The sequence below is a fragment of the Anas acuta genome, chromosome 1 (genome assembly GCF_963932015.1).
Source record: "Anas acuta chromosome 1, bAnaAcu1.1, whole genome shotgun sequence".
In the NCBI taxonomy this organism is placed as follows: Eukaryota; Metazoa; Chordata; class Aves; order Anseriformes; family Anatidae; genus Anas; species Anas acuta.
Window position 1 is genome coordinate 70668670 of NC_088979.1, and position 140600 is coordinate 70809269.

Consider the following 140600-nt stretch of genomic DNA (forward strand, 5'->3'; position numbering starts at 1 on the left):
ACTAAACCCATGAATATTAGACAATGTCTGACTGGCAGGTTTGCAGAAAAGGCTCTGAAGCAAACACAAATCAGCAATGTATCCTTATGGTAATAAAAACTATCCATATACATGTAGTAGGCTGTACTGAGAGCAATGAACCCAGCAGGTCAAGGGAAGTGATTCTCACTGCTCAGCACTTATGAGCCTGCACATACAGCTCTATGTCCAGATTTCAGCCTCCTTCAGACACTGGCAAACTAAAGCAGTTCAGCAGAGAGGCACCAAGATGACTGGGGACACACTGTTTCAAGGGTGGCTGAAGGAATATTTTTTTCAGTATGGTGAATAGAAGCTGAATCCAGCCCTCTGATCAACTTAATGGCCCTCCTCTGGACCCGTTCTAACAGATCAACATCTTTCTTTTGTCAGTGGCCCCAGACCTGGATGCAGGACTCCAAGTGGGGCCTCACAAGGGCAGAGCAGAGGGGGCAATCACCTCCCTTTCCCTGCTGGACACTCCTCTGGTGATGCAGCCCAGGATGCAGTTGGCCTTCTGGGCTGCAAAACTTTAATCTTTAAACTTTTAAACTTTTAACTTGATTCTTTAAGTTGCCCCACTGATTTTTATAGCTCATATAGCTCCAGTCACTAGTGGTGTCCCGCAGGGCTCGGTGCTGGGGCCAGTCCTTTTTAATACCTTTATCAATGATCTGGATGAGGGGATCAAGTGCACCCTCAGTAAGTTTGCAGATGACACCAAGCTATGTGCGTGTGTCGATCTGCTCGAGGGTAGGAAAGTTCTGCAGGAGGATCTGGATAGGCTGCACCGATGGGCTGAGGTCAACTGCATGAAGTTCAACAAGGCCAAGTGCCAGGTCCTCCACCTGGGGCGCAACAACCCCAAGCAGAGCTACAGGCTGGGAGACGAGTGGTTGGAGACCTGCCAGGCAGAGAAGGACCTGGGAGTGGTGGTGGACAGTCGTCTGAATATGAGCCAGCAGTGTGCTCAGGTGGCCAAGAAAGCCAACAGCATCCTGGCTTGTATAAGAAGCAGTGTGGCCAGCAAGTCTAGGGAAGTGATTGTCCCCCTGTACTCAGCTCTGGTGAGGCCGCACCTCGAGTACTGTGTTCAGTTTTGGGCTCCTCGCTACAAGAAGGACATCGAGGTGCTCGAGCGAGTCCAGAGAAGGGCAACAAAGCTGGTGAGGGGTCTGGAGAACAAGTCTTATGAGGGCTGGCTGAGGGAGCTGGGATTGTTCAGCCTGGAGAAAAGGAGGCTCAGGGGCAACCTTATCATTCTCTATACGTACATTAAAGGAGGCTGTAGTGAGGTGGAGACTGGTCCATTCTCCCATGTGCCTGGCAACAGTTCGAGGAGGAATGGGCCAAAGTTGCGCCAGGGGAGGTTTAGGTTGGATATTAGGAAAAACTTCTTTACTGAGAGGGTTGTTAGGCATTGGAATGGGTTGACCAGGGAAGTGGTGGAGTCACCATCTCTGGAGGTCTTTAAAATACGTTTAGATGTAGTGCTTAGTGATATGGTTTAGTGGAGGACTGGTTAGTGTTAGGTCAGAGGTTGGACTCGGTGATCTTGGAGATCTCTTCCAACCTAGATGATTCTGTAATTCTGTGATATATCTCACTTCTCTTTTTGGTCTTGGAGATTCATATTTTTGGGATCTTACTATGATGATACTATAATGACACTATAAATTAAATAATTGATACTATAAATTTGATTATCAGACTATATGTTCCCAGGACTACTTTCTCACACTGAGGCCAATTGTCATGTAATTTTGCTAGATACATTTTATTAAATATTTAAATAAGCTTGATACATGAAAACTGCCATTAGAAATTAGCCCTGATCTGAGATAACCCCTGGACTATGCCCAGGATTTGTTCAGGGCATTGCTAGCAAGTCCTGGCCAAGTCAATGCTTGGAATGGTTGTTCCTGGATGCTTTCCAGTGCTGGGGAGTCTTCCAGCTACCAGCTTATGCAGGGTTTATCCCCCACATTGTCCTACTCATTCAGTAGCTAGATGCAAACAGCTCTTGGAACAGCCACTGCCTTTGACAAAGTTAATGATTGCCTTTTGGTAAAAGACTCAGCTGGGAATCTTTTTAATCTTTTTTTTTTTCTTTTTTTTTTCTTTTTTTTTTTTCAGAAGATTAGAACAACAGGGCCAATTTCTTAATGAGACTGCATTCATGCTGGACACACATGCAAACCAACTTTGTGTTTCCTTCACTATGCAGCAGTGGCCAGAGTTCAAATGCTCAGTCACATGCTAAAAGAATGATGGGGTTGTACTAGACTGCAGTAGCTTATAAAATCTTTCATGATATCTTTACTCTTGTGCAAAATTGCCAGGGTGAAGCATAGGTTGATTGTAATCTGCCATAACAGCCATGAGGCATAAAACATATGTTCGCTTGCTATAGGGAAGGGAAAAGGAAAGCATAATAAAGGCAGTACCAATACACTCGGGAGATGGTATTGTTAAATTGGTCTGGTTAAATAGATGCTAAACAAACTCCTTATTAGTTTCCTGTTTTCTCCTGGTAAGGGATAGCATATTTTAGCTTATTCAGGAAAGGAGCTTAGGAAAAGCTGGCAGGTCGCTTAAGACAGCAGAACAGAGAGCCATCGTGTTACTCAAGGAAACAAGCAAATGTACCAGGAGAGCAGCTTGTTACAAAAAAATAATAAATAAAAAAGATACAAGGAAAAAAAGGAACAACAAAACAGTGGGTGAGGGTCAAAGGAAGGGATTAAATGAAACTGCATGCATTACACTGACCCTTGCTACCTTGTTACAAAACAACTTCATACCACATTGGGCAACTTCTTGAATGATATGGAAACAATTGTTCCATTTATTCTTTACATATGACAGATTGGTGACATTTCCAAGCTTTCATTAGCCTGGTGTGGGTTTTTGTTGTTGTTTTCCTCAGGGCTTCATCTGACAGTAGCAGACTTCACCTTATTAATGGCAAATTTTTCAGACCATGCAAATTGAATATCTCTCATTTATGATAAATGAATTGGCTAGCTACACCTGTATCAACACTGTGGCACCTGCCACATGGGGCACCTGCCCCATTCAGCAGCAGGACAACATTTTCCCCAGTCTTCCTTTTTCTACTGATGTATTTGAAGAAGCCCTTCTCCTCTTCAGTGAACTGAATAAGTCTCTGCCTGTGCCTCACTACTCCTGGGGGAGTCTCAGCTTCTGACACTGACAACACTGAACTAGAACAAAGCACAGAATAATACATACACAAAACCAAATCTTTGCTGGCTCATCATAAACAGCAGGACATGGAGTGTCTCAGTTCACAAGCTGTTGAGCTGATAGCTCCCAGGAGAGGGTGAGGACTGATGAAGGGGGGCACAAAAGAGACGTCCTGATGGAAGCTGGTCTCCAACAGAGTCACAGTCCTGGGCTTGGCCATGCAGCTATATCATGGCACAAGGAGGGTCAGTTGCCCCAAGAAGGGATCCAGGACCTGAAGAGAACCATGGGAGAAGCAGGCCATGCCCTCCCTGAGCAGGACCCACCCCACAGCAGCCATTGAGGGAGCAGGGCAGACACAACCTGAGCAGAGGGGAAGGTTGGTCGAGCCAATTGGTGCACACAGAGCCCTGGTGAATTAATCCAGACTAGAGTTTAAAACTGATTAGCCAAAACTAATTCAGCTACTCTGAACGGCCTGAAAGTGCTAGTCAGATGAGACTGTTAGACAACCCTCAAGTTACCCAGAACCTGACCAAAAATGCCACCACAACAGGAAGTAAATTCCTTCATAAAAATTAATTGCTGTTTGGGAAAAATAAATAAGTAAATAAATAGATAAATAGGTAAATAAATAAATGATTAAATAATAAATAAAAGTGGGTGTAAAATGGTTCAAGGTTGTCTCTGAACACTTATTGATTATTTATTTATTTCCTTCACCTGGAATGACTTGTCTTGTTACTCTTTTAGGCACCATCATTTAGACCATCTTCAACCCTTTTCAATCCTTGTTCCCCTTCTCCTGCTCCCAAGTGAAAACCATCTCTTGAGAGCAGACTCAGGTGCAAATCCTCCCTGGCATCTATCACAAGGCTGAAGGATTTCTCCTGCTCTTTTGAGAGCAGACTCAGCTGCAAATCCTCTCTTGTACCTATCACAAGGCTGGAGGAATGTTCTCAACAACCAATAGACAACAGTGAACAATACTTGCTTGAATTGTGTCCTGAACATTGTTGAACTATTTTAATTCCCACTATCAGAATAAACCCAAAACAGACAGTGTATGAGAAATGTCTGAAAACTCTTAATTGGTGGATCTGATCACATGCACAAGCCAACTACTACTACTAATAAAGAGAGAGATATTGGTTCAAGGACAGCAGGGTTAAGAACTGCCCTTCCTCTAGCAGACTAAAGATCCCGTCCCACTCCTAAGAAGCCAGGGAGCTCTCTTTCCTGTTATTATGCCTGCACTAGAGGTGGAAAGTACAGGGTAATTCAAATCACTCTGGCTATAAGTGCTTGAGAACAACAAGAAATAAAAAGAACCATTTGCATGAAGAACAACTAGCTTCTTCTATGTATATCACATACCACATAAAACCAACTGTGAAGTAGCTAATTCTCAGCATCACCCAGAGACACATCTAACATTGCTGAAAGTTAAAGCAAATATTGTGGGTTAGATTCTCACGTTTATATGACTGCAAAGACTTTTACAAACGTGACATTACTCTATTCAAAATATCCAATACACTTTGGATATTTTCTTTAAATTTGAACATTCGGGAACTTTGGCATGGTATTGTAGCCTAAGATGAACCAAACCAAATCAAAAGTCATACATTTCAGAAATGCGCTTCTTGCATTTTCAATGCCACTTCTTTGCCTACAAATACACAAGACAGAATTTTCTTGGCTGCTTCCAGATGCATGCCTGAGGATTGATCTTACTCAAGGGAGAACCTGGCCATAAATAATGTATACAGCCAGTTAGGTCATGATAAAATTAAATAACCCTCTTGTAAGCACTTTAAGCATGGACTAGTTCCACAAAACTTCAGTTTTTATAACAGAACTGCAGTAATGTATTTCCAGAACATGTTATTTATGAAACTGTTCTTATTTATAGGAGGGGTACTTTTGTGAGCATGTTCACAGCTATTGTGTATTTTAGTTTGCACACTGTGACTATGAATATTTAGCTTATCCAACATAGCAGGAAGGAAGAGTTAGTTGCGTGATCAGTTCATGTGAAATCATTAGCATCTGCAAATTAGGAAATTTAAGGAAGTTCAAATGCAGTAGGGGAAATGATAATCTGAGTAACTTTGTGACTTGCAACATTTGCAATCGAACATTTGTTTGCAGTTTAAAAAGTGGCAAAGCAAAACACAGAGTCTTTGCAGCTCCGATCCATAATCAAACACAATAAAGGAGGAGGGTTTTTTCAAGAGGAGGTAGGTGACTCTCTATTCTTTATTTTTTTTTCTTTTGCCTCAAAATAAATAATTAGCTTGTACAGAATCTAAACGTTTGCCAAGGATAAAATTAGGTTGACTTATAGTACAACATGTACAAAATCTGTATTAGTTTACTGCTTAAGAAAACCTAGGCAGAATGTTTGTGATGCATAAGCCTATTTGATTAAAAACATGAATTTGTATATATATAAAACTTCTAGAGCTTTCTGCAGGATTCAGGGAAGACTATGAGATGTCTATGATATCCATTGCTGTATTTATTAAAAGGGCAAACTAAAATGAAAAACAAAACATAAGAATTTAGTGGTGATTAAAACTTACATTACAGTGATGTGTGATTGTGTAAGAGTGCAGTAGTATCTCTGTAGAGCTTAGTACTATTTAACAGATATTAAAAAAAAAAAAAATCACACTTCAGCCCTGTTAATCCAGATAAAATTAAAAACAAACTAACTAACTAACTAACTAACTAAAACCAAAACAATCAAGCAAACAAACAAAAAAGCAGACTCACTGAGGAGGTTATCAAGAAATATTCCAGCACGGAAATTGCCTCTGCACAGGTGAATATTTCAGTATGTATGCATGGAACTCGTCTTGTTCATAAGAAACTTTAATTGGAAGAAATTACTGTAGCTTAAAGAAAACAATCATTTCTTGGACAATCATAGTTATCTTGAACAGTTTATTTTGCTTTCAGCCCTGGGGCCCCCAGTACAAGAAGGAAATTGGGGCAGGTTCAGAGGAGGGCCACAAAGATGCTCAGAGGGCTGGAGCAACTCTCCTATGAAAACAGGATGAGCGAGCTGGGGCTATTCAGCCTGGAGAAAAGAAGGCTCTGGGAAGACCTTCTAGTGGTGTTTCAGTACATACTCTTTGCCAGGGATTGTACTGACAGGACAAGGGGTAAAGGTTTTAAGCCAAAAGAGGGAAGATGTAGATTCTATATAAGGAAGAAATTCTTTACTCAGAGAGAGGGGTGAAGCACAAGAACAGGTTGCCCAGAGAAGCTGTGAATGCCCTCTGGAAGTGCTGAAGGCCAGATTAGATGGGGCTTTGAGCAACCTGGTCTGGTGGGAGGTGTCCCTGTCCATGGCAGCAGGACTGAGCTAGATGATCTTTAAGGTACCTTCCAATCCAAAACATTCTACAATTCTATGATTTGACGTTTGTTATCTGGCATTTATTTTGCAATAACTAAAATAAATGTTATTTTCTATACCCTATTAATTTCTATACCCTATTAATTATTATAACTAGAAATATGTGGGGTTTTGTTTCTTGGGAAAAAAAAAGTGAATCCTGAAATAAAGAACATGGGTAGTTGATGCAGGAAGGCACCTCTGGAAACTGTCCAGTCCTGCCCCCTGCTCAGAGCAGAGTAAGCTGCAGCAGGTTGCTTAGAGCTGTGTTCAGTCAGCTTTTGAATATCTCCGAGACTGAGGACTCAACAGCCTCTCTGAGCAGCTCTGCCAGTGTCTGCCCACCCTGAAAGTAAAATGTATTCTTGAGTTTTAATGGAATGTCCCATATTTCAGTTTGTGCCCATTGCCTCCTGTCCAGTCACTAGGCACCACTGAGCAGTCTGGCTCCCTCTTCCTTATTCCTCTCACTTGATAAGATCCTCAAGATGAAGATGAACATTCATCTTCCCAGAATGAAGTTCCAGCTCTCTTCACCCCTTCTTTTATGAAAGCTGCTCCACTCCCTTAACCATATTCGTGGTCCTTTGCTGGACTTATTGAGTCCATGTCTTGCTTGTACTAGGAAGCCCAAACTGGCCACAGTACTCCAGGTTGGGCCTCACCTGTAGTAGAGAGGAAGGATCACCTTCCTTGCAGTGCTGGCATCATTACTCCTGATGCCAAGGTTGCTATGGATTGCCTTTGCCATAAGGGCACTTGCTGGTTCATGGGCAGCTTGTTGTTTACCTGGACTCCAAGGGCCCTCTCTGCAAAGCTGCTTTCCAGCAAAACATCCTCAGCCTGTGCAAGAACCCCAAGAACTCATTTTCCTTTAATGAAATTTATGAAATACTTGTCAGTCCATTTATCTGGCCTGTCTTGGACTCTCTGAAGCAAAACAGAATAGTGGTATATCACTTCTCCCACTTTCGTACCATTTCAAAAAATGAAAATACTGATCTAGAGACCGAATTGGTTCTGGAAAAGCTTAATTAAAGTATCAATGTGAGGTAAATATTTAATTGCCTTGTGTGTGTTGCCCTATTTTTATCCCTATGCCTCTGGGTACGCTTAGCATGTGTATGGTGCTCTCCATATGTCCACAATGTATAAGCATCAATTTATGTCCACATCACCCGGAGAGTAAAATTCAAATTTTCATCTCTAGAAGGGTGTCGCAAGCAGGAGTGCTTTTCCCAGATCCACTCAAGATAATAAAGTCAGTGGTAGAGCTAGGAATTAGAACCAAGGAACCTTGGTCTCAGGTGGCATTTTCTGGTAGCTTCCTAGACTCACACCCTGAGAGAAAAGACAACAGCCTGTACAGACTAATAGGGTAAGAAATTAGAGTGTTTAAGTCAGTATTGAATTGATGCTTTCTGTAAAAACTGCTACAGATACACCACAACTTTTAAATGTGACCTTGTTTTCCTTCTGGCATGTCAGTACTAAGATCTTTCCAAAGCATACTGAGTTTGCCCATGCTACAAAGGATTGAATATGCTCAAGTTCACTAGCATACAATGAAAGAATCCCCCTTACCAAGGATATGATCACTATTTCTGAGTAAGTCAAATCATACATCCGGTAATGTTAGATAATAAGCTTAGCAGTATTTTAAATGTTCTCCTTGATAAGATTTTGCTAGTGAAAAATTAACCATATAGTCTATGTCCGTACATCTAAATAAAAGAAAGCTAGGGCTTTTCATAGCTCCAGGGTCATGTAGCACTGGCCAGCTCGTATCCACATAACTTAGGTTAGTCTTACAACAAATCTGCCTTGGAGAGAGCTAGGGGGTGAGCTAAGAACTGAGGAGTGTGGAAACCAGATTCTTGAGCTCCCTCTGCGTCCCTCCCCCATGCAGTAGCATAGCCACATGCTGAAAGACCAAGGCACCAGTAAGGCTGGTCAGGAGCAAAAAAAAAGAAAAACAAACAAAAAAATGAAAACAAACAAACAAACAAACAAACAAGCATAGAGTTAAGAATGAGGGAAACACTACTTGCACATGTTCTTGTTTCTGTTAGTTTGATCCTCCAAATAACACTCCCAAGCAGTCTGAGATAACTACACCTTTCTTCTGACACCCTGAGACCCTGAGGTCTGTTGAGAGCAGAGTGAGTTTAACCATACCTGTTTGCAAAACATCAATCTGGGAGAAGATGCAGGGCCTGAAAGTACAAAGCTCCTGCAGATGTGGTGCTGGAGCCATTTGCTTGGCTGCCAGGCAGAAGGTATGGAAGAGCAAGGCAACTGAATTAAGTCTCTCTGCAGCTCCTCTATCCTTCACCCTGCCTGCAACCCAGAGAAAATTCAGGAGACCTGGCTATGTGTTGGTACTTTCAAACGTGGTGGCGGCAATGGAGAGAACACAGCAATAACCCAACCCAAATCTCTTCTTGTGTAATTTATTTTAAAAGTCAGTCATCAGTGAAACACAAGTCTATTGGGAAGCAAATTCCGTCAGTGCTCTGGTCAATGGAAAGGGACATTTCTTATGAGGAGAGTAAACACAACTTCTACTTCTACTGCAAGCTCACTGACAAGTCCAGATCCTGGACACAACAGTGCCAGCAAGCACTCCTCTAAGCAGGAAGGGCTGCAGTTGACTTCTTTGGCAGTGATCAGATCAGTGATCAAATGAGCATTTCCATGAGAAAACATGGAGAACATTTACAGAATAGGCCTGCTGTCATTCATAAGAATTTGAAAGCCCAAGAGTCACAAGAACAGACAGAAGGAGATGACAAGAAGAATGAAGCAAAGACAATAAAGGAAAGGAGAGCAGAGAGTTGAGAGAGAATAAGGAAGCAAACACCTAAAATTGAGGGTAGGATGAGGAAAAGAACAATGAAAGGTTAAGAGTCATTAAACAGAAGGCACAAAACCGAGAAAAATATGGCTATATGAAAAGAACAGGAGGTCTTGAGGTTCCTGTGCGCAGTTCTGAGGAGATCACTGAGAGCATGGAAGAGTAGAATAAGTGTTGAGACCCTTATCTTGCAGAGCATTTCAGTGCCGGTCCTCCGTACAGTTTGTACCTAAGATTCTTCAGTATCACTTCCCAGCAGCTGTGGCCACATCCTCACTGTAGCAGAATGATTTGCAAAGAAAAGATTGATGTTGCAGAGATAAGCAGAAAGGCATCAGGCTACAGTGAAGAGTCGCTCTGTCCTGGCTCAATTTCTGGAGACTGTAATGGACAGGCCATGCCAAGCCATTTCCATGTCTTCTTCTGAAATGACCATAAAAATTAATGTAGAAAGACAGACAAGTAAAAAACTATTAGCAAGCTTCTTCTTCTCCTGAGTTCATAAGAATTTATCTAACAGTGTTGGAATTAGCCTTAGAAATGCCTGCAATCAAGAAAATGGCTACTAGAAAATTACACTACTATGAAATACTAAAGCAAAAAATACCATGAATTGCCATTGCTTCTTAACATATAAAGGAACAGAAAAACAACTTCTGCTCATAGTGAAAGGAAGTGGTGCTGGCGCTTTCCAGAAAGAAGAAAGGGAAAGGGAAAGGGAAAGGGAAAGGGAAAGGGAAAGGGAAAGGGAAAGGGAAAGGGAAAGGGAAGGCAAAAGGGAAGAGAAGAGAAGAGAAGAGAAGAGAAGAGAAGAGAAGAGAAGAGAAGAGAAGAGAAGAGAAGAGAAGAGAAGAGAAGAGAAGAGAAGAGAAGAGAAGAGAAGAGAAGAGAAGAGAAGAGAAGAGAAGAGAAGAGAAGAGAAGAGAAGAGAAGAGAAGAGAAGAGAAGAGAAGAGAAGAGAAGAGAAGAGAAGAGAAGAGAAGAGAAGAGAAGAGAAGAGAAGAGAAGAGAAAAAAGAAGAAAAGAAAAGAAAAGAAAAGAAAAGAAAAGAAAAGAAAAGAAAAGAAAAGAAAAGAAAAGAAAAGAAAAGAAAAGAAAAGAAAAGAAAAGAAAAGAAAAGAAAAGAAAAGAAAAGAAAAGAAAAGAAAAGAAAAGAAAAGAAAAGAAAAGAAAAAGATATTTCTTGATTTCCATCAGTGACCCTGAGCTAGAGGACTACTCATGAAAGCAAAGCCATGAAGTACCTTGATAAAGCAGGCAGCAATATAGATCCTCTTCTGCATTCACACAGCCTGATTGGGAAGGTCTATCCTTCCATTTACTGTCTGTATAATGCTCTACCAAAGGTAATATTCACACACACTGTAAGAGATGACAAAAAAAAAAAAAAAAAAAAAAAAAGTAGGCAAAAAAGAGGACCGGCTAGGTATAAAATTTGGTTGCTGCGTTTTCTTTAGGAAATTAAAAATTAAAGAAAAAAAAATTTAAAATTAAAGACACTCAGCAGAAGGAAACAGAAAACCAGATATGCAAAATAAAAAAATAAATAAATATTAGAAAAACATCAACAAGTTTAAAAAGATCTGCATATAATCAAAGGATTTAAAACAAGAACTGAAAAATTATTTACTTGTACCAGAAGCAGTGAATAGATTTCAGCCAGATCTCCAATGCCTGTAATGGGAGCTTAAACAATTCACACATATGTAAAGACCTTATGAAATTATTATTCTGTAGAAATAGAATATAAAATACATAGATAAGAAAATCTGATTAAAGCATAAACACATTCTCACACAGGGAGTCACATATCTCTCTCATCTATGAGCATTTGGTCTGTATATCCATAAAAAATTGGATAAAAATCAGGAAAATAATTTAATATATTTAGATTATAAAAAGATTGATATAATGATCATACCCAAAAAAACATTTAACTCAGAAACATATTCTGCTAATTTTGATTTGGGTATCATCAAAGCCCTAGGTACGTTCATTACTTTTCCCAGCTTCTCAAATGTATTTTGTAGCCCAAGTTAAATTGTGCATCAGTGTAGTTTAAAATTATTATGGAGATGGTTCTATGAGATATCTTCATATTTTGATTACAAAGCAGATATTCTAGAGGTTCAGTTGAGTCCAGAGTAAGATTCAGCAAGTTCTGGACCCAAAACAAATGAACAACATAGAAAGTGCAGAAAAAAGTATTGTATTTAATAGTGATAGAGATGCAGGAAACTATACCTAACAATTGTGATTCTTTATTATACTCAGTCTTCTGTGAAAACAGGTGAAAAGTGAGGGACCACAGTAAATAACAACAACTACAAATAAATAAAGAAATAAAACTCATTCAGGTTAATCAGGAACTGACAGAAATGTTCAGCTTTATGATGAATGCTTCTATTGGAGACATTCAGGAAAACGGAAAAGCAGATCTGTGATCAGGAAAAAAAAAAAAAAAAAAGATTATAGTAAATTACAAGAAAACAAAAAGCAAGAGAACCCACAAAAACAGAAATACCCTTTGCTTCTAAAAATAATAATAATAACAATTATAAAAAGTGATTCAGGGAACTGCTCCAAGCATTATTAATGCTTTCCTCTTTCCTACATGAAATTTTGAAATCAGCCTGAAAAGCTTTTCAAGCAAGACTGTAGATTTGCCACAGTCAGAAATAAATAAATAAATAAATAAATAAATAAATAAATAAATAAATAAATAAATAAATAAATAAATAAATAAATAAATAAAGCAGGTCAGTATTTAATTCCTTCCAAAACCTGACAAAGCCTTTCTCCTCCTGCTTTGCTTAGGTAGTTCATATCTCATGGGTGTTTTCCATGCACACCTCAGATACTGACAGGAGCAGGCAGATGCTTTGAACTTGACTTGGTGGTGATGCCGGCTTTAAAAGAGCACTCATGGAGAAGTGAGACAATCGTCCATAGCCTGACAGAGCCAAAAAACAATTTCTCCACTTTCCAAAAGGTGCCTTCAACAAACAGCTGAAAGCCAGTGTTCACTTTACAGCAGAAACAGGAGTGCTGCGTAGGAAAATTGGCAGGGTCATTCACAGGATAGGGAAGCAAGAGAACATGACTTTTTGATGGTATGGTTAGGACAGATATTGAGAGAACAGCAAGCTGAAGTCATGGTCTCTGCACTGAAAACTGAGTGGATGTGTCATAACTTGTGGTGTCTCCATCTCAAATCGCTGTGTTGTAATAGCTGATAGTGAGTCTGTTCCGTTCTTTCAAAGAATAGGTGCCTACCAGAAGTCCTGAAGCACAACTTCTTCTTGGTTTTTCTAAAGAATTTGTTCTAGGAGTGAATTAACATCTTTCACACTTCTCATGAAGAAAATGAAGCTTTGCAGAAAAAAAAAAAAAAAAAGTGTTCTTTGTTATCACCCTTTTTTAATTATTATTATTTTGTTTTTCTTTTCCCTGAAGGCTTCATTACCTCTTTCCAGAGAAGGAAAGATGTTTGATACTCTTGGACTCATTTGGATGAGTTGGTGGTGTATGACACTATTTCATCCCTTGCATGCTGACCTCCGGCGTATAGAGCGTGAGTATGATTTTGCAGACATAGTCTGAGAAATAGGGTTTACTTCCTCATTTATTAGAGATATTTATAATTAAGCTGGCAATAGTCATCTTAGGTCTGGCAGATACTATCCTCTCTACTCAATAACAGCATGTCCTTACTGAACCTGTTCTTTAACCTGTTAGGAATCTGTTCAGCAGAGACAGAAGAATCACCTATCACAAATTTGACATGGAATTGGAGAAGAATGGAGCTGTCCTGGGAGAGTAGCAAGAATTTCCCTAGTTATACTTGTATGATGACCAGCGGTGATAGACATAGAAGGAAGCCGGTACACTTGCTATTCGTTGATAAAAACTCATACCTTTTACTTTACCTCTTATAGACTACATTTACCTTTAAAAAATGGATCAGTTGGAGATAAAATCTGATAAGTGACTGTTTGCAGTCTACAGCTTGATCTGTCAAGAGCTATGAAAAGCCACCACTGACACCAGGGCATATTAATTGGAAGAAAAGTACCTTGTGCACACTACAGAACCGAAGTTCTGTGACCAAAGTGGATAGGAGATGATAGCCTGAAGTGCAGCTACAATGAAGTATGAGAAGGAATATAAACGCTGAAAAATCATTATGCCACAAAAAAATAGGTTGTGAGACTAAGTGAGGAGCCTAGATAATTTAGAGAGAAAAAGGTCCTTCAGATGAAAAGTGAATTCCCCGAATACTATATTGATGTTCAACATCTCAAGGTCTTCACCTGTCTCCCAGTAAACTGGATCTTGCCTCTAGGACATGTTGTTATAAGCTCACACTCTCAGAACAGAAAAGGTGATTGGGTGGAGAGGGAGGAGGCAAGAGGGAAGGCTTATTTAGCACAGAAAAGGAAATGCTTAATTGGAAATATGTACTACAGTAACACCACACTGTTATTGAAGATTATAAGCTTAATGCCATAGACACCTTTCTTAGCCCCTGGGGAGACCAGCTGAGGACTTCTATTTAACCAGGATCCTCTGGTTAAATTTCATCTTGGTTTACCAGTTTAGTCACCATCTTCTCTTATGGGGTAATATTAGCCTTCTCTAATAGTCACACACTAGTGTAGGAAGCTTTTTGTGTACTTACGTGTTCAGTGACTCGCCTTCATTCTACATTACCCTCAAGTGTTAAAAGAGGAAGTTAGTTCCTGAGACTGAAATATGCGTAGATATATATACACACTAGATTTTGGCCATAGGACTTGTTGCTGACTATCGCTTTCAGAGTCAGTGCCATCTAACACAGCAGAGGAAAAACGGACAAATAGGGTATCAACTTGTTACTTTTCAGGTGAAGAACAGAAAATGCTGGTTTTCAATGGAAAATAGTCTACCTCTGCAAGGAGGGATAAGCTTTACCATTGAAGTACCAAATACAAACATCTCAAAACATTGCCGATTTATCCCTGAAGGTAATGCTTATGAGCTGGGTAAGGTTTTCTCCTTTTGCATTCTTTTAAAGATAAACAATGCCATAGAAAACAATTCCTTACATAGTAATTAACTATTCCTTTGTATTATTTTTTTTTTAAAAAAAAGGTTGTTTCTTTGTTTATTTTCAAATCTTTTAAAATTATTTGCTCTCTAATGACTTTTCTGCACTTCTGCAAGAGAGTTATTATTAAAAATGTATCAGTAATTACATTATTCTTTTTCTTGCTAGGGCTCCAAAATGTCACTAAATTACAGTGGTTTTAGGACTGGATTCAAGTGACTGTTCTGGCTATTATGAGTTTGAATCTTAGTGCTTGCATCTTTATTAAATGTTTTTCTGCTGGGCTGTGTTGGGTTTGTCAGAAGCCAGACCACAGTGCTAGCAAAAGGCACAGTCTAGAGAACAGCGAAACCCATAAAAGGGGAGGAAGAGAGGAAAGGAAATGCTGGTGATAAGCAGATGGGGGCAAACTGAATGTAGTAATCTCCTAATCTGACCTTGGCTCTCACACACAGTAGGGTTCCTGCAGCTGGCATGCACCCACTGTGCTAAGATAATGGTTCACAAATAGAAATACTCTGTGTCTGTCCCATTTGTGCGTTAATCAAAGTGGGATTTAGGCAGATCCAAGATTCATAAATCCAAACTGGCGTCTTTATGGCCCATTTTCAACTTCCTTCTGAACTCAGTATTCTCCATTAAAATCATTTAGTCACAGGTACTTCTGCAGCGTGCACAGCTGGGATGCTTCAGATGTGACAGAGGATGTGCAGCCTGCTCATATCTGAGCAGAGAAGGCACTGCCCTGCTCATCTTTTCCTGGGGACTCCACAGAGGAAACTTTCTCACGGTGCCGGTCAGAGTGAAAACAGGACGCTGCCTTTTAAAACCTCTTCCCCAGCCAGACCTCACGTCCACGTGTGCAGGTTCCCCAAGGGAATCCCCACTGCTTCCTGAGGCACCCTCAACATGGGGCGCTGGAGGGCGTCAGAAGCAGAAGTGGAGGAAGGCCCCACCCTTTTGCTGAAGTTGGGGCACACCGCAGAATTAAGCAGAGAATGGGCTGAAGGAGAAGGAAGAAGGGGGCCGAGCATGCCTGCACAGCATAGCTGCGAGGGAGCCTCCAAAGAAAGGAGATCCCCACTTGAAAGTGCTCCAGGAAAGGGCAAAGTTGCTCTCTCCAATGCCAGGGAGGAAAGCTCTAGTGAGTGGGCAGCTTGATCAGGAGGCACCTCAGGAGAGGGTTCCCGAGTGTTGGTCACAGAATGAGAAATACTTCTTACTGTGGCACCAACGATGGTGTTAAAAGCCCATGTGCTTTGCTTTACCAATGTGAATGCTCTCCTTTCCCAAGTCTCACAGTTCAGAGGCAGGCAAAATACAGTGCGAGTGCAGTTTTCTCTCAACTGTCACTGCTAACCTAAGCAATAATTGGTTGGAGATGCAGGTCTAACTAGCATATCCAAGCATGTCCAACTGCCTGACCACTTCAGGGCTAACCAGAAGTTAAAGCACATTACTGAGGGCATTGTCAAATGCCTCCCGAACACTGGCAGGCAGGGGCAGCAACCACCTCTCTAGGAAGCCTGTTCCAGGGTTTGACCTCCCTCATAGTAAAGAGATTTCGCTAATCCCAGCCTGACCCCCCAGCACAGCTCTGTGCCGTTCCAGCGTGTCCTGTCACCAGTGCCCAGGGAGCAGAGCCCGGCACCTCCCTCTGCGCTCCCCTCCTCAGGACGCTGCAGAGAGCACTGGGGTTGCCTCTCGGCCTCCTTTCTCCAGGCTGGGCAGCCCAGGTGTCCTCAGCCTCTCCTCATAGGACTTGCCTTCCAGCCCTTCTACCGGCTTTGCTGCCCTCCTCTGGATGCTTTTGTAGAATCATTAGGTTCGGAAAAGACCTCCAGGATCATCTGATCCAACCATCCCCCTATCACCAATATCACCCATTAAACCATGTCCATAAGCACCATGTCCAACCTTTCCTTAAACACCCCCAGGGACCATGACTATTTCAATGCCTGACCACTTTTTCTGAGAAGAAATGGCTCCCAATTTCCTACCTGAACCTTCCCTGGCACAACTTGAGGCCATTCCCTCTAGTCCTATTGCTAGTTATCTACAAGAAGGGGCCGACGCCCAGCTCCCCACACTTTCCTTTCAGGTAGTTGTAGAGAGCAATAAGATCTCTTGAAATATATAATATAAATACTTGAATTTGTAATATATATGTTAATATATGTATTATAAGATATATAATATAAATACTTTGAATATAAGAATATTTCATGTACCTTACTATTCTTTTTTATATTGTGGAGCCCAGAACTGCACACAGTATTCAAGGTGAGGCCTCACAAACACTAAATCCAGTAAGAGAACCACCACTTTTGACCGGCTGGCTATGCTGTGTTTAATGCACCCCAAGATGTGGTTTGCCCTCTGGCTGCCAGGGCAAACTACTGGCTTGTGCTGAGCCTGCTGTCACCAGCACCCCCAGGGCCCTTTCTGCTGAGCTGCTCCTCAGCCATTCAGCTCCTGTCTGTGCCAGTGTCTGGTATTACTCCATCCCTGGTGCAGCACTCAACATTTACCTTTGTTGAACTACATACTGTTGCTGGTCACCCAGTGCTCCAACCTATCTACATCCTTCTGCAAGGCCTCTCATCCCTCCAGAGAGATAACACTTCCCAGTTTAGCGTCACCAGCAAACTTGCTGAGGATGCATTCCAGTCCTGCATCCAGATCATGGATATAAATGAACTAGATCAGCCCTAGACCTGAGGGAACACCACTAATGACTGTCCACCAGCCAGATGTATGCCCAGTCACTGCAACCTTTTGAGCTCTGACATTGGGTCTGTTCATCACCCAGTGCAGCATGAACCTGTTCAGCTCACAGCTGGACAATTTATCCAGAAGGATGCTGAGAAGGACAGTAGCAAAGGACTTACTAAAATCCAGAAAGATTACATCCACTGCTATGTGGATGCATCCCTCTGTCTTGGAGCAGTCACACAGTTCTTCAACCTAACAGAGATTGCTGTGTTTGCAGGCAAAACCAGGTCAGCCATTGAAAACTTCTCCTGTGTGATTTATGATGTTTCTCTCATGAACTGCACTTGGCAGGCAGGCAGGAATGCTCCAGGAGATACCCAATATTTTCTCTACTGGAAGAATTCAAGGTAAGTAAGCCTGCTTGAGTCTTGGAAAGTCTGAATTCTCACTCAACACATTACACTGCCCACTGCCCATCTTTAACTAAAACACTTTGTTATATGCAGAGATGATAATGAGACAGAATGTGAGCTTTACATTAAAGGTGAAAATGGCATGCACACAGGATGCAGATTCCAAAATGTGATGATTGAAGACAAAACTACTTATTTTCTGGTGGATGGAATTAGCAGCAATTCCCAGATCCAGTTCTATGATGAGTACATAGAGCTGTATGAAATTGGTAAGTACACAGCCAATGTTATTTTATTAATTACTGCTGTATTTAAAAAAAAAAAGGAGGGGGGGGGGGAGGGGAGAGGGGAAATTCTCTCTGAAGAGAAAAAAAGAAGAATAAAATAAAAGTGCATAACTACTACAGGTTTCTATACAGTGGTTCAAACTTGGTTCTTGAGAGCTGACAATATATGTTTCCAAAACTTACTACACTGAACAGACACAGAGACTGCAATAGCAGCTTTGAGAAGAGTGTGAACAAATCCATGGGACCCAAGTGATGAAATGCAATGGTTAATAACTTTCAGAGTCAGCTTTCTGGTGTGCTCATTTCACCATCCCAATAATGCACTGAGAGCTTCAAGAGCAATGTGTCCTAAAGCCAGAGGGAGGGTTCAAATGGCGTATTAAGACTGTATTAGTGGATACCTACATGCGAGCTAGGTGGTCAAGTTCTCTAAAACATGCTTCTGGTTCCACTCAAGATGCCCTCAGACATCCACAAGGCTTGCAGTTGTGTTCAGGACTTGTGAGAGACTAGGGTCTTTCTGAGTGTCCTATGTGGTCTGAAACCCACAGCGCAGGAGAGTTCAAGCAACTGACTCCTGCCTGCAGTCGGTGCAGGCTGGAAAGCCAGAGCTGTTCAGCTGAGCACACCTGCTCCACAGGGGGCTTTGCAGGCACTGTAGGCACTACTTATGATGAGGTCTCTGCTGACTGTAGTGGTTAGACACCCAGGTCACCTGTAGACAGCTGTATTGTAGGCACTCAGATTCAGATGCCTCAATCTTCTACATGAATATCACCATGTGGATAAAAAGTTCCATCTTTTTTTTTCCTATGGAGACTTGCATTGTCAATGTGAAATTTAGATGTAGAAGAAAATGGTGTGCTGCAGACTATATGACTGAATTATGCAAAATCCTTCATACACTTTTTTACATGAACTTCAATGTCCAACAGCTGTAGCACTAGATTCTCTAGTTTTTCTGTGTATTACTTCTGTTTACCAGATAGTATTTGTTACCATTAGTAGTGCACGGCTGTTTATAAGCTGCCTCAGCTTCACATGCATTTTACTATGAATGAGTTGTAGCTGATTACAGACCATGTCTACATTAATTTTTTCATTTCATTCCATTCCAGAAAGACTCACTCCTCCGTTAAATGTCAGTGTCAACTGTACTGTCAATCCAGCAGGTTGCACAATTACATGGCAAAAACCCCGTGCAAGTTATGAGAAACCTGAACATTGTTTTGATTATGAAATTAACATACAAAATAAGGTAAAAACAATTTCTTGGTTTGAATTTGGCACCATACCTAGCTACATGTATTTACATAGCATGCAATGTTCTCTTTGCTTATTAACTTCTCTCTCATAAGATTTGTAGTGTCCTCCGGCTCTGGTCCTGATGTTCTAACTTCCCACTGCTTGTGAATTTATTTCAAACTAATGAGATTGGCATAGCAGAAAAACAGAGAGAAGGGAAATGTTATGAGGGGTCTCTGTCCAAAGACTAGGAGAGCACCTGAGATGCTGTCCTGCATCTCCTCACAGAAGATGACCATATGATTGCAGCCCAGTGATCCAAAATGAGATTCGTTCTTTGGCACCAGCCTCCAGCCCAGGCCAGGGCCCCTCATGCTCAACCTGCTTCACAGGGTACCTCAGCTTCAACCACCCTGATGGCATTTTGCAGATGCTGGAAAACTCACAACTGCCTCTGAGTTTCAGCACATGGGGCAGTTTTTCCCCATCTCCTCCACCATCTCCCCCGTGATGTCACACTCTTCGACAGCCTTCTCTCAGGCACTGTTCTCCTTCTGGTTAAGACAACCCAATCCTCATCTTTCTGCACAATCCATCTTTTTCTATATGAACCTACCTTTTGAAATCAGAAGCTACTGAAAAAGGAAGCTATTCCTCAAAAAAAAGATACCAGCAACTCAAGGGAAAGTTACAACTCAAGTTCAGTCTACAACTTCCTCGTAAGGGGGTGTCGAGAGGCAGGAGACATTTTCTCCATTAACACCAGCGACAGGACCCGCGGGAACAGGCTTAAGCTGAGGCAGGGGAAGTTTAGGCTGGACATCAGGAGGGGGTTCTTCACAGAGAGAGTGGTTGCACACTGGAACAGGCTCCCCAGGGAAGTGGTCACTGCACCGAGCCTGACTGAATTTAAGAAGAGATTGGACTGTGCACTTAGTCACATGGTCTGAACTTGGGTAGACCTGTGCGGTGTCAAGAGTTGGATTTGATGATCTTTAAGGGTCCCTTCCAACTCAGGATATTCTATGATTCTATGATTCTATGATTCTAATACAGGCCCAGGGCAGACATCTGCAAAGGATGCATTTACTTTTCAGTAGGTTATCCTCTACTCTCTGTTCAGTCAGATGTGGTATTTTTTACCTCCTAAGGTATTTGACAAATTGTGTCCTTAAAATGCTTCTTTCTTTCCATTGATTACAAAAGGAACATAACATGGCTAACTCAGATGTAAATGTGTAGATATTTTCCCCAAAGTGAGCTGGGAATTATCTTACTGTATAGGCAGAGTACTACCAATTTACCATGGTAACCACAGGAAAAACGCAGAGCAATACAGAGAGCATGCCAATTTACCACAGGTGAAGTACGTCTGGTATCCATCAAGTACAACAGACAAGAGGCTGAGGTATCTGATCCTCCTCCACAGATCTCAGAAAAATTTCTTGAACCCACAAGTTTGAAAAGAAATAAGACTAAAACAATATTCTCAATGTTTATTTTAAAGAAACGTATGTCAGCTCTTCTTTTCTCTGTAGCAGTAGGAACGGGTGGGATTCACTTTTCCATAACACCAACTCTCCTGATGTTACATGTCATAAATGTTTCCAGGAGCTCACCTTTCAGTGCTTTCTGGGATCCTTACTAAAACCACTGCAGGTGATATTGTTTCCTAATTTTTACACTTATGCTTGTTTCTGTCTTAAATATTTACAAATTTTCAGGCTTTTTGGTCATGGAAAATATTTGATTCTTGTTAAGTAAATTTTGACGGTATGGAATGTGTATGTATTTGTCTAATAGAAAATGTATGCGTGAGTATTTGTCTAACAGAATTTGATTGGAAGAAGAAATTTGCTGTTCACATCAATTTTGTGCCGTGTTATCAAGAAGACAGCAGAAAACACATCTTCCAGATCTGCTATGTTTAGAGGGTGTATATAAAGATTGCCTAAGATTTTAAACTCGATTACTTCATGGTCAGTATGGCCAACAAGTCTACCAACTGCCACTTCACCCACAAGACCTCTGTTCACAAGCATCAGATCTAGGAGGGCACCTTTCCTAAACAGCTACCTTATAGTACCTGTACCAAATTCATGTTTTCTTCCTTTTCTAAAATGAAAAGGAGGAAGCCAAAACTCTGAATGAAGTGCCATATTCTGAGATGTTACTGGAGCAGAATCTCCATTTGGACTTTCCAGTTTATAATTACTTATGATTTTTATAAGTGAGAACCGGAGAACAGAAGAGGAAAAAACATTATTACTTGACAAGAAAATCATAAAAATAAAGATTTATCTTTGTTTTGCAGGGTGAGCATGACAAAGATAAAAAGGATCCTCCTGTAATAGTAAGTATTCTTACCCTATACATATTTGCACTTCTGCCCTCTTTAGCATGTAAATTACTATTATATAGAACACATACATATATGTTATTTCATATATTACGTATTATATTATATATATATTATAACATATATATATGTTATAAAATATACATATAGTTATTTCTGGAGCTATAGCTTTTGCATCAACATAAGAACTCAGGAAGATATTTTTCTGTGGTATTTTCATATGTAAGTTTCTTAATATCTCTCAACAACTTTAAACTTCACAACAGAAACACTCAGTGGTAGGACGAACTAATGTATCAGAATTTAAAATTTGGAGAAAAGAACACTTAACAACCATGTACCTACAAACTCATACAAATTAGTTTTCCAAACTTTATTAATATTTGCCTCTGGAATGAAATACACCATCTAAATGCTTTGATTTTAGGTAAACACAAACAAATACGAATTCGAAAATTATAATGTGAAAAAAAAATACATTCTGAAAATCAGAGCACGTGGAAACAGCTGTCGTATAAACAAAAGCTGGGGTGAATGGAGTAAACCCATAGAGTTTGGTAAGCCCATGGAATATATATATATATATATTTATTTTATTACAATGTTTGCAAACCTTTCTCTCTCGAACTCATATATATATGACTAAATCTTGATTCTTACCCAATGACGTGGAAGGAACACAGTAGAAACTATTAACGTAGAGGAGATGCTCAAATACTGCGAAATGGAGGCTGATAACAACCTGTGAGCAATTGTGATTGTGAAGACAGCTATTAGTCAGATGCCAGGGTTATAGGAACTGGCTGAGATAGACCCAAACTATCATCTGCCTGAAGCTCTGAGATTTCCTTTAAGTTCTTGAAGATTTTATCACAATCATCCTCTTCCTTCTGAATCCTTTTCACCATTTCCTAAATGTTATTTTTTTAGTTCCACTACTGTCTCTGCTTTTCACCCTGCAACTTTCTCCTTCTCTGGATTTTTTTTTTTTTAATTGATCTCCACAGTTTACATGTTCAACTTGTTTTAAAATGTTTTAAATCAGATGCCAAGCTGAAATCCTTTGGATTATTCAAGAGGTTAAGGTGAAATTGGAGTTAATTACCGACAATCACAAAAGTAGATTTTGGGCACACTATGATGTTTTTCCCTTGGATTTTTCAGGTGAAAACGAAGATTACTTCCTTGTTGTGCTTTTACTTCTGATAGTACTTGGAACAATCTTAGTGACACTGCTCCTTTTTTTTCTTTGCAAAAGGTAAATCAATCTTATTAATGTAGGTATTTCTGTGAAACACATTCTTCCTACCTCTATAAGCTTCAAGAATCTGGTTATCAATACCATGAAGTGTTATTATCAGCATTGTTTGGGATGGCACTGTGGAACACAAAATCACAAGCGAAAAAGGGACAAAGACTGATGAAGTTAGGGACTGATGCAAGCAGACCTTGGGGAAAAAAAAAGTCTGTGTTTTTAAGTATTTAACATTGACATTACTTTACAATCATTGACTTCACGTAGTGCAAGACAACAAGGAAGCAGTATAAATGAATGTGTCCTTTGATAAAATTTCTCACATAGTGGTGGAAGAAAGTTATTTACACCAGGCGAGCTACTGAAAATCAGTTTAATAAATTATTTAGTGTAGCTTTAGTCACAAAGTAAGCTTAAGTTACTTAAGTGATCAGTGTAAGAAGTTACCCGCCAGTCTACACAAAATATTTTCTTTCTTCTCACTTAGTGATTTGTAGAGCAATAAATAACATCCTTAAGGTACAACACAATGTTTGTGTTATATTGCTGGTATTTACCAGTAATTTAATTTATTCTCAATCCCATTTTGTATCCAAAGGTATTGCAGTTTCAAAAGAGTATTTCCTCCTATTCCACAACCAAGAGACAAATTTAACACATCACATGATGAAAATATCCAGGTATGCTTTCTCATTTATTTAGTCAAATTTGCTAACTAAAACACACAAGCTCGAATAATTAGCATATAAAGATGAGAGCCAAATTCCATTAAAAACTAATTTGATCCTGTGCAAAGTATGTTGTTTTGAAACTAGAAATACTCTTTGTGAGTGCTGCGTCCAGAGATTATCTTGTGTGTGTTTGCATCGTATTTTAAGGTCATAGTTATTTTTAGCAGATTGGTAATTTCTGTACTTACTGCTTTTGCAAGGTTACTGTTTGTGGTTTGAAAATAGTCAAATCAAGGAAGCATTTGCCAGTAGTATTTTCTGGTATTGGTGATCATGAAATGCATATTTGCATATATAAAGCCCGATATATACTTATGAAAACTCTTTTACATTGGATCGTAAAAAAGTAGGGCTGGAAAGAGTCTCAGAAACTTAACTGGTCTTTCCCTTTGCTTCAGCACAGGATTAGTTAACGACAATTTCAATGTTTTGGGCAAATTGCATTCAAGTGACATTCTATAGCATCCTTAGACTGCATGTTATGTTTACCCTTACTTTCAGAAACTTTGTCAAAGTAGTCTGTTTTACTGAATTTAAAATCCACTACTTCCAAACCTGATTCCTTTCCTGTTTACAGTACTGTATGTACTTAAACACTGTCAACAACAGCTAACGCTCCCAGTCTCTGTTCACGTGTCCTGACAACCAAACTCAAACCATGCATGTTTCTCTTCTATTTGGTCTATGTGAAGAGTCCCTTGCACTGCTCCTGCATGATGGAATGCCCACCTTGTGTTAATTAGCTATAGATATTTAAGTCACCAAATGAGGCTAGTTACTTATTGCCTACAATGTTTCAACAGACAACACCTTTTTCAATAAAGTTTGAGAAGTGAGAACTTTTCCTTCAAGTTTTCACAAAGGCTCTTCAAAGCTATTGTTACTGAAACTCCTGTTTTGGTAACCGTATACCAACAGGTTGACCTACATATGATAGTTACCAGCTTTGGGGTTAATACTAGGTAGACAGCAATGCAACTTGGATGAGTTTCTTCATCCATATGTTACAAAAGCCTGATACCTCATTTCCTATCAGGCTACCAGAACAAAGGCTGCAGATTAGCAGTTCACAATCCACCAAGTTATAAATTGGCATTTGCTAGTAAAGTAGCAAGCAGTCCTTAAATCTTGCAGACCCTCCATCTCGATGTTTATGCTAAACTTGAGGGACCTCAAAATCCCTGTGCTCGTATTACTGGAATAACACAAACACCACCCAGAGCCCAGGTTATCTTTGTGGATGTGGTTTCATAAACTGTGGCATGGGCACTTCCACGCAGGCAGCAGCTGATCAGTACTAATTGCCAAAGTTCAGGTTCACAGCTGCCAACCCTGTGAAGGTATTTTTCCCAGTCTCTTACCTGCTGAACACCTTCTATGCTCTTCTTCGCCTATTTTAGTCTTAAAAATTAGTTTCATCTCTTCTTCCCAAAGATGATCACTGGTAGAGATGCTTGAATGATGTAATCCTTCAAAAAGGATAGAGCAAAAATGTGTTCTCAGAACTTCCCCATCCAATTGAATACCAGGACTACATATTCCTGGCGTTTAGGTCTAACACATTTATGAACTCTTCTAAACTTACGGTGGTCCTCTGCTTCACGTTTCTGATGCCTGTATTTCCTCATTTTGTCCCTCCTTCCTCTAATGACCTTTTCACATCCTCTCATCGTTTGTCCTGCTCCTTGACCCAGCTTTCTGCTAGGTCATTGAAAAAAATCATGGTTTATAACTGTAAACTCTGCACCAGGTTTGCACTTGCTTCCTTCACATTTATGTTTAAAGAGTGTTTGCTTTCCCATTTTATATGGGTAAGATTCTACTCAGTTCAGACAATGCTCCTTCATTTTGTTTTAGTGATCTTCCTTCACTTTGTCATTCTTTGTTTATCCCCTGCAACTGCAAGCATTTCTTATGCATCAGAATAGCAAAACCAGTATGCCTTTGCAAGAAGGTGTGTCTATCATTTCTGAATGTTCCCTGCTCTACAACAGTAAATCTGTAGCTTACCGCAAGTTAAAGGCTAATGAATTTTCTCTCTTAGACAGAGAACATGTTTCCATCCAGCCTAAGCTGTACTAAGGAAGTAACTATGGTTGAAGAGATGACCTAACTTTCTAAAAAGAAAACAGACTTGGATTCTTCAACACAAAATCATGCATCATGACAATCTACAAGCATTTAAGGTGTTCTTCACAGTATAGACTAGAAATGAACACCTATGAAATTTTCCCCCATTAAAAACAATAAATAAATAAAATGGAATAGGAAGCTTTCTAAAATACAGGCCTTAGATTTAGATTCCTGCTTTTATATGTATGTGTAAAATTCCAGATCTTTTTCTGTTAAATGTATTTTTCAAAATAAACACATTTTACCAAATATGTGCTTCAATAAGGCAGAAAACAAATGCTTTTTTTAAAAGTCATTTATTATTTGCCTCTTATGTTCCCACACCGCATAATCACATTGCGAATTGCTGCTGCATGACTAAGGGAAGCAATATACTAGAAAAATGAACACCTAGTAGTACATGCTGAAATGCACAGCATAGCTAATTGCAGTTCCACTTACAGAACAACCCACTCTTACATAGATTTCTTTTCCTATTTCCTCTGGTTAAAACCAAATTCTGTAGTGGGGGGATGAGATTTGTCATCCCCCTGTTCAAGAACTGCTCAGGTAACTGTCATGCTTGGTTCTTCCTCACAAAGCCAGGCCACCATACACTCACAGTAACGTTATGCAAGGTGCTTTATCTCTACCTTCCAAGCCACTGATGTAGAAAGTAAACCAATGCAATCTATTTATACAGACAACCTTTTCCCTGCCCCCCCCACCCCCCCAATCAATATAATTATAACTGAAACAGCAGCTTGATTGGCAAGGTCAACATCAAATGACCTGCTCACATCACAAGAGTGCTACCATGACTGAACAAGATAAAAAAACACCTGCAGTAGGTACATAAGGTTTGCCATTAGCCTGTGTACAAAGTAGCTATGGAATGTACTTACACTCATATAAAGATGTTGAATGCAGTGCTTGTGCCAAGGAACATCATGTTGGAGCCAAATAATCAGACAAAGCCATGTAGTAAATTTAAATACCTCATCTTGAGTAGCAACCTCAGAAGGCACAAAAAAACCTCAGCTCAGTCAGCCTTCAGTGACTCATACAATGCCATAGTTTCTTTCAGATACAGGGCAAGTTCTTAAGAACATGACTGGAAGATGAACACCTTGTCTTCCTTTACTGGTCTCCCCACATCCTTGTAGATTACAGAGTACAAAAGCAAGATTATACACACATACGCAGATCACAGACTTAATTCCTCATACTGCCATTTGAGATAATGTACTACCTGTTTCTAGTCTTCAGACAATCCTTGAAAGTAGACATTATTCAGTTATTAGTGAAGGCTGACCTACTGTTACCTCTATTTTAAAGCTACACAGGATCACACATATTCCCTGTCACATATCCTAACTGCACCTCTAAAACTGAGCTTCATTTCAGATTAAATCTATCTTCCACAGAGGTACTGACCACTGCTAGAGATCAGGCCGAACACACTCTTGAGTGGCAAGATCAGCATTTCCAAATAGCAGCAACAATACAATAGACAGGTCACTCAAACATTAAAGGCATTTAACTGGGTTCCTGGGTTTTTGCATGAATGTCCTGTGTTGCTTTCTATATTAACTTAAAAAATATATATATTCCATTTTAAGTTGCTTTGCGAAGGGCAAGAACATCACTTTTTGACAGCCCTTGCGACTTTGGGTCCTTGAAGTGCTACAACAGAAAAACCCTCATTTTACATCACATGAAAAGCTGCAAATCAATTCTTAAGAATCATGCAAAAAGCCACTTGCAGCAGCCCATCATACACAATCAGGCACAAAGAATGGGAGTGGTTTCTATTAGTACAACCTATGCTTTTTTCTTCAAAGGTCTCACATTCAATTATTTTAATAAAATCAAGCTTATTCTGTTATAGTGCAGTGTAAGTGTATCAGATGAACCATTATCCAAAACAAGTTTTCAGAGAAAAGAGGCCTTCCCAAAGCTTCGATGTAATAATTTCAACACAGACAGAGTAAGTATGTTTATTGTTTTACAGCAGAATGCCCCAATTTAAGAACAAAATTGCTAGATGTTCAGCTGTGCAAAATGGTACATAGTGCTTCAGTACAAGTGGAAAAGAATGATTTGTTAGCAAGTACTTTCAAAGACAATTTTATGGTCCTAAAACAGATAGGACTTGAAACTGGGGACTGATCCATGGGCATACAATGCTTTTCTACCTAACTTGGACCCAGCCACTTTGGACCCTGAACCAGTGACGCTGATTTCTCATTGCTGAAACAAGTCACCACACTGAACTGCCAGATTCAGTGTCTTCACACAGGTTACCATGAAATGGATCAGTTCTGTATGTCAGTTTCCAGCCCCATCTACAAATATCATCTGGCTCTGATAAATAAGACTCACAGGAATTTCTTGAAGGTCAATGGTCCATAATGGTAGTTATTCTACATGATCTGCTCAACTTGATTTCAAATTCTAGTTAGGCCGCTTAAATGACTTTCTTGAATTCATCATACAGCACAAGCACGAAAGCTCCCCCCATGCCTCGGAGAACATTAGACCATGCACCCTTGAAGAACGCCTTTCCTCCCTCATCCCTTGCAATCTTCCGCCAGCAGTCAATCGTTCCAGAGTACATGATATCAGCTGTAGAAAAAGAGCAAAGTGATTTTTAGCTCCTGTAATTGTACCTCAGGTGTCTCTAGCAACTGCCATTTCACTTCCCTAGCTACTTCATGTCCCACACCTTGCTTTAAGACTACCACAATACTAGCTCAGGCAACAGAAAATCTTGCTACCTGCCTGCCTAGTTATTGTAAGTTATGTCACAAAAGAATCTGAAATGTTCTTATGGCATTCATACTGTCAACTCATTGCTTTCACGTAGCTTGCCACTGTAAAGAGCCAGCCCATTTACCCAATTCATATTCCACAAAGAGAAGTCTTCAGCATAATTCCTCACAAACACCACAGATTGTGAGCCTTACTCAATTGCCTCGTACTACTTAAACATAATTAAAGTTAACAGATATTTATGCAATAAGGAACTGGAAGTGCTGAGGGATGACCGTTAGGAACTCCGTCTTGTTAGTGCTGCATGAAGAACCACAGGGAGTAACAGCCTACCTCCTTTGCGTCCCGACTGCATCATCATCCTACGCCGCACAGTATCGAAAGGATAGGAAACCACACCAGCCACAGCTGTCACTGTCTGTGCAATCATCCAGCTGATAACAATGTGAGTATTTCTGGGATCTGGCAGCATGCCTGCAATAAAAAAAACTAATTAGCTTTTTATCCTCCACACCCTCCTTCAGTTCACTGCACAACAACAGCTACTTTCCTAGCTTTTACAAAACATTGTAAAGCTATGATTTAAGCTGCAACAAGACGCTTGATACACTTGAAGCACACTTAGGCTATGTAGAAAAAAAAATCAAGGAAACCCACAGTATTTTATATTCTCAGTAATCAAAATTTAGGCACCAAGATGCTTTCAGACTGGCACGGAAGTGTTTTAATCATTCCCCGGGTGTTTATACAAATAAGGGTTACTAGAATAATGCATTGTCCCTATAAATTTTAATGAACTATACACACCCATTATTCCCACACCCAGAAGTCAAGCTTAAACAAATGATTTCTGAAAGCACTGCTCAAACCAATTCTGCTAAGCACACCCAAATTGGTCTAATGTAACTACAGCAACTCAGCGAGCAAAACCAAACTTACAATATTTGTGTATGGTTACCAACAAACATTACTGCTATAAAGAAAACCTGCTGGTTTTTAACTCCAAGTAAAACAAAAGGAAAATTCAAAAGCAGCCTGCACTATCAATACATCCTGAAGATTTGCTTTGAACAGCGCCACTGGCAGGTCACACTGATGCTGACCAAGACACCCCCTTCTGCCCCCACACTTACGTAAGCTATAGACAGAGCAAACAAAGTGACATGCGAGAACAGACATAAACAGGCAATACAATTCTGCAAATTGAACCAAATGATGAACCAAAAAGGTTCATCAACTCCCTCCTGAAATTTTACCTTTTGCTGTATCGTAGATTCCAAAGTAGGCAGCTCTATAGATGATGATGCCCTGGACAGAGACATTGAACCCTTGGTACAAGCCACGCAGACCATCAGACTTGGTGATTTTGACTAGACAGTCCCCTAGACCAGAGAATTCTCTGTCTGCACCAGCTTTTCCAACATCAGCTGCCAAGCGGGTTCTTGCAAAATCCAAGGGGTAGACAAAGCAGAGGGAAGTGGCTCCAGCTGCACCACCAGAGGCCAGGTTACCAGCAAAATACCTCCAGAACTGAGTGTGCTTGTCTACTCCTCCCAGGAACACCTGCTTATACTTATCCTTGAAGGCGAAGTTGAGAGCTTGAGTTGGGAAGTATCTGATGACATTCGCCAAATTCCCTCGCCAGAAGGACAGCACTCCTTGCTCCTTTGGAATACGCACTACGCAATCGATGATGCCTTTGTACTGCTTATCGGCAGCAATCTGTTTACTTGCGTGTTGCACCTGCAAATAAGAGTACGCATTTTTGACTCAATGCCTTGGCAGGCCTGCACTGCGGCTTGGCTTAAGCCTGTTTGGAGCGTAACAGGAAGAGCTGCTAACCAGAACGCCTGACAGCAGCTGGGTATGGAGACCGAGCCCGTGGTTACCACAGTAAGGTTACCATACCCCCTGATAACAAGCTTAACGTCCAAAAAACCCTCTGGGTCAGCACGAACGTTAAGTCTGAAAACCGATGTTAGCGCGCGACGGCCGAGCCCCTCTGTAAAGGGGCTGCCCCCAGGAGTGTCAGCGCTGCTGGGGGGGCAGCTAACGGCCGCCGGGGGCCCGTTACCGGCCGCGAAGGTCACGCGAGTCACCTTGTGGCGCCGGGGCCGCCCCGCCCAGGTCGCGCCGGGCGCCGCGCGGCCGCCCCGCCCCGCCGCCCTCCCTCCCAGCCAATGGGCGGCCGCGGCGCGGCGTCACGTGAAGCCCGCCCCAAAGATGGCGGCGCGCGGCCGCCCCTCCTCAAGCGCCCCGGCGCCCTCGGCGCGAGGAAGTGACAGCGCGCGCCGCCCCCTCCCCCGGCCCCGCCCCGCCCCCGCGTAGCGGAACCGGCTTCCACCCGCCGCCGCGCGCGACCACCGCCCACGTGACCACCCCCTACCCCCCCACATACAAGGGGGGGGGGGGGGGGCAGCCCCTTTGTCTCGCGCGGGCAACGGCCGCTCCCCTCCCCCCCCCCACCGGTTGCCAACGGCCTGAGGCTGAGGGAAGGGAAGGGAAGGGAAGGGAAGGGAGGGAGGGAGGGAAGGTCACCGGGCCCGGCCGCGCCGCCGACCTGCAGCAGGAGCTTGACCCGCTCGATGGGCGCCACCGCCGTCTTGCTGATGGCCGCGGCCACGCCGCCCGCCAGGAAGTCCTTGAGGAAGGAGATGGCCTGCTCCGCCATGGCCGCCGCTGGCACCGCACCGGGACAGGAAGCAGGGGGGGGTTCAACCGACGCCGCTGCCGCCGCTCGCGCCGAAAGGGCGGCGCCGTCCCCGCGCATGAGCTAAATGCCGGGGCCCCGCCGGACACGCCCCTCGCCTCGCACCCCATTGGCCGAGCCGCCGGGGGGCGGGGCCGAGCCGGCTGAGGGCGGCCGTTGCGGCCGTTGCTCCCCCCTCACGGCCCCCCCCCCACCCCCCCAGGCGCCAGTCGGGCTGCGCCGCCTCGGCCTGGCGGAGCGCAGCGGCCGCTGCCCTGCGTTAGGTCCCGTAACCGCCCGCGCTTCCACCGGGCGCTCCCCACAGGCGTGAATAGAGCCGGCCGTGCTGGGACACGGATGACCTGGCGGCCCAACCGCAAAGCTGCGGCGGCTGAGGCGCCCGAAACCAGCGGTTACGGGGGGGTGTGTGCGCTATGCAGTGACCTGAGCCGGGGTATCCACGGGACCCTTCGTAACCCGGACCCCGTGCACGCAGTTATCTAGGCTGGGATTTTCTTCCCCATAAAACTTTATGCTGGCGAGAAAAGAATTTCGCTCGCTGGGACTCTGGTGCTGTCAGTTTGCAAAATGAAAGTGAAATGTATGAAACCTTTGCGATAAGAAATTGTTTAGTCAGTGGTTGTCCTGTTCACCTTGGAGCTCTCAGATGCATCTGACTGGGGGAAATCTCGTTTTCTCTTTAGCATCATTCTTTTCCTCTTGTTTCTGTGCTGCTTTGTTTATTTTATTTTCACAGAATCACAGAATTTCTAGGTTGGAAAAGACCTCAATATCACCGAGTCCAACCTCTGACCTAACACTAACAGTCCCCACTAAACCATATCCCTAAGCTCTACATCTAAACGTCTTTTAAAGACTTCCAGGGATGGTGACTCCACCACCTCCCTGGGTAGCCTTTTCCAATGTCTAACAACCCTTTCAGTAAAGAAGTTCTTCCTAACATCTAACCTAAAACTCCCCTGGCGCAACTTAAACCCATTCCCCCTCGTCCTGTCACCAGGCACGTGGGAGAACAGGCCAACCCCCACCTCTCTACAGCCTCCTTTAAGGTATCTGTAGAGAGCGATAAGGTTGCCCCTGAGCCTCCTCTTCTCCAGGCTGAAAATTTTATTTTTCTTTAACTAAAATTTTAGTTTTCTTTAAAAAATTTTGTATTCTGCTATCTACTTTCATAAGAGCTACACAGGGCTAAAAAGGAGGAGGAGGATGTTCTTAAACCAAATGCAGTGCCCCCACATCTCATCTCTAATTATAGCTAAGACGAAAAAAAAAAAAAAAAAAAACAAACAAAAAAAAACAACAGATGAAACTTGTGCTTTTATGCAGCTGTCTATTCCAGAAACTTCACAGAACACAGAGGAATCTTGATCTTGACAAGCTTCTGCTCTAGTTCTTCCAATCTTGTCTACGCCATGACAATAGTGCTGTTTCCTGGCTTCATTTAACAGTTAACATTTCCATGCTACACAGGTGAATGCTTTAATGCATTTTATGAGATAGTGTTTAACAAGTTTAGGAAGGGGAAAAGAAGGTAAGCCAGTTGCACTGAAGCGAGTGTGATTTTTATCATTGATTTTCACACATACACACGATGTCTATTATTGAATACTTGGTGTCATGGCCCTTCCAGCCCATCTTTGTAAACGGATGTAGATAGGAGAACAATGTGCTTCCTGAGGAGCAGCCTGCTTCCACAGCCCTCAGTTTTCTGAGGCTTGCAAATGACTGAGCCCTGTGGCTGGAGACCACAGCAATGTGATGATATTCATTCACTTAATTACTAAGGGGAAAACAAGCCCCGAGGCTGAACTGGAGCACTGCTGTGAGGGAGGAAGGACAAGAAAAGGAATCCCAGGAATCAGTTACAGGTAGGTAACGGGAGCAAAAGCCTTCATGGTAGGCAGAGTGGCACCTCCTGCATCTCAGGCTCAACCCTGTCTGTATAGTGGCAGTCAGCCCCCCTCCCCCCCCCACTTGGAATCCTGTTGTGCCCACACACTTTCTTACCACATAAAGAGTGCACACGCAACTGGGGGACAATAAAGAAAAGAGGTGAGCAAAAAATAAGGAGGAACTACTATAAATTGCATTTGAAACATTTAACTAAACTGTGGACTATGAAAAAGAGGAGAATATGTTGAAAAAAAGATGCAAAGAAAAAGAAGTGTATAAAAAATAATATGCAAATGAATGCAGAGCTACATGTAAGTAGTAAATGGGATAATAGTTCTTTATTTACAGTGGAGACTATAAAAACAAAAATGGTATTAAAGTGGATGGTGTTGAAGTTATACCTGCATTAACCTCCTGAAGCGGGGACAAAGCAATCAATGTGCGCTGGTCTAAAAGTTGGACTGTTTGAATTGCACCCAGTACAGAGAAACTGACTTCTCAGCAACGTCAATACTACTGTAAGGCTGCTGATACCATTGGTTTGGAGCCTGGTTCTGACCGTACTACAAGTGTTGTGCAACTACAGTAGGTATCAGTGCCATCAAGTGTTGCCAGCACATTCTTTATTTTGAACTTTACTCGAATTTAAAATAAATGCAAACACTTTTTAAAATGTTAAGAGTAACTCCAGTTACATCTTTTTTTTTTTTATATTGGGAAACAGAATATACTTACATAGTTACAAGACATCAACCATGATCCAGATTTTACTGGTAGATTTTTTTTCCCTATGTCTTAATGCAGAGAATGACATCTAACAAATTTCCTGTCAATTTGATTTTCACATTCGCGAATCCATGTTGTTCCAGTAAACCTCGGTATTCAGAGCCACTTCTCTCCTTTCCCTCTGTCTGCACAAGCATGTTCAAAGACTGAAGCAAAGCTGTGCTCCTGCTCTTCTTCTCATCAGCCAGTACCATTTCAGCCAGCAAAATCCCACAGCCTAATTTAAAAACAAATGCATGCAACAGTGCTAATCCGTTATCCAGCAAGAGAATTTCTGCTACCATATATAACTGTGCAAAACATAGGACACAGATTGAGTCCATTTTTCATTTATTCATTTGCTGTATTTTAAATGGCCAACCAATATTAAATGTAGAATCCACTACTCTTATAAAAACCACAGGAAAATCCAACACACGTCACAGATGTTTGCAAGGCAAGAGGGGGCTACTGTAGACTTGGTGTGACTGCTATGGAAAGCAGTAAGGTAAGTATAGTAGTTATATTTCTTTGGACTATATGGCCGATCCATGTTCATATTGAAATTGTGGTGGATGGCAGGTATTACAGCAGCAGCCAACATTGCACCTTATTTCTGTACAAACTGAGGTTCTCCTGGTGGGAGCGACCAAGGGTGGAGAGCAGAACTTGAGTTACTCTGTGCTCACACAGCCTCTTCCTCCATCTTCAGACCCATGAAAGGGAAGACACAAGTGAGGGGATTACTGGCAAACCAATGCTTGTTTTACTTACTGTCTTTTGGACCAGCATCTTACACAGAAGTTTCTCTTGGCACAGTAGAGATAGGAGGCCACCAACTCAGACCAAAATGCCAGCATTGTACAGTGATTTTAGTATTAAGTGCTGCACAATATTAATAACTGTGTTCTGATCATGAAGACAATCCCCTCTGCCATTCCAATCAGTACACTTCTGACATTTAGCAATCAATAAAAAAAAATGAAGCATAACACTGCAGCTTGGGATTTGACAATAAAATTGCTGGATGAGGTCTGTGTTACTATCAGGTGTCATTGAAGTCCTTCTGAAAGCTTATTGAGATCTCTACATCGTCACCATATTATTAGTTACCTTAAGGCAAGTTCAAGCCACTTATGCTGCCGTGAACAAGCGCTTCACAAAGAAAAATAATTAGCCAAGCATATCTGAGGTGATCTGAACCTACATTCTCTCCCCCATGGGATTTTTGTCTGAATTCAGATATCAAAAAATTAAATGCATTTCAGTTAGCTTTCTTACAGACTATCCACCATTAAATGTACAATCAATTTCCATACAAAGCCCAGGAAATTTCCTTTCATAAATAGGCAAAATGATGCATCTACTGAAAATACCTGTTCTCTAGCAATAGGAGCTTGAGGTGACTAGATGACTTGAATGCCTAATGTTTAGGTATCTCAGGCTACAAAAATGAACCCTATTTGTCAAGAATCTGTAGTTTCTGTTCTCTCTCACCCTTCTTGTGTGATTCTCCTTTGCCTTTAACAGAGGTGAGTACTACAGTCTCAGATTACACAGCAAATACTAGGTAGAGTGATGCAGGACTGTCATTTTTAAGTTATCACTGTGGTACAACTTTGGAAGAGTGTCCAAATTTTGTATACCCCCAGAGGGGGGCACAAACAGAATAGGCATTATCTATCTCATTCATCTACCATTTTTTCAACCTGTGATTCTCCACCTCAAAAAAAAAATAAAAAAAAAATCCAGTGCATCAGATTTCCTCCAAACTATTTGTTAAAGAAGAATGTGGGCAAGACAGCATCTTCAAGAAGACATCACTGAATGCCATTTCCCAAGAAAGTAACAGAAAACCTACAGCCTTTATTAGCAGCAATTTATTTGGATTTTAAAACTTAGCTCCTTCATTCCTTATGACTTGATTAGTTAACGGACCCAAGTTTTCTTGCACCCACTGCTCAGGAAATCTTTTCAGTGCAATGCCATTAACTCCACCCCTTTCACCAGTCAGCAAACAATACCAGCCTTCTCCAGAAGGACAGAGTTTGAACATTAATGAGAGAAGATGAATTTATGATTTCTCAGGTGACTGAATGATTACAGAACACCTTAGGACAAAAAGGACTGCAAGTCTCCAGCCCTGCTCAAAGCAGGGCAGCTCTACAGTCAGATCAGCTTGTTCAGGGCATTGTCCTCAGATCTTGAAACCTCCAAGGACAGAGATCCACAGACTCTCTGGACAACCTGCTCCTACACTTAATTACCTATACAGTGATTCTCCCTTCCCCTCCCCTTGATATCCAGTCAGTCTCTTCCCAGTTATGCCCATGCTCTCTCACTCCACACTGCACACCATAATGAAGAGCCTGGCTCTGTCTTTTTGGTATCTGTCTCTTTGGCAGTGAAAGGCCAGATTTCCCCCCAAACCACCTATTCTAGATTGAGGTACATTTCCTTCAAGGCTCTCCTCACAAGCCACATAATGCAGCCCCAAGCCATCTTCATGACTTCCACTGGACTTGCTCACATTTATTAAGGTCTCACAGCTACCTCCTCTTAAATTCTTTCAGGAGTATTCCTTTGCTCTGCCCAGTCTCCTGACTATGGTAAAAGTTGAGGGGTGTGGATGATGCAAGCCACTTGGGAAGGTAAAAAAGCAGCTTGCATCTTTTCTTCTCACTGCAAGACCAGTTTCTAAAATAGAACAATCTATTTTGTTTGGAGACATCCAGGAATATAGACTACATTCAGACTGTTCAGCAAAGCAGATTTGTCTACAGTTTGTATTAGCCTCCTTTTTAAGGCAAAAGTAGCTAGGAAAGTGATCCTGAACCCACTAGCAACACAGCACGGTATTAATTTAATATTTGCTAATTTAACATTTATAAGTAATATTTATTTATGAAATATTTTATTATAAATAGCTTTCATTCATACCTCAGAATACTTTACAAAAAGGAAGTCTCATGAAGAGCCCAGCAGAGCTGCGGTCGTACTTTACCACAGACACCATGCCCAAGGGAATAAAGCTCACTGCATATAAAGTGCTGCACTTTAATCACAGAGTACACTGAGGCTGTGTGGTAACCAAGAATGTGCTATTTAAGTTTTATAGTCAGCAAGTACACAGGACTTACAGGCACAGGTTTAAGTCTGTGACAGAGGTGTGCCAACTTTAGGATTGCAGGTGTTCTGACTCAAAACAGCTTCTCGCAGTTTAAAGAATAGCATTATGAACTTTATGAATAACTATGAAGTAAGAAACACCTAATTGCTGGAATGAGTCTTAGGATACCGACCCGTTAAGCATAATGGCAAACTTCATTAGAATACAGAAAAGAAAACTGTTTTGAAAACCGTTTTAAATTTATTCAGTACTTCAACATCTTATCTCTAAATGTCTATGCAGATCAGATCAGCTGAATTCCATGCAGAAAAAGCTTCTGCTAAGACTTACACCCCTCTCTGGGAGTATTTCCCTGATTTTGTACAGCTGAAATGCTCTGTATTACATATTCCTCGTGATTAACTGAATCACTGTAGCACTTTCACTTTACTCAGTGCTCAAAGAGCAAAGTAACTTCTGATTAATCAACAAGACCGGGTAGATGTAACTCTTGACCTTGCTCATAAACTTTTATTTGCAGAGGTCGGTGATTCAACATAGGCACTGCCTCTATCACCCCAGCTCATCAGGATTACTGTTGTAGAAACACGTGGCAGGACATACGGCAAGAAACTCACAACTGATAGACAAGAAAGCTAGTTCTGGAAAGCAACTTTAATCTCCAGGAAAGCTTCCACCACAAACTGGATTTTAAATCTAGGAGAATGCCAATGAAGTATCAGGAAAAAACAAAGGTTAAGAGTGGTGACCTAAGTGATGAGTTACTTGAGGAGAGGGGATAGAGAATATAATTCTCTAGTTAAAAACTGGAACATGAAGAAGCTGCTAAAATTTCTATTCATACATATTCTCTTATGAAAACTGTAACACCTAGGATTCATGCCAAATGAGACAGAAGTCGTATGTAGTCACAGATCTGTATTCAGAAGAAACAAAACCGATAGGAACCAATAGGAACAGCTCTCAATTGCAGCCTGTGGGGTATATATTATGTCTGGAGGTTAGAGGCTGCTGAAGCTCGTGACACTACTGCTCTTGTGGGAACATGTTGGAGCTTTGTTCTATTTTCCCTTTTGCCCAAGGCAAAAAAAAAAAAAAAAGCCTAAAAATGTTATCCTTCAGTTGCTTTTCAGTAAAGCCCCACAAAAGTGAAAAAGAGGACTACCATCCTGATTTTGATAGAGTATCATTATTATTTTTACATTTCTGATAAAAATGCGTAGTGACCACTGAATATACTGCAGAGGGAGAATTCTGTAGCTTTAAGGCCCAAGAAAGCAGATATTAATGAGGCTCATGAAAGCTTGTCATTTTTAACTTGCTGCTATACAGCTACATCAACTCCAAGTTGAACATAGTCTGCGGACTAGCCAAAGTGTACAGAAGTTTTTTCATACACAGCTTTCAATCTGCCCCAAATACTTTTTAAAGCATAGAACTCATTCCTGCACAAGCAACAGTCCAACTTTTTATTCAAAGCCTGTAATAATTATGTTTCACATACAGGGTCAAAACAATCTTAAACTGACATCGTCAACCAGCATAAGTGTTATAAGAACTCATCATCCCATGTTACTTCTGTTCACACTAAGGTGACAGATTCTTCTTGAAGCACAGAACAGCATCTAGTAAGGTTCCTGTGATCTTAATTTGTACATCTGTGAATCCATATTTCTCCAGTAGCTGTTTATATTCCGAGCCACTTCTCTGCTTGCCTTCAGTCATACTGAGGGACTGTAGCACAGCTCTAGCAGGGTGCGTCTTCTGCTCGTCAAGCACAATTTCTGCCACTAGCAAGGCACTTCCTGCATTTCCAAAACAACCAGAAGTGCTTCAGTAAATTATTTCTAGCTTCACATTTTTAGTGTTTTGTTCAGAGACCGTTATAGATAAGTCCCCCTCAGACCAGTGTTTTCACAGACCTCAGTGTCAATCATGAATTTATTCTCACTAATCTCTTCCTGGACAAAAACATTAGTTAGGACGAAGAGGGAGGTTTGAGAACTGCCTCCACTTCACTGAAGTTCAGACCACTTCCTGACTGTGTTTTTTTTTTTTTTTTTACTCAGTCTCATTACCATTTGAACCAAGCAACTCCTTTAAGCATCTGTCATCCCCCAGTCTTTGTATAAGAAAATAAGACAGTCATCCACAGTTTTTTTTTAAAGTTTATAAACAGAATTATGCTTACCAACCTAGATCTTATTTGGAATGCTCTTTTGTGAAACAAACTTCATAGCTACAGTTAATCCCCTTAGATTAAGGAATTAGTTGAATACAGCACTCAGGTTTTTCTCTTGCTTCTTTGTCTTCCCTTTTGATCTTTTGTATTGTTGATGTAGGAGAAAGCACAAGATGCTTGTGCTTTGTATTTCTCAACCTATATAGTTCTCAAGAAATCTGTACCTCAAGTATTACTGAACTCCACTACTGTTAGCACTACTGACTAACAGAATAAACTGCCCCTCCTCAATTAACTTGAAGCCACTTTAGTCAGCCTGCTTGTAGTTTGGATGGAGACAAGTACTTCAGTAGTTGGTGATACAGTTCTTTGCAAGAAAGGTTGGGTATGGCAGAGAGATAATATGAAGCAGTTGCATGCAAAATCTGCAACTACAGTAAGGGCTTCTTTTATGTAGTTTTATTAGAAGCTTTGTTTACTTTTTCTTTTTTATTAAAGAAGGCAAATATGCAAACTTAATGCAAAGTATTAATTCAAGCATAGGCTGCTATGATTAGACAAAAATATGCATTTTTTAATATGAACTTGTTATGACTGTATTAATATGGACCTGTAAATGCATGAGATTAAAAACTTACCTGGTTTGCAAACAGCTGATATTTTACTTAGCAGTACATGAATCCTTTCATCTGGCCAGTCATGAAGAATGCGTGAAAGGATATAAAGATCTGCTTCTGGAAGATTATCTTTGAAGAAGTCACCTGTTGAAAAGGAGAGTTAGTGCACTCCTGCAGAAGGAAATGGAAACACTAAGATGGAACTAGGAGTTTCAGTGCGGGTAAGGTAAGAAAGATGAACAAACATGGGTAGCAATACGCTGATTTGTAGTTAAGGATAGTTTAAGAGTAAAGCAGATCACAGGTTAGAATTCTGTAACATGTTAAGATGGAGAGAAAGCTGAAAGCAAGGAGGGAAAAAAAATGAAGTCTTTTGTAACCACCATGTTGATCCTGCCTAGAAATGAAAAGCCTGATATAAGGACATACAGCAAGACTCTACTCCCAGAAGTAACAAGTTTATTTAAATTCATACTTCCTTATTTAGCCCCACTCTCTGGCCACAGTCAGTTTGCTGACTCCAGTCAGAAGTACAATGGCCCTATTTAGCATGTGTGAGCCCGCCCTGCCTTGTACTAAAACAGGTTTGGGATTGGAGCAGGGCAGCATACCATTCTCCACAGAAAAAGAGCATGCTCTATGCTTCAGGATAACAGAAACAAGGAAACATCACATTACATTTACCTGATACAAATGTCACTGGAGCTGCGCATTGTTCTGAAGGCTGAAAGTAAGAGATGTTTGCAATGACTTCTGGAAGGTCAAACACTGTAACCTTCATATTTGGGTATATTTGTATTAATTCATGAGCCAAAGCTCCAGTACAACCTGTTGAAAGTTTTAAAAAGTCAAAATCAAATCTTTTCTCCCAAAATTTGCATACATTTTTAAGGATAAGGCTCTATGTAACATTAAGAAATACATTAACACAGAATTAGAGGTAGCTAGTAAGCTCTAAAATTAACACTGTCAATAACACCTCCCAGTGAACAATGCCTTAAAGCTTGGGTAATGCATTATTTCTTATTCTGTCACAGGCTTGACAATATGACCTTTGATACCACTACGTGTTTGTGCCTTTTTATTTTTTTAAGCACCACGACTAATGGACTTGTAATTTGTGGATGAAGTACACTAGAACTATTTACCAGATATAAAGCACTCATATCTGAAGTTTGACAAATACTCTCCAGCATACAAAAGGATAGGGGTGGTAACATCTTGAAGTCTCTGCACAAGTTGCAAAGGTTGTACCACTATTCTGTTAATTCCTCTGACATGATGTCCATCTCCCCAGGCACTAAGCTTTTTTTTTTTTTTTTTTTTACATTGGATCTTTTCCCTGTATAGTAACATCCCCTTTTTGCCACTCCAAGACCAGTGTAGAAGGACACTAACAAGGATTGTTTCTTCAGGTCTATCATCAGTATTCAACACTTCGGTGGTCATCTTAGGTATTAATTGGAGAAAAAAAATAAAAACATTAGAACTGCAGAACAACTCAATTCATTTTAAAAGAATCCAAATTTTTGTACTAGCAGTACTGTGTTTCAAGCCTAACACACAAACACTGAAAGGGAGTTTTCAAAATCAAAATCAGCTAAGCCACAAACCTCCTTATTTTCTTTGTCGAGCTATGTGTCAGCATGTAACTAATCATGACAAATGTTCACTTATTTCATGTTACTCAAGTATCTTTTAAAGAGCTTTGCTTTCAGTTAATTGCACTTTAATTTTGACTTTACAGCACCAGAAAAATAACAGTATTAGACCATTTTACTTCATTCAAGTGGAAAAACGTACGTGTTTTAAGTAACAAAATATGGAACTGAAATCAAGCTCTTCCCTGTAATTTGCACGCAAGCTCAATTACAGACCATACCTCCTAAATCACAAGTAGACTTAAACTGTGAAAGATCAAATGCTGTAGCCACATCTCGTGCTGTCAGGTGGGCAATGCTGTGCATGGCAGCCATAAAACGCTGCTTCACCTCCTGGCTGTGATAATAGTCCTAAGAAGGAAAAAACAAAAACACAGTCATTGGCATTTATTTTCGTTACTTAGGAATGTTGAGATTATGTTTGACAAAGGCAGTAGGTGCCCTTATGCACGATTGACATGAGAATTCTGAAATTAAATATCAGCTAAAGCACCATTGACTAGTTGCCCATCCATGTCCTTCAGTAGTGACAAGCTGCTTCACTGTAGCAACAAGCAGATTTCTGCATCCTCTCCAGAACTGTCACACAGACATCTTTTGTAGGATGTCTCAGAGGACACACACCTAGCTAGTTTGGACACAGTCTCAGTGACGTCTCCTGCTGTTAAATTCATCACTTTTGTCCACTGACACAGAGGTAACATAGCAAGACGAGGTAATCTGAACAGTTTTTAAAGCAACACTATGTCTTTGATATACATTCACTAACAGCTTTTCTCCACAGCAAGATGTCTCCAGACTTAGAAACTTTTGCAAAAAAAATGATCAATTTTTTTTTCCTGCCACAGTCTCCTAAATATGTTTGTTCTTCCTGATATCCTCAAATTACTTTCATTTAATTCTTTTATTCTCCCATAATGGGAAAACGATTAGATGAGCAGGCCATAACTTTAGACAAAAACGTTAAAGCTAGTGACGTTTACTTATTTTTTTTTATTACTTGACAAGAAAGTACTCAGTACCAGAAACTTGTTCCTCAAGCTCTGAAATTATGCATAAAGCATGAATTTCTGTCTCACTTTCCTACTGGCCTCATTGGTTTCATATCTCTTTATAGCTACCATGATGTGGAAGGATCTCCAGGCTGTGGTATAGTATATAGTGTATAGTGCCATAGGCAGCCCACCTGCTCTGCTTGGACACACTGTCCTGCACACATATGGAAGCCCAGACCTGAATTGGTAGAGACTCCTGCCACTAACATCACCCAAAAAGACTCAAGGTGAGACTCACATTAACACAGGATGACATCCAGTTCATTTATGTTAAAGCACTTAATTCACACATAGATTGAAGCATCTATTGCAGCAGTTGTCCTCAAGTATCTAAAATCCCTTGAAAATAGTCTGCACAGGATTCCTGAAGGAGCTTCTGTCCATCAGGAACTTAGACACTAACATTAGGCTAACAGGACCTTAAGTCTTCAGAGACCCTTGTTTCTTTCATCAACTGTACATGAGGGATGTAGACATTTTCTTTAGAAGACTGGCTTCATCAGTATCTGGAACTTGAGTACAGATCAAGAACTTCAGGATGTAGTCTAAAGCACTGCAGTCAGAGATAAATCCTGACATATCCTCCTCCTCACTCTGCTATTCCTCTCCTTAAACATGCACAAATATTTATGCAACCAGCCTGCTTCACCAGGTGAATAACTGACAAGTTAGGCTAGTTAAAACCCTAAGCAATTTCCCAGTCTGAACACATCCACATAAGCTAGCATTAGGAAGTGAATGTTAGAGATGGAAACAGACAAAGAGAAGGATTACCATTTTTAGTGGCAACATATACCAACTTGAAGTATATACAAGATTACAATCCTAAATAAAATAGACTGGATCCCTCCTCTACTACATTAACGCAAATAGTTTAAAAACATCTTTGAATATGCAGCCAGCACAGATTGCACTGGATGACCATCAGTAACAAGCAATCAGCACTCAGTATGGAAGGAGTGCACGTATAAGGTACTACCTGCTATTATTGAAAGGCCACATAGCAGTCAGTAAGACAGGCTCAAGGATTGCTCTGAATATATTAGCTAGATGGGCAAAACTTCAGTCAGAATTTTTCTCAGCACTCAAGATTTCCTAGTACATTCTTTGATTGCTCCAGCACTTTAGCACCTAAAGCCTGCACTGTTAAAGCTGAAGGGAACTTAAGTCTCATTAGTGAGTTCCACCATATTTCTAGCATTTCTGAGATTCACCAACTTTCTTAAACAACTCAATCGCCATTTCCCTCCAGATCAGTTCTTCTGGGTTCTTCACAGCTAGTTTTGACACAGTGAGAGTTTACATTACCTTAAATAAATCCTCTGCTTTCCTTCCAAAGGCTCGATGGTTCTGTCTGCTTCCCTCTCTAACAGCAGACTCCAGGTTTGTAAAGAGAGGCCAGAGATGATCGTTAGAGTGGATAATGTAGCCATGAAGTGAGTATTCACCATCTGATGTCAGGTAAGTATTTGCTGAATCTGTATTACTGTAGCCTTAATGGAGGAAAACAATTGTAACCAGTTTTGTTTCAGCACTTTACAACAGTCTGCTAGTATCTGAAGCCATTTTACCCTGTACAACTGTTAAAGGTGTAGGAAATCCTCATCTTGGCATCACAGGGGTTTTGGTTTTTGTACAAAGATCTCTATGGAACAGTTCTAAAGGTATCCTCATTCTTAAAGAATGAACTAGGGACTTCCTTGTTAAAAAGAATGTAGGTAAGCACGTACATATAGTGTATATACATACATATATAATTATGTATTTATTAGTATTTCAATTATATACCTGATATTCAGGGGAAGACCACCAGAAGTTCGTCATTCCTGACTGCATTTTTGTTCTGCCCTTAAGGGCTTTCTTCTCAGTGTTTGGTCTTGTCCTCTAACAGCACTGAAAGCTTTTATTCCCTTTTCTCAGCCCTTGACCTTACCATGTAGATGATTCATATGGAAACTTATAAATACAGAGTGCAGGCTGAAAAAGTTAATCCTATTACTGAATATCACATACATACACTTCAAGCAGTGTACTGGTCAGGGGCAGTAAAAATTAAGAAGCTGTCCATGAAGGACACATTTCAGAACTCTCATAAAATTCCTGATTCTCTGCTCAAGTTTGTGACTCTGCATAACTGCAGTAGGGAAGTGAGTTTACATGGTCCTTAGTTTGGGTGATATATTTGAGCTCTTACACTGCTCCCTGGGACTGCCCATTAAATTTATTAGAATTCAGAGATAATTGTTTCTGCTCTCTGAATATAGTCCTCAGAGGACATCTGGTGATTTCATTAAATAATGCCTGCTCCCAGATAAAGCAATTCTAGCTGCTAATGATGAACAGAAAGAAACAACAATCCCCCCCCACCTCATATTCAAGGTATCTACACCATCAGGTCAGTTCTTGTAACCTTTGAAAAATCTCTTCCAGTGCTATATGCAGTTGAGAGTGAGTAGACAGGAATAGAGGTAAGAGAAGGTACCCTTCTCTCCTGACTAAAGGTAAGCAGCATTGTTTGACCATTTTAATCCTCCTTCCCTTCTCCCCAGTCTCTTTATTCACCCTTTTTTATTTAAAGAGAAAGGTGGGTGAATGGGAAAAGTCACCTTGTGATGTCTTCTCCAGCAATCCAAGAGCCACACAGGCATCAAGGAGTCTTTCTGTTCCACACACTGAGGTTCCAACTTCGTTTGCAACATCCGCAGCCTTCAGAGGACCTTTATTTTTCAAATAATCAAACACCTTCAGCTTAGAGGCTACAAACAGCGCCTATATGTAGGAAAAAATGTTGTCATGCTGCATTTAAAAAGACTGCAATCAAGAAACAAAGCAACTACATGTTTTGCCACAGATGTTCTAGAAGTACTATTCTACATTATTACCATTATTTAAATAGGACATAGGGTAACAAAATTCCTAAAAACTGTTATGACACGTTTCCTTCCCTCTCAGAGGAGTTTCAATGCCTTAGCCAAGTAACAGTATTTAGGACAGATACAGGTCTGAGAGAAAGGAACTATTCAGGAATGCAGCCTACTGAGTTTTTATACAAACTACCTCTTTATTCAGATATTTATCATAACCATTGGTATGGAACACGTTCCATAAATCAGATGTGCTTAACTATCTGAACTGATGCCAATAAGGAACTGGAAAGTTTCATTAAGGCACAGTAGCTGCTTCAGTTACAAGATTGTTCTTTGATTAATAAAAATGAAGTAGAAAAAGGAATAAAACTCCAAAGCACAACCATACCACATGCTCACCTTAAGATGTATATATGGAATTGGGGAAGACAGAACAATTAATGCATGATAGTAGAGGAAAAACCCATGGGCAATTAAGCTGCTTAGGCTGAAAAGTTTAACCAAACTTTTACGGATATGCTAACCAAACCTGAGAAAAATGTTAATGATATATGATTATGTACACCTCTCCATTTGAAATTTATGTGCAATTCTGCACCTAAAACCAAGGAGCATATATAGAGCAAAAGAATGGAAGCACAGGCAGCAATCTCTGAATCTATTTCTTTGCAACTGCCAGCAACTACGAACTAAAAAGTTCAAGGCAGTCAAGAAAAATGAATTAACATTCTATTTAATAAAAACAAGTGGAGAAACAGATTAACTTTGACAAGGTGTGCTACTGTGTAATTATATACTTTTATCATCTCCCTCTTCATGTTTTTCTCTGTTGTTCTAATTAAGACGTAGAATTGGGATTTACTAGAATCCAGAATTTCACTATACCGAGTCAATTGCATCTATGCTACAGGCATTTGCCTTCCAAGATCTGTTTAATCTTTGGACTAATATGACCTGGAAATTACAAGAGGAATGAGAATGCAGTCAAAAACCCAGCTGATACGAATCATTCTTCTACCATTCTGAAATGCTCAGTTCAAAAAAAACATCCTTAAAAGGTCTGAGTAAAGATCAAACTATGCAAATTCAGAATGTGTTAAGTTTGAGAACATGCTTTAAACCTGATCCCCTCCTGCTCTGCAGCAGCAGGTGTTCATAGTAAAATAAGTGGCAACATCTTCTCCCCTGTAGGAGATTTCAGTCTGATTTACAAAAGCCTTAAAACAACACTCAAGGATCAAAATGAAATAGTTCTTGAGCTTTTATGAAGCTGAATGCTTTTGTGCTCTTATCGCTATTCTACAAGGGGAAAGAGAGAAGGTAAGATTTGTGAAGTTATAGAAATAGTCCACCACAACTGGTAGTTCATTTTACAAAGATCCAAGCCACAGGAAAATAAAGTCCCACTAGCTCAAGATGAAATTTGGCACTGTGTACTATGATTTTACACTGGATTAGTGGGAAAGGAGAGCTCCTGCTTCTGTTTACCATTGCCATCAAGTTTTACTGCACAAAACTGCATCAGATCACAGTGACTACCGTACATAATACGCAACAGCAAAGTGGTTACAATTCTTATTTTACACTTAACTTGAAAAAAATACTAAGCATCATCTCACACATTCAAGTACATCAAAACATGCTCCCTTCGCATGACTGCAAGCAGCACGCCCACAGATCTGTAGTGACTGCACTGTAGTTTTCCTTAAGATCTGAGCATGGCTTCCTGCTCTTTCAACAGAACCACTGTTGACTGTTCTAGGTGTTTCCTTCCACGGGCCAGCCCCCTAAAGAATTTATTTTTTAATGTATCTTTAGGTTCAGGTTTGTTATTTCACTGCCACTTAAGCAGTTTTTTTCCACCTCTTCTTGAAACATGAATAGCTTGATTGGAATCGGTGATCTATTTAGCATGACTGCTGCTCGTTTCTCCTTCACTATACTGGAGCTCTGAGTAGAAGACTTGGTAGCACTTGATGTCCAGCTACTCATTTCCCTTCACACTTGGCTGCTACGCAGAGCACCTGACCTTCAGTTTGTAGCCTATGTCTTTATCAGATATCGCATGGAGATTTTACCTGCAACATGAAACAGGGTATAAAAAAATTACTTCCGTAATAGGAATAAAAAAATGTTATCTTTCAAAGAACTCTAATACTAGCCATTAAAAGTTAAAAAGGAAAAACTGTAACAAGCATCGTATATGTTTTAAATGGATGTTGTAAGTTAACCCCATAAAATGTCTTCTTTGTAGTATATCTAAAGGTAACTTACTACTTGATTCTGGTCTTACGATCAGTACAAAAAATAATGAAAACATCAAAATATTCAGTGGTAAATTCTTAAAGCATTTTGAAGTTTCCCTATAGCATTCCACTTCAGTATTGGAGTACAATCTGCATAAATACATTTCTGAAGTAACTGTTATTTTGTAATTTGGAGGCAATTACAACATGCACCAGAGCCTCAATCACTGTTGTAGCTAATGAAAGATGAGTTATGATTTTCATTAAGTTGTATTTAATTAGCATGACAAAAGACACATATAAGAGGCAAGGGGATACTGTTGTCACTCTGGAAGCAGTTTCACCATTCATACCCAAGGCCAATCGTACACAAACAAAATTAAAAAAAAAAAACGGATATTTTTTTCATTTCAAATCAAGAGAAAGATTTTCATCACATGGGTAGTTGAAGTTTCATGGAATAGATAATTGTCAATACCAGAAAGCAATATTTACGTTGTACCAGAATTTTCAGCTTAGATCCTCTAGTACTTCACAGGTCCTTTTAAACTAATTATTATTCTTATCCCAACTCAGGTATTTCACATTACCTGCTATACATTAAAGTCCAAAAAAACAACTGTATCCTTTAGCAAAGTAGTTTTATTTTTTCCTTACCTTTGAGGCTTTAAAACCATCCATCAGGTCTACAATTTTAGATGGAAGTTTTGCTGCACTTTCTGATGCTCCGTTCTGATTTCCCAAAGGTACCGTAAAGCCAGTTCTGACACTAGAGCTGTTCTCACAGTTGTAAACAGGTCTTGAGGGACACATACTACTGCTGTCCAACTTTTTAGCACCTTTATGCTCTGTGAAATTTGATGACTCACTTTCTCCATCACTCAAATTCTCAAAAGTGTCCACAGAAGGGATAGAGTCATGCTTTATATGCTGTACAGTGTGTTTGGGGGGTGGATAGTACAATTCTGCTAGCTTTTTGCAGAAGTGATTCAGAGGAAATCCCACCACGTTCAAGAAGTCTCCATGGACATATTCAACTAACATCCCACCAAGGGCCTGGATTCCATATCCACCAGCCTTGTCCCTGGGGGAGAGAAAACAACAACTGAGACCTATGAAGTTAAGATTAAGAGCAAGGTTAACAGCAAAGGTAGCACTGAACACAATCACTAATACTGCAGAGTCTGGAATATAGACTAGTGTTCTCAAGTTAGAGGTGGATTAAAGCTACCAGCTAAGCTCAACACTGAAAGTTATCAGTCCTTGTATTTACGTTGTGATTTATTTATTTATTTTTTTCCCCTTAAGGGTAGGTGGCCTAAGGTCCTCAAGCTTCAGACAGTCCAAGTGCCATAGCCACAGAAGCTGGAGTTACGTCCTCTGACTGCAGTCAAACTGTGCTGCCATCGCTCACCCAGCGTTCTCCATGTCCTGGCTACGAAGGAAGGTAACTGCAAGTGTTACTGAGACCAACACTGCCACCCAGTCACCCAGCTGCATACCAACCCTAACCCTACTCCCCAAGAGGCTGAAGGGCCTTTAGGTATGTGTTGGCTCCAAAAAGGAGCTCACACTAAAGAGGACATCCTGGAAACCAAACAACTGTAGTATTTGTCTTGTGGCTCTCAGATAGATTGCTCTTCCTCAAGAAAGTCCTAATCAGATATAAAATCCACTGCTGTTCCACTCGGCTCTAATTTTTGTGCAGTTCTGAAATGCAGAGTTGTACGCAAGGTGCTCTTAAACATCATGATAATACTAGTAATTTGGCACAGGTATGCATTCCACAGAAAGTAACCTTGGGAATCTAATGTCTTCAGGCGTAATTATGCAAATTCCACTGTGCAGAATGGAAATATATACAACTAGATAAGCTGTAATAGACCCAACATTTTTACTGTTCACATCTAAGGAACAAGGTAGAAGTGCATTTACTACATGATAACACCAGAGTCTGAAAGCCTAAGTAAGCAACCTTTGAAACCAAAGGTCAGTCAGTCTCAGATCTATTAACTCTGGATAGTAGGCAATTACAAACTGCTTTTGAAAGAAGGCTACTACACAAGATAATTTACTTTTCATCCTAGACTTCATGAGAACAAGTTCTCTAAACTTAGAACTTATTTCTGGAGAGCCTTTCAGGATCTTGAGGTCTCTTCCAACCTAGAAAATTCTGTGATTCTGTGATTCTGTAGTCTCCTAAATAGAAGCAAAGGAGTCAGTATCCCAGCAAATGGGATTTTGAATTACTATAAACAAGGAAATAGGATTTTCCTTTAATCTTGCATTTTAAGCACCTGTGTATAGCTTTTCTCTTGTTCAAAGTATTCTTTGTTTTATAACATACTGAAGACTTACACCATCTAAGCTAGGAATACTCTCATCACTAAATATATTGCTTTTATTTTTAAAATGAAGCAGTATTCCAGTAGGATGAAGTCATTCAGGTGTATGCTGACAAGTAGGCAAAAAAAAAAAAAAAACAACCAAGAATTAAAAGCAGTGGTATCATGCTCCTAGAAAGGATATTAACACCATTTGTCACCTCATTTATTTTTAAGGAGAACTTAACATTCTTGCACTGCATCCAGGTGATTCTCTACTACAGCTCCTAATCCAAAGATGTAAGGCTATACAGTTAGTAACAGCTCCATTGATCTCTTATGTAGCGTCTTCCATGCCAAAAATTCTGAAAAAATACATCAGTATATACACAGCTCTTATAACTAGCTCTGGCTAATCTGACTGGCTTCTGTGACATGATAAAATTAGTGCTATGCTAGTAAAAGAGGCTTCATTTAGAATAATGTGCATAGTATCAGTTAATTTGTATTAAAAAATAACTCACTTTAAAGACCTCTTGACAAGCTGTAAGATCTTGGCTGTAGCCAAAACATTTTTCAGCAACTGACCTTTCTAGGGAAAACCATGACTTCAAAAGGAATGTGCGTAACAACCAGCAATTAAAAAAAACAAAAAAACAAAAAAACAAGAACAAAAACAAGCAGTAAGAAAATACCACACAACACACAAAACAGTGGAGGAGAAAAGTTATGAAAAGTGAATCAGAGGTAACAAAAGTGCAACATTAAAACACATTTCCTTTGTTACCTGTAAAATTTCAACTTTACTTATGCCACAAAATAATATGTCCACATATACTACGTCAGAGTTGTCCAAATAGAGCAAGCGATCAAATAAACCACTGCTGCACTGACAAGTACGACTGGTGCTACAGATGAAGAGAGATGTTTGGTTGGGTTATGGGTTGATTTCCAAAGGCAAGAATGCATGTATGACAGTTCCATGTGTCTTGGCCTGTATATTCACATTATTAGAAGTACAGGCAAATTTCAGCCACATGGGACAGTCTGAGCTAGTGACTGAACAATAATAGACACAAAAGAACAAGTTCATCCTCAGTGAAAGAAACATTTAAAATAGGTCAGAAGCAGTACACTAATTTCTTGCATTTTTATTACCTGTGAGACAGTTGGTTGGATATCTAATATTTGCCATCTTCACATATCCACAAATCATATAAGTTCCTTTAAATATCTAGTGGCTTTGTAGAGCAAACACAAGAACTACTGACACCAGTGGTAAAGAAAGTCAGGATTCATTCTCCTGTCTCCTGAGAGAGGCAAAGTTGGCATATTCACAACAACAAACAAGTCAAAGATGTGTTTCCATTGGCAAGGCACTTGCAAAGGAGCAGGGGTGGGCAGGTGCAGGAAAAAGATTTGGTAATGGACTCTGGTGAACACTGAACAGCTCTTTCATAGAGAAAGGAGTCAAATGTAGCTATGTTATTGATGAAAAACAAGATTTGAAGTTAATTCTAGCATAAGAATACAGATTCCCTTACTTCTGTAACACCACACCTGTAAGATTTTTTTTTCAGCTCATAGGAGCTGAAAAGATCTAGCTATGTGCTTGCTAATTTGCACCGGGAGACCATAATTATTTGCAAAGCCTGAAAGATACATTTGCTTCTATATTCTATAGCTTTAGGGGAAATAACTCTTGGAGAAATCACACAAGGAAAGAAACTTGGACATACATATTCTTTTTTTTTTTATTATTATTACTTTATAGTTAATTCTGAAACTGTAGAGCTCCAGACTCTGAACATCTCTTACCCAAGTGCAGGAGTCCTTTGCTTTCATTTCACCATTGCAGCAGAGCTATCAAAAACTGCCCAGGATATTCACAACTTTTTCCACAAGGGAAAGATTGCAAAATGAACAGCTGTCTCAGAAAGGCTGACAGAAACCAAGCCTACTCGTTACACAAGCACAAAATATTTAGGATTGCTATAGTCCAGCCCTCTTTCAACAGAACAAAGAGTAAGAAAAGCCCTTCCAGTAATCAAAGAAATAAATAAATTCTTGGTTGGAAAGAGGATCAGGAACGAAACAAACTGAAAAGTTATCTTTCTGCAGACAACATGATGAAGGGTATTTTTATAGCCTCACAATCTACCTTGATTGAGATAGTGCTTTTCCCTCCTCCCTTGTTCGTAGTTTAAGTCAGATACACACATTTACAATTAGCCCATGTCACCAGTGACTGAATTTAAAGTACCACATCACATCTGTTCTTGATATTAAAAGGACAACTCAATCTAATCTCAACAGCATAAGTTAGCCAAATTTTTAATTTTTCACGCAATCAGCCTTATATTACTTTATGAAATTAAGTCCTCATTATAGTGAAAAAAAAAAAAAAAAAAACATCAACCCTACAGGAACTTAACCATGTAACCTGCTCCGGAGAGAAATGAAAGATATTTAACTACTGGTCCTTCAAGCTTATGCCATCACACACTGTTAGCAGAATAAACTGGATTACCCAGTGCTGTTCATGAGCCATTCTGATGCATCACAGCACTGCTAAAGCTCGGCTTCTAGCGGAAATAATGAGAACGTTCAGAATACTTTGTCCTTATGTTCTTTCTAAAAATCCAGTCATTTGCCCTTTAAATCAACTGCATACTAAGGATAGCCTTCCAAAAATCTAACTAGGAATTTGTTATGAACCATATTCTTGCCAAAACAATTTTTCTCTGTATAATCCAAATTAATTCCAGCCTCTTTAATAAGCTGGGCACCTTACATGTTCAAGGAGCACGCCTCGTTTACACACACACACTTAAATCCAAAGTCTACACTGGTTCCTCCTTCCTTAGCAGGACATGACTATATTTATGCCACAAATGAGTGCATAAAAACACTCCCATTGATATTCTTACATAGTCAGAGTTGAAGCTTCGCAGACAAAAGTCCACCTAAGATCACAAGATACACAGTCCACAGTGCTAACCATGACCTGATTTGCCTTCACTAAGCTGCAGCTAATGAAAGGGAAAAGCAAGTTCGGTGACATCACGATCATTCCCTTGTTGTCTCTAAATAACCTCTTTTCTTTTAAACAGTCCAGTCAACTTCACCTTAAAAGCAGTTAGGCACTCTATTCTCACTCCCATTCCTTCTGTGGAATCAACACTGTCTGTAAGTGGCCATTACATTGCAAAGGTAGAGTAAAGCCATAAGCCAAAAGACATGTGTTCTTATGCCATAATTGTAAGCTGGCCACAAGAATAGGGTGAAAATTAAGTTGGTGTTTCTTGCTATGAGTATGCAGTATGAACCTAGATCAATTTTATGCCTCTGTTTCCTTTTTTTTTTTTTGATAGGTTAAATAAGCCAAGTTCTAGCTTCTTTCAGTAAAGTTCTTCAACATCTTGATTATCCAACAGTTGTTCCATTCACCTATTCTATAATGAGAACTATCCATTACCTCAGGTATCCAAGCTTCCTGAATGCTTCAGTTAACAGAGAGGTACCTGAATATTGTATGAGTACCTGCTAAAACCCAGGACATTTCAGTCTTCACTTTTCAAATTTATTAGTGTGCTATAAAGGTAGTTCAGTTTACCTGGAGGAATTACAGTTCTAGACAAGGTCAGAACATCCACGCTGCATCACCTATGCTACATCATGTGAAACAGCAAAACTCTACAGAACACTAGGCAAAATGCTTTATGCCAGAGGCTAGCAACATATCCTCAGACCTACTCTTGAGTACATTTTGATAGCTAGCTTCAAGGTCTTACTTACATAGGCTCCCCGCTATGAATGTACTCCCATAACAGCTCTTCAGAAAGGTCTGAAAATTTTACTTTAGTTTCTTCATAGAAATCAGTGATCTCTGTCTCTAGCTGATTACCTAAAGAAAGGAAAAAGCTGCATTAGAAACAGAAATTTCTAACATGAAAATAGTAGCTTAGAGAGTAACAGGGGTCTCATTTCACCTCATTAATTTGAGATTTTTGCTAGAAAAAATATTACAGCTATAAAATTGTTAATAATGCTCTTTAGGGACAGTGAACTTCTGTTTACCTCCCCCTCCACATATTCATCATTTTCAGTAAAAGCTGAAAGCTTGAAAAGCTTACATCTTCTAACTTTGTAGTCCTACCTTCAAGCTAACAGGCTGCTCTCCCTGTGCACAACACACAAGTTGATGCTTTTGCAGAACTGTTTATACACTGCTAGCATATACATCCAGCAACAAGAATAAAGAAGTCTGCGAACACCCTTCTAACTTTTTAACTGTTGTCAAACAACTCATAACACATCATAGATAGAATTGCAGCTGTTACAGATGCCTGACTGTGCAGCTGCATCTTTACTGCAGACTCAGGCATTCAGAGGTGCCATCTGCCGCCATCAGTACAATTTTCATATCATCTCTCACAAAATAAGAGAAATATTTCAGCCCTCTATATCTGGAAGTGGTTACAAATTCTTACAAATGTCAAAGGTGCTATAAAATATTGCACACCTGCATGTGGGCCCCAACATTGTGGGGCTGTGAGGTACACTGTGAGTCTGGTAAAACTACAGAGCAAGACTGCTCCAAAATATGTTCAAAAGAAAGCAGCCTTACAAAAATGGTTATTATTAATTCACTCTTTCCTATAAAAGAAAAGTCGGAACTCCTGCTACTGCTGTGCAAATCATTAGTGTGTATTCCAGTAGCAGTGGACATTTTTTGGGAAGAATGAGGAAAATCTGCAGTACAGACCACAAGAATACTATCCAATTGGTGATGGCATAAGAGTTGAAAAATACTTAATCACACATAAGAAATTTTAACAAGTGTTAGTAATCTCTCTTCCTATACATGTCGTTCCATATTAATACGTAGAACTCTCAGTTCAAGATGGAAATTTCATCTAACATCTATGGGGCACTTAGCAACAGCATTACAGTTAAAATTAAAAGAGTACTCTAGAAAACTTTCATTGAATCACTTGAGGAACACGCCGACTTAAGGTATTTTTATTCATCTGAATATACCACGGCTTAAATTTATAAGCTACGGATGAGACAAGCTGTCATTAGCATCACTATTGCAAGTGTGTGCAATTTTATTTTCTTCTTAGAGTAAACAATGAAAGGCATTACTATTCTTCCTACATTCCTTACAGATACGACTGGACAACATTTGATTTCTTTTCCAGCAGCTACTCCTTCTACTGTAAGAATATTAATAAGGGTACTGGAAACACTGACCTTATTTCTGTTACAAGAGCTACGAGCAACCATTCTAATAAAAAATTAAAGTTGCAAAGAATTTGTCAACAGAAAGAGAAATGAAGTTTTGGACAAGATCTTGACCCTGACAAAATATTCACTGATGAAGTCTTGACATAATTATCAGAGGAAATCCCTTAACCAAACACTCCTGCAAGTTTTACTATTAGGGTGCTCAAAAACCATTTGTTTACTGAAGAAATTATCCAATAAATAGTATAGATGTATTGCTCTTTACAGTTCAATAAAGACTGAGGCACTACGCCAGTATTTTACTCAACTCCTAAAAATAAACTTTTGTTTCCCTTATTTTCTGAAAAGGGAAGTATATCAAAGTTAGTGTGAATCAGATTCTGTTCAGTCCCACAGCTTGTAGTACTGTATTTGAACTTCATATAGAGTATTCACACAAGTTCACACTGGTCTTTTAGTTAGTCTCATAGCTTTCAGAGATAGTATTTTTATAGTCTATTGTATTTTGTCTTCTACCCTCCAGTGTGAACACTGAATGCAATAAGGATAGCTTCTGTGAGGAGTTTTTTATTTACATATCAATATGTTAATTTTCATCTTGAGCAGGAAGCCAATTCAGACTGTATATGAAGAACTTACACTCTGTTTCTTCACCTGTACAAGTCCTTATGTAAATAATTGCTCATTAAAATACTGAGTTTTAATAAAATGACCCATGTACCTTTACTGCTGCAGTGTATAATAGCCACTCCTGTGAAAACACTGTGCTCTTTCCCACTCAGCCTGTCATGGAAAACAACATTAAGAAACAGTTTAATGAACCCCATCACATGTAAAAATATTCTACATAATTATGTTACCACAGCCTGTGCAACAGACCATCACGTAAATATATCACTTGATGTCTCTGACTTGTATCCTATACAAATTTATTTTATTTATTTCAATATAAGTGAAAAAGACATTAACAAAACAAGCCAAACAAAAAAGTTGAAGACATTCAGTTATGTTGTTTCCAAAGGTGACACAGCTTGGACTAAACAAGCTTTTGTATGGATTTCATCCAGACACCCAGGGATCCCACAGCAAGCTAGAGAAACAAAACCAGAGTGTACAGGAAGACAGCTCATGCTCACTCTTACCCAGCCCAACTCTCAGCTGAGCTGACGTGGAAATCCTGAGCCAGGATGATCTCTCATAGTTGGCTCCAGAGTGCCACACTGTGGCTGATTAATTGTGAGGGCTTCAAGATTTTTTTTTTTTTTTATGTAAACGCAACAGAAGTACAGAAGTACAATAAATGCTAGGAAAACTTAAATTTTTGAAGAGACTAATTAAGGAATAGTCTCATGACCAAGCTATAATTTGATGTGTCCAGGAGCATCTCACTCTTAATAAACACCACAGGATTTAACATAATTAATTTTAAAATGAAACGATGAGTGAAAAGTTTTAGTCTGACACCTTGGATATGTATTTTATCTTTCCTATTTTTTCCAGTTTATATAGAACACAATTAACAGGAGTTTAATTTTAAGTGCATTTCATATGCACGATTAAGAGAATGAACTGCTGTACCTTCAAAAAAATCAGACATTTGTGTGCAATAGTAGACTACACTCTTTAAAAAAAAAAAGTATTATTTTTGAACTAACCAAGCTTGGCATGTTTTTAGCAAAAACAGAGTGTTCAGAAATATCTTGCCAGACAGATTCCTTTGGGAATCTCCTACTAATAACATATGCTGCTGTCACTTACTGGAAAGAGCGGAAAAGCTACTGCTGCTAAGTTAGTAACATGCCACAAAGAATAAGAATCAGTTTATCTCATCAGTGCAAAAAAAATAATAATCTAAAATAGACTTAGAGAGCTAAACTCAAAAAAAAAACACCAAGCCCCTTATATTCTCCCTAAAAGACTCTAGAGTTACCATGTAAACTCCTGAATCAAGTGGAAGATATTTTGTGTTTTCTCCCCCATACAAGAGAAGAACGACTGGATTCGTCACATCTCAGTCTTTCCTGAAAGGTGATTAATTTATTTCAGTTTCTTGGAGGAAGAAAAAAATCCTACAACATACCGTTCATCTTAAATGACAAAGTATCCTTCAGGAAAAAAAAACAAAAACAGAAACAGAAGCCTAAAAACTGCCAGCCCATCCATTGAAAACAGTGATGGAAGGGATTTTTCCCTCAGTTAAACTAAAAATTCAAAAAGGCAGCATCTGGGTTGGATGAACACTACAAGATGTACCATAAATGGGGATTACTTTTCAACGCATTCTTATAATTAGTTTCACTATTTGACCCTGCTTGAGCAGAGGTGTTGGGTAAGATGACCTTTCAGAGGTCTCTTCCAACCTCAACCATTCTCTAATAAATTCTCTATTGACAGTATCAACTCTGAATATAAACCAAAATCAATATCCACATTCTTCTTGGAAAGTAATTAGCAAATTATTTATCGAAAAACATTTAAACTAAAGGACATTGTTTTAAATTGAGCTACCTTGTTTCCTTTCAAAGGAAACGTCCAGTCATCAATGATTGAACATCACTATGTACTCTCTCATACATAGAATTCTTTTTCATTGAACTTCAAGACTCAAAACACTTCTGTCCTCTTTCCCAAGATGGTATCTCTCCATATCTTCCCTTCCTGTACCAACTGAAGCATACAGTCTTGTGATAAGTGATTCTGAAAACTAATTCAAGTGAAAATGGAACGGTTATACCTCTTATCAGCTCCCTGCGGTGAAGCAACAAGAATAACTAGCTGTGATAAAACCACATCTAACTCTTAGACAGAACTGACATGGTATTTAAAAATGTTTGAAAGATTTGTAGCCAGACTTCTTGATACGCACCAAAAAAAACATAAAGCTGTAAAAACAACTTAATAAACATATTTGGAAACTTATTTGAAAGTACAAACCTTGACAACATCCTATATGCATCTTGCTTATCAACTGGTTTCTCCAGGATCTGCTCATCCACGGACTAAAACAGAAAGACAGAGATACCGAGCTGTCTTCTCACTTTTCTTGAAACTGAGGCCAGAAAAGAAAAGATTTAAACCATGACTTCAGACAAGCCTTCAAAATAAGTCTACTGAGCAGAGCAAGAAGCGCAGATACTTCGGTAGAACAGTTAACTTACTGTCTAGCACCACTACCCTCCAGCAAAAAAAGCTCTCCAAAAGGTAATTCAACTTCCCCTGACTTTCACCGTTTACTGTCTCAGCGGAGATGATAGGCATAAAGTTGCTCACCCCATGTGGGGCAACATTAAACAGTTCACATGATCTGGACTTCTTGACAGTAAGTCACCTGGGAACAGAATTTCTATTGCACAGGAACCCGTATTACAGAGGATCAAAGGCAATAGTTAAGCAATACTAGTGTCTCTGGAAAAAACAGTGCTAATATTCCTAGCACCCAAGATACCAAACATTGCTTCGTTTAGGAAAAAAAATTATAAACACATCTACAGAACCCTCAAAACACATCATACTTCAGGCATAACTTTTTAGCAAAAAATCACTTTCTAACTTTAAACCTAAAGATTTTCTACAATTATCATAAATTAAAACAATGATAAGGCATATAAGACCTCTTACCACAATAGTGTCTGCTCCTATAACAATATCAGGTGTCCTCAGGTGTTTCTGCAAAGGCATAAAGAATGTATTTCTCAAAACAGGAAGAAAGAACAAAGCCCGGTAAAAACCTGAGGTGAGAAAACTTAAGTTGACCAGTTTACAGGCAGGACTACACAGACCTGAAAACATGACACTTTCTCCTTTTGCACTTTTTACAAAACAGTAATAATTTATATCACCATGAAAGTGAAGAAAAAGGAGGCCTGAGCAGACTATTAGCAGGTTACAACTTTGCCAAATACATTACTGATGAACAAATACATGTACGTCCAGGAAAGATCTAACTGCATTCTCAGTTTTTTCATTCTTTTCATTCTCATTTTCATTTTTTCATTCTCTCTTTTTTTTTTTTCCCCCCCCTTTAGCTACACTTTGCTTCTCTCTCAAAAGGAAACATATACAGCCCATTTTGGGGAACTAAGTAGGGGTATATAAAGATTCCTTCTAGCCCTTTCTTGGCTTTAAACTAACTTGTCTTACAGGTGAATTTCGATTCACTTGCATGTTAATGAGGTACACAGCTACGATTTAACACCATTATATTAACACGTTTGCAGGGAGGCACTTCTGCAGATATGCTGTTGATAGCTGGAATTAGTTCTATTTAAAGCACATCATTTAGAAAAAAACCTTTGTAATGAAGTATTTTGAAATCCACTGAATTAGCATTATCACCAGCATATTTTGCAATGAAAGCCCAGTGTAAGTTAGTTCGTGGGTTTGTACTGAAAATACAGTCCTAATGTATTCTCTGAACACCATTCTCTGAAAAAGAAGTCAGCAGAAACCTGGATAACGATTTACATTGAAGATCATGCAATATTTGCTTTGAAGAATGGTGACATCTGGCAACATTGTTGGTTTAAAGCGTCTGACATTCCCTTTCTGACATCAGTATAGGTTCAACAAATATACTCCTCTCTTTCAGGGCTTCTATTAAGACATTATAGTACAGTTTGTAGAATCTCATCAGCTAGACTGCTGAAAAGGTTCTGGTAAAGAACAGCCTTATCTGCTCACACTGCTTACAGACAAGGGCAGAAATCAAATATGCTACTTATAAAAGTTGGATTGCAGGTTTTGGCAATACTTAAGATTCAAAATTGTTGCCTTGACTACAGAACCTGAAATTATCAGCTTCTCACTCTTAGAGCGAACATCAATCTCTTTCTCCAGAATGCTTTACAGCTGAACGCCTTGTTTTTCTGCTTACCTCCAGCATCTTTATACTCACAAATTCTGAACTATTACCTTGTCACAACTGTTCAGTCAAACTACTTTTCAATGAAAGCTACAGCAAAGCACTGGATTCAGTCAAGTAATACCTGTAATAAGCAACTGTCAGGCTAAGATGCAGTCACAAACATGACTGCTGAAAGGAGATACCAATTATGCATCCCAAGCTGAAGCAGGTACACTTCTGACAAAAAATGCAAGCTATGTCTGCTTGTAGAAAGCCTGAACTGCAGGCATTGGACCTTCTTTTGAGTAGGTAAGTACATTTCAGGGATGCCATCTCTCACAAATGACAGAAAACATCCATTTCCTTTAAGTGGGTCAAAAAACACTCACAGACCACCTCAGAAGTATGTGCAAATTAAGTCCCTGTAACACACGCCATTTCAAGACAAAAATCTCGCTGCAGAAATAACTGGTAACTTACTACGTGCATTCTGTTTGCTACTTCCAGGGCCTTCTGCTTTGCAGTTTCTACAGCATATTCATAAGGGGCTGCAAAAGATGACTTTTCAAGTGTCTCCTTAAACCAGGATGGAACTACCTCAAACCGTAGGCCCTGTAACAAAGAAAAGAAAGCAATACAGTCAGCCTCATGTTGTTAAAAAAAATAAATTGCTTCTATTATAGGGTTTTGTGTTTTCATATCATTTGTAAGTAGTCCAGAATAAGAAGCCTCACCAGAAATAACTTCTGAACTAGTATGCTTATGTTATTTTCCTCTATTCCACCACTGGTGTTTTCATTGAATCCATCCATGGCACTTGCGCAACAGTACTGCATGCTTACAGGATCTTTACCACCTGCAGTTACGTGTTATTATACATGTGATAAGTAGAAACCAAGTGCCAGTTATCTGTGGTTTTGTCAAAATAACAACAACTCTCCCTGCTTCCTGCCTGCAGATGACACACGTACACCTCCTGCACCCAGCAGAGACACCGTGCTTCTAATAGCTGCGTGCACGTCTGAACCTCTGTGCTTCTCTACACCTCTGTATTTCACAAAAAAATATATTTTCTCTACATTTAAGTTCTAATTTCTCCTACAAGAAGGACTCTGTGCAATCTATTACGCATGCACTGAAGTGCCATTCAGAAGCTTCTTGCAGCCAGACTGGTGAGGTCGGTGCGTGCGCCCAGGGGCGCAATGCTCTGACAGAGGGGATCCAGCTTCTTCATCGCTGTGTGCGAGAATAAGAAGTGACACTGACCTTACTCCCCTCGCTGCACGCACCTAACGCTAACCCCATGAAGCAAGGGAGACGGTAGGCCATTTCCAAATTATTTCGGCCCACAGTAAGGCCTCCCAAACTTCCCTGTGACATGCCAGAGGTAGGCATGCAGGCATTTATGAGTCAGAGCCAGCCTTGCTGCATCACCTCCCTTCCAGCAGTGTATCTCAATCCACACGTACACCAATCTGCACGTAAACCCACCGCCACACAGGCGCTTGCTTACAGAGAACCCCTAAGAAAGAAAACCGTGATCGAAAACAACGAAAATAAAGTTTATTTTCTCAAGCATTCACGTGTGAACTGTCCCCCCCCCCCCCCCTCCCCACACACACCCTCCCCCCCAGCCCCTGGGGCACCGCCGGGAGGGGCAGGGCGGTGCGGCTATGGCCGGCGCGGCACTCACCACGTTGGTGAGGATCTCCTGGCGGCGCGGCGAGGCGCTGGCCAGCACCACCCTCTTGCTGACCAGCTTCCCCAGCACCGGGTTCAGCGCCATGGCCGCGGACACCGCCGCACGTCCTTGCCCTTCTCCTCCTCTTCCTCCTCCTCCCCCCTCCCCGGCGGGGCGGCCATATAATGGCGGCGGGGCGGAGCCGCGGCAGGCGGGGAGGGCTGGCAGGGGGTGGGTTGGGGCCGTGTGGAGGCAGGGGGCACTGGGGAGGGAGAGGCATCGGCCGCCTCTAGGAGCCTCTCCCCCCCCCGCCAGCAGTTGTCGAGGGAAAGTGTTCGGCAAAGAGGTGTTGTCGGTTTTGGTTTGGTTTGGTTTGGTTTGGTTTGCAGAAAAATGAGATGTTATCGTCACCGGATGATTTGATGGGTATCTCAGTGGATAGGATGTCCCCTCTTTGGCCTTTCGTGTGAAGGAGAAAATAAAAAAGGCTTAATATAAAAGCTCGGATATATTCCCAAAAACTTGCAGATGGTATGACAGTAGGTCATACCTGGCTGGCTAGAAAGAGAGCGAACTATGTACCCTGGCATTAAAAAGAAAAATATATCTAGTCATAGCAGTTTGCATTCAGTAACAGAGTCTCTTGACGTCCATCTCATTCCATACATATGTACATACATGGCCAGCCATGGAGAGCAGCACCAGCAGCCACGCTCAGCACCCACACAAACACCAATGGCCTCATCCTCTTCTCCCTGCTGGCTGGTCAGGATGAAGGTCTGTTAGTGGGAAATACGTGTATGTATACACACATACCTACCTATTTAGCTATATACACTGTGAGCCCCTGCAGGATCTGACTTTAGACACCCAGTCTATGCATTAACTTGCTCCCCAAATCCCCAGGTCTCCCCAGCTGCTGACACCTGAGCCTCCAAGCCGTATCCCCACTCCAGTTGCAGATACAGATACACAGGCACCCTCACACATCTTCCCCCACCCAGGCACATACACAAACGGGTCTCCCCGTTGATCTTCAGGCCCCATGGACCCTCTGGCAGTCAGCCTGGAGCTCCTGGGTCCTCCAGCAGCCACTTCCCCAAGTTGTGCCACACTCACAGAGACACACACCTAGCTTTCAAGATACTTACCCTACTCACTGGCTAGTACAGCTTGAGGTTTGATAGCCATCACATACCAATTTGCATGCCTTGACTCCTTCCAAGTGCCTCTGTCCCGTGGCCCTTTTTGAGACCAGACTCATTTATGGGCAGCAGTGACTTGAGATCAGGTCTGAAATTTGTCTTCAGAGACATTTTTGCTCAAATAATCATAAAATATTAAGAACCTAGGGAAGTTATGCTAAAATGAAAAAGGAAATAAAATGCTTAGATTAAATACAACTGTGAATGTGGGTTGCTGTCCTTAATATGCAAGGGGACTTAAGTAGATGTTAACATCCTCATCAAATCCGTAACTCTGAAATAATTCTGGGGTAGCTGGAGAAGTGACTAAAAAGAAAGGGCAAGTGTGAAACAGGGAGAGGAACAGTCTCTGCTTGTCATAGAGCTTGTCAGATCTAATTCTTTGCTCTTTTCACAGGCCAGTGAAAAGTGACATTTCTCCTTGCAAAAAAAAAAAAAAAAAGAAGATACCACAGAAATAGAATCCTGAGTATCCTTCATATGATCCCATTATAATTTTTGATTGAATAAAAGGACAAGAATCTCATCAAGTCACAGAAATGCATGTCTCCTGGCACATACAGGTCAAAGATTTGGAATTAGTCCTCTGGGAAAAGTATTATATCCCTATCTCTAATGCCTGAGTTCAACATAAGCCTAAAGCTTAATTTATGTACCTCTTCATTATAACTGCAATATGAACCAAAGAAAGGGAAATTGCACTTGTATGGATGTTGCAAGGATTTGGGACGTAATTCTTATCTGAAGTCATCTTTTTATACACTGAATTGCTATGTGTGGGATATAAGCAAGTTTGATAAACTTAATTCAGATACTCCAGAAGATTAAGATGATAATGCAAAGTTTTACATAACAATCCAGTAACAGTCCTGATTTTATTCTATTTCTGTTCATTATATTCAGTCTTCTAGTGTACTTTCACCACTATAAATGTGAAGTAATGATGGTATGCCTTCCATCCAATGCATGTATTTACACAAACCTTGACAGAAAGAATGCCTTCTGTTCCTTCCAGCTTGTTTTGATAGATAATAATGAAATACAAATCTGCTGTCTCTAGTAATTTATAGAGGTTATTAGGATGTATGCAACATATATCATTACTCCTGCTTGTGGAGCCCAATTAACTCAAGTGTAAGACGAGCATGATTTACCTCCCTTGACTGAATTCTGCCTACGTACTGCTCCTCTGATTTGCACAAAGAACTTTTTGAAAGTTAAATTAAAAAGGGGGGGGGGGGGGGGGGGGGATGATGGGGAGGTGGAGAATTTCTACAGTCTTTCCCCTGAAAGTTCAGATAATGTCAAAAAAATGAAGATTGGTACAAGGAAATTCTTAATATGAAAATGATGAGAATGTGGCTTTTTTAATTGTTAATTTAAAGACCAGTAATTAGTAAATCTGTTACTCTGACAAACATGACAAAGAGTTGAATTAGTTTATTTAAAAGGCAAAAGCACAAAGCTGTAAAAATGCATGCTTTCATTTACGTGTATGTGGTTTATACTGGTTTAAATGTGGTAAAGTTCAAAGTACCCTTTGTGATCAAGCTAAAAATTATCAAGTTATCTATCACACTTCAGAGAGATTTGACAAGTAATTATTTTTAATTAGTCTACAGCAACTTTGCAAGAGTTGGAAAAAATAAGTGTGAGGCTGCAGTGAGCTAACCGAGGTGAAGATCAATGACAACAGCAGTTATCAGAAAAGTTTCTGTCTTGGCTGACCATGCTAGTCAAAGATTAGCTTGTCCAAGGTTGGTTATGAAACTGTTGACTTTTTCAAATACCGGGTGTATTTTGAGCAACAGCAAAGTAACAGTTAGAGCTCTGAACTGTAGAGACCTTTCCTTAATATTTTTGTTCTGGGCTTCTCTGCTTTTCTGCCTACCTACGTATTTATACTACGGACATAACAGTAATAACTTGAAGCATGTAGAGAACACTGTACTAATCAAATTCTCATACCAACTTTTATGTATATCGCAATAAGTGTATGTATTTCAACCTGGATCTATTGTTTTGCTGAGTGATCTGTACCAGCACAAGATCAAATTGCTTGGAGGACAATGCATTTCCAGTGCAAAGAATATAGAGAATCCTCGGGATGTTGTGATGAAAGAAATGAACATTTCATCATTCACAAGGCAACTTGGCATTTCTAGGACAACCTCGTTAATTCTGAGAGTGCAGTCTTAATTTTTCAGAAGCCTCTTTTTGGCATTGAAATCCTTGCTGTAGTCCAACATAACTACACAGTTCACAAAGCAATAACTCATGTTTCTGTTACTGTATAGATTTAAAGATGTATTCTATTTCACCAATTAATCATTAGCTCCAGGGATTCTCCTCTGTTTAAAAACAACAAATGAATCATTCAACATTACCCACGTTCCGTTTTATTATAATATTTTTGCATACAGCTGTATTTAGCTAGCTATTTCATCTGAACCATGCTATTGTAGTGAGTTTCCTATTTCATATAATACAGTATCTACTATGATTAGTTTACATGTTCAACTAGATTTTTGATTTTGAAGGGCTATTCTAGATTTTTAATAAATTCAGATTTTTGCAAGGTAGGTGAAACATGCTGACTTTCAAATTGCTTTGTCCTTGCTTCCTGTAGAGTACTGCTGAAGTTCTATTGGGAGAGCCTAAGATTTTAAAGAGTCATTGTTCCAGACTAAGGGAGTGTTTTCAGTGTGGGAAGTCTAGATTTCTTTCACTTTGCTAGCTCTGTGTTCTCATAGTGCATTTTTAAGAACCTATATCAATTCAGTTTTCTTCAGCTCATGTCTAAACACTTCTTTGTTCTCTTCTATCAAGCTTTGAAGTTCAGCAAAATCTTGGTGTGCCTATATGATCACATAATTCCATTTTTATCTTAAGTAATGTGGTATTATAAGCATATAATGAGCTTTTCAGGAAACCACGGAAAGTCAGATTAAACATTATTTTGTTACATACATAGGGTTTATATTATGTAATGTCTCTGTAAATGTTTTTACATATAGTTCATTTCATGACATTCATCCCACATAGTTATCAAATGGCATTAAGCCTTGCCTATGAAGAAACATGCCAGTTGCTGAAGGAATGTAGTGTATCTCATGCCAAAGGAACAGCAACCATCTCTGAGGCAGCTCTGTGCCCACCTCATGAGACAAGGAAAAGCACCTACATCAATCATAGCCCAGGGGCATGCTGGCCACTCACAAGATACCTTTTAACAAAGAAATTGTCACCCAAGCCTTGGTGAAGCATCTTTGACCAGCATACTTAAATAGTGCAAGGAAACTCTTTACAAGAACTGGAAAAGGGATGGCAGTGATTAACTGGTTGCGTTTGGCCTTTACCACAGAGAAGGTATTGCATTAGGGAAGAACCTAGAGCCTTGAAGAAATCCCACTGGGAACAAAACAGCATCCCAGGGAGAAGAGCACAGTATGACAGGCTTTGTCCTTTTGTTGTCCACGAGGATTAGCTGCCAGCCAGCTCCATGTCAGCAACACCGGGCTGAAGAAAGGAATGCTTCCCTCCAGCATGTTTCCACCAGCTGTGCTCCTTCAGGGAAGAAATGGTGTACTGCAAACACTTCCCAGTTTACATGATACAGAAGCAGCATCACAGTTGTGTATCCTTACAGAGCTGTCTTTCACAGCTGTTGCCACAGCCCAGCATCTGCCACTGAGAAACTTCTCTGATCTTCAGCTTGCTTTCTGTCTCCTTGAGAGACAGCTCAAGTTTGATAGCCCAAGGCCATCAAACAACCTCAGAGGAGATGACAGGGTAGTGCCTAATTACCCCATGATCACTGGGACAGGGGGTTCAGTGTTTGCTGACAACATCCCTAGTTATTTGTGTGCTTGTGGGGCAGAGGATTATTTCAAATCCTGCAGTATCTCTTAAATTGGCATGGCTTGTTGGTGGTAGCTCCACATCTAATGACTCTGCTAGTTCCACATCTAACCTCAGCGTTTCCCCAGTCTCATTCCTGTTGATGTTTTTATAAGCTCTAGAGAAAAATAAATAGCACATCAGACTATAAAGAACACTTTTTCTAGATAGTTTATTCTGAAAAACAAACAAACAAAATAAAACCACAGTAACATATAAACGAATTGATAAAATATTTTCAGAAAAAATGTGTTTACATATGCATATATTACATACACAACATGTGCACACTACATCTGTTTGTGTGTTTGTATTAAACACGTGTACACATATATTTGTCTAAGTATGAAAAACAAATAAGATGTTTCTCTTCTCCTTGTACAGTATGATGATTACTGGAACGATAAAGGTTCAGAGGTAGTTAGAATGAAGCTAAGATGCAGAAAAGAGGTTTATAGGCTCAGCTGGAATACCACCTCTTCCAGAAAATGATTTCCCAACTGAGACTCTAAGGTAAAAGCACGTTTTGTGGAGCTCTTAATATGTTCACTATCTCCACAAGAGGGCAGTACGTCCCGTGTTTTTTTCTAAGGTTTTGCTAGCATACTGTAATTTTCAAATAGCTATAGAGAGCTGTAACTGGTAAGGACAAAAAACAAGCACTACAAACACTCGAAGTCCTAGTTTGAAGTACAAGGAGTGCTTAATATAACTGTGTGCCTCTGTGTGTGTGTATGTGCATATAGGGGTAATCTGACACAAAGTTAATGTCAATAGCTCCAGTGACATCTGGAAAGTTAATGCATAAACGAGATTGGAACTATAAAGGTGCATCATAAAGATATTAATAGGTGCTAAGATATGTTTGCAACAGGGATTAAGGCCCCTTCAACAGATTTGCATGACTGTAAGAACAGGAGTAATTCCACTCTGGGAGTCAAATACCTGTATTGAATATGAAAAATTAAAGTGTATGTTAACAAAATCTAGACTAAATACTGTTAAGTTGAAGTGTTTATTTTTGTCTTTTCTCTTCTTTATCTAATCATATTTATCAATTAAAGAAAAGTCTGCTCCACTGTATCTTATTTTTTACTCCTTTAAAGGCTTGATTTTGGCAGCAGTACGTAGAAACAGTTGCCTTGTTACAAAAGTTCAGGTACGTTGTTGACATTTTAGGTAAAAGCGTACAGTGATTTTCATTATTCACTAGAGAACAGTAATACTAGGTGGTAAGAAACAGATGCATTCTGCATGCATATACTATAGAAAGCAGCGTGAAATAGGGAAAGGAAAAATGTCAGCCTGTGGGCAATAAGTAGGAGCTGAGAAAATCGGCGTTGCACTGCGGAAACTTTTTGAAGAAAAGGCCATTGCACCTCCCTAGAGAGTTTCGAATTGAGAAGGTTGTATAGAGTCTTTGTAGAGGTAAACAGTGGGAAGAGGTTTCCAGTAACTTAACTCATATATTTGCCCGTGTTTTGTGAATCCATCCAGGTTTGACAAGGTGAGGGAGGGAGACCTGCATTCTATTTAAGTATTTGCTAAGGTCCCTGGGAGTATTATTTCCCAGCACATGAGCCTGCCTACACAGCTTTCTATCAGATGAACAATCTCCCATTAGAAGCATGAAGTTGGCAGAATTAGAAGAAAACTGTCAAGAAGCAGACGGTAACGGGCCTGGAATACCAACATTGCTTTTGTGGTGGAGTTCAATGGTAATGTGGAAGTCTACTAACATCTACATGTGTGAATGCAGTCAACAGCCAACGCAGCTATCACAGAAACTTAGGAATCAGAGCAGACAGTCGACTTGAATGCTGCCAAGCACTAAGACACCTACAGTAACACTTAATATATAGTTTTGATCAGATGAGTTTCACCTTTCATGCCTGGCAAGCCCACATTTCCAGAGACCTGCATTTCTCTGTGAGACGTTTACTCTGTATCTAGGCAGTGGTTTATTTACCTGTTAATCACATTCCTTTCCTTACAGCAAGAATCTGGGGTGCTGCTGATGATTCCAGCTTTCACACTGAAAGGGCTCAATGTTTCTAAAATGAAATTGCCTGTTTTTGAAGAAAACTATTTACAGACATTCTCTAACTGTGGATGGTTTCCTGCAGACACCAACTTTCTGCAGCTTTTTCCAAACTGTCACTTACTGTATTTCTTCCCCCAGCTTCCACAGAGGTTACTTCTTCAGCCCCATCCTATCTCCAGCTTGAACCTGTTTATGCCTCCCTGAAGTTTGTTGCTCTTTCTCCTTTGACAAAGCCTTTAAGATAAACAGAGGTGGAGTCAAACCTTGGAGTTAAATTCAATTTGAAGTACTCAACAAAACACTTTCCTATTTTTTCTGGTAGCTCACCTATGTTCCAGCAACAGCAGTTAAGGATATGAAGATACTGGGAAAAGCTTAGCCCTGGTAATTCCCAGCAGGACAACATACACACTTTACTTTCTGTATCCACATAATGGTATACCAGAGCCAGGTTATGTGGACACTGATGCAGGAACTGGGGACACAAAACCATCACAGTTACAGTCCTGAAAATTTCCACAGAAGAAAAAGCTTCCTGAAAAAGAAAAAGACTGTCTGCAGGTCATCATGGTGAGTCAAGATAGTCAAGCAGGTGGCTGAGGTATTTATTTATGCCAAAATCGCAAACGGTATTCTGGCTGACAGCACTGAACTTCTGTAAGAAGCCTGAGAGCCTCTTCATTTGATAACATATCTCCAGCTGTTTAGAGTTAAAGATTAAAGAATAAAAGTCATAAGACTTGCAAGCAAATCATGAAAGACTGAGAGTTAAATAGGAGTCCAGACTTCAGACAGTTTTTTTTTTCTCAAATGAAGAAAGAAAGCTTTTAAAAACAATTTCAGCAGAGCATTATCCTCTACTTTATTATGTTCTCCATAATTATACTTTCTAGGTTTGACAAGAGAACACATATGCAAATATTTAACCCAGAATGATTGCAGTCCAGAAAAATGTATCAAGATGAATAGCATGACTGAAATTTTGTTCTCACTGACTCCTTTTAATCCTATGAACTGCGGCATAATTGAGGAAAAACAGTACACAATTTATTCTAATAATGAGTTCCTCATTTTTTTTCAGGATGGATTTAATTACTAGAATACAGTAACCAAAGTTTATGTCCTGATCATTCTTGTGAGAGTCATCATATATTAGAATTTTCATTCTGGGCCCTTAAAAATCTACAATATTAACTACATCTATAAAATTTTTAACTCCTAAAAACTTGCAATGTTTTACTTGCTTTCTTTGCACTGTCACTGAGCTAATGCTTCGAATTATATACTATGATGTATAGTGGTCACTACCAAGCATATCATTTTTTGTGCAGAGCTGTGACTGAATTTACCAGTGTTCATCATTTCATGCTTACCAACTCTGAATTTCACCCTCAAGTGTTCATGCTGTCATACATACCTTTGGGCATGTAGCATATACCTTAAACATCACTCTATAGAAGCCCTACTCTGGTGGGCAGTGATGTAGACCTCATGTTATTTCAAATACTTTGAACTGAGAAAAGAGACAAAAAATTACCAGGTGAATTCGAGACAATCTCTGGCCCTCTTTCATTTATCAGCATAGACACACCCACACAGATCCTGAACCCCAAATGAAGCACAGTCAGTCTAGGGAAGGTTTCTATCAGGGTTTCATGTCCTGAGTGTCCCTTTAGCCCTGATCATCTCTAGAGGCCTGACCCATTCTGCCCTGGGACCAGGATCCCACATCAGCCCTGGGGGTTCCCCCACCTGCCCAGGCCCCACATCACGCCGGGGCCACCAGCCCCTGCCCCAGTGAGGCCACAGCAGGGCTGGGCCCCAGCTCCCCACAGCCAGGCCTGGCCATGGCCCTTGCTCAGCGGGGTCCACCCTGCAGGCCCATGTCCCAACCTCGTCTTGGCCTGTCCCTGTCCCCAGGGAAGTGCTTGGGGCTTGGGGTCGGGGCTGCCCTAGTGAAATTAGAATATATCTAGAGAGAGACAAAATAGCAATGGAAAATTGATTAATTTTATATTATAACTTGATCTCCCTGTCCTGTTTTAAGTTGGGAAGTAGCTCACACATGACAGGTGCAAACAAATCTTAAATCCTTTCCTTTTTATGTTTTCTTTATTTTTATGTACAAAAGTCAAAGGAAACTCATAGGTTAAATTGTTACACAAATAAAATATATATGTATAAAAAAACAACCACCGCCGCCACCACCAACAACAAAAACAGAACAGAAGCCTGTACATTCGTGTCTTCTTCTCAGTAAAATTGCTACCACAGAGGCAATCAAGTAAGCATGTCATACAGAACCCACATTTCCCAAACTGAAGGCAGTGTAGACAATCACTTTTTGATAACCTCTCAAACGGCAGCCTCCATTTATGTGTATGTTTATATATATATATATATATATATATATATATATAAATGCATTTAAGCTCACATCCACTGAACAAGGAGGGTAGCAGTCTTGTGACCTCATGGTGTCCCATGAGGACATGTTTCAAGTGTTGAAGAACAGTTAATTGGGCTACTTTTAAAAAGAATTTATTCGCCTCCTCTCTTAAAACACTCCTCCAAAACTTCACAGTATACACCATCAGACTCAAAACATATCTGTAAGAAGCACTCAAAGATTATATTCCTTTCTCAAGGGACAATCCACGAATTGGAATTTTGCCTCATCTGAGCTAATTTGAGACTAGCTTATAAAACGGTGCAAAGAATAGGACATCCCTTCTATTCCTTTTTAGGCACCATTGAAAAAGGAATGAAGTGCTATGGAGAGCTGTGTGAGGCTGGAGAGAAAATTTTCAGTCAGTTGTGAGCATCTTTTCTCTGTTGCAAAAGGAGCAATTCAGTATTTTTCAAAATATAGTTGCTGATGTCCAAAGTGCAAAATCTCTGCTTTTTCAGCTCTGTTTAATGTCAGTTTCAGTTGAAGCATGTTTCAGCACATTTCAGGATGCACAGAGTGCTTGAAGATTAGGTTCAAAATAAAACAGAATGAAAATTTGCATTAAAGCTCAGGGAAGTAACAAAGAAGAATATTTGCAGAAGGAAAAACAAAACAAAACAAAACAAAACAAAACAAAACAAACAAACAAACAAAAAAAAAACAAACAAAAAAACGAGGGTGAGAGAAGGGGATTTTAGTATAACCTCCAAAACAGTTTCTGACACCATAAAATGCTACAAACAGTTTTGGTAGTTAGAAGGAGTTCTGTAAAAGTAGATGGAATGGGGATTTGAACAGCCAGGCAAAGCAATGCACTGCTTAATTAATGCACAGGTTTGCAAAACTAACTGTTAAACTAAAAACAAAAACAACAACAAAAAAACTGTTAATAAAAAAACCTAACCGTTAAACTAATCAACTAACTGAATTTCCACTTGATGGATATGGGACAACTCAGGAAAATGCCAGCCTGTGATTTTTTTCAGACAGTGTAAGTAAACAGAGGCATATATCCAAACTACTGAAATTTATGTAATGCTTTATGTAATGTACTGTGGTATATTTTGTATGTCTTTTTATTAATATTATTTCTTTCTTTGGAGGGGTAGAACAGGCAACTGTGTAGGGCATGTTCAAAGAAAATGGCACTGAATGCCCTGGAGTTGGACACTGAAGTCCCAAGCAAGCAAGCAGTATTTTTTTTGTTTGTTTGTTTTGGTTGGTTGGTTGGTTGGTTGGTTGGTTTTTGCTTTAAACACATAAAGTTATCCTTTTTCCTTTTACGTCCTCCTCTGTCCTGGATCTTGTCTATCAAGGAAGCGGTAATTTCTTATCTCACCTTCACCTCCACACTCATGCTCTTCCTACCCAAGCTGTCAGCTCACATTTCCTGCCAGAAGCTCAGATCCTGGTGCAAGCAGATATTTGAGGATGGTCTAGAGCTGACATGGAAGCTTGGAGCCCCTGACTTGCACAGGCTTCTCTCTTCCAGAATCTGTGAGGTGATTTGTAGCTCCAAGCCCATTTCATTGCACTTGGCACACAGGCAGTAATGCAGCATAGCCTCCATGAGGCTTGATGGGAAAGTTTTGATGGGCTACTTGTGGCTAAAGCTGACCTGATGGGCTGAAAATGTGCAGATCACTTAAAGCTAATGCTATGAAACACACAAAACACCTCAGATGGCTTTTGAAAGGTAGCACTAGGCCCACGCACTTTTAACCTGCACCAATAACTGATGGTACTTTAGCAGAGGGTAGGTTGTACAGATATCTCACAATTGATTTTGTGGGTATCCAACCTCTACAGTGATGAAATTCATGGTGAAATAGTGGTGGAAAAATGGGTTCAAATCATGTCATAAAAGAAGAAAAAAAAAAGAAAAAGAAAAAAAAAAAAAAGCCAAATAGGTAGCAGGAGCCATGGGTGATGTCTTTTACCTATCTGCAGGAGCTCAGAAATCAGTACAGCTGGCAGCCACTGATCAAGGGAGGTGAAATGTGGTGTCTGAACCAACCATCCACAAAAAGAAAGCCTCCAGCTCACCATTAGATGAAGAGGCAACGTAGCAAAAGGAAACAAATAGCTTCATCTTGCTTGTGAGGGGAAGCTTGTCTGGCTCTGCCAGGTGGGTTTCGGGGTTCTTTACTGTACTGAGAGCCAAAGGTAGATAAAAAGCTGAAAATACAATAGGAAAAACTTTGTCTTTCTCTGTCCCCAGGATGTATTCTGTAGCAGTTGTCTTTCCAAGTACCCAGGCAGTTGCTGAGATGTGAGAAGAAAAACATCACACAGTATATGCAAACAAGGATATTTCCGAGAGAAATCCCAAGCACAGGACTGCACTATCAGCCTGATTATATTTACAGCCTCTTTCCAGGATACTTGGTACATCTCCCACTATCAAGCCTTGCTTTCATTTTCTTTTGCTTTCTGTTTGCCTGTTTGAAAGAAGTACATTTCTGATACCTGACCATCAGGGCAGGTTTTCAGACGGCTTCTGCAGACACAGAATCACTGTGGTCAAATTTTCATATATCCTGAAGAAGGTCTGATTAATAATCCACAGCAGTACCATAAGGAAGATACGTATATCCTCACACTATGTAAAGCTAAGTTGTCTGCTGAGGGGGTGGTGCTTCCACATACAGTCTATGGTGATTTGGTGAAAATGACTTGCTGATACCAATCTAACACCAGAAGCATTATTACTGTAGTAGGTCAATGTGGGAAGCCTGCTTTCTTAAACCAATTTCTGCCCACTATCCTGATAAATTAATACCTTCAGGAAATGAAAATTTAACCCACACAGCAGCTGAAGTGGTCTCAAACACTGTTAGTTCTAGGTAAAACTAGCTTAGAACTAGAAAGAAATGCTAAATTTTCTTTCATAGCATGATATATTTTGCATTATAAAACTGAAATAAATAATATCACTCAATCTAACCTTTACAAAGGTTAGTGTGGTTTGTTTCAGATAAACGGGTGAGTGTTGCGGTGAATTCACAGTGGCTATGCATTATGCATTGATGGTAAAATGGCAAGCTATGTTTACTCATTTATAGAAATGCAACTGAACAGTAAAGCAACATATTAAAAAAAAAATCAACAACCAACCCACCCCCCCAAAAAAAAAAACAAAACAAAAACAAAAAACAGCACATTGCTTAGAAAAATAATTCCCCTTCCCAAAATCCCATTTCAATGTATGCTATAACTCATATACAGTAATATTTCACATTCACTGATGATTTCAAGCATTGGGTAACACTGAGATTATAAAACTTGAAAGTAATTCTTGTTCTAAACTTATCCCTTGTACTAATTCCAGGCCAACCCTTAATTATCTACACTGGTTTTGCCTCAGGGACTTTTTGAATAAACTCAGTTCCTTTTGTGCTTCCACTTGTTGTCAGAAAATAGTCACTTACTCAAGTAGCATGCACAATATTCATATGGTTTGACTTCTGTCACTAGAGCATGTTACTTTGAGGGCAGACATTCAAAAAGAAATATTTTCTGCCTCTACTCATGGAACTCACAGGTGTCTTTCTGCTGGGGAAAGAAAAGCCACATTAGTGGCTCTAGTCTAAGGCTAGAAAACACTTTCCTGCCTTTGCAAATAGACCGTTGCTCCCTCTAACCCATCCATAGGTCCACTTGACATCGACCTGGCTGACATGGTCCTGCCAGAAAATAAGCTTTCCCTTCTGGTTTCCAAGCTGTCACTGAGCGGTACTTTAGGGCGAAACACTTGCATCAATTTCTGGTAAAATTCTTTAGAGGCAAAGTAGTAAATGAAGGGATCTATGCAGTTGTTGAGGCAACTGAGGCACAAGGTGAGCTTGTAGGCAGGGTACAAACTCCTCTTGTAAAACAGGCGGACGATCATATGCGCAAGTAGGATAAAGTTATTGGGGGCGAAGCAAGTGACAAACACCGAAAGGACTATAATCGCCAGGTATATGGATCTAGTCTTCTGCCTGTTACCGTATCTGTTTGATGTCTGAATAAGCTTCCGAATGATGCCGATGTAGCATCCAACTGTTACAATGAAAGGGATCAGGAAGAGCACAACAAATAGTGTGAGGAGAAAGGCCACCCAGGCTGCGAAGTTGGGCAGCATATCCCACTTGAGAACGTCAAAACAGGTTATAATCCCCAGTTCTTTCACTTCATAAGTCAGATCTGTGCTTTCCAGTGGATAGAAAGCTAGTAGCAAGAAAAGCCACATTATCATACAGGCACCGAAGGCATATCTTTTTCTTCTCCACTTGACCAACTTCATGGGATATACCACACCCATGTACCGCTCAATGCTGATGCAGGTCATGGTCAGTATGGAAGAATACATGTTGGAGTAGAACATCACAGTCACAAGGCTGCAAAGAGTCTTGCCAAAGATCCAGTGATTGCTCTGGATGTGATAAGATATTTGGAAGGGAAAGCAGAAGGCCAGCATGAGATCTGTGATGCTCAGGTTGATCATGAAGATAACAGAAGGCGTTTTGGGTTTGATATGTAAGCAGAGCACCCAAAGGGAGAACAAGTTGCCAGGGATACTGATGATAGCCACCAGTGTATACACCACTGGGAGGGTGACGGAAATAGCTCTGTTCTGGAGCATTGCAAGTGTTTCATTGTCCAGGTGGGATCCGTTTTCAACCATTATTCATAAGGTGGCTGTTGATCTCTGTAAGCCAGCTGGATCATATCATGAACTCTTGGCTTCAATACCTAGAGAGCAAAAGTCAAGAGAGAGAAAAGCAATGTGTTAAAACAAATTACAAACATGCTTCTTATGCAACCTGATCTACTGGGAGGTGTCCCCCCTGCCCATTGCAGAGGGTTGGAACTGGATGGTCTTTAAGGGCCCTTCCAACTGAAACCACTCTATAGTTCTATCATTCTATATTAATTTAATAAGAAAAAGGCCTGTGTAGTTTGACATTTTTTTTCTGAATGAATTGAATCAATTAAAAAGTTCTCCTGACAAATTTCTCCTCCCTCCAAATTATTTGTAGTTTTACCTCTCTCATTTCTTTCTAGCTTTGAACGGCTACTTTTTCCCTACTGAGAAGCTTTCTGATATTTTTTGCAGACTAAACATTATCATACCTTATTGTTTTGTTATTGTGACACACAGAATATCACATCGCAAATTGAAATGAAATTGACGTCTGCATGAGAACACCAAGCTGTAAGTTTCCCAAGAGCTAAACACATCTTATCTACTCCGGATGCCAAGACCTTGCTCTCTTGTAATATAGAATATTTTCTGATTTCTTTTTGTCCAACTAAACAAAGATCCATTCCAAGTAAATGCTGTTTTTATTTGTTTGCTTGTTTGTTGTTGTTTGTTTGTTTGTTTGTTTTGTTTTGTTTTTTAGTTTGAAACTGCTTATAGGAGTCACCTATAATTCTGCAAAATGAGTTTCAGTTTTGCAGTTTGCAAAACAAAACCGTGCTTTCACTGTCTGGCCTATATAAACCTTTCCTGGCAGACACAGTCTTTTATGGTTTAGCTTATTTATTTTACAAAATGTAGCAGCATTTAGCAGATGCAAACAGGAACTCATGCCTCAAAGTACTACATGCATGTGGGAATGCAATTTAACAAAAGTAGAGGATCAAAAAAAGCAAAGAAGTGGCAATGAATGATGTGAAAGGAAGATAATCAATTATCAGTAAATTCTGTGAAGAGCGGGACTATGGACCTGAAAAAGATTCCAGGCCAAGCCAGCTGGTAACTTTGGGCACATCTATGCTGATTAATAAAGAGGGCCAGAGAATGAGTACAAGCACACAGTATTACTTGTGGACTCTGATCATCTCCACTGTTTCATCTCTCCAAGAAACACTTGCCGCAAGAGAAGCCAGTTTCTATAAACATAGGCACGAGTCATTCGGTGTCATTTAACCTCAGATCCAGTTAAATAAGACCTTTAATTTAACTGTAGTCATAGCCAGAGAGCAGTGTAGCAGATCTTCCCCTCAGAGAGGTGATCAGTCTTCAGTCCTCATATCTCAACTGTCTGGCAACTACCATTCTGACAAAAGCTTGGCTTTCTGACAGAAGTTCTTATCAAATGACTTTCACAAAATAACTGTTGATGATTCTTGAGACCTGGCAAAGATGATGGCTGCAGTGCAGGAAAAAAATATTCAACCCTTAAAATAAACTAAGTGCAGATCCAAAGAATAAAATAAAATAAAATAAAAATAGCAGCTATAGCAGTAAGAAGCTTGGTGTAGGCTTACTTCTGTTATTTCTTGATTTCATCAGTAAGAAATAGTACTTCAAATGTTAGTTAAAAATACTCAGAAATAGAGTCAGCATCAAGCAGGGAATGTTTACTAATGTTGACAGTCTTTCAGGGGGTTTCTATCTGAGCTATTGGAAACACAGAAAAAGGCACAGGAAAGTAGGAACAGCAAAGATGTCAGAGACGTGTTCTGAATGTATCATGCACATGGCACAGAACAAACATGTTCTGAGTAATAAGCACATCACATGATCACAACTACAAAAAAAAACTCTGAGCCAAATCCATTCCAGATGAAATTCTGTCCTTGTTGGAATGATATCAAGAATGAAACTAACTCTTCCAGGGGAACTTGGAAGGGCACTTAACTGACAGTAAGCTCTTGAAAAAAGGTAATGCTGTCTATTTTAACTCTTCTATCTGTGACTTACCATAATAAACATCTACTCGTGCACCCATTATTGCCTCAAAAATCTGTTTCAAGTGACACTTATTTGTGCCTAGTAACCCTGCATTTCCCAGAACAAAGGTTTTATGTATACCAAAGTAACTACAGAGCTTTAATAACAGGCCTTTGCAAGAGAAAGATATTTGCTCTCAGGGACTGAGAGATCTCATCTGTAGATGCTATTCCTACAGCTACTCTGTACTTGGGAGGTGGGAGTATGGGTGAAAACCTCCATTAAATCTATCACACTAGGCATAAAGCTGTTCAATATCTCTTACACTGAGTTTTATGTTAGGGCTAATCACAAAGGTATTTTCTGAAAGCAGCTTCTGAATTTGCTTTTTCAGATAGCACATGCTGATAATAAATATGCAAAACAGTGTCGGGATTTGTGGCCTGCCTAAAGGTAGATTTTACATGTTTGTGGAGCAAAACTGTCAGTAAAACACAAGTGCCTCCCACATTTAAGCACCTTTTCAACAGGGCGCCTGGATTGTAAAGTTCTGGGCTTTGTGTTTAGATGCCGACAAAAGCTCTCCAAATAGGGTGGGTCCTCTTGGCATGGTTTTTGGTAAGGAAGATGTCCTTCACAAGGAGAGAATAGCTCCCTAGTGTCTTCTGCAGGGGAGGAGGGAGCATGCAGAGCACACAAGACTTGCAAGTTCACAACCTGTTTCACATCATATAGATCATCACTCTATCTTTGCCTTTCCTTTTGCCAAATCTTTCTGGGGCTCTATTGCTGAATTCCTTGCTCATTAAAGCCTGGGCCAGCAGAATTTTCTGCACTGTCACACTTACTTTTGATATTTTGCCTTTTAAATGGCCAGATTAAGCTGCTGGACTCACAACATAGCATTTCAACATTCTTCATCTCTCCCATTATTGTTTTTATTTGGGTTTAGTTAGCACTGTACTTATGTTTCTATCTCGTTCAGGGTACTTTTAAGTCCTTCCTCCACCGCAACCACAGCATCTGTCTATCACTTGTGGTTTTAGTTGAAAATGTCATAAATAAAGTGAGAAAGTATTTTTTATAAGCATTAGAATTAGGTTCCCTCTACATTTGTGAGTTGCTTTCTTGCAATTTCAGGCCTACAACACAATTCAAATCTGTGGACCTTGCATGATTCACTGCAAAATAAAGTTTCCTGTAGAGTAATTTTAAAATATCAACCTTCAGCTATGATTTCATAAACTGTAAAAATACACTGTTATATAAATATCCCTGTAATAAAGACATTTTTTTGCTTTTATTTTAGTAACAGCCAGATCTGAACTATGACAAATGAACATATAGGTAGACTGAAAGAAAAACTCAGTAAGGATTCTTCAAGTGAGAAAGTCCAGTCTTATTGCCATTTACATTAGTCAGAGAGACTTTGACAGCGAGAGAGAAATGTTAAGTTTTTCTGCTTGCCTCATTTCTAGAACATTTAGTAAGCAGATTTATTTCAGTTCAATAATAGGTATTAAGAACACCTGCATCTTCTGGAGCAAACCTCACTAAATCCAGGGAGGATTTTTTTGCTCTTCTTCATACCCTCTCACTCATGGCACTCTACACAGAAAGCTCACTTGGAACTTCAGTAACACCAGTTTTTTTCTGAGCTATAACCATAAGCAAAGGTGACAGCTGCTTAGCGCCTCTTTTGACAGGGATGGTGATTCCTTTCCCTTTAGTGGACAAAACTTGGTGATTAAAACAGTAAAAGGTGTACTGAAATAGAAAGATTAAAAAAGCGGAAGATGACCGTCTCACTTCTTTGTCATGGAAGAGTAACAACAGAAATGTGTCAACCTTTTTTTAGGAGACTACTAGATAAAACTGATATATTTCCTTTCTCACATCTATTCTTTTCCTGTTGTCAATGTGAAGTGCACCTGTGAACAAGAATTAAAAGTCTGTGATTTGACTGAAACACAGAAATACCATTTTATAAAAAGTTTGTGAATTGAGATGGAAAAATAAATTTCAAAACATTCATTGCAACAGAAAGCATTCCAAAACCTTTTCTGTTTCATTATTTTGGTTCTCTGTCTGTTAAAGCTCTATTGTCTATAATAAAGTCTAATTTCCTGAATCCTTTGATATCTTTGCACTTTTAGAAAGACACTATTCCAGCTGAAGAATGTAGGACAGCATAATTCAGACTACAGAAACACAAACAAACAAACATCAAATGCTGAACTCAATTGCAAATATATTCAGAATGAAATAAAATGAAAACAGAGGTTTTATTCTAAGCACTTAAGAAAGCCATATTGGCTGTTTTTAATTAAAGCAAACATGACTAAGGAATGTATTTTATTTTATATCAAGATAATATATTTTTAGAAAAAAAAAAAAGCTGATTTTTTTTTCCTTGCTCTTCTTATGACTTATAAAGCTGAAATGAGAGCTAAAGGGGTAGGACAGTTTATTTCTCACAAAATTTACCTAAAGCTGGTGAAAACTTTGGAATCCTCTATGTGCAATATTCCTTCTGGGGATTCTGCCTTTCATGAACTGTCTGAATTGCTGGTCAGATGACAGAATATTAGACCAGTGTAGAAAACAAACACTTAATTTCCTTTATACACTGCGTATGAAGAGAAGAACAAGCAAGGAAGGCAAAGGGATAACATGAGAAAAATGACGAACACTTTGATATTTAGATAGAGAAAAGTGTTTTAATATGAGAACAAGAAGAAGTTCCCTTTTTAACACATCTCAGATCTTGCTCCCCAGGCGTTACTGATGTGATTCAGAGAAACACTTATTTCTGTAAATGTTCATGTTCCCCCAGCCGAGGAATGTCAATAAGTGCATCGCTGACTGTGCACTCCCTACGTTGAGGGTGGGCTTTGCTGAAAGAGGCCAAAGGTTCTGTTTGGTTGTTCTTTCTAACCCTTTCAATAAACTTTTGTGGAAATTTTAACTTTTAGTGTTACATCTCTACAAGCTGAGGGTTTCCTTCACCCAGTCAAGATCTGAACATAAGTCTTCTAAGAAACTTCTCTTAATTGTGCCTTCCCTTCCCTGTTCTTTTTGCTGAGTTCTTTTTTTTTCTTTTTTTTTTTTTTCTTTGTTTCAGTTGTTTTGTTCAGAGCATCATTCTCACAATCACCAAATGTTGCTGAGTCTGTAGCTATGTTATCACAATGGCATTACTTCACATTAATCTTTCACGTATCTTCTTTTAAAAATGAATACTTTCAGGAAATGAGCACCTTTGTGCACTTGTGTGTGCAAGCACTGATCTGTATTTCTGAGCAAACAAAGCTGAAAACATCCAACTAGTTGCAATATTCCCTACCTATGTCATTTAGTTTAAGACAAACAAAACTTCATATTTTTCACTAAAGATTATTCAGATAAAGTACATAAGAAAACCGTATCTATGCCTTCACTGAAAAAGACGACTTATTTTTACACTGAAAGGGTGACTTCAGAATCTCTACATCGATATTAAAACAAAACAAAACAAAACAAAACAAAACAAAAAACACCTCTTCCAGAGACAACCTTTAGTCTTTTTTTAAGTGCATTTGGTCAAAGCAAGCCCTATGGTGGTTATAGTTCTGACCTCAAATAGTTAGGGCAAGGTAAAACATGAGTGTCTTCTCTCCACAAGTATTTCACATTGAGAGGTGAAAATCCCTCTATTTTTCAAGTGAAAAAAAAATGTAGAAAAGTTACCAGGTTTACTTTACTGGAGAAATATGTGCCTGTAGAGCTTGTTAAATGTATCAATCTAGGTAAAAGCAGCTTTATTCAAAACTGAAGAAAAGTAGTCCTATAATTTCTGCCTATTAGAGAGTGCTAGCATAAAATATGTATGTTCATCTTTCCTATAGACACAGACTTTGTAAGTTTATTTTTATTTAAGGCTGATATTTTAATATAACTGTCTTATATTAGCAACGACAGACCCTTATAAGGATTCAACACAACAGTTAAGGAATTCATTCCTACAGGACTCACACTCCTCTGTGGTCACAGTCCACGTGCATGCTCTTATTACCCAACAGCACACAGCAACTCGCTTCTTGGTGAAATAGTGCTACCTTGCACTTATCATGGAGCAAAAGCATGCATGCAAGCAGTTACTGAAAAATTGCTGATGCCTGTCAGGGAACTTAACGTCATTAGACTCCACTTTTTGTCAGATGGCTACCCAGGGTACATGGCGACGGACAACCAGCTTGCAAAACATCCCACTCTGATGGATGTCCCTGTAGCACAGAGTTATCCTGTGCCATAGGGCCCTCCTGCAGGTAGCTTGCCCCTAAAATATTGTTAAGTAATACTGAGGTAGGACAAAATGGTGATATTTTTATAAACTTTGACCACAAAAACTACCAAATAAAATCTAAATTTAAATAGTACATGAACTGATTTCCTTTATAACTTTGCATCTTTTAAATATTGCCTATGTCCAGGATTGACAGACAATAGATTCCAGTCTGCAGTTACTTCACATAGTGGTTTTGAAAGTCAGAGGAAAAAACACAGTCGACCTTTCCCCTTTTGACCTCAAATGCCAGGAAAAGAACCAAAGCTTAATGGCAGAAGCCATTTGTGATAAACAATATGACAGGTTTCCAGGGGATCCTTCAGTCTTCTGAAAACTCTATGGTCTTATATTGAATCTGTGTGGTATGATTGGCATTTTACAGTAAATAAATATTCTACTAATTCTACTACTACTAATTCTACTATTCTACTAATTCTACTAATATATATATATATTCTGTTTGAAATAAGTACTTTCTATCTTTTCATCTCTCTCTTCTGTGAAACTCTTATTGAATGTTTCCTCTCCTGTTCAGTCCACAAAGGAATTGAGGTAGAGCTGTATGCATGTTTCTGAAGATTATCTTTACAGATTAAAACACACACACACACTGAAAAAAAAAAAAAAAATCAACCTCCATACATTGCTTTTTCTTGCAGTTGTATTAGGGATATGAGAGCCTGTAGCTGTTGATTGATTTAACATACACTGGAGTATATAACCAGATCATTCAACCATGTTTTGCAGGTGTAGCTGAAAGGGTAATTTGGCATGGTATCTGGGACATGTATTTTTAGAACAAAGAATTAATGTAAGGTATTGTGTTAGAACTTAGAGATTATCTTGTTAGTGATGAATCAAAATTCTTAGCTAAGCATCCACACTACCTCCACACAGGCCTTCTTCCACTAGCTGGGCTCAGTGTATACAAAACATGGTTTTGCCTCCTAGATAAATACAGAGGCACATCCCAGAAAGCCACATTAGGATCCCTAACAACTGTTAACTCTAAATGCAGGCTGAACCATTGTTCCTCTTGCTAAGATCTATATGAACATCCCAACTCTCTTCCCAGAGAGAAGCATTAAGCAGCAGGATTTGAGTGTAGCTGGCATCTTGCTTCCCTGGTCCTTGCTACAGCTGTGGAGAAGCATCTGTAGAAATCTCAGGGTCTATTTTAGGGTGAGTTGGGAAGTCTAAATGCCACTGACTATACTGGGTGGATCTCCAGTGACTGTAGCAGGCTCATATGTAGTCACTTTCCGTGTAAATGCAGATGGTTGAATCTGAATCCAACTCATTTTGAATATCCTGTTGATTCAGTTCCTGGTTTACTGGAGGTCTTTAATTGCCTGGATTCTGTCAAAGTCTAAATTAGTTCCTTAGAACATAATTGTCCCATTTTACACATGGATCACTCAGCGGCCACTTTAAAATGACCTGGCCAGCTTCTATGTGAAAAATTAAGTGGTACGGAATAGGACCTAATGCATGATTTTATCCATCTTTTTACACCTGTGTTTCAAAAGCTACAGTCAGCTTTATGCAAGCATATCTGTGTGTGTTTTTGTTTGTTTGTTTGTTTGTTTTAAATTGTTGTTGTTGTTTTGTTTTGTTTTGTTTTTGTGTAGCAAAGATGCCACAGCTGGGACTCAAGAGAAAAAATATTTTGTCTTCTGCTGCTTCTCACTGCTATAATTGCTCAGCACAGGTTGTTTGGGCTTTATGGACAGCTCACCTGCAAGACTGACTGCTTTACTCTCCCCAAACGTTGCCTTCTGCAATGTACTGATGGTGAACTCCTGACAGACTGGGCATTCTCCTGGTTCACGCTTGAGTTAGAAGTGGTTACCACATCAGGACCAGTGGAAACAGTCTTGGCTGAAAAATGCATGACACGAGGGCCTCTGTAGAAACTAAACTGACATGCACTTGTCTGTTTTGTCTCAAGTGTGATTCTCTGCTCTTGAGTGGGCAAGAAGATCTAGTTCTACAGAAAGAATAAGTGTCACTTCCTATCAAACCATGACTTACCAAAAGGCTTTGATACAAAAACTAGGCTGTTGGAAGCTCTTTTGTTGGAACCACTCTTAATTGTATCTGCTAATTCCTCCAGACCCCTTGTCAATACCACTGAAAATAGGTGCTCACGTGTATTCCAGCAGGAGAGGTGTGTCTGGGCTGCTGAAGGGCCAGGAAGCAGTGATGTGTGCAGTCCAAAGCGTGGAGGAACCTGGAGATTTCATAATTCTTTAGCACTTTGGGCAATGCTTTTTTGCCTTGCCTGAAGGGAGCAGTGGTTGGGGCTCACCTCCAAAAGAGTTTCTGCACTGCCACAACTCTTTCCTTTGCACAGTTTCTCTTACTGCTCATTGTCACAACTCAGAGTGCGAGCCCCGAATCATCTCTGTACTACTGGGCTATATCACTGTGTTTCTTCTGAGTGATGTTTAGTCACCCATGACCTTACAAATGGTTGCAATTCTCTGCTGCAGAAAGATTCATTGCTTTTTGCAGCTTTGCCATCAGCAGTCAGTAGTATTAAATCTATTATCATGAGCCACCCTGGATGGTTCTGCTTCTCAGTTATGGTCATATCATGCGAGGAGCGATTTAGGGCACTCGCATGACTACTACGGAGCCCCGAACAGGATTCATTCATCTTGGGAAGTCCTGAAAGTCTTGTATCCATGCAACTCCCATCACAGTCTGAGGCAGCTTTGTGTGCACAGCACCTCAGGGCTCTTTGCTTAGTGGGGAGAAGCCAGCTCACCCTGCTCATGCAAACTCACTGCGTTCATTCACACTCTGAAAGAACTGAAAGCTGGCTTCTCTGCAAAAGCTCGCGGCTTATACTGATAACTGCAACTGTGCTGCTTGCGGCTGGCACAGGACAAAGTACAAATTTGTATGTTCCTGAATAGCACTGAGCAGATATACCCAAAAGGCACTGTGCACAGGTAACTGGAATCCCAGAATCAGCTAACTACAGGAGCCCATAGACTGCATGACCTACTTTTAAAAGCAACATTATATGTGCACACAAAGGAAAAAGACATGGCCAACAGCAGGTGTTTTTTTTTTTTGCTCGTTTGTTGTTTGTTTTTTTTTTTTTTTTCCTGACTTCACACTTTTTTTCTGACTTCTTAATTTGATACCAGTTAGAGGTAAGACTGGTAATGTACAAGAATTGAAGATCATAAAATGAGGGGAAAAAAATAGAAAGATTTCTAACAAAAGCTCCTCTTCTTGCTCATTTTCTTTGTAACTACTTATGCTATCACACTAACACACAGAGGCATGACAGGAATAGCACCCTGAAACCACATCTGCTATTGTTTCATTCTTCTGAAAGTCCTCGAATGCAGGTGAGACCGTAGGTTCAGGTCTTTTCAGCTGCAAGTGTCCTTCTGTTCAGTCTTTGTTCTCCTCAGAATGCCACTGCATTTAGGTAATTTAAATGCATAAATAAAGAAAAAATTGGATTCTGCCCTTGTCTAACATAGCCTTCCTGCACTGAGAAGTATATAAGTAGTTTAAGTAGTATACTTATACTTGTACACTAGTATATAAGTTTTAATCAAGATATATGCCAGCATGTAATTATACATAAGTTTTAGATGAAATAATCACACGCAGGAGTCAGAGTCAAACATTATGCTCTGTAGATAATTTGGGGGGGGGAGTGTGAGTGTGACTAGTCTGTGCTCTTATTAGCAGACAATACATTGAAAGAGCTTGCTATTGGCTTTACTTGAGTTCCCTTTTACCACTAGCAATATGCCGAGATATCTGGACCATAGTTGTCATATGAATCATTGCCCAAATTTTGCAATGTTGAGAGAAAATAATGAGGATGAAGATATTCTGCTTTGAAGGTTGTTATTTATTGACCAGTGTATTAAAAATTGTTGTCTTAACAGTAGTTTTTATGACTCTGGCATTTAGCTCTGACTTGATAGAGTTAATTCTGGGTACTCAATTTGTAAACAGGCAGTCCGTATCTCAAAATCTCTTCTGCTATTCAACTGTAATCTGCTCCTTAAGGCCATGGTCAAGAACACACATTCTTGCAGTGTAAGTGAAGGTGTGAATCCTTATCACAGCAGCTACTCAATGTATTTGACCGTAGTCATAGAGGCACAGGAGCTTGCCTACCCTTCTGCAGTGAAGCATTGTGGAACAGCTCCAGCTTACCATGTGAGAAGACATATTCCGTATGATACCATAGTCCATACTATATCACAGCCAATGTACTTGGTTGTATGCCCTATTTATGCCCTGCTTTGTCTCTGCCATGACTTGTCTGCTTGCCCACACACTTAAGGTAAATAAACCCAGCAGAGATCTTTTATATGCTGACCACAAGCAAGTATCACATGTCAGTGTGGGGTGAGACCAGCCTTGGTGCGATTCTGATAAAGGAAGGGCCTCAGAACAGGGTACACCAGCAAAGTAAAGGAGAGGTGGGAAGCTGTTATGAGGACTAGTATTCTTATTTGTCCATATTATAAAATATATATTATGCACGTAATATTATTATGATAACATATGGTAATATATGTAATATTATATATTAGATATCATTTATATGAGATAGGAGATAAATATCTATTTCTACAGGTACCACAAACTGAAATATCTATTAATCCCATAATCAACACCCCAAGTGCAAGAATTTTAGCTTGCGTTACTGATACATCATATACATAGATACACACTATTATATATCATACATGATATATTGTACAGTAATAGGTAATAATGTATGCTATTATGTTCTCATTTCATTGTACATCTACAATTGATAACAGTCTTTTGTTTTTAGTATTATTTTCAGAACTACAGTTGAAATTTCAGCTATTTGGATACTAAGCTCTAAAATGATAAATCTTTAAATGAAATGAAAGCAATCATACAGTGAAAACTGTGCTGGAGATGAAGACACACAAACTCATAGGATATCTAACAATAAAACTCCAAGGTAGTTTTGAAGACTAGTACAATTGCAATCTGCTTAGACACTAATAAGAGTAGAGCAGTAGGAGATAGTGCTTTGGAGGCAAAATATGGGTTGTTAGGACCCCTAGAGACCTCTAAGTGACATGCTTTGAAATATCATCGCATTCCAGAAGTGACAATGTATGACTGGAAACTGATGCATAGGAAACTGATATGAATGTACTAAGAGTAAAGGAAAACTTTGACACAGATGGGTCCTACACAGGAAAACATTGTTCAACATAAACCAAAACAGGCAAGGCTAAAAGTTAAGGTTACAGTTTTTAAACTGAAGACTAAAGAAAGCCAACTGGCACAGAGAAGCATATGGTGAAGAAAAGACAGGAAAAGATATTAATAAAACCCAGGAAGGAACCAGACAAACAACTTCTACAACGTTTGAAGCAGATCACGTAAAACAGCCAGAACAAACCCAAAATACTTGTGTCTTTACAGGTATGCAACAAGTGTGAAAATACTGAGGGTGATTGCTCCATCTTACAGCTGGGAATCTGTCCTCATTCAGCCATCTGAGAAGTCTGATGAATGAAGGTAGCCGCTGGAAATTGTGTGGCCACAATTTCCACAGTGTGTGGACACACACTGACACAGCACTGCCAGAGTAGGTCATGCCTTTGAAGGATTGGTGCAATTGTATTACAGGAAGCTGTGTGTCACATCCAACAAACAATTCAGCTGCATCAACAAATGATACGGAGTTTAACGGAGTGAAATAGCTAAATAGGAAGGCTATAGCTTCAGGACTACACCATCAATCACATAACGAGGATGGTAAATGTGGCAGCAATGTGCTTAGGAGAGAAAGAAGACTGTGAGCTCAAAAAACATGGAAATAGCAAAACCCTTCAGTTGCCCCTGAATGGACTGGGCAAGTGCACAGAGGCGTGATCCCCATGTGCAGGCACCAGCAGTGGGGAGCTCCTCCCCAGAGGAGGTCAGCAGCTAGTGATTAAGGCTTCTTTCTGTCCTCCTGAGCCCCCTTAGCATCAGGAGCCCTGACCTGGGGTCTCCTGCATCCTCATCAAGATGCTCCTGTGTGCCTGGGGCCACCCCTGGCATGGAGGTCACCTGTCCAGGACTGGCCTGTGCCACACTACGAGGCCTTCTCCTCAGGGAAATGGCACACAACCTGCCTGATCACAACAGCCCAGCGCCCGAGCCAGCTGCTGTTGCTCTGTGCTTGGGAATCCCTGGGGAGAAGTTATCTAGCACAACCGAAACCTGCACCAGCTGGAGCTGTCATGCATTAGCAGTGCAGAGCCACGTTCCAGTGACCAAATTTTTTTCCGTTTGATTTAATATAAAAATACAGCTTGCTGTCCCCAGAGAAATGCAGAATGCATGGAAATATCTGACAATAAATGAGACTTGGTAGAATAAAACTGCAAGCTTGAAACCTGGACTCTCGTGAGGGCTTCCCTATCGAAAGGTTTTCGTTCCCTTTTTCACTTTGTTGTAGAGGCATGGGGCTCGAAAGAGAATTTCCACTAGGAGCTCCTACACTGCTTGGTCCCTGGTGCTTTGGCAGTGGCTGCACCCTGTTCACAGCCCTCTTCTCAGCAGTTCCTTCTTTTCTGAAACCCCAAGAATGCCCTCTACGTCATGGGAGCAGAGACAGGACCATGCTCTCAAAACCCAGCCCACCCTCCTTCTGCCGCAAATGCATTCAGGAACACCAGCACCACCAACTTCCTCACTTGTCTTTCTGAGAGAATTGGAAGTCATTTAATTTTTTCTATGGCTTCGTTCCCAGCTCTGTTTCAGGACCATGGCTCATGGGAAGCTCATGGGACATGGGACTGTCCCAGGGTTTTCCCAAAGAGCTGCCCAGCCCTGCTGAAATTACTGAGGTCTGTGGCAGAGTTTCTGCACAAGTCTCCGTGTCGCAGCAGGCATGCAACAGGCCTGGCAGGGCATGCGAGATGGAGTCATCTGTGCCTGTGATAGTCACCCAGCATCGCCGTGCATGGGACTTTCACTGTGGTTTGGCAGGCAAGTGGTGGAAAAAGCCAGTGCTCTGACAGTCATTCAGGGAGCTGAAGCAAATGGCTCCAGGTCCCTTTTATTTTAAATATCTCAGCAAGAGTCTTTTATAAAAGTATAAAGGCAACATAAATTTCAGGAAAGCAGCTTTTTTTTCTTGTGTGCATTTTTGTCTCTTGCTCTGCCTCACTGTTGTAAATACATGTGCACAGAGAAGAAGAAACAAAAAACAGAGTTTTAAGCTTTAAAATATTCTTGTTAAGTAAAGGTTGTGAATTAGATATTCATAAAAGAACCTACAAAGGGAAAATGAATTCTTATGGCCCCTTCTAGCACTCCATCCGGCCATGCAGGTGAGCAAAGACAGTGCTCAAACATCTCAGACAGCAAAGATAAGAGTACAGTGATAAAGTATTTTTCATCACATGTTGTGGGGAAAGTTTTGTACAATCTGGGACATGCTGCTCAGTGCAGGTTCCTCTTTCAGTTCTCTGAAACTCATTTTAAAAAATTACAAAAAATAATAATAATTCAAAAGCAGCTTCCTCAGTTCAAAACCTCCCAGCACTCCCACACCATCTCTGTAGACGTTACCTCTGAGACATACTTTAAGGTGCGGTGCACATGAAAGTTATTTGCTTACAGACTGATAGCTTTTAGAGCATTCTGTTACATTCCATTATAGAGTACCCTATGCAAAAACATGGTTTGCTATTTAGTTTTGTTTGCCTGTCTTTTTAACATAGAAGAAAACTTTTTTTTTTTTTTTTTAGTACTAGTAGAAAGAGGAGACATCTAGCAATTCATCAGTTAAAACCTACCCTTTCTTTTTAAAGGTTATACAATCACAACAGGAAATATTTTGAAATGGTCACAGTAATCACAAGACAGACAACTTTTTAGGCTGAACATGTGTTTATACTAGTGCCCTATTTTTAGGTCATGTCACATGCCAACTCCATGCCATCTCTTTGTATTTTAATTGTAAATGAAATAATAATTTCTGCAGTCCTCAAGAATAATAGGATCATACTTCATTCTTGTCTTGTTCTTGCTTGCTATGCTCAAATTCATAATCTGACAGACACAGACTCAAAATAGCTATTTTTGATTTAATTAAAGGCGAAGCTTTTCTTTGTCTTGTACTTATAGACTTTTTTTTTTCTTTCTTTAAGAACCTGCAGCAATTTTATTCATTCAAACAGTAGTTGTAAAAGATGCGAAAGTTGGCCTAAGATCACTTCCAAGCTTAAGTGCTGGGATGCAATGGGCTGAGGCCGACACCCACGCTGAGCTTCCTCATTATCACTCATGCAGAAAGCCACGTCAAGAAGGAGATGAAAATGCTGTAGACATCTTCATTTTGGGAAAATGTCTCTTTGGAATAGCAAGAGATAGAGAATTAAGAACTGGAACTCTTCTGAGATTTGATAGATGGACTGTAAATAGCTCCTTGAGAATGCTAACCAAACTGTTTTGAATTCCACTGTTACCTCTTTCACTTGCTTGATGCCTTTTCTTCAAACAAGGCATCAAGCTCTCTTACACTGTAATGTTTGAAAACCTTTCAGTGACTTCTTAAAACAAAGCTGTGAGCTTGATTAATCAAAACTTATGACAGAAATGTCTTGAATCATAGTGAGTTTTTGAGACATTTTTTGAATGCCCAGCTCAAAAAATATTCAAGGGACTGCATTTGTCAAAACTGTGTTCAGATTTATTTATTTTTTCAAAATAATCATTTGCTTGTACCTTAAATTGTGATACACAAATAAGGAGACACCCCAAATCAATTATCAAAATAGAAAATTCTTGCTTTATGAGTAGTGATTTTATTTCACCCAAATTATAATAATACTAGAATATTCTAAAGGGAAAAATATTTGCAAGGTGCAAGGTGCAACTCGGTTGTCTGGTTCTTGTAGTAATTAGTACCTACTATAACAAAAGCTGGGGTCTGACTTTGTACAAAGGATTTCTAATTCTAATGCCTTTTCTAATGCCTTTTTTTTTTTTTTTTTTTTTTTTTTTGGTACAAGACAAGCTCAAGAAAGCTGCAGTACCCCAAATTTCAGCTGAAAACCAGTTAAAAGACTTTCTTTAGAAACTGGGTGTAAAAAGAGATTGTGGTTAGTTTTGCTCGATCATAAAGAAAGACAGACACAGGAAAGCACCAAGTATCAAGAGGCACTAATACAGAATGCAAATCCACAGAGAGAGCCTAGCACACCCACCATCTGCACCTCCTATACCCAAGGTTGTAGAAGCACGAGTAGACAGAGGCACCTGCCTGCCCAGGAGTCTCTAAGTCCCCAGTTGAAATGTCCCATACCTAGTCGATTCACAATCAGGCATTTTAGAATAAGATCCAGAAAACCAGGACACTGTGCTGTAAGCAAGCTAGACAACAGGAAACATCTTGGTCCCTGAGAAAGCTGCAGCTTTCAACCCTCTGCTGAGGGTTTCAAGAAGACCTCCAGCTACAGCCATGTATTGCAACTGAAATTTCCCCTGGAGTGAGATGTTTGCATTGGTTTTACTGGAAAAACAACAACAACAAAAACCTTGAAGGATGGAAAACAGAAACAACAGTACTGCCCTTAATCCTCAAATATCACTCAATAGGTATGTGGGAGATATGAATTTATTTATCTCTTCAGATAAATGAAGTTTGAATCTACACCTCCCACAAGACAGTAAGATCTTCTATTAGTCACTTCATATAAAACATAAAAATTGGATTGAAATAGGAATGATGCTTAGGACACCTTCTCCCTTTAGGTACCGAACAAAATACTATCATTTTTCTTTCTCACCCATTCAAGTTATACCCCAGTTGAAGCATGCAATCTGGTACAAATTCAACCCTAGAAGTAAGCCTGGAAGTTAGGTATGATGCCTTTACTCCCAATCACCACGCTGAGCATTTGTGTTTCGTTCCCTTCTGACAGGCAAGATTGAAGTAAGGCTGTTGCTTGTTGCACAAGCATGCCTGATTTATTCAGTGGTTTAGAGCAGGCTGATGAGACTTCGCTCACAGGGCTGCAGGTTTATAGATCTGCTTGCTCTACTTCTCTTGTTGGGATACTTTTTGTATCTTTCCCTGCAAGCCAATATAGGAGGAGGACAGTATAAAGATCCTATATTTACACTTTACAACATTTGCCTACTGCAACAACTAAGCTTGCCATGGATAAGCGTGGCACTTACTCAGGGGAGGTACCTAGAAAGCTGTTCCCCTAACACTATGCCATAAAAATGAAAGCTGTGCTCATGGAGGTACAATGTGAGGCCTCATTTTTGAGGCCAACCTAAAGGTTTTTTTTTTTTTTTTTTTTTTTTTTTTTTTTTACAGAACGAGACTCACAGGATATAAATGGAGTAGTTTACAAACACCTCCTTCTCAACTATTTCTCGTGACATCCTGTCACGCCTGGTATGACTAATTCATATCAGTGGGTATACAGATGCACCACAGTAGTGGCAGGGTCACAGATCATCAGGTAATTTTTAGTGTTGTGTGATGGTAGGTAGCAAGAAATCTTGATAATTTTGGTGCAATAAGCAAGGTAGGCTTGACAAAATAAAACACTATTAGAAGGATGAATGAGAAGAACATAAGGCTCTTGGTAGGTAAAAGCCTGCCAAAATTCCACTCCTTCCAAACTGTTGTCATCTTTTCAACTCCTTCATGCTTTTCTGATGAGAAGCTAGATGAAAAATTGCATGATTTTCATACTCCTGGATGGCTGGGAAGATGTATAGATCAACTTATTCATAGGAAAAAAAAAAAAGGCAAGAGTATCTAGCAGCTTGTATATTAAGAGTTAAGAGGAAGGGAGGAGAAATAAGGAAGTAGTGGTTGAAACAATCTGCTCTTAAGCATACAAAAACTGTGAAAGAACTTGATAACATTTTAAACAGTATATAAACAATACAGAAGAGCATCAAAGTAGGTCTTCTTTTATTTATTTATTTATTTATTTTTCTAGGAGTGGGGGCATTAAGAAGGAGTGGAAAGTCTAATTGCAACCTTGGGAATGGAAACTCTGCAGTTAGCCAAAGAACAAGCACAAGTTTCTCACCCAGCCAGCTTGAAAACTAAAGGCACCATTTGTAATTGTGAGAAGAAGCTGGTTTCCAAAGCCTTCCATTGTAGGGTAGCACCACTTTTTTGTACTCAGATATTTAATTTGAGATGGGTTAGATGAAAGGTATATGGAAGAAAACAAATATAGTGAAGTATTTCACCTTGAAACTTACTACAAAAGGCAGCTGAACTATCAACATGGAAGAGGGAAATGCAAACTTCTTTCAAAGAACATTTTTATAATATAATATTTTGATCTAACAATGCTATGCTGATTTCTTTAAAATTATGCTATATTTGGCTTTCTCTCCACTGGGGAAATACTCTTGTAATTTCTCATCATTGTCAGCAGGGATTCAGCAGCGGTGTAGTTTTTGTAGTACTGAGCTAGAAAAAACTTTTTCTGATACCAAAGTCACTGTGTCAATAAGATGAGCATTCAGAAAAGTGTCGTTGTCTGTATATATGGCATTGCCAAAATCTACAGCAATGTGTTGCCTCTGTGTGAGGGGTTGTAGAAGAGGACTGAGATTAGGGACAGTTTAGACCTAATTTATTTCAGAAGCAAAATAAATGGGAATAAAATTAAAGCTTTGAAAATATTTAATCTCAATCTTCAAAGATATTTAATAGTTTAACTGCCGCAAACTTAACTTTCTGCTTCTACACAATCCCACTTAACACTTGTGCATGAAACAATAAGCCAGTGCCTAACAGTCTGTAAGCAATCAGAAGTGATTTTTATTTAACAGCATCACTGATAGTTGTCTATCTTCACCGCCTTTGATAGCTACAAATCAAGAAAATTCAGCTCAGATCTCAAAAAAAGGAAATAAGCACCCACAAGATAATCTCTACAGAACATTTCTCTTGAGGAGAAGGAGAACATTTAGACCCTAATGTTGACACCAAGAGCATAGACAGAAAGTATTTCAGGGGAGGCTCTGATGCTCATGTTCTTCCCAGAAGAAAGTAAAAGGTCACAACAGCACCGGGCTGCCGATACGGGAGGTGAGGTCCAGGGCTTTGTGGACCATCATGGACCAAAACGGAGCAGGCACATCAAGACACTGGGCCATGCAATACCTCGTATGAGCCGATGAATAAACGTAGTTCAGAGGAACAGTGTAGGCTGCTCATGCCTGAAAGCGAAAGACTCTGCTGTTTTCAGTACACCTTCTTAACCGGTTGAATGAGGTTTGTGGATAGGCATGTGGCCTCATTTTTAGGGGAAGGATGTGATGTGGGAGAATCCAGAAGGGTAGATTCCCTTCTTCAGTGTGTTAGGTGTGGGTCCTGGGTGACTGTCTGCCAGCCCAGGCATCAAACAATTTTACTTGTTCACATTATCAATAACTTAGAAGCAAGAAAATAAATGGCAAGCAAACAGCTACTTGGGCCAGCTGCTGTTCACTTGTGTTTGAAAAGAGGCTTTGAGCTATGTTCACAAGTCTATTTTCTATCTCACCTTTAGTAAATGTGAGCATGTTGGTTAATTCCAGGCAAAGTTGATGAAGTGTATAGGTCTCAAGATTAACTAAGTTTCTGTGCATTGCATTAAAATATCTTGCCGATTGGATGAAAGTCTGTGATTCAGACATTTACATTTCCACAAAAAGTGGCTCTTTTGACTGGTTTCTGCAATTGCATAGGCTTCCTGCATGTCATGGCCGTAATAGCTCAGGTGGAGAAGGTTGTAGACATCTTAGCTATGTAGTAATCCACCATAAATCACAGAATTGTATGAAGAAAATAGACTACCATTTTCTTCTGCTCACAGAACCACCACAGCACTTGTTGGACACAGGACTTGCCCCTTTGGGGCATTTGTCACTGGGACTCAAATGCTAACTGCTCAAAAATCTTCTCAACATCCCTTTTGCGGCCTGGGATTAAGAAATAGAAGCATAGTTTGGAATAAATGGCAGAGCATTTCATATGATTACAAAAAACGTCCTGGAAATCCTTTGCTAGATCCCACTTGACTCAACACATGACAGACCCAATGTATGAAGTATGAAGTATGAATGGGCCAAGACCCTTTGAATTTCTGTCCAGTTCTTTATGAACAAAACCCTTAATTATAGCTGTTTTTTTTTTTTGTTTGTTTTGTTTTGTTTTAGGTACACTGCAAATGTATAAACTGATGATAGACAGAAGGTAAGCCCTTTTTACTTTGCTGAGGCAGGGGAAGGCAGAGGAGTGTTTGCAGTTCCTGCAGACTAGCAGGTTAATCTGAACTGTGAAATTGCTGGCAATGGAAAGAAGCTGCAACACTACCTTTTTGACTTCAAACACAAGGAAGTCAAATCCCCAGGTGTTCCAGTGTTCTTTAGAACACAGTAAAAATGTTTCTACCAGCTATTTTTCCTCCTATACTTGTGATTTTATTAGTCCCAGAGCCAAGTTAGAGCAACCAGAAGCACAGGCACAACCGAAGGAGCCAATATTTCTGTAGTCCAGTTTTTTCTCTGCTCTCCTCCAGCTTTCTAACACAGAAATACTCTTTCCACCTCATGACATTTCACCTACAACAAAGGGATACCTGAGCGCTGCTGTGAGACACTGCAAAGTGTTTTTTTTTTTTTTTTTTTTTTTTGCAGTACTGCAGCAGAAAAAAATTGGATGTGCAGAGGATCCACCCCACTCAGTACTCAGCGTATACATTCTCATTGTCTGGGTAAATCAACCATCTACACTATTGATATCCAGATCAGTTATGATCTACGACTCTCTGATCTCTTCCTTTTCTCATGCAGGGGTACATGTAGTCATGCAAGAGAGCCCACAGACATTGGTGGGAACAGATAAGTGAGTCAAACAAACATATCAGCCTGCTATATGCCCCACTCACTGTAAGCAAAGAGAAGGTTCAAGACCAGCTGATGAAACTAAACAAGTACAAGTCTATGGGGCCCAATGTCCTGAAGGAATTTTCTGATGAAGTTGCCAAGCCTCTCTCCATCATATTTGAAAAGTCCTGGCAGTCAGACAAAGTCCCTGGTGACTGGAAAAAGGGAAACATCATTCCCATTTTTAAAAAGGGTAGAAAGGAGGACCTGGGGAACAACAGACTGGTTAGTCTCACTTCTGTGCTTGGGAAGATCATGGAGAAGATCCTCCTGGAAGCAATGTCAATGCACATGCAAGACAAAGAGATGATCTGAGACAGCCAGAATGGCTTCACCAAGGGCAAATTGTGCCCAACCAATCTGGTGGCCTTCTGTGATGGAGTGACTGCAACACTTGACATCAGAAGACTGACCAATGTCATCTACCTGGACTTCTGCAAGGCCTTTGATACAGTCCCACATGACATCCTTTTCTCCAAATTGGAGAGAGATGGATTTGATGGGTGGACCATTCAATGGATAAGGAATTGGCTTGAAGGTCGCACCCAGAGCACACCCAGAGAGTGGTGGTCAATGGCCCTGTGTCCAAGTGGAGGCTGCTGACAAGTGGTGTTCCTCAGCGGTCTGTCCTGGGACCAGTACAGTTTAATATCTTTACCAATTATATAGACAGTAGGATCAAGTGCACCCTCAGCAAGTTTGCAGATACCAAGCTGAGGGGTACAGTTGATACAACAGAAGGAAGTGATGCCATCCAAAGGGACATGGACAAGCTTAAGATTTGGGCCTATGTGAACCTCATGAGGTTCAACAAGTCAAAGTGCAAGGTGCTGCACCTGCGTCAGGGCAATCCCGGACATGAGCACAGACTGGGAGAAGAACACATTGAGAGCAGCCCTGCAGAGAAGGACTTGGGGGTTCTGGTGGATGAAAAGCTTGACAGAATCTGCCAGTGCACACTTGCAGCTCAGAAGGCCAACCGCATCCTGGGCTGCACTAAAAGGAACGGCCAGCAGAGCGAGGGAGGTGATTGTGCCCCTCTGCTCTCACCTTGTGAGGCCCCACTTGGAATTCTGCATCCAGATCTGGGGCCCCCAGCACAAAACGGATGTGGGGCTGTTAGAACAGATCCAGAAGGGGACCACAAAGATGATCAGAGGGGTTGGAGCACCTCTGCTATGAAGAAAGGCTGAGAGAGCTGGGGCTGTTCAGCCTACAGAAGGGAAGGCTCTGGGGTGACCTCACGGCAACCTTTCAGTACTTAAAGGGGAATTATAAAAAAAAAAAGGAGAGCAACTCTTTGCTCAATCAGATAATGACAGGATAAGGAGGACTTTTAACTAAACTTTTAACTAAAAGAAGGGAGATTTATATTAGAGGTTAGAAGGAAATTCCTCAGTCAGAGGGTGGTGAGGCACTGGAACAGGTTGCCCAGAGAAGCTGTGGATGCCCCATCCCTGGAGGTGTTCAAGACCAGGTTAGATGAGGCCCTGGGCCACCTGATCTAGTGAGTGACATCCCTGCCCATGGCAGGGGAGTTGGAACTATATGGTGTTTGAGGTCCCTTCCAACCCAAGCTAGTCTATGATTCTGTGCTTCTATAACATGTAAAACTGCACATTGTCCTGTTGGCTTATCTAAGACATACTGTTGATGGAAAAAAAATGATTAAAAAAGCTGAAAAAAAACTTTCAGACATTAAAACTATTTAAAATCTCAAACTTTTAACATAGACTGAACCTGAAATGTCTCAGTGATGAGTTTGTGAGGCTATTTTATCCACCGAGACCATATTTTAAGGTAATGTATCGATACAGCAGAGAGTTGCTGAGACCATTAAAAACAGACACTTAACAGGAAACTTCATTCTTCTTCCTCTTAAAGGCGTTAACAATATCTTTAAAACCTGCAGGAGAAACTTATGACTGAAATGGCAGATCTTATGAAAGAGAAGGTTCTAGAAATGTTGTTTGATAAGTATGTAAAGATTTAGGTCATGATTTAGGTTCATAAAGAGACATTGTATGCAGTGTGTAAAGCAGAGTTTAGTTCAACTGAAGGGCTTGATCTTGCTCCTATTTAATGCTATCTCATACATAGCAACCAACTTGTGCTAGTTGCACTCATGAAAAAGTTTCAAATTTTTTGACTAACAATGTATTTCTAATGACCATAACAGCACTGATCATCACACTGATTATTTAAGTACTGAATAATCGAGGATGTCATCTTTGCAGTGACCTAAGATTGAGGACATGGGACGTTGTCCCTTATGAAAATGTCTTTTCTTTCCCTTCCTTGTCAAAATACTCATCATGATCATATAGCTTAGGCAGGTTATTGCTCTAACAGCAAATAAACTGCTGAAGAACCTGGGAGTCAGAATTTCATTGGCAGATTCCCCTGGTTGCTTTGTAGCTTAGTGATCCTGTTAGTGAAAAGCTGGAAGTCGATAAACTGAAGAGAACCAATCAGCCCAGCTGCCAAGAAACTTTACAAGTCAGGTGGATGGAAAACAGGCAGGTTTAAGCCTGCCCATTTACAACAGATTTGTGTTGGAACCAGTGCCCTCCCAGCAATTTTCCAAAGGCAGAATACCCCACCAGAAAGCTGGGGTATTCTGCCTTTGACTTTGTTCTCCTCATTGTTTGAAGAATGACACTATATCCTATGGACAGTGCACTGTTCAACCCCTTGTTGAATGGCAAGCAAATAATTTATTTGTCAGCATTTCTGTGCCATGCAATGTTGAAGCAAAGTGCTCCAAGAAGACCTGCAAATTTCTTCTTTGAAGCCTTTCTCTAATTGGAAAATTATTTAACCATTTTGCAAACAGGAAAGTAGGCAATGGAGAACATGAGGCAACCTAGGTTGCCTAAGATCTGACTACCTGTGTTCTCAGAGCACCTGATGTTACATAAAATTGTATTGTTTCAAAGCCATGTTTCTGTTGACTACATCTAGATCTATAAGTGCTCAATACTTCTGCAAGAAAGACCCAGGTGTCTATGAATGCATGTTTAAAAATGAGGAACTTGGAACTGGTGGCCCTTTCTGAAAGCTTAACCCTTTGAAACCAGATTTGAAAAAAAAATAAATCATGATCTTTGAGATGAGAATCGCAAAGATTAAGGCACCAATGAAGAGTTAGGTGTCTCAAAATGAGATCTGAAATAGTCAGCAAAACAATGAGGAACAACATGAAATTAGCACTCATCTAGGGTAGACTATGGATGACTCTTGGAAATGTGAAAACTTGGAAAAAAAATCTTAGTGAGTTTCCCAGAATGCTCTCTCTCTTCTTCAGGACGACTACCGGGACACCTAAAGCCTTTGGTTGGCTTGTGAAGTCTCCTTTTATAAATGTTCCCTGTTTCCTTTTCTTTATGAGGACTAAATATGATTTGCTATAGTCGTTTAAGATGATCGATAGAAGAAAAACACATCCCTTCCCTTTCTAAATGACAGACTAGTGGTTATAGTCAGGAAATAGAGCCTCCCAAGTCTGACCATGGAAATTATTATCTGATCAAGAGATTTTTTTAACCACGAAATGGCTGGGTACTACCCGTATTTCATATCAAAGATATGCAATAAAGAAATTATTGACATGGTAGCTTAGGAAAAAATGCACAACATGCACAACAGCAAAAGATTCCCTAGCCTAGCCTAGCCTAAACACAGGGGCAGTCATCCGTAAGGGAGCAGACATAGCCTGATCTTTACACTTTGGATTGGCCTTTGGGGTTATCCAATGACTACTGAAAGTGAAATAGTGTCTCTGAAGACAAGACTAGAGAACAAATATTTTGCCTTCTAGATGATCTATATTTCAGATATCTGCTCCTCTTTTGTCCAATGACCATTGCTTCATCTTCCATCAAAGTTGCAGCTTCAACAAGTTGGGTGCAAATCAGACCTGAGTGTGGTAGTTAGCATACTTTCAAGGAAGGAAGTGGTTAAGACTTTGAATACTTTCCAAAGAGAGCACCAAATGTGCGTGATCTTTCTCCTAGGGGAGTGCTCTAGAAGAGGAGTTACACGTGCTTGAAAAGAAAACACTTGTATTTTTAAGGAAATCCAATCTTACTGATGTACCTTAAGCATGCTCTTTACTGGCATGAGGCCAACTCTCTCAGTCCTGTCAAAACCCAATTGCTCCATAATTGCAAATAGATATCTGCTTTATACTTGTCTTTAAGTACCTTAAGTACTGCTACTTTATGTTAGGAGAAGCAGCTCTTAGGGGATTATAGTCAGTGGCTGTCTGAGAATTGTCCCCAGCTGGGGCTGAAGCTCTGAAGTTCCACCTCAGATACATTTCAGACATTTTTCTGCACCTATTTCTTATGGAGATGCTCATTTCTCAGCACCACAAAAGACTCTCAGGCAGAATCTGATCTCCCAAGACATAATTCAAGCACCAAAATCACAAGATTACTCCATCTTCTCCTGTAGTTCACCCTCTCAGTCAGCATGTACCCTCCAGCATCGAGCATATCAGGACTTTTTCAGGCAATATTATCCCTCTGAATGAGCAGATGGTTGATTTTTTTTTGTCAAAAAATTCTTCTGTAGTATCTACACTCAGATGATTGAAGTCTGTACCATCTTCCACATGCATAACGGAGCTGTTACAGCACTAAGGCTAAGTCAATATTAGTAAATTAAACACTGTCAGAGCCTGGGTTCAGGCCATGAAATTCACTTCCTTCTGTGGTTACAATGCTGGCACAGCTTTGATTCACACCAGGTAATGCTCTCTCAAGCAACTTGTGCAACTTAGAAGTTATCACAGAACAAAGACCATTCCTGAAAATGAGTTTGGATGTAGCCATCCTGTTTCAGGGAACAGTTGTTACAGACGTGTCAGATCAGCTGAGGACCAGAGTAGGACTGGTCTCAGCACATGGATGCAGGGCAGAATAACTGTACCAGGTGAAAACGCCTTTTCTGGCTAGACCACTAGAGGGTGTGCGCAAACATGATTTGCCTTAAGGTTTTATTTTTAGGTTACAGAGGCATGGATATTCCAGGTTTTTCTCTAGAGTCTTTGAGGAAACAAGCTGGCAGGATCAGGTTTTGCTGTCCTCTACAACCCACTTACATAATCTGTAACATGCAACCCAAAGTCCATCTTTCCACCCATTAGCTGCCATCCAGAAATGTCTCTCTGTTCTCCTCTACATGGACTGGACTGCCAGTTCTCCTCCTATTTTTATTTTTTTTTATTACTATTCGCCCCCCCCCCCCCCCCTCCCCCACCCACCAGCACTTCTGTTCTTGCTTGTCCACAGTTTCCTATCTCGCCCTCCCCCCTCACTCCAGGAGGATTTCCCGTTGCTTCCACACTGACTGACTGTCACAAGGAGAAATAATAAAAGCACGAAAGGCTTCTCCAGGCCTTCAGCTGCTGAACCACTGTAGCACAGAAATGGAGTCTACTCAGTGTGCCTTCAATCCTGGTATAACAGAACTTCAGCTGAGCACAATTTAGACAATCTCGACAACTATATCTTTTCAAACTTGTGGTTAAACAAACAAACAAATAAACCTACCACCACCACCACCAAAACCAACCAACCAAACAAACAAGCAAAAAAAAACACGACAAAAAAACAACAACAGTCTTTACAAGAGGATTCCTTTCTTCATGCTTATTAACCTAACAGCAGAGACTTGTGTTCCTGAATATTCCCTTATTGCCTCAGAAATTGCCTCACATATCTAAACTCAGCATGTAACATCCTGCCAAAGAAAATGCAACACGCTTCATCTCAAATGTTGATCAGACTTACAGGCAGCTCCCTAAGGAATTTGTCTAGCCATGGTCACCGCTGAAGTTTCCGTGCTGTAGCAGATCAGATTTCCTCTCGGCGTAAAAGCTGCAGAAAGGACCAAAGAAAAATCTTTTAAGAGTCAGATGTTTCTAAATATATATATATATATATATATATATATATTTACAAAGAGCACATCTAAAGATGCTGAACAGTGACAAGTACTGATAATGCTGCCTTTCTTAGTTTTAAAATGCAGTTCGCTAGCTGTGAAACATACCTGTGCTAGATTGCTAAAGATGTACAATATCCACATCTGAAGAAGAAAAGAAGATAAAAGAGCACATATTTTTGATGACTTTATATTTTCTTTTCTTATTGAATCAGGAGCAGCATGAATAAGGTGCAGGTAGTAAGTAACCCTAGCTGCTTCATCATGACAATATCAGTGTACAGTATCTCTTATTATTTCAAGACCTAATGAGGAATTGGGAGACCAAGGGCCTGAGCATAACATTTTTTTCAATTTACCAGCTGTTGAATAGAAATTCCTCATGCAGTAGTGTAAAAACATAACAAAAACATACTGCTTTTGATGAACAAGCTCATAGATGCATTGCACCAGCTTGGAGAAGGCTTGGGTTTTCCCCAGTCCGTGAGCAAAAATGCAGAATCTCTCTTTTAGGATTTCAATAATGGTTAATATTCATTAAATATATATACACATATATATATTGTTACATGAAGAGTGCACAGGATATCTCTCTCACTTTCTTTTTAGTTAAATATTCTGCATCACTGAAAAATAAAACTGCCAACGGAAACTTTCAGTAAGGATTGAAGGTTTCTTATGAAAATTGTGTGAGAAGAGACCAGATCAAATTGACAACACCAGATTCCAAGGATGAAGAAAATTAACCCTGTGGGATATTTCTCTTTGATTAACAACATAATGTAGACAAGAAAAAAAAATAGTACCCATTTTAAACCTATTTAAAAAAAAAAAACAACCCTAATGGTCGGGTGAGAAGTTCCTCTCAGGTCTCCTGTGTATAGATAGTAAACCCAAGAGGAACACCAACTTGACTTTCTAGTTCCAATCAGAAAGCGAGATGCTGGCAGTAAGAGAAAAAAAAAAAAAAGGCCAAAGCAGAGTCCCAATAACATCTACTTATAACATGAGCTCATTTTTTCCATACATTTTTGAGGCACAAATCAAGGCCCTCTTATTTCTATAAAATCATTTTTCAGAGAACTCAGTTTTAAATCTCATCATGTACACTATGAAAAACGTAAGAATGGCATCAGAAAAATATGTCAGGTGTCAAAAAGGTCTTTCTGCCCATTTGGAGTCTTTGCAAACAGTTGCTGTCAATGGTGAGGCATTCTGGACTTCTGCTTTAAAACAGCTTTCAAGGTGGAAACTATGCAAATATATAGTGGAATTATTAGGCTGCAGTAGGCATGCAAATCACCACTACATCACTTAAACGCACTGAGAAACAGTCCTGGTGTCTCTGTGCTTTCAAGCAGGACAGAGGGAGCCCACCACACAGTAACTTCTTAAGGCTGGGTTGTGGGATGCTGGTTTCTCCCCTCTAGCCACTCAGCTAGAAGGCAGCTGGGAGAGACCACACTTACCATACAATGAATGGGTTTTCTAGGTTTTGTTTCTTTTCCATCCTGATATGCTGCTACATACAAGGTATGCCTCCTTCTGACAGAGAGCAGAGGAGTACAGCCTTTTTCCACACCAAACAAAGATGCTGAAGCTGGAGAGAATGCTGAGAACAGATTTTAAACCACCTAAGCCAACACCCTATTTTCTACACTTACAGTCATCAGAGAGAGCCAATTTGTCTGCCCGGGCAGATGCATCAGGGATAAAACCAAATTCACCCTGAAAGACAGAAGGTGAAAAAAACATTTTCAATAAACACGCCTGAAGGGATGCTGAAAACTGCAGGCAGAAGCAGTGGGTAAACTGCTGCTGATGATAGGGAAGTCCTGGGTTCAGTTTGTTCTCCCCCCACAAAGCTGATGTGTACTTTCACTTGAGCTATGCCTGGGCAATAAGTGGGAAATGCAACTGCAGGATGGGTTGCCATACCTCAGCCAGCTTTCATCTAGCAAGCCGCAACATTAATAGCAATACGCTTCAGCATAGATGACAAGTATTTACCAGCTAAGGTCAAACACAACTCTAAGGAACAGTAAAATGCTTAGCATCAATACTCAAACTGATCAGACTAAGGTTGATGCAAATGTTTTTCCCCATGCTGTAGCCTCTTCCCCAGCAGCATGCTGACATGCTCCCTGGCTGTGTCCATAATGGAAGAGCTGGGGCTCTTGATTGGATCACCTGCACTAGGGAGCTGAGAAACCCTGGGCACAAGTCTGGTGTCAGCTGGATTTGGGTTCATCTGGGTTCAGTGACAAATCTCTGCTTCATAGGGTATTTGAAGGGTGAATTTCATTACAGAAGTCCAAGCACTACCATCTCACAAGTAGGGTGCCAGTGATTTAGGAATGAAGTCCAAAAATTAATGGGACTTATATTTCCGAATAAAACAAATGCCTTGAAAACTTTAACTGGATTCTCCCTACTACTATGCATAAAATCCAGAAACCATTTACACCAAACACAAGGCACAATTGCAGAGCTAATCTCCAAACATTAAAACTGATTACAAGCAAAAAGAATTAAAAAAAAAAAAAAAGCGCTAAAAAAATGAATCTCCAGTATATGACTTCACCCAGGGATCCTCATAGCATGTACAAGCTCACTTTCTGCAGGGTGACCTGGTGACAGCCCGTTATTACAATAACTGCCATGTGGAAGGCTATTTTATGTTTGTGTCTGAACTATTAAAAAGAAAAAAAAAAGAAAAAAAAAAAAAACGTTCACACAAATATTCTCTCTCCCTGTCTATTAAGAGACAACAAATGCAGTATGCAAGAGTGCACTCTGCTGTGAGACTTCCTTCTGGTGCCGCTCTGTCTGAGCTCAGTTTTTATGCATCAAAAGACCCTGATGAAATTATATCTTTTTATGATACGCTTCCACCCTCACTTCTGTGCATACGTTCAGTTGCTGCAAACCTCAGGAACAGTCTCAGGATGACTATAGTACATGACTCTGCAGTAGCTGAAGATAAGTATCAGGTCCAGTTTTATGAATAAAACTGGTCCAAAATTATCTGGTTTTGTTTTTCTTACAGCATGTAGCAGCTCTCTCTTCCTCCTTTTAAAAAGACCTTTGAAGACACGCTACGATTATCACTGCCCTCTGTACTAAAGCAAACTGTACACCTGAGAATCCTTATTTTGATCATGGTTTGCAAAGTGAACTCCTTAAACTGGCGGTAAGAGTCTTCTTTCTCTTCTACTGCAGTATTTGCTGTGATTATTCTGACCTCTGACTAGTAGTAACATACCTTCTTTGTTATTTCTGCTCTGTTACTATCCCATACGTTTCTTACTTTATTTCTAATGCCCACAGTCATCTGGGACAAAGACGCACATGCAGTTCTTGGATTCAATGAACTTTGTTCTCCCTTCAGATGTAAATAATAGGAGGGTGAACAAATCAGTCCTAGCTGAGACTGACTCCACTAAAAAGCAGTTTTGAAGAAAAAAAACAACAATCAAGAAGTGAAAAGCTGCAGTCCTTACCTGATCTGGGATGTACAGTGCACCTTGAAAGCCTCTTAAATGACAGAGAAGAATTAGAAATAGTTGAAAGTTTGCATTCATCCAACCACAGGGCTCAGGAAATGACCGTGTATTTTGCAACGATTAACTCCTTCCTCACTAATGTCTTCACTTTTTCAAGTACAATAGAAAAAAAGTCATCTTATCCTTCCACTGCAGTTTGGTAACTAATGCCATACTTTACACACAATTTCTGTTTCACACTGAGAACATGCAGGTGGCCAGAGAAGATGACTCTGATCTCCTCCATGGAAGAGAGAATTTGCAGCATCTTCTGCATAACTGTGACAAAGTACATTTTACTGTTGTGTGAAGCTTATGTGACGAAACATAGAAATGACTAAGTAATGGCTTGAACAGCTAATTCTCAGTTTTAGAAGATGCTTAGAGCAGTATTCTCAACATGACTTGGGATGTGTCTCCCAGCAGAGCAAGAAAAAAAAAAGTTATTTAGAAAGCAGCATCCATTATAGTCTGGACAGGCATTTGGTGTGTGTGTGGTCTGAAATACTTCTTTGCACATAGAGTCTTTAGGTGAAAACTGGGAATGCTGGAACATCAGGAGTTAGGTCCCATGCACGTAAAAACCTTCTGCCCCTAAAAGACTGTTCCTTTGCTGGATGTACTCATTCAACTGAAGCATTTGTGAGCCTGACCATCCCACGAAACCATTGGCCTGGAAGTTGTGAAGGTCAGTCCCACCAGGTGCACAGCTGCCTTTGGGGAACTGGCACTTCCATGCTGAACCCGTGCTGGCATTGGGGCTCTCTGCATGCAGGCACAGGGGTGATCAGCACCCCAGAATGAATTCCTCCCATCCAAAAGCAGCAGTCTGAGAAAGAAAACATTTCAAAGTCTGGATGGCAACGCTGAACACAGACCTGGGTTTTGTACCCTTCTCCTTTTCTTATAATTTCGAAAACAAGTCCTGGACATGCACACGTGTATGTGACTTACACAGCTCTGAAGTCTTCTCGCCTAGGCACGTGTGTGTTTTATTTTAAAAACCTTATGGGGGGAGGGAAACGTCACTCCTGCACTTGGGATGTTGGTAGAGGAAGAGAGAATAGAAATGTCCCCAGCATGGCCTTTTGTATGATGTTTTCATAGCTACAGAGCCCAGCTAGGTTGGTTTGGGTTTTGGCTTGTCTTTGACACAAACTAAATCTGTGTTTTGTGCAGCCCACAAAACAATGCCTGAACCTGCAAACTGCATCTTTTCATGGAGTAGGAGGTGTAGGGGAGGGACAAGTCTCTTTCCCCCTCCTGAATGGGATGCTCACAACTCCTTTGGGACACTAGGAAGGGAGGGGAAACAAGCAGGGAAGACAGGTTGCTGAGGATGAGGCTCAGGTTTGGGTGCTGCTCCAAGGACAAAGAGTTCCCTTCCTAAAACGTGTCAAAAGTTCACAAAATCTACAGAAGTGGGTCTAGTCCGAGCTTCTCAGCAAGGCTGAACACACAAAACAAGATTTGAAGTGTCAGTGAGACTGTGCTGCTTTGGGAATTTTCCATGCGAGATGCACTGTATGAACTACATCTATCAATGACTTCAGTAACAAGGATCAGCGCTCAGCATTGTCCAGCTCTTGGTGGATGGTGGTTTTCATTAAATGTGTTTCTACTTAGATTATTAATACTTGCAAGATACTGTCACTCGGATCTTGGATTCCTCTTTGCAGAGTAGTTGGGCTTCAGCAAAAACGCTGGAAAAGGTATACATCCCAGCTGTGTGCTTAGGGAATTATCCCCAAATGTGGGAGCAGCGACCCAGAAAATGTTCAGACTTCAGTATCTTCCACTCTCCCCACCAGTACTGTGGGTGACTGTGGCTGAGAACACTTTCCCCAGCGTTGCTCACAGCTCCTGTGTCTGGTGCTGAGAGCAGTGCTGCACTCATGTTGGACAGGGTTTAGGTTCCTCCAAGCAGGCAACCACCGTGGGTGCTTCCTCCCTCCCACAGAAAGCAGCAGAGGTTGGTACTTCAGCCTGCAGCCTGAAAAGCCTCTGAGCTTGTGGAGAGACCTGTGTTTGGGTTATCTGAGGCAGGGCTAGGATTGTCTCACCTGGCCCTGGACGCTTGCACTCCGGATGTCTGCACTAGAGCTAGTCGTTCAAGGCACCTTGAATATAGGCAATGGAGAGAAACAGACATTTATAAGGCTCATTCTCTGAGAGTTTTAACAGCCAGCAAGAATTCCTTTTGCAATATGTATACATTTGTATATATATTAATGAATTCAACATTTTATAAAACTAAACAAATAAAATCCTTCAGAGATATTATGTCCAGTAACAATGACTCACGGTGCATGCTCTGGCAAGGCACCAAGGACTGTGATCTGCCCTAGATGTTAATCCTTTCACACTCAGAACTAACAGGGTAACTCATAATTTTCATTGTAAATGAGTGTTGGGTTTTCTTTTTGGAAAAAAAAAAAAAAAAAAAAAAAAAGTAATTAAAAAGGACAAAACATTCAGGTGATTCCTCAAGCTAGGGCTATTTATTATATTGCTTGACATGCAGAAGCATCCATGAGTTTTATATAAAACACAGTTACAGGACAGAGACTCAAGTTCTTCTTGCCTTGACTCTTCTCACTTTCACATACAAAAACTGAATCAACTGTCAGTCTGTGTCAGCTGCCAGACTCGCTTCTCACCATGGGCCTACAGGTAAACAGGAAGGAGTTTCAGTCTCATAACTTCAAAGCATGCAAAAATATTGAATCAGACATCCTAAAAGCTAATTAAATTTGGTTTGTTTCATAGGCTGCTATTTTTTAATGTCTTCTTTCAGCTCAAACATGGCAGTTTAGAAATAGATCTCCATTGCCACTTTTTGATCCCTAAATCTACAAATATTTCAGATTTTATAACTTTAATTCACTACCTGTGTTAAAGAAGCTTCACCCCCTAAATGAACTTTCTGAAAAAAAAATAATAAATCAGCATTAACTTTTGATAAAAAATACAAAATTTGGTGGTACTGTAGTATTATATGATATAATAGGTATTATTCTTATAATTGTTGTATCAGGGTAATCCATATGATGGGATCCATTTGTCCACTTTCAGATTTCCTGAGAAAGCAATTAAGTGCTAAGAAAGCATTACCCTGAAAACTGATCACGTCTTTCAGAATGATTATGAGTGATGCTTTGGATTTTTATAGGTTGGTTGGTTTCCTCTGGGTGAAGTTATGGCCCTTTGCAAACCCATAGTCAGTTTCTTACTGAGCTCAGTAGGGTCAAGAGTTCATCTTCTGAGTCTTCCCTGGAGCCATCTCAAGCAGTTTATGAATATTTGTGTTCCTTCCTCTGTTGGTATGAATCTGCACTTTAACTACGTTCTCCTGGGAGAATGGGTTGTGATTTTGCTACTGCAAGTCATTTAGGAGTACTCTGGTAATTAAAGATTTTTTTTTTTTCTTAAGTGATGTTAGAAAGCTCCTAATTATAGAGCCACTGCAAAGATCTTCCTCTAGTGTGAATCTGTGCCAGCCTTGAGGGTGACCTGAATGTGCCCCTGGCTCCTGGTGCCTATATGAAGTGGAGTGAGGAGTTACTCAAGGTACTGAGGGCTCTCTGGCCTCAAGACATACCGACAACTTGCACAAAAGCAGAGAAAAAATAAGTGGTCTTGGGGAGCTGCACCAAGGCTAAATGTGGTTATTTATTCCCAGAGGAGCAAATGTGCAGTTACAGGCTAATTCTGTACCTGCTTTGGGACATGCCAATGTGCTGACAGACCCGGCCTGGCAGTCAGCATGAACAGAGGAAGGTCTGGCCATTGGAGCATGCGGCATGATGCTAGCTGTGATACAATAAAAGTAGGAGAGGCAAGCTGTCATTGCACTCTTCCTAAAGGGTTCCTCATCTTGGCTGTAGGTGAGTTAGGAGGCAGAGAGAGGTTGTGCAGGTGGTACGTGTGCGTGGAGGTCTGTGCAACGTGGGACTGTGAACAGAGTGCTGATAGATGGGCAACCATGAGGAAGAAGTCTGTGTGCTGAGAGTGAGGAGATGGGAAGGTGAATCTGTACAGAAAGGAGGAGCAGAGAGGGAAGGGAAGTGAGGGGAGGTGGCAGGAGCAAGGGAAGTTGACAGAACAAGGCCCAGAACCGTGGGAAGGGGACAAGCAGAACAGAGGGGAGGAAAGAGAGACTGCTGATGCCCTTTCTGTATCATAGCAGAAGGGAAAGAAAGCAGAAGATTATTCTGTGAGACTTCTGCTTTGTCGTCCAGCACTAGGAGGTCTGGGCAAGTCTCCAAGACTTAAATACTTTTTTGCATTCTAGGCAGGCAAGACTGACAGGCCACAAAATGTCTCATAGCAAGGTAATCTCTTCACAGGGATGGAGGGAAGGTGGGTGACCAGTCAAGAGAAGGAGGAGAGGCCCTCCCCACAGCCATCCTGGTATCTCCACACACCATAATGCCCACCCACCAGAGCTTGGAACCAGGCTGTAATGCCAGCAGTGACAAGAACAGAATACATTATTCCAGCCCTCATCTTCCAGGTGGAAAATCTCTTTTTTGCCCATGCCATTGAGCTGACTGTGCTATGATGTCCTTACACATCCAGTGAGACTCCAGACCTCAGCTATCCATTTCAGTGCTATCACGCCACAATCTATGGAGCTCTCCAGATAGAAGACAATTATCCTAACTCTCCAGGAAATAAGCAAACAATCTTGGCCCATTTTGTCTAAACCTAGATTCAGCATCCCAATGTGCTATGTATGTGATCAGGTGTGTGACAGGAGATAAAACCCGCCTAACACTTTTGCCTTGCACAAGGAGATATGACCTGTTTCCTTGTCCAACTGCAAGGCTTTCATAGCGTCAAACTGTTTCAGCTGTTGGTTATTCATTCTCCAAACTGCACGTTCATGCAATTCTGCCCAATAGAAAATGAAGGGAAAAAAACTCAAACCCAAAGTGATTCATTTCAGTGCTTTCAATCTGACATTTTTGTTTCAGCATAGGAAATGTTTGTCATAGAAAATGAGTACTGCCTAATTCAGTAACAATAGTAGCAGTGTATGGTCTTTGCTTTGCTTGAAAATGGTGTTGCATTTCTTAGGGGAGGTTTTCAGCTACTGGACCGCAATGTAGTTTGAAGCCATGATCTCTCCAGCTACACCTCCTTCATCTCATCCAGAAATATATCTTGCTTTTTACATTGAGGTGAATGTCCTGGCTACATCCCAGAACTGAACTGTCTCAAGACTTTGAGGCACTCAACGTCTTCTCCTCCAAGCACACTCACACTTGTCCCTTGGTTTCTATGCAAAACTGGAGGCATTCTCCAAATGAAATTCTCCTGCTTGTATTTTTCTTTTAGGTTTTCTTGTGCTGTGTGGAAGGAGAGTGGGAAGAGGTGAGTGAGACATTATTGCAGGAAGAAATGTGAGAAGGGCTGGAGGAGAGAGAGGGAGAGTGATGATAGATGGCAGAGGGGAGTGAACAGTCTGTGGTGTGCAAGGAGGAGGGTAGGGGAAGGAGCGTAGGGGCAAGGAGAAAGATCTCTTTGGCAGGAACACGCATGGGCCATAGCTTGCAAATCAGGAACGACAGAAAAACAAGGCTAAGGACCCAGTCTCATCAGAAGTACTGTGGCATGCATCAAAGCACAAGTTCAGATGCAGAAGTCATCTTTCCTGCTCTGTGTTGTACAATATATTAAACTATCATCTGTGCAAAATGAATCTGCAGCCTGGTGACTGGTAACTGTTCCTGGAAGGGAAGCAATATCTGGACTGAGTAGCACAAGGTGCTTCAGTTTCTTGAAGCTCCTCTTGTGAAGCATCAGACCTCTGCTTCCAGTCCTGTGGCTGCCATCTTACAGGATCCCTGTACCACTGACTACTTAGAAAAAACAATTCTTAAACATAAAGATGTGTTTGGACTGAAGATAAAGTCGTCATCGCCTCAAAATAAAATGTGCACCTCTTTATTTATTGAAAAATCTTTAAATGTTTATCCCTGACCCCAGTATAATGAGGATTTTAAAGTTTTGACTACCTTTTCAACAAATCAGTGTTTTTTGCAGTCTTAAGATTTAAGCTTCTCCCTGCTCTGCTAATGACCTCACAGCATGCATCTGATGCATCTGATGCATGCTGAATCCATGGCCCTGATATGCAGAAACCTCACAATGTCACAGCCACCTACAACAGAGACAGCACACGAAATCTTGGATAAGGTTTCCTCTGACATCTTGGAGACTACGTTTTTGGCCCATGTTTTCTGCCCCTTGTTCCCCTCCCCTTGCCATGGAAAACGCTCTGACTTGTTTAGAAGAGCATCTGGTAAAACCAAATCACAGTGCAGAGCTGGAAACACCAGTTTCTGCTGTAAGAATGTAACATGAACTCTGGGAGAAATTTATCCTTGTGAAAGGTTTTTCTTGCTCCAGCATGACCAGCACAGTTGCCTCTATTGCAGACTGCAGAGAAGTGTATCAGTACGTAAGCTGGCTGTGAATAAAACCACCTGCACAGCACAAACTGGCTACAGCCTTAGCCTGAGTTGACTCAGCTTCAAGAAAACTAATAACTGCATTTGGAATCATTTAGAAAATTATATGTTGCTGACTAATTGCTGGCCTGACTAACCACTACTAGGCAGATTTCAGTTTGATAAACCTGACACTCAGTAAAACTTTAAAAGTGACTTCCTCTTGCTATTATTGCTATTTCAGGGTATCATCCCCATATGTGTCTCTCTTACTTTTTCCTAGCAGTGTAAAGCAGCCACGGAATACACTAAACAGGAAGAGCAACGACAACAAAAAGACAGAAAAAAAGAAAAGGAATCAGAATTTCTTCCTTTGTATTTAATGATTGGATGTGTTTTCCCACCAGTCATATAAAATCCAGTTCTGTTTGTCATTTTTCTTTGTTAAAGACATATTTGAATTGCAGCTTAAGGACTGGACTCAGGACTGAACACCTCAAGTGTTATTTCTGGGGAAGGAGGGCTGGGAGGTGGCAAGATCCAAACCTCAGTCCACTATTTTGCAAGGGCAGCTCTCTCCCAGGCAGAGGCAAGTGGAGTCATCAGAAGCTCAGCTGATTTGGGTTGGAGGAAAATGTTCTCACTGGTTGCCATTCTCCATGCATCAGTTTGAGCTGGGCCCCCTAGATTAGGTGGATGGGATGCTCTCTGATTACACAACCACTTACTCATTTCTCTGAAGCCCTCTCAAAGAATGAGTCAGATCAAGACACAAATATCTATGGTTCTGCAGAAAGTGGTCTGGTGGTCCCTCGACACTCTTGCAGTTGAGGCAATTGAGTGGTGCCCTAGAACTGGACTTTGTCTTGGTCCTTTGCCCCACAGTTCCCAGGAGCTGCCAATAGGGCCACTTCAGCCAAAGTTTTCCCAGATGGGTATGGTACTGGGACTCAGTTTTGGGGAGACACACGGGGACTGATCAACTGAGGTCAATAGTAGAAAAGCTTTAGTCAAAATCTGTGTTACTAGACACATAAAATTTCCAGAAAATCTGTGGTGGTCATTAAGGGAGTTTGGTTTCCCTAGCCGCAAGCAATGCTTGTTTCCTGCCACACCTCAACCAACCCAGACAGTTGACTGACTGGTGGGCAGGCTGGCAGGAAACCAATGCTTCCTGCCTGCTTGCTTCCCAGTTAACCAAGCTGCTGGATATATGAAGGAAGAGCAAATGGAAAAGTCTTTCCTCAAGCTGCCCATCTTCTCAATTCCTTGTGGCCTCAAACTCTACCTCTTGAACAAAACAGGCAAGAAAATGGCCAGCTCCTGAAAATGTTCATACACATGTCTTCTGGAACCAACATATTTGACTTATTGCTCTCTACTACTACCTGAAAGGAAGTTGTGGTGAACTGGGGGTCACCCTCTTCTTGCAGATAATTAGTGATAGGACTAGAGAGAATGGCTTCAAGTTGCACCAGAGGAGGTTTAGGTTGGAAATTAGGTGACGCTTCTCAGAAAGAGTGGTCAGGCACTGAAATGGGTTGCCCAGGGAGGTGGTAGTGTCACTGTTTCTGGGGGTGTTTAAGGCAAGGTTGGACGTGGTGGTTAGGGACATGGTTTAGTGGGTGACAATGGTGGTTGGGGATGGTTGGACCAGATGATCTTGGAGGTCTTTTCCAACCCTAATGATGCTATGATTCTATGACTCTATGACTGTAGTTAAAACTAATAGGGTTTTAATGCTTTTTTTTTTTTTTTTTTTTTTTTTTTTTTTTTAACAATGACACGTTTCAGTTGTGTCCTGTTTGGGAATTTTTTTTTTTTGTTTGTTTGTTTTTTGGTTGGTTGGTTTTTGTTTTTGTCCTTGTGGTGTAGGATGTGACAAATTGGAATCTGTTAAGTAGATGTTTTGGAGTATCCAACATCTCCAGATCACCGTTTACTGAAACATGAGGTTGTAGCTGGCTTTTACAGAGAAGTAGGACTCCTTTAGTTTTCTGCTTCATTCTAACTACATTTTGTATCACATGGTTGCCAGGAAAATACATTCTCCTGTGTCTGGGTGAGCAGATGCTTTCAAATCTTGGCTGCTTCCAAAACACACCCAAAGATGTGTTTATTTCAGTCCTCACCACTATGTGTGATTGGTGTGCAAGAAGGAAGCCTGCCTACTGAGTAAGAAGAGAAATCAAAACCTGAGTTATCAGCTGTCCACAGCCAGTGATCCCACATACCGAGGCGGGGGGGAGTCACACAAGCATTTAAGAAGATTCAGGATTAGGCCCAGAGCTAAGCTTTGGAGGTGAGAGACCTGCTTCCTTCAGTGTAAAAAGTCTGTATTTCAGATGTTATGTAAGATACCCTGCTTGTCTCTTATTTCTCACTGATTACAAACGGATACCAGGAAGGAAGCTCTCCACCCAGTTTCTTAATTTATCATGCACCGTTGCTTAAAGGTGTCACCGCCGCCTCAACAGAAAACTGTTGTTTTCTTTCTTTTTAAGAAAAATAAAAGGGGGAAAATATAGCAGATGATTTTGCTGCTTGTTAATTATTAATTGTATGGCAGTTACAGACAGAAAAGCTTTTGATATTTCCAGCCGCACATTTGCTAAAAAATCCTTTCACCAAGATACAGAAAGATTTGGCATTCTTTCTCACAGAAAGGAAGTTGAGTGAGAGATCAAATGAGATTTGGTGCTGTGCATTTCCAAAGGTCTCGTTATCACAGCCCAAATCAGAAATCTGGATCCTAGTTCTACAACACAAGCGTCAGTCAGCACTCCTAGTCTTGTGATTATTCCTGCAAGACCACCGAATGAAAAAAGTGAGGGTGAAATGCTGTTCCCGGTTCTGTGAAGGCTGGGATCATTTTGTTGCAGCTCCGGGGGGTACTCAATAATTAATTTCCCTTACACATGATTTTATTCCTTAAGTCCACGTTGTTTTTGCTTGCAGAGATGAGCTTGCAAAACCCTCCTGTGCAGAGCAGCGATGGTTCTTTTGGGGGACTTGAGGAACAGTCCCGCTCATGCATGGGCTCTCCCTGAGGCCGGAGCTGCTGTTGGACACCCGTGCAGCACGTCCGGTCTTGCAGCGAGCACCTTGGGGAGGGGAAAGAGGCAAGGAAGGAAGCCGGACAGCTCGGGAGGCCTTTATACGAGTGCCAGGCAGCTGGGGGAGGAGAGCCGCAGCGGGTGCTCACTGGGCCAGGTGTCCTCTCAGCTGTGTGTTTCCAGAGGAGCAGCGGCCCCACATGAAAGCCCGCTGGATCAGGTGCTCCAGCCATGGCAAGCCTTGGGCTCCCATGGGAGCAGTCTTGGGCTCCCATGGGTGCTGCCACAGCCTGCAGGGCTGCTTTCACAGCCAGCTTGCCTCATCAGTGGGGATAGAGCGAGGCTGAGCTGTGAGTAGCCATGCCAGCGCCTGGAGGTCCAGAGCACCAGGCTACTTTTCGGCTGTGCCAAGGTTTACCGTGTTTTTCAGACATAGGAGCCAAAATACGTGATGGGCCGTGCCCATAAACAGCTGACAAAAGCCACAACACTATTAGACAATGTACACATAACGTGCTAACGCCAAATGTACCAACAATGCAAATACTAATTGCAAAGAGGAAACCGAACATACGTAGACAGTTTAAAGCTAATCTGTGGGCCTTCTTGCCATTCAGTTTTTTTAACTGCGGACTCTGTCGACTCATCTGTACTTATCCTTGACCCAGGCAACAATGCACATTGATCTTAGTCCAGATATTCCTTTGCTGCATGACCGAATGCTTATTGTATTGTCTTCTGTCATTTCCTTTAATGGTGCAAACAGGAAAGAAGCTTCTGAAGAATTTATTTAAGCCCAAGTAGTGTGGTAAAGAGCAGGGTGCAGGGCTCCTGCACTGAAGTACATCTTGCTTTTCTAAGGCAGAGCCATTCGTATGATATAACGTTCTGATTCCCCATCAGGTCAGCTTTTTTTTTTTTTTTTTTTTTTTTTTTTTGCTGTCCACACTGAGCTGTTTTTAGTGGCAAAAACTGTCTCCTGAAGAAGTTACAATCATGTTCTGGCAAAGCGCGGCATACACTTTTCTGTGGTTTGTGCAATCTGAGCTCTAAAATAGCAGTCTTTTCAGGTCCCAAATAAAACTGCAATGTGTATCTATTCCGGATTAAGTGTATTTTCAGTTCTGCAATTCTCTCAGGAAGTTCCTGGCATATCTTCATTTCCATTGCATGTCTCAGGAATGCATCTGCAGATCTTCATTTGTGCCTTTTGTTGAAACTCTTTGCAACACAATAATAAAAATGGGATCAAAGCCACAGTGGAGACTGTTTGATGCCAGCGAAAGCCTAGATAACCCCAAACAAACTCTTCAGTTTGGCCCTATAGGCTAACTGGATTACTGTTATCACTATATCATGAATATAGCACACCATAAAAATCTTACAGAAACCCAGTTTGAAAGCACGAGAGCTCTGCTTGGTTTCGCCAAATGAGGGGGGAAGTAAGAACTTTTCAGTCAGAAGTTTTTGAATAGTTGTGATGCCACTGATAGTTGGGGGGAGAAAGCACAAAAAGACCCGTGAGTCACTGTAGCGTCTTTAGGGCAAGAAGCGTTTCTTGAGGAAGACACAGTTTGGGGTAACACCTCTAAGCCAGTTACTGCTTGCCATTTGTGCACTGAAAAGTGAGGTACATTTCCATTAGTGGAAGCCAAAATTTGAAGATGTATCTCAGCAGAGCTGTGCTAAACATCTCACAGGCTTGCAGCATTTGGTGACAAGCCCCAGCTGTCAACAGTGCTGGAGGCTGCTGCTTGCGGCCTAAAATGGAGCACGGCTGGTTTCCGCAGAAGACAGCAGCCACAGGGTGACAGAGAGAGGTGCTTAAGAATGAGGTGCTTATGTTGTGGAGGCAGCAGACAAGACAAAAAAGTAGGGTCGTGTTGTTCAGGTGAAGGGAGAGTTTCACAGGGCAGTCCAAGACAGGGGGCTGCTATGAAGGCCCACTGGTAGATGGGGCCGGTGGGAAGGTGCAGTGCCCAGCATGTGCTCCCTGGCCTGCGAGGTAATGCTGCTGCCATGGATGGGGTTGGTGACCTCTCCTGAAATTGCTCCTTTAGGTAAGAAGGTCTTTTTTAAGAAAGAAGGCTGAATGGGTAAAGAATAAACCTGTTTTATTAAACAAACAAATAAATTAATTAATAATAATAAAATATATGTTTTTAAGCAGCAAGTTATCTGACATACTACCTGAATAATTTTAAGCTTAATTTTAATTTTACCATAATTAATATTTATAACATTAACAGATAACATGAATCATAACTTTACCTGAATAATTTTAAGCTTAATTATATAATTTTAAGAAGCATGTTACCTGAAACCTTTTCATTTCATACATAAATCTTTTTGTTTGTTCATTTCTTTTTGTTATTTTCTGCAGTGTTCCCAGTTGTAATACCAATATGTACATAATGCATAAGGTACATAAGGTGCTCTCTTAGATACTTGGAATACCTGCTCCATTAAATAAAATTGTACATTAATATATGTTTTTATCCCCACTCAATTATTCCTCTCTCTTCTCCCAATTCTTCTCAGTCAGGTTCTTGCTGGCAGGATTCTGGTCACAAATTTTAAATTGCTTAAATTTAGTGGGATTTAAAATTATGCTTTTTTGGGTAAGACATGTTTTCCTAAAAGGGGGTAAAAACTTGCTTACTTATGCAGGAAGGAGGTCCCAGTACCCTTTATCAGAGCACCTCTGGCCAGCACTGCGGCATGCCTTTCTCCTCTCTGTCACACATGCAACCAAAGAGCACGTGGCTTTGCAACCTGCAAAAGTGGTGGAGGGGGAAGAGAGCAGCACCAGCTAGCTCTGAGGTCCTGCTGGGGAAGCACTTGGTCGCTACTAGAATATTTTTGCAGTGCCTCCCTTGCTTTGTGCTGGAGCTGTCATTCTCAAGACCAAAGGTGGACAACCAGCTAATGACCATCTCTGCTCTTTAGACCACCCAGGCTAACATTCAGCTGCTTCTTTCAGGATGGCTCTGCCCTGCTGCCTCCTGTTGCCAGCCCGAAGGTGGGGGTGACTTGCCTGCTGCTCACCACCCCACTGCAGCAAGAGGAGGGGAAGGGTGGGAAGAACTGAGGGGCAGAAGCACACCTTCCTTGAGCAAAAGTGATGAATGTCCTTCCCTTCCTTCCCATGAGTAATGTGGAATTTCTATTTTTTCTCCTGTCCCCCAAAAGGACCCACCCCACACCCCAGGAGATCTGTTTTTACACCTACCACACCTTCTGCAATTGCAAAGTTAGCGAGGTGTGAAGTGCACCTCCAGCCAGAGGAGCGGCCTTGTGAGGGCAGAGGTAACAGTGCCTCCTGGTGACTTCTACAATAACGTGAAGCTCCTGAAGTGAAAAATTAAGATGTTCTCAAGCACTTTAGGGCCACTGCAACTCTCCAACAGGCTGCATGCTGTTACCCACAAATATTACAGGCCTGAGAACAGCAGCCAAATGCCAGCTTGAACCTATTCGCCCTACGCTGAGGTCAATGGAGCAGGTCACTGAGCAGGCTCCCAGTTCTTTCACTGGCAGCAGGTGTGGGAGCAATCACTGCAGTAAAATACACCCAGGTGTGTGAATATGAATCTGAAGACCTTTGGGGGGATGCCCCAGTATATTTGTGTGGCACCGATGAAGATACTGAGAATACAAATAACTATCTCAGTTGAGATGGCCACACTGCTGGACCTCTCTGAGCTGCTACTTCACCTACATGACAGATTCCTTTAAAGAAACCAAAACCAGTGGCAGAGAAACAACAAGCCTATCTGGCTGGCGGTCAGTAAAAATTCAGTCCAAAAGCATCTGCAGCAGCATTTTTCATGGTCTTTACTGAATGATTAAGCACTGAAGAAATGCCTAAGAATCATCTAGCAGGCAAATGAAAAAAGAGCAGATTAAACCAAAACAAAACACACATTCATTTTTGAGAGTTGTTTCCTATTTAGTCCAACCGTATAGTTTTGTGAAAATAAAATACCCCTGCTAGAACTTGAAGGAAACTTTTCTCTGTGCTTGATTTCTTTTCCCCTGGCTGATGTTGAAGTATCTTTAATCTTAAGGCCTTGGTGGGAAATTTAAGGACTTTGAACTCCAGTGGCAACTGGGTTGTAGGTGTATTTCCAAGTGTCTGAGCACCCGTAAGCCTCCACAATATCAAAATATCAAAATATTTTGTACTTGCCCAGCTCCCACAGCATGAACTGATTTCTACCAGTCTTCCTACCCTGGTCCATCTCAGATATAGGGGTTATTATTCGCCTTCCATATTGACTCCCACATAGATAGATAAGGGGCAACCTCACTGTTTATTAAAGTGCAATGACTTGTTTGTAATTTCTGGTTTGAGAAACATAGCCGCAAATGAGAGACACTGAGTTTTTAATGAGTCTGTGGCTGGAAATGATAAGAGATGCTTCCTGTAGGTTTCAGCCTCATGTATTGTTTTTTGTAACAATTGGAAAAAATGAAATGTGTTTTCTAAATCAGCAATTTTATGACACAGTTAGTTTGCGTTCCCTAGCAAGGAACCATTACGGAATACCAAAACTTAGAAAGAATTTGAGAAAACAGGACAAAAATTACCACTAGTGCATCAGTAATTTCATCTCTTTGGGCTACACTGAATGCATTTATATTTAATTCTATTGAAGGCTGATTTTCTTCATCACACACATAGAAGCCTTGATTTACAGCACCTTCCTCCCACGTATGCAGGCATGAACTTTTGTGAGCCTGAAACCCCAAAACCTTACTTCCACATGGAGCAGGATTCTCCTTATCTGCAAACGCCCCTGGCTACCCCACTTTCAAGATCAGCTGTGCTGTCTTTTCCCAACAGCTACAGCTGGCATCAAAAACATCCTTCTGCGCCTGCCAAAACAAGACAATTGCTATCCCAGAGAAGGGAAGGGAAGCAGTGGGAGGGATTGCTGACCCAGCCTCTATTCCAAGAGCTATGAGAGCTTCTCTGTTGTTGTAACTTGCGCCAGGTCAGCTTCAGGAAAATCAAATTTGCTGATTTCAAAATCTTTCTCCTTAACCCCCATCCACCCAGCTTCTTCCCCTTTCCCAGGCTCTGGCTAGGTGCAGTGGAGAATTCTTTCCTGTGAAATGTCTTTTCTAAAGGCTGCAGTGTGTGCACCTCCCTGTGGAACCGATGCAGAACGGAAGCATGCTGTTAGAGTTAGCTGAGGCTGTGACTCGGGAAGCACAAGAGATCCTTTAGCTTAGGGATATGGTTTAGTGGGGACTGTTAGCGTTAGGTCAGAGGTTGGACTCGATGATCTTGAGGTCTCTTCCAACCTAGAAGTTCTGTGATTCTGTGATCCTTAAGGACCTGTCTGGCCTTCACTTTGACTGCCAGAGACAACAGAAAGGAAGGAGCTTTTACCGCGTATAGGGACCTGGGCACATCTTGACCAAATCCTGAACAGAGGCCGGCACTGAGCTACAGCTGCACGGGAGCATTGCCACCCAAAGCTCTTCCCTCAGCCTCCTCCTCCCTGCAGCAGTGACTTGGCTTGACTGAGGCTTGGCTAGTTCTACAAAGCAGTTAGATCAGCAATGAACAATTTCTTAGTCACATCTATGGCTCACAGCTACCTTCACCCTTGTATTTTTAGCTAAAATAGAATTTCCTTTTCATCTTCAGCTACCCTGTTTGGCCAGAAAAGTCTGAGTTTAAAGCTCAAGTGATAATCAACTGCTGCTACAACAGCTTTGTGGTTATGAATCACATTAGCTTTGTAAAAGTTGCCCAACATTGTAGGCTAGAATTGTGTTACTGAAGCAATGTGTTACAAAGCATGGCCAGGAACACAGCTCATCCCATCTCTTATATAGCTGTACTGGAATAAAATGGAATCTTTTTCTATAAGTACCCAGTTAAGAAGATTAGTCTGGACATCTACATTTTAGATGGTTCAGTTTACGTGAGCTGAATCCTACCTTCTGTGAGTTACTGTAGAAAGATGTGTTTAACTTACTGGTATTTTAATTGGTAAAACTCATTACTGCCTTTCTTAAGCAGTAAAGTTTAATATTCTGCATGCAACTTCCCAAAACTGTCCTTAGTGTACTTGTGATATGAAACTAAATTATTTCAGAACAAAGCTGAGATGAAACCTGATAACAGAAGAGTAAAAAGATGTGCCTTCCCTCCCCCCCCCCTTTTTTTTTCATTTCTCCTAAAGAGAGATAACTATTTCATTTCTGTGGGTGTACAGGTTAGAACGGCTGAAAACATGAGCACAAGTTAGTGGTAATTGCAGCAGCTGATTCTCTAGCAGATAAGTGTGGGATATTCTTAGCTATACATGTGAATCTTTCAAATTAAATGTGGCAGAAATACAGCATCAATAAGGTAACACAGAGCCAAAAAGAAACATTTTATTTTTATCCCTTAATTAGTTGAATTTACTACTGTCAGTCCCAAGCATCTAGAAATCCTAAATGGGACAAACACTAAGAGATTGTTTTTTGTTATTGTTATTTCTTAAGTACTTTCTGTATTTAGTCATTCACTAGGACTTAACTTTTTTTCTGCAACTGTGAGGATGAGAAACTTTTTCTTAAGAGGAAAAAATAAAAAAAAAAGGAAGTAGAATGTTGAAATTGTAATTAAAAGGAACTAATTATTCTAATTTTAAAAAGGATCCTAGGTGACCTGGAGTTGAACCTAAACCAGTTCTGTTTATCCAAAAAAAAATGCTTAGGGAAAAGACTCATCCAGCATTGTCAGCTATCCAACATTTGATGAAGTGCAGGAACCCCAGACAGGTGCATGAATATGGGAGGAGCCGTGCTGCTGATGCAAGATGTAGGTGAATCGTTTTCTGAAGGATGTTGTATCTGCAACATGGAGATGTAAGTCACTAGCTGAATGTTTCCAGATCAACAGGAAAAGACAAATAGAAGATCAACATTTATCAAACATAAAATCCTGTTTTAAGAAGTAGTTTGGACTATCAAGTTTGTGGAAGCTGGGAGATAATACCACTGAAATCACTGTCCCTCTGCACAAGCCCTGTGAGAAAGTCTGTTCAACTACCTAACCATATCCTCCCTTTCCTTTGTGCATCCCTCTCACTCAGAGAAAGGCTGTTGCTACACTAGCTTGGCTGTACTTGACTGTATGGATGTAAAAGACTACTAATATGAACCATCCATACAAAAAAAAAAAAAAAAAAGGTTTTGTTTATATTGCTCATTGGAGCACTAGTTGGGTTTATGCTCTCTCAGCCCCACAAACCCATTCCTTTTTTATCTTCTAAGAATCAAAGAACTTTGTAGAATCATTATCTATCTTCATAGAATCACAGGATGGTTTGGGTTGGAACAGACCTTAAATGTCATCTAATTCCAGTCTCCTGCCAGGGGCAGGGACACCTCCCACCAGACTAGGTTGCTCAAAGCCACATCCAGCCTGGCCTTGGACACTTGCAGGGATGGGGCATCCACAGCTTGGGGAGTCAGCTCTGCTTGTGCCAGACCATGGAACTATCGTGTAGGTATGCCTGAGATGAACAGCAAGCCCCAGCGTAGACAAAATATAAAAATCTTTTCCAGGAGTTGCCATCGTGTATAGGATTTGGAAGTTCGAGTGATGAGTAGCTACCCACCAGGTGGAGCCATGCAAGCACATCTTATTACTGTGAGTGGTTTATGGTGGTAGTGATACCTTCCACAAGTACCTCGTGCTCCTCCTAGCTCCGCAGAAATCTGAGTTACTCTAGATATAACCCCCTTCGTTTTATTTATATATTTTTTTATTTACTGTGTAGAAATAGAAATCAACACTGGGAGGTAATTCTTGCAACTCTTTTGCTACCGTACTCTTTGGAGCAGTATTTTGATACTCAAGAAATAATGTAAGATCAAGGAAATAACATGAAGGAAAATATTAATGTAATATTAATATGTTTCATACATTTCTGACATTGTCTCTCTCCACTGACTTTTCTTTCCCTCAGTGCCAGAGAGCATGTATGGAGTCCTGAGGTAAAAGTTTCAGTTGATGTTTCATTGTTGAGAGGATTGTATTTATTGGCAATGAGCTGGAAGAATGGTATTATAATAATGAAAAAGGTTTCAGGTTTTGGCCAGAGTGACCTTACCAAGACTGACAGCATACTGCCAGAAATGCATATATCTGCTTTCCTAGAGAGGGAAGTGAGCTCTAAAACCTAGTAATATTCTCTCTTTCTTCCACTTGACCGTGAATTTACTTTTACTAACACAACTTCCCCCCATCCCCTTGCCCCCATATCTTAACTGTCTTTTTAGTTTACCAGAAACTGAAAAGAAGGTTATCATCATTTCTTAGCCTTCCATCTCTATCCTGTACTCCCTAAGGTCAGTTTACTCATGTATACCAAGCATCTGACTTCCTTTTTTTCCTTTTCCATTTGAGTCATTCCTGCCAAGACGTCTAATGACCTTCTGGACAGAGATCATCCACAGAGTTGAGGAGCCATGAGCAGACAGAAAATCTGGCACTTGAGGAAACAGGAGATATATAGCATAGCACAGGGAGAAAGTAAGAAAGGATTCTCTGTGTATCCCACTTTTGGGAGTTTTGGGGCTGTTTGGTGTTTTCTCTTGATGTATGTGAGAGGAAGAGGGTTGGGAAATAATTATTGAGTCTTGATAGCCTTGCCCAGGTAGCCTTACAGTACAGTTCAAAAGGCTTTCAAAAATTAAATGAAAAATATTAAAGCCCAACCAATCAAAGATCCACAATGTAAATATCAAAGTTCATTACTGCCTAATGAAAAGTGAGCTAGCCCTGTTTACAAACACTACAAGGAATCAGTCCTTATGCAAGCCAATGGGATAATATGACTATAGCCATCACAAAGTAGGATCCTAAAATACCCAGTTATTAAAGAACCAAAGCTTGAAAGCCTTGAAAGAAATTTCCAAGGAACTACCACTGAATGTCCTCTGTTAACGGGAACCCGAGAGAGATGAAAGGATCCAGTTTCTGAAGGATAAAGGGTGGCAGTCTCCCAGTGTTGGAAGCAAAATGCCTGAACCTCCCTCAAATCTCCTGGGGTAATCTCCGGGCCTGGAGCTCAGTGCTCTTGGCTTTGTGTGAGAGAAGATCCTTTGACAGAGATGCTTGAGGACAAAAGGAGAGCTGTTTTGGGTTGACTGGGGTCATAGCAAGAGAAACAATGCTGAGTCATTTTTGGATTCCTGATGCTGAAGAAGTGGCACCTGCTGAAAACCCCAGTTGTTCATTTCCAGGGAACTGGAAGCACATTCCCATGCTACTGTTCCTGTGTCAGTAACAAAGCACCTGAAACACCTCTGAAGAAATAAACTTTTTTTCTGACTCACACTAGGTGCCATAAGTCCTCTCATCTTAATGACATGGCTTCATGCTGATTTTATGTTGAATTTTAACCTTATAAATACGATGCAAGACAAGAAGTAGGGTTTGTATTTCTTTTTGCTTGGTGTTCCTCACTAATGAGGACCATGAATGTTTTTTCAGCTGTTTTAAAGATTTTGAAAAATGGACTTTGCATCACCTGCACAAGAAGGTAGAAAAAAGGAAACACCGAACTTCAAATTATTCATTGCAGGAATACACTTTGCTCTTTTCTTCCTTGTGCTTCAGCAATGGTGTCATCAACTTCTGCAGCTAGCTCATATGACTTGTCTATAAATTACAGCCAGGTCTTTGATTTTCTACCAAGTCAGTTTAACATCCATCAGTTAAAAATGGCAAGCATCCATATCCCTAAAGAGCTTCACTGGCACTGAACCCATTTCAGCCTGTTTAAGATTGAAATTTGACAAGCTCGGTGTTCAAGCAAATTATTTAAGGCAGGACTTCTTACTTCCTACCATAAGTGAGCTGTGCAGACAGAAAAGGCAATTTCCACTGCATGTATATAAAGGAGAACAGAACCAAGCCTACTGGCTTTCATTTTACGCCATGGCTTGGTCACATTCTCTATCCATAAATGAGACTGCACCTACGCTGCCAGCAAAGTTATGTTTTCTTCTCACAGGATCTTACTAGATACAAGACACTCTTAACTTTTACTTCGTTTTGTGAAGCTGAAACCACACTCATCTCCCTGTGTGGAACAGACAAACCTAAGAGCCATTTAAATGGAATCAGACAGAGTACAAAGACAGGTTCCTCAACACAACTAAGACTTTTGTATTAGGATGGTTTTAGAAAGGCAGTTGTTGTTGCACAGAAGATTTAATCCTAGTCACGTCCCTACACTTGCCTGTGAATGGTGAGGTAGTGATAAATCAAAAAATAGATATCAAAAACTAACAAACAAACAAAACAGTTCCTCTTCTGCACATGGAAACTGGAAAAGCTCTACATTTTTCAAATTACACCTTTTACCTATATTTAACATCAGACATCTCATTGCCTGGAAAGGCATTTCAGTATCTAAAACAAATGACATGAAGTTTATTTGCATATTTGTGTCAGTAATATCTTTAGCAGTATTTTTGGTGTACTAAATTCCCAAGTAGCTCACTGAAACTTTGTACTGAAATACAAACACCCCAAGTATTACCAACTAACATTTTGGTTAGGGTGTAGCCTCTGCTCTTAAAGAAACACACTTAAAATTTGGTTGCCTATGTTCCCTTCTGGGAGCAGTATGTCCACATCATACTATGAAAATTAATTAACTTCACAGGTGTATGAAGTAAATGCAAATATGATGTTCTCAGTGCTCATTGTTTTAACCTATTCTACATAATTTCAAGCATTTCAGCCACAAGAAAATAATGGTCTTCCTAAACAGTTTTACAGAAGTCATTTTTTGTTGTTGTTGTTATGAGAAACAAAACAGCAAGTGGCAAAGTCTACTTCCACAGCAAATTAGAAAGAATTCTGAGATTTCTGGGAAGTTCAGGCACTGTTGAGTTTTGGTTTTGGTGTGTCAGAACAAACCTACACACACAGGCACAAAGGCAAACTTTTTTTTTTTTTTTTTAATTTTACACAAACCAAAGGTTTTTCCAAGAAACTATGATGTTTCTTCAGATGAAGCAGGCCTTGCACATTGCCCCTGCTCCAGGAGGTTGGTGTACTTGATAGTTAAGTGCTTATCTGGTGCAGCAAACCCTCGAGGACTGTATCGACCGAGCGTGCCTGTTGCCTGCTGCACAGACCCATCGTGCCAGGTACCTCAAAGCCTCCACACCCCAGCATGGGTTCCGCAGGCCATGGCCACAATGGTCCCTGTCAAACTCCAAAGCTTTTTCATATTGCTGGCACTGTGCTCAAGGACCCTGAGAGCCATGAATGGATCCCAGCAACATTGTTTATAATGCAGTATATTTCCAAGAAAACAATCTAGGTAAAACAAGAGTTTTTCTTTGTGAGAGTCACAGAAAAAAATCAGATCAGCCCTGCCACCCTCTGGTACCCATGCTCAGACCAGCTCTGCTGCATCCAGCTGGGTAACACGGGAACACACCATTGGGACAGAGCAGGTGTCGAAAGAGCTGGGACATTCACTGGAACAGCTCTATGTCTTCCATTTTCTTGGGAAATTGAGGTACAAAACAGAAAAACAAAACAAAACAAACAAAAAAAGATTACAGCCACTGTGTGTGCATGTGTGAAGATGCAAGCACTTAAACAAAAGAGCACAACTGACTGAAAAGGCAGTATTTCGAACATTCTCCATTAGGAGTTTTCCATTCAGTACAGAGACACAGATATCAGACTGATGCTGAACTTCATGGCTATGGCATCACATCAAACCAGTGGAGAGGAAAACTGTAAGACTTCAGGCTCTGCTTTAATCCTCTAATGGGACTTTCTACAGAAGATATGAATTCTGCTATATAACACGTCATTCTTCTTAAAACAGTAATACAGAAACTGGTGGAAAACACTGTGCTTTTCTAGTAGTTCGCTAGGGTTTATTCTAAGCTGTCAAGTAATTGTCCTGTAAGGAAAACAGTGGAGGGAAGACAGAGATCAGATTTTTTCACAGTAACTCTTCCACAGAAAATGAAACAAAACAAAACAAAAAATCCCACACTAACAATGTCAACAAAACAAAACAAACACACACACGAACAACAACAAAACAAACAAACAAACAAAAAAAAAACACCCAAACATTTTCTGTAGTATCCTTTCTCTCTGGAGAGAGAGAAAGAATCCTTTGGTTGACTATAATGGCTTGGCCTTACCTGAACTATTTGAAAAGCTCTCTATATTGCCAACCTGAGTGCTCATAAGCTCTGAATGCAGTAAACCCTAAAAGACAAAGTATTAATCCAGTAACATTTTGACCAGCTTTGCACAAATGCACAGGAAACACTTCACAATGTCTAAGGTCACAGATACCTGTTCAGGACAGTGAAAGCCTTCTGCAGAGGTGTCCATTTTCTCCCCATGCCTACCAGCTGGCCCTGGTGCATTGGTACCAGCACTGGTCACCTTCCTCTGCTCCACTGTCCCACTGCTCACCCACCTTCCCTCAACTCTCACCACTCTGGTTTCACTTCCCCTCTCAGCAGCTCGTTGAACACATGTGCATGCAGATGAACAGCAATACCCCCTCTCCAGCAGCAAACCCATAAAACACAAGTAAAATTAACTAAGCAACTATCTACCTTTTTGGTTTTAGTTGTTAACCATTTCTCATTCTGTTTCTCGTTTCTGATGTTGTGGGTACCTTATCTGAATTACACACTACTACATCATTGGAAAGGGGTGCTAAGTAAAATGTTTCTTTATGCCTACGTGATTTCAGAATGTAAAATCTGATTTGGGTTCATAAATTAGTTACACAGTTCTGAAAATGTTACCCTCTCCCTGGTATGGATACGTGTACGTAAAGTACTTGGCATTATAAAATAGAAGGAGTATAAATGCGTAACTGAGCAAGAGCTAAACATATAGTTGACTAAATAATAAAAACACTGAAAGCTTGTTTTCAAAGCAGTGTAATTTCCTTAATCAGTGAAGTTCTTCACACCTTTATTTAAACATGGTCAGATGAGAATTCCACTTTCAAAAAATTGTGTCTTGATGCTGTACTCAGTTCAATATAGTTTTAACTAATTATACAATACAGAAACAAAAATAGATGCATGTCACTTCCAATCCACAGGACTTTGGAGAATCCATAAATCAAATATTCTTCAGAGGGGTTTTACTATTCTGGATTTTGAGAAGAATTTGACTCAGTGACTGACAAAGAAAAGTAAACCAAAAACTGGATTTAGGTTTGCATAACTCAAAATGTAATATAAGGAATAGCAATCACAGCTTCACAGAACAAATAGTGTTAGATGGGTCTCATTTGTTCACATTCTTTCCCATTGGAAGGATCAGTTGAATTTCTGACATAAAATGTTTATCTAATATATGCTTAGAAAGAATGATTGGGAGCATAATTTCCTCAGGCAATTTGTTCAAGTGCCACCTTATAATTAGAAAAAAAAGGAAAAAAAATCCTGACGTGAACCTTCTTTATTCAGTCTGGAGCCTAGGACTCCTTGTCTTACCCATACTGGACACAGAAAACAACTCCCTTCCTTGTCATTATTTAATAAGCCCTCCTCTAACTTTTCTTCTTCAGGCTAGGCAAATTCAATCTCTTCAAGCTATGAAGACTGAACAAATTCTACCATACGTCATATACTCCTGTCACTCAAACAAGCTCTGAAGAGAATTGCTTCTTCTCCCAATTACTTTATAAATTCTTAACAAATAAATTATTTTCTTACCTGACTTTTTAACATACATTGAATTTCTTCGGTCTCTTCAAACTGAATCCATTTCTGCTGGAGGATGAGAATAAAAACCAGTGTTTTACTATAACACCTACTTCCCTTTTTCATATCTTTTAATATCTGACAAAAGTTCTTTAGTATAATCACTAAAAGGATACATACTTTTTTCCCACTTTAAAATTCCATTTTTGGAAAATGCTCCATTACTCATGGAGCACTGTATGGCTGTTTCACTCACCTTTCATCACGAATACTGCAGTCATCAGAGAAATTTTTCCAGAACAGACACATGGTTTTGCAATGCTGACATTCTAACATATATTCACCTTCTGTTGAAAACATGGAAAGCTACAAAGAATTTCTTAAAATATTAAGTGCAATACAAGTAGAAGAGAAACACAAACATGAGGGAAGCAATATGCTTGTCTCCAAGTTATCAGCCTGGCATACCTCTGTCATTCCCCCAAAAGATTCATTCTCCTTAGTGGAAAATATAAGTAACCTGTTTCAATAGTGCTACTTATTTGAGATTAATGAAATGAACCTAATAGTTGTACTGGTACTTATACTCTGCAGCTGGTCAGATGGATATCTGGTACAAGAAGGCTCTGATATGACGTAGAGCAGCAGTCTGCAAACTTTTTTGATTGTGTACACTTATCAGTAAAAAAAAAAAAAAAAAAACAGACCCCATCCCCATATATGTATAATAAATTGTGTACATGTACTAATGTATTAATGTTCTGTACATTATAAAACATTCACAAAAATAGAAAATGAAAAGGATGAGAAAAAAATATTAAATAAACAGCATTTAAAAGTATATATTTTTGTGTTATTAATAGTACAAAAATATTTTCTTCCTGTACCCTAGTGGATTGTCTTGCATCTTGTTTTGGAGACAACTGATGCAGACATCACATTAGGAGGCTGCAGTGAGGAGGGTGTTGGTCTCTTTTCTCCAGTGACAAGTGCTAGGATGCAAGGAAAGGGTGTCAAGTTGCAGCAGAGGAGGTTTAGATTGGTGATTAGGAAGAATTTCTTTATGGAGAACATGGTCAAGCATTGGAATGGGCTACACAGGGAAGTGGTAGAGTACCAATCTCTAGAGGTATTTAAGAGATGCATGGACATGGCACTAGGGACACAGTTTAATGATGGGACTCGGTATGTCAGGTGGATGGTTGGACTTGATAATCTTGAAGGCCTTTTCCAACCTACTAGTCTATGATTGGGTAATGTCAATGGTGGCTAAAAGATCCTTTAACTGACTCTTATTGTCCCTGTGTGGTGATTTCACACTGACAGACATGTAAGCTCTGCCATGCTGCTCCCTCACTCCCCCTCTTCCAAAAAACAGGGGGAGAATATATGATCATAGAATCATAGAATCATAGAATATCCTGAGTTGGAAGGGACCCTTAAGGATCATCAAGTCCAACTCTTGACACCGCACAGGCCTACCCAAAAATTCAGACCATGTGACTAAGTGCACAGTCCAATCTCTTCTTAAATTCAGACAAGCTCGGTGCAGTGACCACTTCCCTGGGGAGCCTGTTCCAGTGTGCAACCACCCTCTCTGTGAAGAACCCCCTCCTGATGTCAAGCCTAAATTTCCCCTGCCTCAGCTTAACCCCGTTCCCGCGGGTCCTGTCGCTGGTGTTAATGGAGAAAAGGTCTCCTGCCTCTCGACACCCCCTTGCGAGGAAGTTGTAGACTGCGATGAGGTCTCCCCTCAGCCTCCTCTTCTCCAGGCTGAACAGGCCCATTGCCCTCAGCCGTTCCTCGTACGTCTTCTCCTCCAGGCCTTTCACCATCTTCGCAGCCCTCCTCTGGACACTCTCCAACAGTTTCATGTCCTTTTTATACTGTGGTGCCCAGAACTGCACACAGTACTCGAGGTGAGGCCTCACCAGCGCAGAGTAGAGCGGGACAGATGAAAGAAATCACTTCATAAAATTATAGAATCATATTCATAGAATCATAGAATGGTTTGGTTTGGAAAAGACCTTAAATATCACCATTTCCAACCACCTGCCATGGGCAGGGACACCTCCCACCAGATCAGGTTGCCCAAAGCCACATCCAACATAGCCTTAAACACCTCCAGGGATGGAGCATCCACAGCTTCTCTGGCAACCTGTTTCAGGGCCTCACCACCCTCACTGTAAAGAAATTCCCCCTTATATCTAATCCAAACCTACCCTCTTTTAGTTTAATGCCATTACCCCTTGTCCTAGCACTACACTCCCTGACAGAGTGCTTCCCCAGGTTTCCTGTAGGCTACCTCCACGTACTGGAAGGCTGCTATAATGTCTCCCTGGAGCCTTCTCTTCTCCAGGATGAACAACCCCAACTTTCTCTGCCTGTCTTCCTAGGAGAGGTACTCCAGCCCTCCGATCATCTTTGCAGTGTTCCTCTGGACTCGTTCTAATACTTCCGTGTCTGTCTTGTGCTGGGGGCCCCAGACCTGAAAGCAGTGCTCCAGGTGGGGTCTCATGAGAGCAGAGCAGAGGGGGAGAATCACCTCCCTTGCCCTGCTGTCCACGCTTCTTTTGATGCAGACTAGGGCATGGTTGGCTTTCTGGGCTGCAAGCACATATTGCTTGTTCATGCCAAGCTTCTCATCAACAAACACCCCCAAATCCTCCTTCCCAAAGCTGCTCTCAATCCATCCTCTACCCAGACTGTATTTGTGCTTGGCATTGCCCTGGCCCAAATGCAGGACTGTGTACTTGGCCTTGCTGAACTTCATAAGTTTCACACAGGCCCACCTCTCAAACTAGTCCAGATCCCTCTGGATGGTATCCCTTCCCTCCAGCATGTTGAGCGCACCACAAATGTTTGTGTCATTGGCAAACTTGCTGATGGTGCACTCAACTCACTGTCCATGTCACTGAAAAAGATGTTAAGTGGCACCAGTCCCAGTAGCGACCCCTGAAGAACACCACTTGTTACTGATCTCCACTTGGACATTGATCCATTGACTGCAACTCTCTGAGTGCAACCATCCTGCCAAGTCTTTACCTGAGTGGTCCATCTGTCAAAATGCCTATGTTAGGGTTTATTCCTGAGAGATAGATTTTGCATTTGTTTTCTGTTAAACCAGATAAATTGTCTGCATTAGCTATGGTGTCCCATGCTAACCACATCAAATAAGAATTTCTCTGGGCTGGTGCAAACTTCTGATACTGGGAACAGAATGACTGCTTCAAGGTCTATGTGGGATATTGAAAGAAATTATTACTTCAGCTACTCATTCACTCTTTAGAAGAACTATAGTTTAACATGAACTCTTCTAAGAGGGCTTCATATATTAAGCTATAGAACATAGCAGCAAAATAGATTGAGATAATAAGATACACAGCAACTTACCACATTAGTAAAAATGAAAAAACATATACATCCAGCTTGGTTTTGGTCATGTTAATAGGAAACACAACAACCTGAAAGTGTCAGAGTTGAGAAGATTCAGAAGTGAGAAGTATGCTGGGGCTTTCCGAGAAGTAGGAGTAAGAAAGTGTGTAGATTGAAAACAGTCCATATTCAGAGTTCTTCATAGAGAATAACTCTGTATTAGTTTTAGGTGTATTGCTCCTGATAACAATTAGAAATATTTGGCAAAAATACTGATGAAGATAGTAATAGTAATAATTTGCTGTAATTGATACAAACTTGATTTACTTAAAAGCATAAAATATGCAACCAATTAAAAATATAAAATAGGTGTCTTACTTGGAGATACTCCCCTCTCTGACTTTCATTGGGCCACTGTTTATGTTACAGTGCTCATGCATAGCACTCCTCAAGAACCCCCTTGAAATTAGTTTAAGTTATATTGGATTTTTGTCTTTTTCTCTATTAGTCTGCTCTCCTCATAGGGATCTTGAAGGTGAAACTTGGATTTTGAATATTGGAATCACAGAATATCCTGATCTGGAATGGACCCACAAGGATCATCTAGTCCAACTCCTGGCTCCACTCAGGACCACCTAGAAATTAAACCCTATGTCTGAGAGTGCTGTCCAAACACTTCTTGAACTCTGTCAGGCTCGGTGCTGTGACTACTTCTCTGGGGAGCCTTTTCCCATGCTCAGCCATCCTCTCATTGAAGAACTTTTTCCTAATATCCATTTTCTTTCTCAGTCATTATTCATATATGCTAAATACCATAATATTGACATCCATGAATTCTTTGTGCATTGTTGGTATTTGATTGGTCTTCAATTTCTTATTGTATCATAAGTCAGACTAAATTCTTTTCATCTGTTGCTGTTAGAGCCTAGTTACTCTGGGGCACACTGCTTGAACTCTTGTGCCTTTGGGTTACAAATGGAGGTAAGCAGAGAGCAACACATCCTATGTACAGATACTTTCCTAAAAGACACATCTACACAAGCAAATTTCTTTGCTTTAGTGCAAAATTAAAAATCACAGCCAGTTTCCTGCACACATAAGTGCTTAAAAGAACCAGCTCTTCCTTAGTTAAATAAGTTGGGCTGTGAAAAGGCGCAGCAGAGGTGTGAACAAATTTTTCTGTCTCTGCTGTGTGCTATTTAGTCTCTAGGAGAGGAGCAAAACAGATAAGTGCAGCTGATAATGTCTTCAACTGAGGTCACAACTTCTTTCACATCTTCTGAAAAACTTCACTGTCTGAAATTAATCTTCTAACTCTGGCTGGAGAATTAGTTACCACCTGCCCATGGTCAGCCAGCAGCTGTGGGAAGGAGAGGGCATGGGAGGAGAATCATAGAATTATTAAGGTTGGAAAAGACCCCCAAGATCATCTGGTCCAGCCATCACCCTACCACCAATGTCATGCACTAAACCATGTCCCTAACCACCACGTCCAACCTTGCCTTGAACACCCCCAGGGACAGCGACTCCACCATTTCCCTGGGCAACCCATTCCAGTGCCTGACCACTCTTTCTGAGAAGAAATGTCTCCTCATTTCCAACCTAAACCTCCCCTGGCGCAACTTGAGGCCATTCCATCTAGTCCTATCACTAGCTACCTGTGAGAAGAGGCTGACCCCTAGCTCTCCACACCTTCATTTCAGGTAGTTGTAGAGAGCAATGAGGTCTCCCCTGAGCCGAGCCTCCTCTTCTCCAGACTAAACAACCCCAGCTCCCTCAGCTGCTCCTCACAGGACTTGTGTTCCAGGCCCTTCACCAGCTTTACTACCCTTCTCTGGACATGCTTCAGGGCCTTGATGTCTTGCTTGTCCTGAGGGGCCCAAAGCTGAACACAGTACTTGAGGTGCAGCCTCATCAGAGCTGAGTACAGGGGGACGATCACCTCCTTGGTCCTGCTGGCTACACTACTCCTCATACAAGTCAGGATGCTGTTGGCCTTCTTGGCCACCTGTGCACACTGCTGGCTCAGGCGAGCATCAACCAACACCTCCAGATCATTTTCCTCTGCACAGCTTTCCAGCCACTCTGCCCCAGTCCTGTAGCACTGCATGGGGTTGTTGTGACCAAAGTGCGGGACTCAGCACTTAGCCATGTTGAACCTCATCCCATTGACCTGTGCCCATTGATCCATCCTGTCCAGGTCCCTCTGAAGGGCCTTTCTACCCTCTGTCAGATTGACACTTCCCCCCAGCTTGGTGTTGTAATCCACATCTACCACAAATAAAATCAAACAGGTCAGTTTTGTCCTTCTGCCAGGGCGAGCATTCATAGGTACTGCTTCAGTGACAGATCTGCAAACATGGGCATTTGATCATCACCACTGAATTCAGCAGAGGATCCCTGTTCTTGGTCTAAAATAAAGTACCTGAATAAAAGATGAAAATGAGGTGGAAATAGTTGAAAAACACCATTTGCTTGGCTGCAAATTTCCCTAAGTACTTCTTACAGGTAGTGTCACAAGGACTTCGACCTCAGCATCATTCAGGCTGTAGAATGCCACCTACTGTCTCATGCCTGGAGGTCAGACCTTTGAGAAATACCTTCACAATTAAATTTTTCCTTGCTGGATTCAACATCACAGCCTTCTAGGTCTACTAGATAGCCCTTCTAGAGTCCAGTAACCTTACAGCACAAAGCTGAGTAATTCAGGGTTTCTGGGACAGAGACCTCGGACTGCACATTCTGCCAAAGTCACACAAATAATAAAGGCTGAACTCTTACTAATGAAAAAAGGTGAGATAAAAATAATATAAAACAAGGCATTTGTAAGAAATCTGATGTTCTTAGCTACATATTCAACTAGAGTTGATGAATATGTTTCAGCTTTTAGATACCTGGTTATCTAAAAATACCCAGTAAGATGGTATCTTACTTCAGAACACGTTTTGCATAGTGGGCAATTTAGGTGTTAAAACCAATTTCCTTTGATTTTCAAGCACATCACTTTGAACAGCAGTAAACACTACCACATTTCAGGTGCACAGAGCCTGGACTGAAAGGCTGAATGTGCTGTCACCAAAGACCTCAGGTTGATAACCAGTGAAGAATTGTTCCTATGTTAAGAATATTTTGTATTAACTGTGTTGTAAAAATGTACCCTGATAATTTTGGTTGTGGGTTTGATTCCCTTCAGGCTGAGATGGGAAATGAGCTCAAGTTTTCCACTTCCGCCAAGGGAACCTGTGAATCCTGAAGGTCCTGTGATCCTCCTGCTGGATGCTAATGCTCAAAGGAAATCAGCAACTGTTTGATCCTTGGGGGAAGAAGCTTTGGTGCTTGTCTCCTGCAGAGAGCTGACACGAAGACCCAGAACCTACATCTGAATTCTATTTTGACTAGTTTAGACTCCTTCAAGGTGGATTTTTTGAACCTCACCTATTTGTTTTGATCCCACCACATACTGTATGTAAGTGTGCCCATATAAAGCAATGGCTTCACACTTCAAATTTAAGTAAAAGTGTGCTTAATTCCTTTAGCCAGGATGGCTTTATGCAGAAGTTTTGTCAGGAAAGCAAATTCAATTTTAGTCTTTTTGACAGGCTTTTCAACTATTAAATTGTTTTCCTTTTTGTACTATGGAGAGTTACTATCAGCTGTCACACTCTTGGATATAGCAGGCCTCAAGTGCTTATTCTTACATGGATGCTGTTTTATTCTACAGTACTACAAGCTTGTGAAGCCAGGGACATTTCACTGAAATATAGCAGAGATACTTATTTATTTTACCACCTGTAAATTTAGCAACACAGGCTAAAATAGGCAATTGAAGCTACAGACAAAAATTTCTTAGGTTTTGCAGCTTTGCCCAGACAACATTTTTTTTTTCTATACAGTCTTTTGAACAAAACAATCTGGCTGCCATTGTGACTTCCCCTTTTTATACGTCAAAGGATCTCATCATAGTGACATTTTCATTTTCTACACAGTGTCCTATAACTCATAACTATGTCTCCTTGCACTAACCTAAATATATTTTTTGCTTCATTTGGTTCAAAGGGTGCTTCAGGGGTTATTTCATAGCAAATTAGGAAAGAGACAGTAATCAGACTGTAGCATATGTAGATGAAAATACACTGTTAAGTTAGATTTCATTACTTCGTTTACAATTAAGATTACTTGATAAGAATTATTTAATTCTCTAAACCCTTCCAGAAAACTGTTTCTTTTTCCTTCTAATGGGGCTGTAATTATACCAGAGGTTACTACTGCCCAAAGGTATGAAATATAAGGCAAGCTATAATAAATTCCTTCTCCTTTTGTCCTCTCTTCCCATCATACCTATAATATTACTGCAAACAGAATAAGAAAGTACAGGTTAAATAGAAAACTAATGAAAAAAAAAGAAGTTTTAATTCATTCAGTTGCTGCAGAAACACCAGCCAAGAAAACCAACTCACCTACAGTGATATCGTGAGTCTTGCAGACAGAATACTTTATGCTCCTGAGATTTAGGTAAGTATTTAGGGACTAACAGGATATGTAAATCCCACATGGAGATGATGTGTCAGATTTTCCTGTGGTAAAGGTAAAGAAAAGCTACACTTAATCTGAAGAAGCTGAAATCAATAGAACAAAGCCCTATTTCCTATCACTTTCAGATTTTTGCCACTTTCATATAACATCATTTTTTAAAGACAATTTATTTTTTACAGCACTCATCATTCTTAATAGTTCTGTCAGTTATGGTAAAGGTAGTTCACAATTAATGACTGGTAAGCTTCAATATATTACTGACTGCTGCAGGAATTGTTGTTTGGACATATAACAGCTGGTTTCTTTTGCTCTATCATATGAACCTTGCAAAAATGGTTTCATTTACTTGCCTCAGGGTATTATTATTATTATTTTTTTTTAATGTTAGATACCAGTTTTTCATATTCTGGTATCAAATTGAACTGTTGTGCTATTTTGACCATTGTCCAGTGTACCTCCCCACTTCTAGCGTTACATTTACAAGCCTGACCTGGTGGTAGCTAAATTCAAAAGAGCTTGAGAAAGGAAATTGTAGCAAATAGTTATCATGGAATGATTTTCCCAAATTAACCAATTAACCCACAGTTAGAACAGTGCTGCTTAATCGCATGGTCAGGATCCAGGAGGCTGATGGAAGCAGTCCAGGTGTAGGTGATTTAGGCTGCCTGACATCCACTGCAATGTGTTAGAACATCTGAATTCTGAATATCTGCTCATCAGCACTAAGTTCAACAATCTAATCTTTTGGGGAGCTTTCAGCCTTGAAACTTCATTTGGCTGCTGTCAATATCAGCCTACATAACCTCATAGTTTGTTTCTGACTAGCAGGGCTTTTTTCATATATTAACACTTCAGAATTGTCTATCTACAGATACATCAGGGGAGAGAAGGGAAGGGAGTATGTACCGATTCATCCTAGGGTGGCTCACCATACCCTAGCACAGAATCACGAGAAGACCTGAGGGTGATCTAGCCACTGTGGACTTTTCCTACATAAATCTGTGTGTCTCTGCTGGCTGCGGATGGAACTTAGGGCAACTGGTATGTATAGCGTTAACATGTATGCTTGTTTCTATACAGGCATATATATATATTATTATATATATATTGTGTGTATATATATATACCTGTAGATAGATATATATATGGACAGATATACATAGATAAAGTTTACACATATTATGGGCCAGAAACAGCCTCTGATAATACTTGGTCAGTGGTCTGGGCTGCCTGATGATTACTCATTTTATGAAGCTGTCTTAAGTGGATCTTCATATAAACCGGGTATGTGGTCAACAGAAATGACTATAAGGTACTTTTAAAGAGGTAGCAAGCCCTGGAAGCTCATTCTGAGACATAATGAAAGTATCTGGCAGTAAGGAAAGAGTAGTGTAATGAGCAAATCAAATGTGATATGGCTCAGTCATCCTCCCTTTGTTTATCTTTTCAGATTTCACAGTCCCTGGAAAATGAGGAAGAAGGATTGCCAGGAGCAAAAAGCAATGATGACAAAAACTCAGCCCAGCCTTCTGCCAGCTATTCATCTGACTTCCCTCGATGTGTGTGTTGGGAAGCAAGGCTGGCATATGGGCATTGCTGCTGAAACACAAAAGTGATAGTCTCCAGATACGTAAGACAGATTTAATGCCAGAGCAATCAAAATGATTCTGTCCTGTCTGGACTAGGTGAAACACAGCGGTGGAGGGCAGGCCGAACATACAGAGGGAATCTAGTCTGCTTAAAAACTCTTCAGAAATTCACAGTTCTACAGTTGTGCTAACTTAGTTTCATCTAAATAAATAAATAAATAAAGTCTGTGATGCATTGGTACCGAATCCTATGGCATTCTTCCCTTTGTCAAATGCAAATGTACTGCTAAGGATGACTACCAGTATTAACTCATTGCCATTCTCTGCTTCAGAAATAGATGGAGAGATAGGCCAACAGCTTACGCATTTTACTTCATAAATTACTAAGAAATATTTTGTATTTAAAAGGGTGCGTAAAGGATCAGATTATTTTCTTAGTGACATCAATATGTAACATTACTGCAAAGGAAATGCCTAATTTGCAAATGTTAATTTGAATCACATTCACATATTTTCCCTTAAACAGGGAATGGAAAAACATAGAAAAAACTCCTAACCTTTTAGACTTGTTTTAGGTGATAGCTATTGAAGAATGAGATCATTCGAAACTATATCGCATGAGCAACTTCATAAAAACTGAAATAATCAGTAATGCATCTGACATCATAGTGCCACAACTATTTAACACAGAGATCTGCTAATGAGTGTAAGAGAATATCTTTGTGCCTTGAATCTGTTTTTTAAGTAGCTGATTAGGCTACAGTGCACTACTGGCTCAACCAGACCATGAATCACTACCACTACAGATGTAAATTCCTCATCAGCAAAAGCAAAAAGCAGATATTTTTGTCACTGATATTTAGTGTAACATAGATGGCAGTAGACACAGTGCACTGAGATACATTAGTAGAACTGGCCTGCTCTGTATCACAAACTCCTAATCTGTGCTAACAAGGGCAATCCTCTGCTGTAAAGATGAGTTAGAGACACTAAAACTGTCTCTGCCTATTGTTGTATTCTACTGATATAAACAAAATAAACCAATTAGGCCTGTGGGGAAACAGCCACAGGAAGTAATGATCAATTCCACTTAATTGAAATTGCCCTGCATCAGCACATGTATTACTTCTAATGATACATGTTCTTTCCAAAGCAGATAATCCATAGTACTCACACCTTGCACTGACACAAAGCAATCAAATGAAGGGAAGGGAAGGGAAGGCAAGGCAAGGCAAGGCAAGGCAAGGTAAGTGTTAATTAATGGAAATGAAACTATTTATGGAACACTTTCTCATTGTAGGAAATAAAACAATATATTATATGTGCTTTCCTCTGTTCCCACCCACTTCAGGGCTTAGTTTTGCTTTGTGGGTAGAGGCTATTTAGTGCCTGAAAACATTGCAATGGCTCTTCAGCAGTTATCCAATCTCTTTATCCAAGTCTTCTATGCTGCTGCCTTTATCTTCAAATGCACTCATAAACTGCTCAATTGTACAGTGAATCCTGCTGCTTTCCCTTCAGTGTGAGAGAGAGCAAAAAGATGTTGTCTGTTCAGTGACAACAGAAATCAGAAATCACATTGAAAGCAACCAAGGGGTGCAATGTGTTCTCTCTGATTTTAAAAAGATACATGCTAGGAATATTTCTGGACACTTAAAAATAGGAATATATGAACATAGGAGATAAATAATTCCCCAACAGATACTGCTAAATTTTGAACTAAAAAGAGGAAGGAAGATGGAAAGGAAATGGAATTATACTTCGTTGATGTTTCTTTTATATAAACATCCATATAACATTTTGCATGCATTACCATAGGTGACCATTAAGGTCAAGAAAATGGTGCATTTCAGGAAGCACAGAAGCACACAGATAAGACCATGTATATCTAGGAGAATTATGCCCTCTTTCAAGAAAGGAAGAATGGTCTATATTAAGGCATGAATAGGATACAAAACCTAGTATCTGCTGTTTATAACCTATTTTAATTGTGTTTATGAATATATAGATCTATTACAGGTATGTAAATAACAAGGGCTCCCTCTGGTGAACTTTTGTGGAATTCAAAGTGTAACTCCTAAAGATGCAAATGAGAAAAAGTTTATAGG

At 40.4% G+C, this 140600-nt stretch overlaps 4 protein-coding genes and 1 long non-coding RNA gene across 9 annotated transcripts; 2 read left to right on the plus strand and 3 right to left on the minus strand.

Annotated features, from left to right (window-relative positions):
- The first annotated feature begins 5307 nt into the window (after positions 1-5307).
- On the plus strand, positions 5308-25973 carry LOC137856466 (granulocyte-macrophage colony-stimulating factor receptor subunit alpha-like). Of its 2 annotated transcripts, none has more exons than XM_068681877.1 (12): positions 5308-5471; positions 12951-13068; positions 13233-13378; positions 14380-14518; positions 17576-17705; positions 17805-17980; positions 19120-19259; positions 21561-21599; positions 22033-22162; positions 22770-22863; positions 23459-23540; positions 25636-25973. In XM_068681877.1, exons 2-12 carry the CDS (start codon positions 12981-12983, stop codon positions 25702-25704), a joined length of 1233 nt encoding a protein of 410 aa, XP_068537978.1. In that variant the 5' UTR covers positions 5308-5471; positions 12951-12980; the 3' UTR covers positions 25705-25973. The 2 variants fall into 2 exon arrangements, with proteins under 2 accessions (XP_068537978.1, XP_068537988.1); XM_068681887.1 differs by having other exon boundaries at positions 5310-5471; positions 14380-14500.
- A 1716-nt stretch (positions 25974-27689) lies between these two features.
- On the minus strand, positions 27690-31234 carry SLC25A6 (solute carrier family 25 member 6). Its single transcript, XM_068681908.1, has 4 exons — positions 31039-31234; positions 29735-30221; positions 28812-28952; positions 27690-28331 (listed from the first exon to the last, which is right to left on the minus strand). The coding sequence occupies exons 1-4, from the start codon at positions 31147-31149 to the stop codon at positions 28174-28176; spliced, it is 897 nt and encodes a 298-aa protein (XP_068538009.1). The 5' UTR covers positions 31150-31234; the 3' UTR covers positions 27690-28173.
- Positions 31235-33393: 2159 nt separating this feature from the next.
- Positions 33394-61902, minus strand: ASMTL (acetylserotonin O-methyltransferase like). Of its 2 annotated transcripts, none has more exons than XM_068681868.1 (13): positions 61718-61902; positions 60505-60636; positions 58800-58847; positions 58116-58180; positions 55903-55964; positions 53727-53835; positions 48262-48688; positions 45098-45260; positions 43800-43984; positions 41658-41787; positions 40460-40603; positions 39797-39919; positions 33394-34084 (listed from the first exon to the last, which is right to left on the minus strand). In XM_068681868.1, exons 1-13 carry the CDS (start codon positions 61808-61810, stop codon positions 33870-33872), a joined length of 1896 nt encoding a protein of 631 aa, XP_068537969.1. In that variant the 5' UTR covers positions 61811-61902; the 3' UTR covers positions 33394-33869. The 2 variants fall into 2 exon arrangements, with proteins under 2 accessions (XP_068537969.1, XP_068537962.1); XM_068681861.1 differs by lacking the exon at positions 33394-34084 and adding an exon at positions 38432-38781 and having other exon boundaries at positions 61718-61901.
- A 5061-nt stretch (positions 61903-66963) lies between these two features.
- P2RY8 (P2Y receptor family member 8) lies at positions 66964-106539 on the minus strand. Of its 3 annotated transcripts, none has more exons than XR_011096514.1 (4): positions 105703-106539; positions 103864-103927; positions 102046-102132; positions 66964-70367 (listed from the first exon to the last, which is right to left on the minus strand). XR_011096514.1 is itself a non-coding variant. In XM_068681913.1 (4 exons), exon 4 carries the CDS (start codon positions 75973-75975, stop codon positions 74902-74904), a length of 1074 nt encoding a protein of 357 aa, XP_068538014.1. In that variant the 5' UTR covers positions 75976-76043; positions 102046-102132; positions 103864-103927; positions 105703-105952; the 3' UTR covers positions 70851-74901. The 3 variants fall into 3 exon arrangements, 2 of the variants coding, with proteins under 2 accessions (XP_068538014.1, XP_068538019.1); XM_068681913.1 differs by lacking the exon at positions 66964-70367 and adding an exon at positions 70851-76043 and having other exon boundaries at positions 105703-105952; XM_068681918.1 differs by lacking the exons at positions 66964-70367; positions 103864-103927; positions 105703-106539 and adding exons at positions 70851-76043; positions 103669-103835.
- Positions 94979-97988, plus strand: LOC137856493 (uncharacterized). The gene is made up of 3 exons (XR_011096526.1): positions 94979-95555; positions 95999-96075; positions 96155-97988. It is a non-coding gene; the product is annotated as an uncharacterized lncRNA (long non-coding RNA).
- Positions 106540-140600: the final 34061 nt, after the last annotated feature.

Coding starts and splice junctions, on each gene's coding strand:
- LOC137856466 (XM_068681877.1), top strand. CDS start 12,981: ATGTTTGATACTCTTGGACTCATTTGGATGAGTTGGTGGTGTATGACA. Junction 13,069..13,232: donor TGACCTCCGGCGTATAGAGC/GTGAGTATGATT, acceptor TTAACCTGTTAG/GAATCTGTTCAGCAGAGACA. Junction 14,519..17,575: donor AGGTAATGCTTATGAGCTGG/GTAAGGTTTTCT, acceptor CTGTGTTTGCAG/GCAAAACCAGGTCAGCCATT.
- SLC25A6 (XM_068681908.1), bottom strand. CDS start 31,149: ATGGCGGAGCAGGCCATCTCCTTCCTCAAGGACTTCCTGGCGGGCGGC. Junction 30,222..31,038: donor GGGTCAAGCTCCTGCTGCAG/GTCGGCGGCGCG, acceptor TCTTATTTGCAG/GTGCAACACGCAAGTAAACA. Junction 28,332..28,811: donor GCAGTCGGGACGCAAAGGAG/GTAGGCTGTTAC, acceptor CTTTTTCTACAG/CTGATATCATGTACTCTGGA.
- ASMTL (XM_068681861.1), bottom strand. CDS start 61,810: ATGGCGCTGAACCCGGTGCTGGGGAAGCTGGTCAGCAAGAGGGTGGTG. Junction 55,965..58,115: donor GCATATAGGATGTTGTCAAG/GTTTGTACTTTC, acceptor TTTCCATGACAG/GCTGAGTGGGAAAGAGCACA. Junction 45,261..48,261: donor ATGGTTTTAAAGCCTCAAAG/GTAAGGAAAAAA, acceptor TCCTACATATAG/GCGCTGTTTGTAGCCTCTAA.
- P2RY8 (XM_068681913.1), bottom strand. CDS start 75,975: ATGGTTGAAAACGGATCCCACCTGGACAATGAAACACTTGCAATGCTC.